The sequence below is a fragment of the Rhineura floridana genome, chromosome 12 (assembly GCF_030035675.1).
Source record: "Rhineura floridana isolate rRhiFlo1 chromosome 12, rRhiFlo1.hap2, whole genome shotgun sequence".
Lineage (NCBI taxonomy): Eukaryota > Metazoa > Chordata > Lepidosauria > Squamata > Rhineuridae > Rhineura > Rhineura floridana.
Genome location: NC_084491.1, coordinates 15702987 through 15847165, shown reverse-complemented (window position 1 = coordinate 15847165; position 144179 = coordinate 15702987). Strand labels below are relative to the sequence as shown.

Sequence of the window (144179 nt, the reverse complement as noted above, 5' to 3'; positions counted from 1 at the left end):
TAATGCCCCCTGCCCTCTTTTAATACTGTTGTTGCAGATTTATTGATTTTACACTGTTTTATATTGTATCACTGTATTTTATTAATTGTATTTTAATGATTTTGTACGTCGCCTAGAGTGGCCATTGGCCAGATAGGCGACACAGAAATTAAATTTATTATTATTATTATTATTATTATTATTATTATTATTATTATTATTATTATTATTATTATTATTATTACAGAGTACCAGCACCTCTTTTTAAGCTGCCCATTGCAACCATGGAGTGCTGGCCCCCACAGCACTTATATCAAGTGATGAGTACTGGCACCTCATTTATAGAAGTTGTGCTGTATTTTTGTATTGTTTAAAAAGACTTGGAGATCAAGCTTTGTAGAGAGGCAAGAGAGGCAGTGTCGCATGCTCTGCTTCTGGACCAGTCTCGAGGATAGGTGCTTGCAAGGAGGGTTTGCTCTTTATCCCCACCAATACTATGAGAACCTGACTTGCCAAGCTGACATCAGCGAGGGAGCAGGCCAATTCCAAGCTTCCCTAGATGCCCAGTACCATTTCGCTCAGCTTCTCATTTTTCCAATCTGAAGTCCATTTTTCCACATTTACATATCAGTTTGCAATTTTTAAAAAAAAAACCCTCAGAATTCAGTATTTTAGTGGAAATTTCTCCTAATATCACATTTTTGCAAAGCAATTCCCCCCTATACAATGCATTTCTGTGCTTTATTCCTATGAATATATACATTTACATACATACTTTAGTTAGTATATGCATTTTTTTTATGCATGAATTGGCTGGAGAACTGTATTAGCACCTTGAACAGCTCCTTGAAATTTTAGACTAAAACCCAGAGCGGATTCACAGCCCCACTGACATCTGAGCCATCAGCCTCCTCTGGATGACAGTGTTCCATACTGGTAAGTACTGTCACACAAAAAAGCATGTGGTGTAAGATTATGCATTGCCTTCAGCTATCTGTTGCCGCCGTCTGTTTATGGAATTCATTGCAACCTGAGGCTCACCAAGCTGCAACTAGAAGTTGGCCCAATTAGATGAGCTATTAAGATGTTGCTGCTGCTGCTGCTTTAAAATAGACTCCTAACTTCCAAGTGCAATTAAGTCAAATTTGGCTTGCTTCATTCTCTCTGCTGACCCATCTCACGGGTCTCATCACAGGATCCTGGCATCTCACGCTTGAATGGAGTCTGAGCCTGAGCTGGGTCTAAGTCCAGAGCCTCCTGGTCTTCCTCTGATGAGGACTCCCCTGGCTGGGACCTGACAGTGGGGAAGATGACAACTTAGTCATGGGGTTAATGAACTCTGAGGTTTGGGAAAGCCTGTTGGAGCCCTTGGGCTATAATTCTGTCTTCCAAATACCCTGAGAAGGAAGGAAGCTAAATCCTTGGAACATTGAGGAAAACCCTGAGATGTAAGCCAGAAAAGCGAAGGGGCAAGGACATTTCCCCACCCCCAACTCCAATCCGATCTAACTGTTAGGTGTGTACTAGGGATTGACTGGTATGCATTTAGCAGAGCATCAGGCAGAGTTGCATATATGCATACAACTGTGTGTGTATTGCCCCTCCACACGAGCCAGAAGAATTCCAGTTGCTCAGGGTTCTCATTGACATGAAGTACCAACTCATCATGTACAGCTGCATATGCGTATGCACCCTTTCCCACTGCTTCATGTAATGCACAGAGCTGAGGTATGAGACCACAGGATGGGTCATCAGAGGTGGGCATTCTCCCACTTCTCTTTCTGTGCATTAGGCATACGGAGTGACAGGGGTGGTGGAATCTAAACAGCTTTCTAGTTGTCCACTTGATAATTTGGTTGAGTTGAAAAATAGGTTATAAATCGTCAAATGGAGAGAGACTGCAACATATTTTATTGTAATCTCCTTGGGACAAGGGGCTTGTCTGCGTTGCCTAGTTACTCTGCAAAGCACCACACACTGATTGCATGATATAAATAATAATGAATAATTATAATTTTTACACAAGGCACCTAAACCCACACTACTCTTCACTTTCAAATTTTGATAGCAAATATCTAAAAGGAGGTTAAGAAACCATGTTATTATGGGTGGTATTCAATGCTAGCCCTACTAAGAGTAGACCCATTGAAGTTAGTAGACATGGCTAACTTAGGTTCATTAATCTCAATAGGTCTACTCTGAGTAAGACTTAGTTACATATAATCCACTGTTCCAAAAAGCCACATCCATATTCTGTGATCAGAATCAATTTTGCAAATGAAATAAATGTTCCAGTCACTTAATAATAATAATAATAATAATAAAAATAATAATAAAAATAAATTTAATTTTTGTGTCGCCTATCTGGCCGAAGCCACTCTAGGCGACGTACATATTAAAATTCAATAAAATACAATATAATAACAGAATAAAATACAATGCAGTCAACACTAATGCAGGCATAAAACTATGTAGGGCAATCAGAAACAATAAACAATCACAGAAAAATTAGCCCACCCCGGAGATCCCAAAGGCCTGTCCAAAGAGCCAAGTTTTTAAGGCTCGGCGAAATGTATCCAGGGAAGGGGCATGGCGAAGATCAAATGGGAGGGAGTTCCAGAGAGTGGGGGCCACCACTGAAAATGCCCTCTCTCTAGTCACCACCAACCTAGCTGTTTTCGTTGGTGGGACTGAGAGAAGGCCCTGCGTGGCTGATCTAGTCGGGCAGCTTAATTTGTGGTACTGGAGGTGCTCCTTCAGGTAAACTGGGCCGAGACCATATAGGGATTTAAAGGTTAACACCAACACCTTGAATTGGGCCCGGAAAACAACTGGAAGCCAATGTAGATGAAATAACACTGGTGTGATGTGATCGCGGCGGCGGCTGTTTGTAAGCAACCGAGCCGCCGCATTCTGCACCAGTTGTAGTTTCCGGACCATTTTCAAGGGTAACCCCACGTAGAGCACATTGCAGTAGTCTAATCGAGAGGTGACCAGGGCATGTACTACCAGTGGGAGCTGATGAATAGGGAGGTAGTGTTGCAGCCTCCGTATGAGGTGTAGTTGATACCAAGCTGCCCGGCTCACTGCGAAAATCTGTGCCTCCATGGACAGCTTGGAACCAAGAACAACCCCGAGGCTGCGGACCTGATCCTTCAGGGGTAAACTCACCCCATTAAGCCTCAGGTCAACAACACACAACCTTCCCCTGTCACCCACAAGCAGCACCTCGGTCTTATCAGGATTAAGCTTCAGCCTGTTCCTTCCCATCCACCCACTCACGGATTCCAGGCACTTGGACAAGGTCTCCACAGCCAACTCCGGTGAGGATTTAAAAGAGAGGTAGAGCTGCGTGTCATCAGCATATTGGTGACACCGCAGCCCAAAACTCCTGATAATAGCTCCCAGCGGTTTTATATAGATGTTAAATAGCATGGGAGAGAGGATAGAACCCTGTGGCACTCCACAAGTGAGGGGCCAAGGGTCTGAAACCTCATCCCCCAATGCTACCTGTTGATACTTAAATTTGTGGACTGGCAAATTTGTTGAAGATCATGTTGTTATTAGGAATTTGAGGTTGAATGGAAGGCAGAGATTTCTAACTGGTTACAAATTGGTGGAGTTGCATGTTCCCTCCCCCACAACAAAGGACTGAACAGCAGAACTTCTCTTCACCCCTGAAAGTGCTGCTGCCATTCAAATTCGACTATGTAGACCAATGGTCTATCTCAAAGTGAGGCAGACCATGGAAACTGCCTTCTTCCCCTCAGACCCTCTCAGGTGTTGAGATCAGCACAGGAGGCCCTTTTGGTAATTCTGCTACTTTTTGAAGCTCAGGAGGGTCCAGGAGAGTGCACTCTCTGTGCTGGCCTCTCAGTTGTGGGACTCTTTCCACCCCAAGGTGCATCTGACAGCTTCACTGTTTTAGGTGACAGCTGAAAATGCACCTCTTTACCCTAGCCTTTGACACCCGAGATATGTGTTTTCAGGACTCATCCTATCTTGAGATTTTAATTTGGCTTTAAATTGTTTTTAATGTCATATTTAAAAATTGCTGTAACTCACCCTGGGACTTTTGGGTGAAGGACAGGTAACAAATGATGGCAGGGGAGGGAAGATCTACTGAGGACCAAAAATGTAATGATTTTAAGATGTGCTTCTAAGGCAGGTGCAGCCAATAAGCTGTCATCCAGATGTTGTTGGATTCCAGCCAGTGTGGCCAGTGATCAGGGATGATGGGAGTCAGAGTTCAACAACATCTGAAGGGTGTCATGTTGGCTTCTCCTGTTCGAATGGACCTCTTTACATCAGGGGTAGATAACCTGCAGCCATCCAGATGTTATCAAACATCAACTCCCATCAACCCCAGACAGCATGGCCAATGGTGAAGGGACAATGGGAGTTGTTATCTAACATCCAGCAACATCTGGAGTGCCCCATGCTGGCTATTCCTCTTCTAATGGATCTCTTTACATCAGGGGTAGATAACCTTATGTTATTAGACTCTTATCAGCCACAACTGTCATGGCCAATGATCAGGGGTGGTGGGAGTTGTAATCCCACAATATCTGGAGGGCCACAGCTTCACCACCCCTGCTTTATGTGTGTGTGCACGCACTAGGGATGGAATTATCTGTCAATCTCAGTTGTCTCAGTTTCTCATTTTTCTAATCTTTAATTCAGTTCTCTATATTTCTGCAGCAATTTGTGATTTTTTTAAAAAAAAATTCTCATGAAAATTCTTCAGCGTTTTAGTGTGACTTTATCCTAGTACATGTTTGTATGCAGTTTTGACTGATGCATACTATTTTTCTCAAGCAATCTATCCTAATGCAATGCATGTTTGTCTGTTATTTTCACACCCCCAACCTCAGCTTACTCCCACTGTTCACATTTTCCCCTTATATATCCACTTTTGTAAAACACTGCTTGGTTGGAGAACTGCATTTGCAAAGTTCGGATAAGTGAGAATGTCAAAGGGTGGCTGTGTTTCGGTTCTCATATTGTTGCAGAAAGTGCGAATTGGATGAATTTGGCTTTAAATGTGAACTGAACCAAATTTTTTGCCCATCCCTAGCACACACACACACAGTTATGTTCCTGCTGAAACATATCACTGAAACATTTAACTCAAGACTTAAACCTTTCTCTCTCTTTGGTCATTTACCTCTATACATCTGGGTCTAAACAGGCTTCGTCAGTCCCTCTCCTCCTCACTGCCAATCCCCATTAAAGGCAGCCTCTGAAATGTTTGGCTTACAGTCAGTTAACAGTGTTGCTATAAACTGACAAAAAAGCTACCAAATTTCCAAGCCATCCCACTCGTGCAAGGCAGGTTCTTCTGCTGTGATATTGCAGCCCATATGGTCCACAGCATCACACTTTTCATCAGCACCTAGGTAAACGGCAATGCTAGCAGCAACCCCTCCTTCTGTGCATGTAGACAATACAGCATGTGCCTGGGAAATCTGGGTGATTTCCCCTCCCCGCTCTTATCGACTGCATCTTCTCTTCTGCTTAGCTGCCGATTCCCCGCCACCACCACCAATCGTAGGCACAACACTCTGTGCTTCTTCACGCCTTCCTCTTCCATTTCACCTCCACACCTTGATTTCCTAACCTGCCAGCCTTCTGGACACAACCGACATTTGAATGTATCAAAGGAGACAATATAACCACATTCACACCATACATGCATTCCACTATTATTCAGGTTTAAACAGTCATGCAGTTCCACAAAGATCTCTGGGAAGGGTAGTTTGTGGAGGGTGCTGAGTTTCATCCATCTCTTTAGAGAAAATAAGAAGTATGGTGTCATTATTTTCACTTTTATTTTTTACGTTTCAGGATTCCTGGCAATGATGATTGTTGATTAAGAAATGTTGATTATGTATTGCTATTTCTTGACTTCATTTCATGTAGATTCCTAAGAATTTGGGGTGAGTCTGTCGTGTTCTCACCAGGCTCTTTAAGGAGGCAAGAGACGCTCCAGCAGAAACACAAGCGAGGACAGCACAAGGGCAGTGTCCAGGGTCAGTCCAAAGTCTACTTTCAAAACAAGGAGGGGTCAGGCAATAATCAGGGTCAGAACAGTCTGGGGTCAGAAGCCAAGCAGTCTGTAAGCAACACAGATAAGGGGCAGGGCAGGACAAGAGAGAAGTCCAGGGTCCGCCAGTAATCTTTACATGAGCTAGCTACAGAGCTCGTATACAGACATTGTTCCATCATCCCTTCCACCTAGCACTGGGGTTTTTATGCTGGAGCTGCTGAACCACACCCCAACCTCAGCTGACTGCCACTGATCACGTGCAGCCAGGCCTTTACTCCCAAGGGATCCTTTACTCTCAAGGAGTCCTTTACACCTGAGGAGTTGGGGACTGTAATCATGCACTCCTCCAGATGGGCCAAGTCTCCATCTGGCATTAGAGGCAATGCCTCTGCTTTGGGCTTGGGGGCTGTTCAGCCTAGATGTCAGAGGCCAAACTTGCCCCAGATGCAGACAGCCCATCCTGGGTCACATCATAGGATCCTGGCATCTCAGACTTGGATGGAGTCTGAGCCTGAGCTGGGTCTAAGACCAGAGCCTCCTGGTCTTCCTCTGATGAGGACTCCCCCGGCTGGGACCTGACAGTGGGGGAGATGACAACTTCATCACGGGGTTAATGAACTCTGAGGTTTGGGAAACCCTGTTGGAGCCCTTGGGCTATAATTCTGTCTTCCAAATACCCTGAGAAGGAAGGAAGCTAAATCCTTGGACCATTGAGGAAAACCCTGAGATATAAACCAGAAGAGTGAAGGGGCAAGGACATTTCCCCACCCCCAACTCCAATCCAATCTGTTAGGTGTATACTAGGGGTTGACAGGTATGTCAGTTTTGGTTCTCTCTGCTTCTCATTTTTTCAATCTGAAATTCAGTGTTCCACATTTCTGCAGCAATTTGCCATTTTTTTAAAAAAAATATGAAAATGCATTTTTAATTTGTTTACAGCTTTGACTAATAAGCACATTTTTGCAACCAATATCCCCTAATACAATGCATTTTCATATGTTATTTTCACTAATATATTCATTTTATGCACATTTTCCCCAAATAGATGCATTTTTGTAAATATTGTTTGGTTGGAGAACTGCATCACAAAATTCAGATAAGTGTGAATTTCAAAGGATGTGACCCTTGTAAGGTTGCCTGTGAGCCCTCAGGCAGAAGAAGGCACCTCATCTGTGATGTACTGCATACGGGGAAATAATGCATAAATAAATGACAATGACAAAACCAAGATAGCTCTGAAGTCTGGTCAACTTATACCAGTTGATGATGGTCATGATGATAATTTTATTTATTTTATTATTATTATTAAATTTATATCCTGTCCTTCGCCCGAAGGTCCCAGGGCAGGTCACAACAGTTTTCAAATACAGCATTAAAAACAATGTAAAACAACCTACAATCACATCACAAAAAACAGAGTGGGTCCCCAAAATATACATCTCGGGTGTCAAAGGCCAGGGTAAAATGTGCATCTTCAGTATTCCCTGAAAACTGTAAGTGAAGTTGCCAGATGCACATCTGTGGAAAGGGAGTTCCACAAAGTAGGGGCTGCCACAGAGAAAACTCTCTCCTGGGCCACTACCCTCCTGGGCCACCAACCTCCAAGCTTCTGAGGGTGGTGGAACTACCAAAAGGGCCCCGCTGCTGATTTCAACACCCGAGAGGATCTGTAGGGAAGGAGGGGATCTTTCAGATATTTGGGACCTAAGTCATTTAGTGCTTTAAGCACCTTGAACCGGACCCAGAAACAAACTGGTGACTAATACCGCTGTTTTAAAACAGAGGTTATATGAGTTCTAAAGGAAACCCCAGCCAGTACTCTGGCTGCTGTGTTTTGGTCCAGTTGAAGTCTACAAGTCATCTTCAAGCCCCATGTAGAGCACATTGGAATAATCCAATCTGGAAGTTACCAGAGCATGGAGTACTGTGGCCAAGTCATTTCTGTCCGAAAGGAACCAAAGCTGGTGAACAACCAAAGCTGGCAAAAGATACTCTAGCCACTGAGGCCACCTGAGCCTCCAGTTACAATGTTGGATCCAGGAGTACTCCCAGGCTGTGGACCTGCTCCTTCCAGGGGACAGCAAACCCATCTAGTATAAGCCATCTCCCCACTTTCCAGACATGAGAACTCAGGACACATAACAACTCTGTATTTTCAGGATTCAGCCTCAATTTATCCATCTATCCTGGTACTATGTACTCTCCATGGTCTTGGGCAGAAGGTCTTTGCCATCATTTTCTAACAGTGGGTTAGATCCAATGTTAATCATATGAAGAGTAGATGCACTGAAACTAATGAACATGACTAACTTGGGTCCATCAATTGCAGTGGGTCTACTCTGAATAAACCTTGGATACAACTTTGTTCCTTTTAGCTAAAGATGTGGGAGATTGAACCTGGGAGTGTTTACATGCAAAGCATATGTTCTACCACTGAGTGATGGGTCCTCCCAATTGTGACTGTGGTCCCAGAGCAGGGTCTGCAGGCATATGGCTAGGGATGGAGTAGAAGTTCTATTTGGGTTACATTTAAAGGTGAACGTACCAAATCACACTTTCCAAAACAATAAACAAACCGAAACACTGTCATCGTTCAAAATTCACACTTCTCCAAATTTTGCAATGCAGTTCTCCAACCAAGTAATGCATGTACAAAAATGAATATACTAGGGTTAAGGGTGCATAAAATGGATCTATTCATAAAAATAGCATACAATAATGCATTATATTCAGAGAAATTGCTTGCAAAAATATGTACACCACTCAAAACTGCATACAAAACATGTGCATATTAGCAGAAATTTAAAATGCTGATGTATTTTCATGAGAGCTTGTTTATTATTTCTTTACATAACATTGCAACCTGATATGGAAATGTGGAGAACTGAACTTTGGAATCAGGAAATGACATTGACAGATTCACCCATTCCTCCATATGACACAGCAGCCTCCTTAGGACAGGCATTGGTCAGGGCAGTGCCTGAAAAGGGGTGGGATTTCTTTTTCCCATTCAGATGGCCACTTCCCTTTCTGAGCACCCTCCTGGGAGCCACATGCCAGTGGTGGGCCAGGTCAGAAGCGAAAGCAGGTGGAGCAACAATTGTAAATTGCACCTCTGCACAGTAGGCTAGGTTCTATGCACACACACCCCTCTCTCCCCTCCATCCGGTCAACCAAGAGGCATGGAGAGTTCAAGAATTCTTTCCAGCAATGGCAAAACGTTCAAGGGGCACATGGAGCAGGGCCGCTATGGAGTATGGATGGTGAGGAAGGTAGCCTAGGGAGAGTCCCAAGAGCCAGATGGAGAGGCCTGGGGGGCCACATTCCCCCCCCCGGCCTGAGGCTCGTCACCCCACTTTATGTGAACCCTCTGCTCAGTGCCTTGTAGGGATGGGATCCGTTGGCCAGTGCTGGTTTGAGAGCATTCCTTTGACCTAACAGGTTGGCCACAGTTCGAGTTCATTCTGTATCCACTAGCTGTTGTTTTTACTAGTCCGTGCTTGTAAAAAAAACCAATATTAATATTTTCAAAGGAAATATCAATATTTTTAAAGGAAAGAACAATAAATTATCAATCTTACAATCAATGTTTTAGGGGAGGATAGATAGATAGATAGATAGATAGATAGATAGATAGATAGATAGATAGATAGATAGATAGATAGATAGATAGATAGATAGATAGATAGATAGATAGATAGATAGATAGATAATTTGCTACATTAAAACCTGATCCTCAGCAATTAAGAAAAAGCGAATTAATGCAAAATTCACCACCAAATCCAAATTGGGTGAAATTCTAGCACATCCCTAGTGCCTTGTCACACAACCTACACCTGCTGAAATTCGTTCTTTTACACACCTATTAAAGGTTCAGGAAGCGAGTCCTTGTCCTCTTTTTCACCGGGAAACCAATCTGTCCTGGATATAAACTTTTAAATCATTTGCAATCTTGGGGAATGGGGGTGTTTGTTTTTTCAAAGCTTAAATGAGTATGTCACTTGGACAGTACCTACTTGAGGAACAGATCACATTGTACCTGGCTAACATCACTTCAGACTGTTTATGATAGAAAAACTCATGGAAAACAGTATCATTAAATAAGGCCCAAGTTGCTTTTCACTAAAGTTTGCGCTCAGTGATGAAAATGGAAGGGCTGTATGTAGCTCTCTATTGCCATCTTCTGGCCAAATGTTGCACTAACCCAAGCGTAGGAAACTGACAGCATATTAGGATAATAATAGAAGTTTGCATTTTCAAACAGACACTGTGCTAAGCAGTCCCGTTATTAAAGCTTCTTTGTCTGTTGCATTTACCCTACATGAAAAGCATTTCCATGTAGGAAATAACAGGTAGGCTGTGCATTCGGTTACACACTTGTCGTCTGCCTAGCAAGATATAGCTGTGTATGATGTTTAGTTTTTGGAAAATGTAGTGCGTGAAGCAGCCCCCTGCAAACCAAGAAATGGATGGGAAATGATGTTTAAAAGATTATATTCTCCCACTAAGTATGGTAGTATATGATGATGATGATGATGATGATGATGATGATTGATTGATTGATTGTCTGCCCTTTACCTCAGGGTGGGTTACAAAATCCACAAAACAATATTAAAAAGAATTAAAACACATTTCAATCACAAGAATAGGATGGGTTTTGAAAACCTAAATCACAGGAGCCAAGAGGTAAAGAGGTGTGTCTTTAGTATTCACCAAAAACTACCCTTTGTTGATCTTAACACCTGAGAGGGTCTGCAGGGAAGGAGACGTTCTCTGAGATATTTGGCCTAAATTGTTTACTTTAAACACTAGTAATATTACAACTCTGGGCCATCCAGTGAAGCTGAATATTGGAGGATTCAGGACAGACAAAGGAAAGTAGTTCTGCACACAACACATAAACTCTGGAATTCGCTCCCACAAGAGGTAGCGATGGCCACCACCTTGGATGGCTTTAAAAGAGGATTAGACACATTCATGGAGGATAAGACTATCAATGGCTACTAGCCACAATGCCTATGTTCTTACCTCTACTGTCAGAGACAGTATGCTCTAAATCTCAGTTGCTGGAAACCAAAAGAGTGAAGAGTGCTGTTGAATTCAGGTCCTGCTTGCAGTTTCCCAAAAGCATCTGATTGGCCACTGTGAGAACCAGATGGACCTTTGGTCTGGTCCTGCAGAGCTCCTTTTAAGTTCTTAATTGGGGCTCCCACTTTATCCATGATCTAAACCCAGCTACTCAAGCCACAGTTTGAGGAGATGGAATATCACAGGAGCATGTATTCCTCCCCTGCCCTCCAAAAAGTCACTCACCATGCTGCAGCTCATACTGAACCTTCCTGTAATCTGATCCAAATTTTGAAGATTGTCATAAGGCAAGTTAGGAAGGCAAAATACTATATTCAGGTTGAAACTGTGTAAATTGTGTATTTAATGTACATGATTTCGTTGCATTTTGTTGTTTGTCTCATAGGTTTGAAAAGATGTGAGTTGTAGAAGACAAGAGGGCATGACATATGGGGCCCTGGGGAGAGGACAGGTAAAGATGCTGAGGGATGGGTGCAGTGGTCATCCCATTTGTGCATGGACTTCTGCTTGTTCATCAGAGCTTCCCTAACTCTCCTACCCCTGTACACTTCACAGTAATGCTCTGAGTTTCCCTTGAATCCTCTCTAGCAGATTGGGAGGGCACACAGGGAGAGGAAAGAGAGAGAAAATTATATTGCTCAAGTCTTTGCACTGAACTGGTAGGCTTTGTTGGATACAACCCTCAGTCTTGGAGCACATACTAAGCATGAAGAAGGTCCCAGATCCAATCTTTTTAAAAGATCTTGGGTACCAGGTGATAGGAATAGGGATGGGTGAGAATTTTGATTCCATTCACATTTAAAGCTGTATCTATCAAATTCACACTTTCTGAAACAATAGAACAAAAATGCAGCCATCCTTCGAAATTCATGCTTATCCAGATTTTGCAATGCTGTTTTCCAAAATGCATATATTAGGCAAAATTGTGCATAGAAATGAATATATTCATGAAGATAACATGCAAACATTATATTTGCAAAAATTGCTTGCAAAAATGTGTACATCAGTCAAAGCTGCATACAAAAATGTGTTTATTAGGAGAAACCTGCACTTAAATGCTGATGAGTTTCCATGAGGATCTTTTAAAAGAAAAATTCTCAGATTGCTGCAGAAAGGTGAAGAATGGGATTTATGACTGGAAAAATGAGAAACTGAGAGAACTTAAATTGTCAGATCCTTCCATGCCTGCATGAGAAAGCCCCCACTCTGCCTGCGATCCCAGAGAGTTGCTGCCAGATAATATCAGTCTAGATGGACAAATATTTTGGCCCTGGATCCTCAATTAAAAATTACATTGGCCACTTTTGAAATCTCAGGTACAGGGCCCATCTTAGAGACAAGATGTATATGTTTGTTAGAAGACGAGCAATTTCACCTTAAGAATTCTTGGTTGGATACCATCCAGACCTGAGATGGCATTCAACATTAGTCCTACTCAGAGTAGACCCACTGAGTTAATAAACACAGATAACTTAAGTTCGTTAATTTCAGTGGGTCTACTATGAGTTGGACAAAATTATGACTTTTGTGTTCCTTTTTACTATTTGGGCAAGGCTTCTGTTTTCTGAAAGAAGCCTTCTTGTCTCTGACAGCTTCCTTGAATTTGCTAGTTAGCTACAACAGGACTCTCTTGCCCTTGGTGGTACCTTTCCTTATGTGCAGAATTCAGTCTAACTGAGCTTCTTTTATTGTGATTTTTAATAATCCCCAAACATCCTGGACAGATTTGACTCTCTTAACTTTCCCATTTAATTTCATTCTTACCTCATTTTGAGAAAGTTTCCTCTTTTGAAGTTTATTATTATTTATTTAGTACATTTTTATGCCACTTTTCATCACCAGGTGACCTCAAAGCAGCTTCGATAGCAAGAATAAAACAATATAATAATAATTCAGAACATAATAATAAAAAACTTCAACAGTAATAACACCATGAAATATCACAAAACAAGCTCAAATCTCAAATCAATCTAATCTGCAAAAGCTAGAGAAAACACTAATCTGCAAAAGCTAGAGAAAACACACACACACAGAGAGAGAGAGAGAGAGAGAGAGAGAGAACAAATTATACAGCCACAAGAGTGGCTGTATACTATAGCAGGCATGGATTTTTCACATTCCGCAATGTTAAATTGAAAATACCCCCAATGCCATTCAGAGGCTTCCCATAAGTTTATTTCAAAACAAAACCTTACAAAACTTATAGTCCTGAATTCAGGAAAGCTTGCTTAACAACCTTGTAAATATTCATGGTGATACACAAAACAGTCAGAGAGAATTGAGAGTTCAAAGTCTAAACAGAGAGGAAAAAAACCAGACCCCTTTTGGACATTTTTTCTGTTAGAGTTCTCATAATGTGTTGAAATTTATTAAAAATCAGCCATGTTCACAGAGTACCTGGAATCCTATTACTGACCTTGCCCCATACTCTGACCTTCATCTTCTGTAGTTTAAAAGTTTAAAAAATGCTTGGCTGGGTTTTAATTAATTTAATAAATTTTGCATTGAACTGAATTATAAGGTCGGGCATGCTCAGTAAGAACCAACTGTCCGTGTTCTAAAAGCAAGACTCACAGCTGCTGGACTTGCCTAATAAGGGAGCCACACCCACACCAGACTTTGATTTCACATGAGACAGTCATGGCGTCCCCCAGAGAATCCTGGGAAGTGTAATTTGTGAAGGGTGCTAAGAGGAGACTCCTATTCCCCTGAGAGAGCTCCAGTGGCCAGAGTGGTTTAACAGTCAGCCACTCTGATTGAAGATCTGTGAGGGGAACAGGGTGTCTCCTAGCAACTCTCAGCACCCTTCACTAACTACAATTCCCAGGATTCTTTGAGAGAAGCCGTGACTGTCCAAAGTGTAATAAAGGTCTGGTGTGGATGTGGCCAGCGACAGCTTTGGTTTAAATGTTGGTGGGAGGCTACATGTGCCTGCTGTAGAATACAAAGGTGCGGGAAACACTGAAAAGCAATGATACTGTTCACAATGTTTTCCTTTTGGAAAGGAGAGGGGCTTTTCCTCTGCCCACCCACCCAATCTCCTCCCCTCCCCCTCCTCCTCCCCTCCCTCTCCTCCTACCCTCCTTGCCCCTCCCCGGGTCAGTGTTGGACTACAACTTGGAAGACCAGGGTTCGAATCCCCACACAGCCATGAAGCTCACTGGGTGACCTTGAGCTAGTCACTGCCCGTCAGCCTCAGAGGAGGCAATGGTAAAACCACCTCTGAATACCATTTACCATGAAAACCCTATTCATATTCATAAGTCAGGATCAACTTGAAAGCAGTCCATTTCCATTTTCAAGTATGATTGCACAGAAATACATCCCATTGAACTCAAAAAGTAGGCAAATGATCAAACCACCCTCCCTTCTCCTCCCTCTTATCCCCTCCTTCTTGCCCCTTCCATCCCCCTTCCTTTGCCCCTCCCTCCCCATCCCCATCCCCTTCCAATCCCCTCCTTCCCCTTCCCCTTCCTCTTCTCCCTCCTTTCCCTCCCCTTCCTCATCCCCATGGCCAGTTATAGCTATCTTAAACATGATTGCACGGGAGTAAATACCACTGAACTCTATAAGCATGCCAATTATCAAACCTGCCCTCCCCTCCCCCTTCCTTTCCACCCCTCCAATCCGCACCTTCCCTCTCCCCCTCCTCCTCCCCCATGGTCAGTTTTACCTATCCTAACCATGATTACATAGGAGTAAATCCCATTGAACTCAATAAGCATGCAAATGATCAGACCTGCCTTTCCCCTCTCCTCCCTTCCTCCTTCTTCCTCCTCCCCTGCCCACTCCAGCCCTCCCTCCCTTCCCCCTCCCAGTCAGTTTTATCTATCTTAAGCATGATTGCAGGGGAATAAATCCCACTGAACTCAATAAGCATGCAAATGATCAGTCCATTCTCAGCAAACTTGCACAGGATCCCATTTCTTACCTCCCAGATTAAAAAGCAGAGAAATTTTTATTTTATTTATTTATTTATTTATTTATTTATTTATTTATTTATTTATTTATTATTTGATTTATATCCCGCCCTTCCTCTCAGCAGGAGCCCAGGGCAGCAATTCACTAATCGGCAAAAAACCTTGCGGTTTAAGAATGTACCTATAGCCAACAGATATTTCTATCAAACTTTAAAAAGCAGGGGAATTGGGCAGCTATAGTGAATGCACCAGGGGAGCAGGAGACCAGACCTCCTTTCTGAGATATTGTATGGCCCTACAAATTTGTCAAAATGCAAACACAATTTGGGTTGGTCTTTCACAGTCCAATCCACTTCCTGTGTAGCTTGGAAGAATTTGGTAACATGAGCCTCTAAGCGTATGGGGAGTGGTGGCAACAGCTGCCATCAGCCCAAATAATAGAAACAAGACATGTGTTGTACTGATCTTGTTTTAGCAGGGAGGAAGCAACATTATTAAGACTGTTGATATAGTTCAGATGGTCACTTTAAATATGTCTGATTTACTTTGCAATTTTAGTGAAGTTTCCTATAAGAAATCATTTTATTTTGTTTCTATTTCTGTGAATATGTGAAGTACAGCAACACTTTGCAAAATGTACACTAAAAAAACTCCAAAAATAATTGTGGAATAATGGCACTGACTATTCTGCAGAATAGTCTCCAGTGGACATCAGGAGTGTCTCAGTTTGCACAAGATAAAACAGTGGGAGGTGAAAAATATTCTAGCAATATTCTAGGTGTGCTCTATGTTTTTAATTGACCGTGTCCTCCTTGCCTTAAATGAAGTGGTTTAAACACAGTGGGCTAAACATGCATCCTCTTTTTTCAATCAGCTAGAGTCATTGCTAAAGTAGCAACATATTGTAATCAGTCTGATTTTACATCAAACTGCAGTTTCAGATTCAACTATTAATGCACCCAAAATAGAAATAGAACATAGCCTCCAATTTGAAACACGAAAGGCTGTCTTCACCATGATATGATATGATATGGACCAATAAAAAGGCTTTGAAATTAATAAAAATAAATTTGTCACAGATTTCTAGGATGAGGGAAATAAAATTTTCTAGATTAGATTCTCTGTAGAAACAGTAACACAGGAAAGAAGCAAAGTAAGAAGAACACCAACAAACATACAAAAATATTGCCACCACTCCCCATATGCTCAGAGGCACATGTTACCAAATTCTTCCAAGCTACACAGGAAGTGGACTGGACTGTGAAAGACCAACCCAAATTGTGTTTGCATTTTGACAACTTTGTAGGGCAGTCCGATATCTCAGAGAGGAGGTCCGGTCTCCTGCTCCCCTGGTGCATTCACTATAGCTGCCCAGTTTCCCTGCTTTTAAAGTTTGATAGAAATATCTGTGGGCTATAGGTACGTTCTTAAACTGCAAGGTTTTTTGCCTGTTAGTGAATATACAGTAGAGCCCCATCACTGTATGACTATCCATGTCTCCAAGAGGAGAAAGTTACACCACTGGGGCACTGTTATAGAGAAGACCCTTCTCCAGAGAGATTGATTGCTGCCCTGGGCTCCTGCTGGGAGGGAGGGTGGAATATAAATCAAATGATAAATAAATAAATGTAGCCACCCATCTGGTGTTGGAGGAGTCCTTTCAGGCATTCTAATGAGCACACAACAGCAGCCACCTTGCTTCATAGTGGCCACCCCGAGAAACCTACTTATAAGCTTAAATCCTTACTGACACCAAATGGGCAGTGTCCAAGGCCACTGCCTTGGACTTCTACAGCTAAAGATCTTGCTGGGCCACACCTCTGAGAGCAGGTGGAGACAATTCTGCTGGCAAGTAGGCAGGCAGGCAGGCTGGCTGGCAAGGAAACAACAGGTAGGTGCTCACAGGATGCAGCAGGTAGTTTCCAGACTCCCTCCCTAAAGGGCAAGTTAAACATGACTGTGCTAGACTTCCTTAGTGGATGTCTATTTACATGGGGAAGGGCCATACTCAGTGGTTGACTAAGTGCTTTGCATACAGAAGGTCCCAAGTTCAATCCTTGGCTTCTTCAGGGCTGAAAAGGACTCCTGTCTGAAGCCCTGGAAAGCCGCTGCCAATCAGGGTAGGACAGTGTTCTTCAACTTTGGGTCCCCAGATGTTGTTGGACTGCAATTCCCATGATCCCTTGACCAGTGGGCTAAGCTGGCTGGGGATGATGGGAGTTGTAGTCCAAGAACATATGGGAACCCAAAGTTGAAGAACAGTGGTGAAGACAATGCTGAGCTAGATCGACCAATGGTCTGACTCTGTATAAGGCAGCTTCTTCATGTATATGTTGAATAGCACTGTGGTTGCTCTTTCCAGAGGAGGAATGACATGTAATTAGGACATGACACATATGGTTTTATCTAGGATTGCCTCCTAGATTTCATGACCAACTTTTCTTGGGCACATTTAGAGTATCTAGAAATGTTTACATGGCCAGAAGGTATATTTACACAGTCTATTGCATTCACCAATTACAACAAATCTTTATTCTTTGGATGCCTCCTTGCCTCTGATTCTGGAAGTAGCATGTTGCTATCATGACTAGTAGCTAGGGATGGGCAAATCTGTCCGTTTCAATTTCTAACCGTTTCTCATTTTTCAGATCAGCTTGTGATTTTTTTTATAAAAAAACCCCTCATCAATATTTTAGTGTGAATTTCTCTTAGTATACACATTTTGTATGCAGTTGTGCCTAATATACACAATTTGAATAGGAATTTTCCCTAATAGAATGCATTTTGTATATTATTTTCACTAATATATGCATTTTATGCATGCTTGACCCTAGCATGTGCATTTCTGTATACATACTGAATTTCTGCAAAATTCAGAGGAGTGTACATTTTGAAGGGTGGCCATGTTTCTGTTCGCACATTGTTTTGGGAAGTACAAATTAGGTAAGTTCATCTTTAAGTGCAAATTGGGTCAGATTTCTCCCCTATCCGTACAAGTAGTCATTATAGCCTTTTTCTCCATGTTGGAGTCCAACCACATCTGAAGGGCAACATGCTGGCTACCCGATATGTGATACTGCATTGTGTAAAGCAGGGGAGGAGAAACAGTTGCCCTCCAGATGTTGTTGAACTACAACTCCTATCAGCCCCAGCTAACATAGCCAATTGTCAAGGATGATGGAAGTTGGAGTCCAGCAACATCTAGAGCAAGGGTTCCCAAACTGTGGTCTGTGGACCCCTAGTGGTCCACAAACTTTATTCAGGTGGTCCACAGCATGTCTGTAAAAATCATACATCGTCCAGCACAATGCTTTACTATTGCTGCAACCTTCTGAGGGCCACATGCCAGTAGAAGGTGGAACCACAAGCAAAAGTGGGTGGAGCAACAGATGTACATTTTACCTTTGTACAGCAGGCTTGATCCTCACACACACTTCTCCATCCTTCTTCCAGGGAAGCAAGAGGCATTATCAGAATTCAGGGATACAGTCCAGCCACGCAACAACACTCAGGGTGTGAAGGAGGGCCAGTGAGGGATGTGGCCTGGGGAGTGTTCCAAGAGCCAGATACAAAGGCCTGAAGGGCCACATTTGGCCCCCGGGGCCTGAGGTTTCTCGCCTGTTTTAAGAGGACAAAGTGTAATCCTATAAAAAAGGGGGGGAAGCCTAGTGGAAATATTTTCTGTCCCATTGCCCCACAACCCATGGACACCTCTCTCTCTCTCAGTTCCCTGTTGTTGTTACCAGGGCTGTGGAGTCGGAGTCGGAGTCGTGGAGTTGGAGTCGGAATCGGAAGCAATTTTGGGTGGAGTCGGAGTCGGTAGAAATGTACCGACTCTGGCTTCAAAATAAATTTTGATTGACAAATTTTTAAAAATATAAATTCAAAATGTCAAAGAAGCTTCCCATGAAGTCAGCTGTAGTTAAGCATTTCACCATAACTCAAGATGGAAAACATTTTGTGTGTCAGTGTATGACACAGGACCCAGATGAAGATAAATGCTGTGATGCCAAGATCAGCACATATTCAGGCAGCGATAAAAATGCTCCTATGAGAGCTTCCAATTTAAAAAGACATTTACAGCCCTTTCCAGGGCTGTGGAGTTGGAAGCAATTTTGGGTGGAGTCAGAGTTGGACAGTAGAAAAATAGAGGAGTCGGAGTCGAAGGTTTGGCGTGCCGACTCCACAGCCCTGGTTGTTACATGCCTTCAAGTCGATTATGACTTATGGCAACCCTACGAATCTTTTTTGGATATATTCAAAGGGTTTTCATGGTAAGAGGTATTCAGAGGTGGTTCACCATTGCCTTCCTTTAAGCCTACGGCACCCAGTATTCCCAGGAGGTCTCCCATCCAAGTACTAACCAGGCCTGACCCTGCTTAGCTTCCGAGATCAGATGAGATCAGGTATGTTCAGAGTAGCATGGCTGTAGGCTCTCTCTTCCCTAGATTGTATCATTTAAAAATCTAACAATAAAGGACTGAACAGACCTCACCTAGTAATTTTTTCCTCCTTTTTTGTTTAACATACTGTAATTTCTCAGGGAAACACTTTGTGAAAAGTAAGCCACATATCGCAGCCCAGGAATATGTAACCCTCATTCCCGCAGCCATGCAAAACATCTGTGACCTTGTGCAAAGGTCATTGGGGTAGTCATGTTTCTCTTTACTTTTAAAGAAATGTCAGGCTGTTTTTTATGCAAGACTTATGACAGGGTGCTGTTTATTGTATCACAAAGCCACTATAACTCCACCATAAGGAAACTGCTATTATTTGGAGAATATATATCTTTCTGACTAGCAGTAAAGATGAAAATTAAGAAGAGTCTTTTTCACCAAGGTCAAGAGTGTCTCCTTTAATAATTCTGACATCTTCGGCTGAACTGCAAGCAGGCTTGTTCCTCAGGGCCCTGGTCAAACCAATTAAAACTCCAGGACTTTTAACAGTAAGAAATGGGTCCTGATCAAACCCCTTTCATTAAACTGTGACCTGCACAAACTTGCAAAGGTTCTAAATATGAAAGCAGATCTTAAGTTGCCTGGCAAACCTTGAATGGCTGAAGGTTCCAGGACAAAAACCAGGTATCTGCATTCTTCTGGAAGTTGAGATGAAGATGACGTTCCTCTTGAATTCAGGTCTAAATGTCTTAGAGTTGACATGACTGGAATCCAGATGAAACTGGGTTTGGGTCAGATGCAGGCAAGGTTAGAGGCAGAGTCAAAATCTGGATCCGGATCTGGATGCCATTGCTTCGTTTCTGTCTAGGAAGGCAGGTGCGCAGTACTTGAGGCCCACGGCCAAATATTTAACCGGCTGTTTCCACTCACTACTGGATGATTTGCTTCTGTGCACAACCTCCAATACCTGCCTGATGAAGCTAGGGGCGCCTGTTAAACCACATTCTCTCACTAAGGACAGGGAACGTAGGATGCTGCTTTATACCGAGACAAATCATAGGGCCATGTAACTTAACACAGTCTTGCCTGCATCAGAGGTGGGGAACCTCAGGCTTGAGGGGCAAATGTGGCTTCTCTGTCTGGCCGTTAGGGCTCTTCCTAGGCCACATACCCTCCCAAGCCATAGGCCTCACCAGCCCTGCATTCACATTCCTTGAATACTTTTGCCTCCCTGCAACTCTGCTCGTGCCTCTTACTTGCCGGGATAGAGAGGGGTCTGCGAGTGCGTGTAAAAACCAGCCTACTGCACAAAAGTGAGACTGACATTCCTAGCCCTGCCCACTTTTGCCTCTGGCCCTGCCCACCACTGGCAGGCTGCCCACAAAGGAACGCAGCCCCCAGACGGAGAAATGTTCCCCTTCTCTGGTCTACAGATTCTCCAGTAATTCAGGCAGGAATCTTTCCCAGCCCTAACTGGCAGGGCTGGGGACTGAACTGGGGCCTTCTGCATGCAAAGCTAGTGCTCTACCATTGAGTTTCCCCATTTCCCCTGCTAAGCTGCAGCCCTTCAGTGACAGAGTGGCCAGGAATGTGGGGATCTCCTCTATTCCTTTATTGATCTTCTGGTTCTTTCTGCTACCTTTGAATCCTCCTGAATCATGGTTTAACTAGAGCCCCCATCATGCATTAAACGTGTGGAGTGGGCTCCATGGCTGTGCTAGCTAGTGCTGATAGGAGTTGTCCAAAGCATCTGGAGGGCTGCAGGTTGGGAAGGTAAGGCAGTATTATTCACTTACTTCCAATGGTCTTACAAGGGCCCTCTTTGCAGAGTAACCATGCATTACTTCATTTATTTCAACATGTAGTAAGCCAGCCCTGATGCATTTGGGGGCCCTCCTGCTCATACAACTGAGTGGGCCCTTGACAACTGCCCTAAACTCCTGCCCTGATGGTGCCTCTGCTTACAGGGCTGCTCTATAATATTTACATGTTTCCATCATGGAACTAAAGGTGGTTCCCAATAAGGATGGGGGAGAAATTCAATTCAGGTTGCATTTAAAGCCAAATTTATCAAATCCGCTCTTTCCAAAACAACATGAGAACCAAAACACAGCCATCCATCAAAATTCACACTTATCTGAATTTTGCGATGCAGTTCTCCAACCAAGCAATGTTTGCAAAACTGCATCTCTTAGGGGAAAGTGTGCATAAAAATGAATATATGAGTGAAAATAACATACAAAAATGCTTTATATTCAGAGAAATTGCTTGAAAAATGTGTTCATGGGTCAAAATTGCCTACAAAAATGTGTTTATTAGGAGAAATTCTCACTAAAATGCTGGAGAATTTTCATGAGGATATTTTTTTTTTTTAAAAAAAGGAAATATGCAATATGCTGCAGAAATGTGGAGAGCCAGTTTTAAGATTGGAAAAAATGAAAAACTGCAAGAACGGAAAGTGACAGATTTTTCCATCCCTACTTCCCAGTCGGTCACACTTCCAGACCACATATAAACCTGCTTAATTCAGCAAGGTGGCTGCATCATCAACTTTTAAACCACCTGTAACTAATCAGTGGCCCTCCAGACTACAACTCCCATCATTCCAGACCATTCGCCATGTTGGCTGGGGCTGCTGGGAGTTGCAATCCAACAACATCTGGAGGGCCACAGGTTCCCCACCCCTCCTTTAAAGCCTATAGCCCTGGGCTACGATTAGCTGGTTCTGAACAGACAGTTGGGTAAGATTTGTCACAGATGCTTTAGATAAAGTATATCCTGCTTTGGCAGAGAATAGACTAGATTATCCATTGGGTCTCTTCCAGCCCTGTGATTCTATTATACCTAATAATGTTGGCACATTTCTATAATTTAGCTTTCATATCTGATGGAAGACTAGAGTGCAGCAAGCATATGCTATGCTCTCCATTGAGGGCAATTATTAATTTCCCAGTGGACATCCTTTTTTTTATGGCGAATGACAGAGTGTGGGCTTCTTTATTTGGGGGTTGGGGGAAGGGAGCCAGTTATTGCTCATTCCTTTTATTTAAGGTACCAATTGACGTCTCTATCAAAACACACCTGCTGTTTCAAGGATTGGCAGACAATTGTAGGATGCTCAAAGTGGGCCATGCAGGGTGTCTGAAGAGAACTGGTGTTGACATACTCTGTCACCCTAGAGAAAAATATCACCTATTTTTTCCAACTTTTTTTAAAGGACCTTTTGCAGTTTGGAAAATGATGGGGAAATAGGTTTAAAAGTGTGGGATGAACAAACGATTAATGGGAAGATGTGTAAACGCTCCACAAGCAAATCAGGACGAACACTTATTGTCATACAACTGCTTTGTGAACAAATCAGAACAAAAGACCAGACGTAGTCTAACCACCGCATAAGCTTTGTGCAAGCAAATCAGGACGAATGCTGAAGAAACAGGTCATCTGGAGGAGCCCTTATACCAATGCAAAAGCTTCTTTCTCTGCCTGAGTTCTGAAGTGGCCTCTCATTGCATGAAAGGCCAAAGCAGCCATCAAAGGATGTTAAATTGAGATACGCACGTAATAGAACACTGGAATCCAAGAAGGAAAGCTGGGGGAGACAACGGAGAGGGGAAACTTCATCCAATTTTCCAGCCCAAATTAAATCAAGAACTTTCATAATTAGTTTTTACTCCAGAGACCTCTAAGCAGAAATTAAGAAACTGGAAGAGTCATAAACTGCTTTCCCTTTTTCATTAATATTTGCTCCCAAATGCAGGCCAAATAAATCTAGCACAAAGAGCTGTAAAACTGGTGGGTGTTTGGTTTAATTCACATCACCCATTCTGGACCCTGGAGTTCGTCGCTTCTCTTTCACCTTTAGAGCTTCGTCATAGGTGCGTGTGTCTGGGGTGGGGGATGTTTATCTTTTGCAAGAACCTTTCCTTTGTAAGGATGCACCTTGAATGGATGGTTTGCTGGAGATGTGTGTGCTGTACTTTGGGGGTGATCCACACCTGGAAATCCTTGTGCAGCCTACACCAGTCTTCCCCCAGCCTAAAGCCTTCCAGATAGTGTTGTACTCCAACTCCCATCAGCCCCAGCCAGCGTGGCCAACAGTCAGTGATGATGGAAGCTGTAGTCCAAAACAACAGGAGGACACCATATTGGGATAGGTTGGCCTACACCAAGGATGGGGAACCTCTGCCCTTCTAGATGTTAGACCTAAACTCCCATCATCCCCAGCCAACATGGCTAATGGTCAGGGATGATGGGAACTGGAGTCCAGAAATAGGTGTCCCATCCCTGGCCTGCACTGTTACTGTTCAGTGGCTTACTTTAGTAACATAAGAAGCTACCTTATACCAGATTAGACCACTGGTCCATCTAGCTCAGTATTGTCTACACTGACTGGCAGTAGCTCACCAGGATTTCAGACAGGAGTCTCCCTAGCCCTACCTGGAGATGCCAGGGATTGACCTAGGCCATTCTGCATGCAAAGCAGGTGCTGTACCATTGAGCTACAGCCTTTCCTCACTTGGAGGATCTTGCATTCCTTCCAATATTTTGATGAAAACAGCACTTGTAATACACCCACAGCAAAAGCATCTTCACCTCCGCTTCACATTTGCTGAAACCTCCACTCATTCATTGAACATTCATTCATTGGTTTATGTATATATACCCCCCCCGCAAAAGCAGTGAACAATTTAATACAAAAGAATATACAATAGAACTACATTAAACGCAAATAGAAAGGTACAAGTCAATAAAAATATAAAATAGCAAACATCAGGCACACCATCAATCATGCTTTATATGCTTAAGACTTCACTGTGGTTAGGGAGGAGAACTGGGGAGTTGAGCAAGGGCTTTATGGGGGTGGGGAGAAGAATTGTTTTGAAGAGAAGAGAGATGCCATCATGTAGTTCTCAAAGAAAGCTGAAAGCATAACTGGCAGCAAGAGAGAATAGTACCAGTGGGAGAAGAAAGGGGGTAGCAAAAGGGGCACACTCTGAAGTAAGGAGAGCACTGCTGGAATGAGGCCTTAACAAGAGGCAGGTATGCAGGCATGGAAGCAGGTCATGAGAGGGAGGGGGAGAAATTTATTCAATTCACATTTAAACCCAAACTTATCAAATTTGCACATTCCAAAACTGTGTGGAAATACCAACTTGGCGGGCTTTAGGATTAGACAGATCTGTGAAGGATAAGGCCATCAGAGGCTACTAATCCTTATAGCTATGTCCTACCTCCACTGTCCAAAGCGGCATGCTTCTTGGACAGCACAGACGCTGTATATTAGTCAAATATGTGTATATTAGTCAAAACTGTATACAAAAATGTGTTTCTTGGAAGAAATTCACATTAAAAAGCTGAAGAAGTTTCATAAGGATTTTTTTAAAAAAATGCAAATTGCTGCAGAAGTGTGGAGAACTGAATTTCACATTAGAAAATGAGGAACTGAGAGAACCAAAACTGACAGATCTTTCCATCATGATAATCTATTGCCTGGATATCTCAAATCTAGGGATGAGGTGGGGCAAGATGCTGGGATTCTGGTGGGGAAAAGGTGGGCATTTGGTGAGGATACCCCAAGGATGGAAAACTTGTGGCCCTCCAGATGTTCCTGAACTAAAACTCCCATCATCCCCCACCACTGGTCTTGCTCACTGGGGCTGATGGAGTTGGGGTTCACAAAGGTAACTTTTCTCTTGCCCTTCCTTTGCTTATAGAAGGGATAGGGAACCTGTGGCTCTCCAGATGTTGCTGGACAACTCCCATCAGCCCTAGGCAGCATGGCCAATGATCAGGGATTATGGGAGTTGTAATCCAACAGCATCTGGAGAGCATTACGTTGGCTACCCCTGGTGCAAAAAATACTGTGAGGTAGATGGACCAATGGTCAGATTCAGTATACAGCACCTTCCTGTGACACTTCCTGTTCCTGCTCCCCCTCTGTGGTCTGGCTTTTCCTGTGTAATTGTCCTTTTCCAGCATGATGATGCTAAGCACTGGATGCTGGTCCATTAAGGCACATGGAACACTACCCTGCCTGCCCGCCCACCTTCATTACTTAACAATTACATTTAAAACACATGACTTTCCTCCAAAGAATCCTGGGAGCTGTAGTTTACCCCTCGCAGAGCTACAATTCCCAGTAGCCTTAACAAAACTACAGTCTTCAGCATTCTTTGGGGGAAGCCATGCACTTTAAATGTGCATTGAATGTACTTTAAATATATGGTGCGTATTAGGGATGTGTATTATCTGTTGGCTGGTGCCATTTTGAAAGCATTCTGTTGACCTAACAGTCCAGTATCAATTCAAGTTCATTCTTTGTGCACTAGCCGCTGCTTTTACCAATTTATTTATTTCATCAGTCAATCAATTAATCAATTTATATGATCCCACCCTTCCTCCCAGTAGCAGTCCAGGGCGGCAAACAAAAACAATAAAAACACTTTAAAATAACATAACATCAGACTTTAAAACATATTTAAACAGCTTTAAATAATCTTTTTTAAAAAGCTTTAAAAACATCTTAAAAAGCAATTTTAACACAGACGCAGACTGAGATAAGGTCTCTACTTAAAAGGCTTGTTGAAAGAGGAAAGTCTTCAGTAGACACTGAAAAGATAACAGAGATGGCACCTGTCTAATATTCTCCTAGGCATTTTAGCATGTGTTTTTAAATTGTTTTTAAAAAAATTAAATTGTGTTTTTAAATTGTTTTTTGTGTTTTAAAATTTGTATATTTGTTTTCAGTGTTTTTAATTGCTGTAAACTGCCCAGAGAGCTTCGGCTATGGGGCGGTATATAAATGTAATAAATAAATAAATAAATAAATAAGTTGAGGGAATTCCAAAGGGTAGCTGCCACTACACTAAAGGTCCACTTTCTATGTTGTGTGGAACCAGATAAGATGGTATCTGCAGGAGGCCCTCATCTGCAGAGCATAGAGATCGACTGGGTATATAAGGGGTAAGACAGTCATTCAGGTTGTGGTGCTGGTAATAATAATAATAATAATTTCATATATGTATGTATGTATGTATGAACATAACTGTGATTAACAAAACAGAGGTTTTTATTGTAAGTGTTTCAGTTTCTGCCTTCAGCTGCTAACATACAAATGCTGTTACCAAGGTGGCAGTTATAGAGCTTTGAGGATGGAATGCTCAGAGGGGCTTCACTTGCAGAAGCTAAGTAGTGCTGGTACTGTCCTCCAGGTTCAGGCCATGTGGTGCCAATGAGTCCAGAGAATAGATCCAAAAGTTCTCCCTTTTAGTCAATGCTGCTGGATCTGTTGGCAACTCTATTGCTGTTATAGAAAAGTCCAACAGGCTGTGACCCTCAATGTTGAAATGTTTTGCAACTGGCTGCTCCACTTTTTTTGTTAAGATTGCCGATTTGTGGTTTCTGAAGTGTGTGCATAGATCAGTTGTGGTTTTTCCTGCGTATTGGATATGACATCCTGGTCTTTTACATTCGATGACATAAATTATATTGCAGGACCTGCAAGTGATGTTCTGTTTGATGTAATATGTCCTGTCTGTCCTAGTGCTTGTGAAAGTAGCTGTCTCCCTGAGGTACATACAGGTGATACAGCGTTTGGAGTGACAAGGATGAGACCCAGGATTGGTGATAGGTGGCTTAAGCACAGCTCTCACTAACAGTCTGCGCAAATTAGGAGGTTGGCGAAATGCTATAACAGGAGGCCTGCTGATGGCTCTAGCAAGATGTTCAGAGTTTGGCAGCAATGGGTAGCTCTCCCTGATTGCTTGGTGATAGTTAGGAGATGAATTCATTCTGCAATTAGATTTTCAAACTCACTGATCTGGATGGACAAACAATCTGATCTGGTAGCTTGGTCCCAAGCTGCATAAGGCTTTGTACACCAGAATATTGAACTTAACTCGGTAAGTTAATATCAAAAGTTTTAAAAGAAATATCAATCATTTTAGAAGAAAGATCAATATTTTGAAAGGAAATATCAGTCAATGAAGGAAATATAGATAAAATAATATTGATGTTAGAGACAATATTTTTTTAAAAAAAACCCGATTTTTGAAAATAGCCTTGGAAAATCACTACATAAAAATTTGTTCTGCAATTTATTTATTTATTGTACTTATATACCGCCCCATAGCTGAAGCTCTCTGGGCGGTTTACAGTAACTAAAAACATTAAAACAAATATACATATTTGCAATGATAAAGAATAAGTGAATTAATGGAAAATTTGGCACCAAATCCAAACTGAGCGGAATTCTAGCACATCCCTAATGTATATGCAAGCTGTGGTCCAAGGGGTGGTCACTGCCTATCAGCTTCCTCCTTCTGTTTAGTCTCAGTGTAGCCCTTGTGGATCTCATCAGAGAGGAGGAGGAGGACAAAACTAGAATTACCACATGTGGCTGGTACTGTAAAGTTCATGAAGTCCAAATGTAAGACTTTACCTGAGGGATGGAAGATAAAAGACTAGACTAATTTAGCTCAATTTTTAATAGTTTTCATATTTATTTTCCTCCCTACCTGGATCTTCCATACAATCAATGGATGGATCTATGCCTTCCTATAGCACTATATCAGACTGAGATCTTTCATTCTAATATTTATGATGTATATACTATATAGAGAGCCTAAGATGTTATTAGACTGCATAACATCAGCCTGAGATATAAGGGATTTTAGTAGAACTAAATTTGCTTGTGCCTTCAGGTATTGGAGCTATTTTTGCTATTAGCCTTCTTCTTTTCCATGTAGATATTTTTGTAAATTTGTGTGAATTTAAATATATATATATATATTTGCAAAACTAGAATTAGTTGGTTGTATCTGTGATTGGCTTTGGCTCTGCCTGTCATTAAGTCTGGCTCCACCTACTGTTGGGCTCCCTGCATTCCACCCCACCATTCCCAGTGGAGACCAGCCACCACTGATGATGAACCTCGAAGCAGCTGGATTCCCAGAAACAAGAAATCAAAAGGAGATACAGCACCTATTCAGCACGTTCAGAGCAAGGAAGTTGCCATGCCCTGCTCTAGTCCAGCCTTTCCCAACCAGTGTGCCTCCAGATGTTGTGGGACCACAACTCCCATCAGCCTCAGCCAGCATTGCCAATGGTCAGGAAAGATGGGAATTGTGGTCCAACAACATCTGGAGGCACACTGGTTGGGAAAGGCTGGTCTAGTCTGTTGAGACTCGTTTGCCTGGTATAATTCTTCAGCAAAATAAACTCATTGGATGAAGATCTCACTGTGCACAGAGGAGACCTGACATGTGCATTTCAACTGAAAAACAGGGGCATGCTTTAAAAACCATCCACCTCTTTTCATGCAGGCCCCTTGAGCCTGGCATCAATGGGACTACTCATGATTAAGTGACTTCAGGACTGCAGTCAGCATATTGGAAGCACACACAGACACACATTTCACTGTCAAGAATGACTTAAGTTCCTGGCAGTTTCCAAAAGGAACAAACAAACAGAAGAATGCAAAAGAAAAGAAAAAAGGAAAGGAAAAAAGTAGTAAGTTTGCTGGAACTGATTAAAGTCCACCTGCTAGAGGCAGGAAATGAACTAAATTCTTCTCTTGGAAGAGGTCCTTTTACAGAAGGGTTGATGATGTCATACATTTCCTCTGTCTGCTTTACAGTAGCAAATCCAGCTTGCCCCTCCAGCTTAGAGTCTGGGTCATTTTTAAACATATGGAAAGAAAAGAATAAAGGTGGGGGGGACACCCACAGGTCTCATTGTATGCTGCATTTCCACAGACTTTTCTGGAGGGGATGTAGAATCGGATGCTGCATGAAGAGTTCAGCTGCATGCAGGATTCAGGAAGAACCTGAACTTTCTTATTTTCGTTTCTTTTTTAAAGCAAGTGTTTAGCCTTTATTGTGGCTGCTGCTGATACAGTTCTTGTTTTTGTTGTCAAATATTGATATTCCACGGCTGCCAGAAAAAAAAACAGTGCGGGGGGACAAAGGAGGCAAGATGCGTTTTGAGGGAAGGAAGCAATCTTTGTCCCAGATACTGTATATCTGAAAGAGAAATAATGGTCTTTAATGTTCCCATCCTAAACCTTTTTTCCCCCTCTGAAGTCAACCCTATTGATTTTGAAGATGTTTACTGTCAAGCAGACATGGGTAAGATTGCGGCTTTTGTTGATGGTTATTATTATAAGGTCACAGACCCAATAAAACAAGATGACATACACAATCAATAAAACATATGCATGGTTAAAATACAGTATAATACAAAAATAAGGCATAAAATTCAAATTACAGTTAAAAAGAAAGACTCACCTTACAAGTCCCTTGAGCAGGGAAGAGAAATTTGGCCATTAACTCTGTCATTAACTTGTTGGTATCAGCCAAGAAATATTTCATGTACCATTACAATGTCCTACCAGAGGTTTTTCTCATAACAGGGCAAAGTAATCTGTCACACTCCTTTCTATAAAAATTACATATACAAATGACATGACCCATGGTTTCAGCAACTTCATCTCTACAAGAACACAGGTGATCCTCATACTGAACACCCTGGTAGCACCTTTCTAATATCGCAGAAGGGAGACCATTAAATCTAACCCTCAGGAAGAGGCTGCGGCTCTGCAGGCTGGGGCCTTTTAAAGGCCCGGGCCTGACTCCATCCCACAGATGCTCTCGCAGGACTGACCAGAATTGTGGCCAATCCCACAAAAGCTGGCACAGGTGGGAGGACAAGATTTCCTCCCTCCCGTCGCTATCTGGAGGTGCGCTCCACCCCACAACTGGTGCCCCGAGCTGAGGGTTCAATACTTGTCTTAGGGTTGGTCAAATTACCCCTGATATCTGGCATATTTAGGAATCTCAAAAGTTAGGCCAACATAGATTAGAGAACAAATTCTGTGAACATTTGATATAGGATATTGAAAATCAATATCCTTAATCTGTTGATCTAGAATAAATTTAGCGGCACTATAATTTTGTGTGCAGAAGCACTCCATGGAAAAGCCTAATAAATGCAATTTAGTAATAAAAGCTTTAAACCATAAACTAATAAAAACATTTTTTTCTTTTCCAAAGATGGGTCAGCATAAACTGCCTTAAACCAATATTGCAGCCTGATTTTAATTTCCACTTTATGATAACTATAATGTGCCTGTGGCGACTGCTTTGCCTTCAAATCACCACAGGGATCCACAAATGGGGCTGAGGAAGAAGTTACTTATTTCAGCAATGATTGCCCCTTTGGGTTCTTCTCTAGTATGGCCTGTGTATCCTGCCCTTATACCATCATGGCCCCAGAGCAATGTCCTTCAAAAGGGGAGAAGCAATAATACATTAACGAATAAACAAAAAACCCCAATAATATAAAAAATAATAAAAGCATATTAAAAGAATTTAAAACAGCCATGACAAGCAGAAACTAACATCACTAAACAGAACAGTAGAATTAGATATTAAAAGCTGTTGGTGGGGGGAAGGAATGTCAATGTTTGTGTGCAGGACAACAGGGAAGGAGCCAGGTAAATCCATCATAGGGAGGGCATCCCAAACCCTTGGCACCACACCAAGCAGACCCTGCCTCTCATGCTTATACTCACACGACAACTTGTGATGATGGAGCAGACAAGAAATGTACTTTGTGTTGCAATATCTTCTTAAAATATATATTTAGCTTGTTTTTGACATTCAAGTATCAACACAATATAAAACCAGTAGCATTGATATTGCACCGTCAAGTTATTTGTACCGCATCAGCAAGTTACAAAGAATCCAGAAGAATTACTGCAAAGGCAAGACAGACAGGTCTCCGTCCCCAAGGAGCTTACAGGCAACAGCAAAATGCAAGAGGCAAGAATAGGGAGGGAAGCATGTGGACAGTTCCATGTACTTAAAAAGCTCGGTTGCTATTAGGAATGAAACACAGAGCATGGCTAGACTCTGGAATTTGCTTCCATAAGAGGTAGAAGTGGCCACCAATTGGATGGCTTTAAAAGAGGATTAGACAAATTCATGGAGGATAACACTGTCAGTGGCTACTAGCCATGATGGCTATGCTCTCCCTCCATAGTGGAAGGCAGCATGCTTCTGAACACCAGTTACTGGGAACTGCAGGAGGGGACAGTGCTCTTCTGCTCAGGTCCTGCTTGTGGGCTTCTCATAGGCAACTGGGTGGCCACTGTGAGAACAAGGTATTGGACTAGATGGACCTTTGGCCTGTTGCAGCAGGGCTCTTATGTTCTCAATGTTGGCTGAAGCTGGCTTCTGTCATGTGCTACTACCCAGTTTCATTCATTGGTTTTCTGTTTGATTCCTCTCTCCCCCATATCAAACAAATTGTGTCGCTGCTCCCTTTACAGCTGTACAAAAACGCAGTCTTCTTCCTCTACCTTCAGCAAAATCTCTGGTCCATATATATATATATTGCTGAAATGAAGGAAACCAGCGGTAACCAGTAATGGATTTTGTGCTTATGAGGCCAGTTCAGTTCTGCTATTCAAAATAGATCCCAGTACTTAGCAGCTGTTCACGGGCACCATGTTTTTTCATGCTAAATGTGCATGTCTTTTGTACCTGGCTCCAGCTGGTGGATTTCAGGCTCTAATTATTGCTGTACCAAAAAAAAAAAAATAACTTGATTTTTTATTATTAATATTCTCCATCAATTTATGAGAAAAGAAATAGCATCCAAGAATTATCAAGGGGGAGAGAAAATTTCGTAGGTGGGGTTCAGGACTTTTGATGTGCTTGCCTTACTTTTGAGGTGGCTGAGGGATCTCTCCCTTGTTCTGCATGTCTGGGTGCCCATGCTTCAGCTAAAGTCTCAGAGAAGACATAAGAAGGTAACTCTGTGCATTGGGCATTTTCAGATTAGGAAGCATGAGCAGCCAGAGAGGCTACAGAGTGCTACAGGAACGTTTCATGGAGAGAAGAGCAGATACATCACCCTTGGCCACCTTAGAACGATAGGCTAGGCTCATTTTTATTTTTATTTTGATAAGTTGCTTTCCATTCTTTTTTGGGAAAAAAAGTTACTACTTCATCATCATCGTCATCATCGTCATCATCATCATCAATAATAATAATAATAATAATAATTTAAAAAGTCACTTTAAATTTATTAGTCCCTTTCCTTGCAAAAGTGTCCCAAAGCGAATTGCAACAACATTTTAAATAATAATAATAATCCTGCACAGACTGATATTCTGAAGAAATTCCTCAAGATGTGTTTTAAGAACTTGTCAGGTGCCCTGAATGTGAGACAGAAAAAATGGAAAACTCTTTCACAGAGGAAGAAAACTTTTGAGAAACTTGGAGGACAGATTTTGGCATAGTGCAACCTCTAGTAAAACACAAGGTGGATACAATAAGCCTGACCATCTGCCTTCTCCCACTATAACCAGTGAACCCATTCTCCAAAATGGCACCATCCACTATGGATGTACAGAGCTATCCTTTTCAATTCTCTCAGTTTCTCATTTTAAATTCACTTCTCCACATTTCTGCAGTAATCTGTGATTTAAAAAAAAAATCCTCAAAAATCTTCAAGGTTAGAGAACTAGATGACAAAATACGGGTAAGTACTCATTTTGAAGGATGGTCCTATTCTAGTTCTCATATTGTTTCGGAAAGTGTGAATTATGTAGGCTCGCCTTCAGGTGTGTACTTGTTTCAGGACACATCGGGATGCCATCCTGTTAGTTTTTCTGCAGGACGCCCCCTGCTGGCCCCCTCCGATCCACCATAACCTCCCACCACAAAGAAGGAAGAGGTAGGAGAGGAGGGGGCCCTGGGCCGAATGATACAGCAGACCTCTGCCACAGCCTCTCCGAGCAGGGCTAGACCGCAGAGGAGGAACAGGAAGAGGTCACACCACGGGGCAAAGGACAGGTAGGGGGTTGGAATTAAGCAGATGTTCGCCCACCCCAGCCTACAGCCTGTCTCTTGGCCTGCAGTGTGGTGCCTCCTCTTCCTGTTCCTCCTGCTCCTCTGCAGCCTGATGCTGCTGGGGAGGGTATTTCCATGGCCTCTGCCTGCTTGGCTACCACCACTACCACCAACACGTGCATGTCTGCTTGTGGGAGCGGCTCCCTCACTTGCCATCCACGTAGCTTGCACCTGTCCACATCCCACCTCAAAGTGATGGCAGCAACCAAGACAGGATTGGCGTGTATGAGAGGGTGGGACCAGGCAGGCAAAAAGCACACCTGGTGGGGAATGTACTGTAGCGAAAGATGAGGGAGCTGTCTGTCTGGTTGGCTGACATGTACGTGTCTGTCCCTTCCATGACCCTCCCCCTCCTCCCTCCCCAAGGGAGGTGGCAGCATTATTATTATGGCTTGGGGATTTGTGTCCTTCCTGGCACGCTATCATTCGGCCGGGGGGGAGGAGCTCCTCTCCTGCCCTCTTTCTCCATGGTGGCAGGGGAGCCAGACAGATGGTGCTGGCAAATCCATGGTGTGTGTGTGTGTGTGTGTGTGTGTGTGTAAGAGAGAGGCAGGCTGCAAGAGGGTGTGGCCTGAAAGGACCCTGAACTTCTAAACTTGCCACTACACTACTGTTTGCCTTGACATGTGAACTGAATTTACTTTTTTTCCATCCTAACCACACACACACAAGAGGAGAGTATCAGCAAAACTTCAAGGTTTACAGAAGGACCAAAAAAGTCTTGAGGGGGGGGGAAATCCTAAGGAAAGGGACAAAACAGCCCAATGAGGACTGAGCATACTCAGTGGCCAGACAAGGATGAGTGTCTGTTGAGCTGGGAGAGGAAAACTGGGGAACTGGAAGGGGGATGGAATGGAATATCCTCCAAATGGGTATGACCAGCTGGCTGGAACCCTTAACAGGCACCCTCCACACTGCAACAATTTCTTGCAGTGTCCCACTTATAATGCTACTACCGATGATTTTTTTTAAAAAAACAAATCCTTGGAAACTTCACCAGTGGTTTATCCAGCATGGCTCAAGTATACAGAGGACTCACCGAGCTCCTAGGGAAGACCTGCACTGCACCATTTCTGGTTTGCTAGATCAGATTAGAGCCCGGCGAAGAAGCGGCTGCCTCCTTGCATTTCACAACCCATTCTTCCTTAATAAACCATCCCTTGGCATTAAATTTCAGGCCTGGTGTTTTTGTGGATATACGGGCTATTTCCAAGCCTAGCCATTACCAGGGAATGCGGTGACATTAATATGAGTAAATGCAGGAAAAAGGATGAAATAAAACATATCCTATTGAAGGAAATGAGAGCTCCTTAAGAAAGAAAAACACACATAGGAAAGATGTGGGCATATCAGAATACAAATGGACCACAGGGGAGCTCCGAATTCCACAGGCATGATGTTATTGAAGTGTTTGATACCAGAATAAGCACCTGGAGATATGAATTACATCCTTGTTCTGACCACTAACACTGGAGTCCTGACATCTCAGGAACTGCTTATGTTATATTTCAAACCCTGCTGCCAACTGCACTGGGATCCAATAAATCAATCAAAGCTACAACAGGCGCTATCTGAAGGACTCTCATATCCTAGAATGCGCCACCTTTGTCCTAAACAACGGTGGGCAGATGTGCAGGTATGGAGAGGCCGTCAAAAACAGCCCACTCCCCAGGCCAAGTCCTCTCTCCCTCCCTGTAACACAGGGGTAGCCAACATGGTGCTCTCTAGATGTTGTTGGTCTACAACTCCCAACAGTCCCTGCTAGTGTGGGTAAGGATCAGGGATTATGGGAGTTGCAGTCCAAAAATACCTGGAGGATACCATGTTGACTACTCCGACTATACAGAGCTATGCAAGCCACCCCTGATTTGGTTTGGGGCCCAATTCGGTGATCCTGATCCAGCTCCAATCTGAACAGAATTGGGGCCTCCCACATTCCTAATGCTTAATCAGAGTTTAAAACCCTAATTAAGCATGCCACTGGCAGCAAGGAGGTGGGGGGGAGGAGATTTGTGGATTGAAAGCAACCACAGCGAATACTGATTGTATTTGCAGGATTGATTTCCATTCCAGACGTGGAACGGGTTGCTCAGACAACTCTACCCTTGTCCATATAATAAGTTAAGCTCAAAATCCTGCACTAACTGAGATTCTGAACAAATTCTCATGTGCCCTGAGAATGAGGCAGGAAGAACGGAAACTCCTTTTGGGAGGGAAAGAAAACTTTTTGAGAAATTTTGGCATAGCACTCTCTACGGATCCCAGAAGTCTGATATCTGTCCTGTCCCAATATAAATAGCCAAAACATTCTCCAAATTCAGCCAAAACTGCACCATCCACACTAAGAGGAGAATATCAGCAGGGTGGAGGAAACCTCAAGGTTTGCTGAAGTATCCACTGCCCCCCCCCAAAAAAAACCTGAAGGGGGAAAAAGCAGCCCAATGAGGTTTGAGCATACACAATGGCCATACAACGATGAGTGTCTTTTGAGGTGGGAGTTGAAAGCAGAATCGCTTATAACCACCCCAAAACATCACAGTCACAAACCTTTATTTATTTATTTATTTATTGAATTTATATCTTGCCCTTCTTCTTGAAGAAGCCGAGGGTGGCAAACACATTAACACAACATTGTAACAATAGCAAAAAAGCAGTCTAAAAACAACTACAGATAAAAATACTGTAAAAATCAGTTACCGATAAAAACACTCTAAAAACATTCTTCCGTCCAATGATCTCCAGGTTGCTAGGAACAGTATCCTTCAGCTGTCAAAAAAGCCTGAGTAAAGAGGCATCCTTTAAATTCTTCCTGAAAGTCAACAATGAGAGAGAGAGAGACACCTCATTGAGGAGGGCATTCCACAAACAGGGAGCCACCACTTGAAAAGGCCCTGTCACGGGTCAACACAAACCAGGTAACCATTGGTGGTAGCACCACCCAAAACCTCACCTGCCAATCATAGGGGCCAAGGTGGCTGATACTGAGGAAGGCTTTCTTTTAGGGACTTGGACACCAATTCATTTAGGGCTTTTTATGCTAGTACTAACACCTTGATTTGGGCCTAGAAGCCCAATCATATTTGCACAACAAAAAGAGTGTCTGGAGGGGCTTGTATGCAAAATATACAAAGCAGAAGTGGATCTTCCTGTTTTTATACATTTTCTGACTGAAACTCTAGCACTAGATGTGCTCATCCATTATGTGGACAGCAGAGAGTCCTTTTCCTTTTTTCCACCGTAGTAACTCCCTTTCTTTCCATTTCAACTTGATGATTCCACAAGACAGCCTGCATGCTTGGATTTAAAATGATATGAAACCGCTAATGTGTAAATCTTGGCAGTTATTTTCTGAACTCTTTGAACAGCTGGGTTTAATGGCCCTTTTTGTTGTTATTAACATTTGAAGCCTGGTTGCCTTTTTTAAAAAGGATTATTTAAAATATCTTAGAGGCAAAATTTAAATAAGAGGATGTGTTGTTGCCAAATCAGCTACAAAACTGCCTGAATTAGACCCATCAAGAACATCAGTGGTGGCTGGTGTCCATTGGGACTGGTGGGTCTGATAGTTAGGCAGTTTGAGCCCTGATTTGGGATGGATGTGGACGTTCTGGACAAAAGCACCAATTTTTTTCCTCCGTGTTACTCATTGCCATAGTGTTCCATTTTTGATAGGAACCACTTCCTCCAGATGGTGGCCATCTTGAAAATTCATGTAAAAACCTGTATCTACCAATAACTCAGCTTCTAAGCTACATAGGATCACATTGTTGATGTCTAAATACACATTTTCTGGGTCTGTGAATACAACTATGCCCTTTAGAAAAGCAGATGATGATTATTTGGTCAAAAAAATAAAATAAGTGTGGGTAGCATGCAGGAAAAATTTGCCGCTTTTGTCTGGAATGTCCGCATCTACTCACTAAGCTGCCTGACAATGAAGGTAAGGAGCCCAGTGGTGGGTGGAGCAAGAGCCAATGGCAGGTGGAACCAACTCATCCTAGTATTGTCCCCAATCCTCCCTCCTGCTGTGTTGTACAAGGACAAAACAGAGACTAAGGAGGAGGAAACTGACAGCTAGGCCTACTCCTAGAACCGGTTAGAAGCACAAAGGCAGGCAGGTGGGTGCTGGCTGAGGGCAAGCTGATGGGGGAGATGGGGAAAGTTCTGCTGCACAAGCGTAAATCCTTGTGCTAACAGAACAAATGCATTGGATACCGCCCACATATTGAAAAATTATATATAAACAAATGAAAATAATATCTTAACAATTTTTAAAATGGCAACAATGCTCATTTAACAGTAGTAGAAAGAATAACTATTTTATATATGGAAATAAAACACACGTGTGCATTTGGTAAAATCATATTCAAAGGCAGATGCATGACCATATCCATCAATTAAATTTAGATTGCACCTAACAGGGCACAGGGATGTACTTTATTATCCCAGTAATTAATAAAAAGACTCCATTTCTCTATAAATTGATTATCTTACTATCTCTCCTCCTTAACTCTAACTGTGGTTTATATTTCAATGTTAGTCACACTCAGAAATTTAGGGTTGTATTTAACTAAGTCTGAGTCAGAACAGACCTACTGAAATTGATGAACCTAAGTTAGCCATGTCTATTAACTTCAATCAGTCTACTCTGAATAGGACTGGCATTGAATACCATCCTAAGTCCATTGATTTCAGTGGATATATTCTGTGTACGACTGAGTTGGCTATCACTAGGAATAGGGGAGAAATTCGATTCAGTTTGCATTTAAAGGTGAATCAATCAAATGTGCACTTTATGAAACAAGATGAGAGCCAAAATGCAGCCATCCTTCCAAATTTGCAAATGCACATGTTAGGGGAAAGTGTGCATACAAATGTCTAAGTAAAACTAACATACTAAAACACACTGTATTAGGAGAAATTGCTTGCAAAAATCTGTACATTAATCACAACTGCGTACAAAAATGTGTTTATTAGGATAAATCTGCACTAAAATGCTGAAGAACTTTCAGGATGATTTAAAAAAAATTCAGAAATTGCTACAGAAATATAGGAAACTGAATTTAAGCCTGGAAAAATTAGAAACTGAGAGAAATGAAATGGACAGATCCTTCCATCCCTAGTTTATTTATTTATTTATTTATTGGATTTATTAGTCGCCCATCTGGGAGGATATCCAACCACTCTGGGCAACGTACAATCAGAAGTATAAAATTACAATGAACAATAGACATAAAGACATTAATATATTAAAATCACCACCAATAACTGCAGAGCCCACAGAACCTAACCCACCTCAAAAGCCTGTTGGAACAGCCAGGTCTACAAAGCCTGGCAAAAACTCATCATAGAGGGGGCCTGGCGGAGGCCATTTGGAAGACAATTCCATAAGGTGGGAGCTACAGCTGAAAAGGCTCTCACCCTAGTCCTCACCAGTCTAGCTGCTTTGACTGGTGCGATAACGAATAGGCCTTTCGAGGTCGATCTTGTTGACCCATGGCACCCATGATGACATTGAAGGCATTCCTTTAAGTAAGTTGGACCAGCACCATATAGGGTCTTAAAGGTTAAAGCCAGTACCTTGAATTTGGCTCGAAAAACTACCGGTAGCCAGTGTAGCTCCTTCAACTCTGGAGTGATATGATCTCGGCGGTGGCTGCCTTTAATCAGGCAAGCTGCCGCATTCTGTACCAGTTGCAGTTTTCGGACCGTTTTCCAGGCTAATCCCACATAAAGCGCGTTACAATAGTCTAGACGGGAAGAGACCAAGACATGTACCACAGAGGGGAGCAAGTGGTTGGGGAGATAAGGGCGCATTCTCTGTATCAGGTGAAGTTGGTATAAAGCCGCCCGGCTCACCGTGGAGACCTGAGCCTCCATAGACAACTGGGAGTCAAGAATGACCCCCAGACTGCGGACCTGGTCTTTCAGGGGCAGTTGTATCCCATTGAACATCAGATCGATACCCCCCAGTCTTCCCTTATCTCCCACCAACATTACCTCGGTTTTATCTGGGTTCAGCTTTAGCTATCACCCAGTGTTACATGTAAGCTTAACCATACGTCAAAACCATTCATTGATAGATTATGGTTTGATCTTCTTCCATTTTTAATAACTCATGGCTAACCATACTGCTGTTCATAGTTATATTACAATTTATCTGTCATTCAGAAGTATTGCACCCTCTATGTATCCTAACAGAGTAACCAGCAAACCTACTGATAACTCCCATCCTCTTATACTTCTTATTTCTGTTATTATAGAGCCCCAATACATTATGATTTTTGGTCAGGTCCAGAACATGAGCAGCATATGAGCTCTATGAGAATCATGCCTTCAACATTTTTCTCTTGCCTAGTTTAACTTGAAGACTTTTTGCTGCTGCTGTTGCTGGGGCTGGCTAGCCATCTCTTTTGTTAAGTAGATTACTAGTTAACAGCGCAGGATGAGTAACTGATGTTCTCTCAATGGGATCTCAAGGTTGGGAGGCATGCAGGGATCTCGCTGGGATGTGAAACCCATCAGCTTTGAGAAGGTGACTCATCCTTCCCACACTTCCATTTAAAGGTTGGGAGCTGATCAAAGGTCTGTGTACATTTGTTTAAACTACAGTTTGGGGACAGGCAGTAAGCTAAGGCTAAAAGCATCTTAGCTTTCTCTTTAGGGCAAGGGTAGCCAGTGTGGTACCCTCCAGATGTTTTGGACTACAATTCCCATGAATCCCACTCAGCATGGCCATTGGTCAAGGGTGATGGGAGTTGTGGTTCACAACATCCGGAGGGCACCACATTGACTAGCTGATGGGAGTGCTTATGCTCTTTGCCTCCACTTATGCTCTGCTTGTATAGAAACATAGAGTTGCAAGGGATCTTGGAGGTCATCCAGCCCAATCCCATGCATATTACAGGATCTGCAATGCAAGATGTAGTACAGCATCCCTGACAGATGGCTATCCAGCCTCTGTTTAAATAGTTCCAGTGAAGGAGAGACTCCCACCCCCCAAGAGCCTGTTCCACTATCGAACAGCTGTCACCATTAGGAAGCTTTTCCTAATGGTTAGTTTTTTTAAAAAGTCTGCTTCTCTGCAATTTCCAAATTTGGTTTATGTTTACAAATACATCACATAGCACAGCTCACCCCATGATCTCACTTCCAAGTGGAAAGCAAACCCTGGTAGTGCAGCTATCCTGGAACTTAATACTTGGAGGAACAAGGAATGCAATAAGGGCTGTTGCTTACCTGTCCTGTTTGTGGGCTTCTGCTAGGCTTCTGGTTGGCTGTGGAGGGCAACAGGATGTTGAACTACAGAGGCTTCTGGTCTGATCCAGCAGGGATATTCATAGGTCCCATCCGCATAATATATTTGAAGCACTATGATATCACTTTAAATAGTCACGGCTTTCCCCAAAGCATCCTGGGAATTGTAGTTCGTTAAGTATGCTGGGAGTTGATAGCCCTATTCCCCCTCACAGAGCTACAGTTTGTAGAATGCTTTAACAATCAATCTTTCTTCCCAGGAAACTCTGAGTATTGTAGCTCTGTGAAGGGAAGAGGGGTCTCCTAACAACTCCCACTGCCCTTAACAAACTACAGTTCTCAAGATTCTTTGGGGAAAGCCATAACTGTTTAAAGGGGTATCATATGGCTTTAGATGTATAGTATTGAAGGGGCCTACCATTCATATGAAAATCTCAGTCAAAATCTTAGTAAGGAAGATAAGGCTTAGCACAGACAGGAAGACTGTGGCTCTCCAGATATCTCTGGACAACTCCCATCATCCCTAACCACTGAGCATGCTGGCTGAGTCTGATGGGAGTTGGCTGATTAAAGAAGTGGGATGCAGAAGCCCTTCTTTCATCTTCTACTGCAGATTATGCAATGGTATATCCCAGTCTATGTTCTGTCCAAGCCTGCTCTGACACATGTAGCAAAAGCCTTTGCATCATATTTCCAGCTGTAAATTTTCATGTTAATACAGAATTTCATTGGGGGAAGATGTAGTGTGCAATTTCTCAAAATAGTAGAACAAACAAAAACCCCTACGCCATCTTTCCTGTGGAACTGTTTCTCAAATGAGGAGGTGATGTAAGTGAGTTTCAGCACATTTTTCATATGTTAGCTGTTCCATAAATCCACCCCAATCCATTGCTTCCCTGCAGGTCTATTCCAACCCCTTGTTTAAGGGTTTGGGGGTAGGGAGAAGGAACCAACCAACCAACCCCCCCCCCCAATGATCCAGAAGCAATTCCTTGTTCCATGGAACAAACACTTTTGAATTGTGATTTCAGTATTGATCAGTCTGTCCAACAGAACTCACCTTCTGGTGTCAGCCTTACGGCTCTATTTAATTTTTGGTTTAGTTCTCAAGATGCAAGAAGAGGGGGAAACAGTGATGACAACCAGAGGAGTTCAAATTTCCTTTTGAGAGAGAGAGGGAAAAAAATTACATCTTCAGCTGCAGTAATGTGAAAGACTAAATGTGGACAGAATAGAAATATGTAAGCAGTTCCTAAGTTTTCTGATGGGAATACTTAACAGCAGAAGTATGTTTCCTCAGGAGGGCTTCTCCACCATTTGGTCCAATTTCTTACTCTGAGAACTGAACCAGTTCATGATGTAATGCCCGAGGGAAAACATTCCTCTCGGAAGTGTGTCTTCCTAGGGAGAAGGCAGGAGAAAACATCTTAATATCTTAATATCGCTTAAAGGGCTCTGGGTGTTTGCTAGCTTGCTGCTTTAAATACTGAACGCTGAACGCTCTAAAATGACTCATCTCTCCTTCCCCAGTTTTCACTGAGGATGATCAAGGGTAAAGGGTGTTGGAAGTGCAACAGCAGGGATCATTCAGCTTGTAACTTAGGGGTTAATTTTGTTAGTGTTAAAATAACTCGCCAAGAGGTGGACTCATGGAGACATTGTGTAGCAACCAGGCAGAGTGGCATGATCTTCACTGAGGTAACACCGCAGTGGTTGTGTAGTTCTGAGGGAGTATGTATGTTTGGTTGAATGTCTCACTGCTATGTTCAAGGCCTGATCCAAGAAAGACAAAAGCAATCTGTTTATTATTTCTCCTCAAATTATACACTGTTTCTGTTTAGTTTGCTCAGTAAAGTGCTCATGACTTTTCTCTCTGGACTCTGTGTTATTTAAGTGACTTTGCTAACAAAGGGGGCCTGTGGTCTTCAGCTTTTTCTTGTTTCTGCTCTTAATCTGGAAGTTAGACATAGGCTATATCCACACTACTTTTAAAGCACTATTATACCACTTTAACAGTCATGGTTTTCCCCAATGAATCTTGGAAACTATAATTTTTTCGGGGGATGTTAACATAGTTGTTTACAGTTCGTCCATCTTCCATTGATTACAACAATGATCTGCCCCACTATTCTTGAAGCTGTGCCTAAGAGTAGGAATGGGAGGATCTGTCCATTTTAGTTCTCTCCATCTCTCATTTTTCCATTCCAAAATTCTATTCTCCACCTTTCCGCGGCAATCTGCACTTTTAAAAAAATAAAAATCCTCAGGAAAATCCTTCATAATTTTAGTACTCATTTCTTCTAATAAACAGTTTTGCATGTATTTTTGACTAACGTACATATTTTTCCAAGCCATTTCTCCTAATATAAAGCATTTTATACACATTTCCCTCTAATAAATGCATTTTTGTAAACATTGGTTGGAGAATGCATTGCAAAATTTGAATAAGTGCAAATTTCAAGGGATGATTGTGTTTCAGAGAGTGTGAATTTGACAGAGTCTGATTTAAATGCAAACTGAATTGAATTTCTCCCCTGTCCGTACCTAAGAGACAACCACTGTTGCTTACGTAACACTGGCATGCAAGACAGACATTTGGAGTTGGCAACCCCTCTCAGTAGTAAATTCTTGTGCTATACAGGCTTTTGAAAGTTTTAAGCAATATTCTGGGAGGATCACCATCCCTTAGCCAACATTTTTGCCAAGAGCCCAAGATAGCCAAAGGGATTGTTAGGAAAACAGTAATAAATTTAATATAGATATTTTTAGACACCTGAGGGAATATTGTTTTTTATAATAGTCAGTCTACCCAGCTATGATTGGTTGAGGGTTATGTCTTAATTTAAAAAACCTTCTGGACTGAGAACACCTTTTACTGTCATCTTAAAATAATATTGTCTAAAATAATGAACCAAAGGTATCCCAATTGACTAGAGTGACCAGGTGAGAAGGATGGGGCATCTGTAATTTTAATACAGGTATAGCCAGTGTGGCGTAGTGGTTAGAGTGTTGTACTACAATCTGGGAGACCAGGGTTCGAATCCCCACACAGCCATGAAACTCACTAGGTGACCTTGGGCCAGTCGCTGCCTCTCAGCCTCAGAGGAAGGCAATGGAAACCCCCTCTGAACACCGCTTACCATGAAAACCCTGTTCATAGGGTCGCCATAAGTCAGAATTGACTTGAAGGCAGTACACACACACACACACACACACACACACAGAGCTTCTTATGCGGGGTGTGTCTGAGTTGTTTGTTAAAATTCCCTCTTCCAAACAACTGATCACAATATTATTTAAGTGCCTAAAAGAAAAACAAAGTGCTATACAATTTTACACCTAGACTGCATACATAACATACTTTTAAAGCACATTACTCCCCCCCCCCAATCCTGGGAAATGTAGTTTGTTAAAGGTGCTGGGAATTGTAGCTCTTTGAGGGGTAAATTATATTTCGCAGCAGTGGCGTACCTTGTGTATTTGACACCCGGAGCAGATAATTTGTTAACACCCCCCTCTTCTATACGACAAAATTATTTTCAGTAATAATCATGAAATGAAGCAAATAATGGCCAGAAAAGAAACACAGACAATGAAAAATTTATTTTATTGAACTTTGTATATATAATAATGCTAGTAAAAAAATTAAAAAAAATAAAAAATAAGAAAAATTACTGTACAAAAAAGGGAAAAAGTAATGGATTAATACAAAAAACTGGTTGCCCATAACATGATGAATTTCTTTAGGAGGTGTTCTGTGGAGAATCATTTGCCTTTCACCTCTCCTCTTTACAGTCTGACCAGAACCGGCTGGCTAAAGTCTGGCATTCGGCCTTCCACACTGGAAACCGAAAAGACCCACAAGGAGGGCAGAAAGGCAACAGTCCCCTCCCCATCACTGCAGCTGGTATTTAGTGGTAGGCTACCTCTAAAACTGGAGGTTCCGTAAAACCTTTATGACCGGCAGGCACATCCGCCCTCCCCCAGTGGTGGCTCCATGTCTGTGGGGCAGTGGAATCCCCTCTGGGTTTTAGTCTGAACTTTCAAGGAGCTGGCCAAGGCCCTGAACCTATTTTGAGCCTTGGTTTCAGTACCCTGGACAGCTCCTCAAAAGTCTGGATTAAAACCTGGAGCAGATTCCAGTGCCCCACTGACATCGGAGCCAGCAGCTGCCCTCAAGGCATTGCCTGACTCTTTTTTAAAGCCATTTGAGCTAGTAGTCCTCATCACATCTTGGGAAGCAGGCTACATGAATTATTTTAATTCTTATGAAAAGGTCTCGCCCACCCTTATACTGCCCATGAAGAATCTCTCAGAGCAGCTTACCACAATTTGAAATCACAAAACAATAAATATAATACAATGAATGCGAAGAATAAAAAGATGTGACATCACATTTAAAAAAATCCATTTAAAAGCAACCACAGCAGCTGCTGTAAATGAGTTACATGCCATGTGAAAAAGTTCTACCTTTTTTCTATCCTAAATCTTCTTACATTGCACCTTGTTGGGTGGCCCTACAATTTATTATGATGAACATTTCTCTCCATGTTGATAGAGAAAGGTGGTTCTTCCTCTTGCATAATGCTAGGATCCAATGAAGTTGTGTGTTGGAAGATTCAGGACAGACAGAAGAAAGTACTTCATAATGCAGCACATAGTTAAACTGTGGAACTCATTCTCACTGGAGGCAGTGATGGCCACCAACTTGGATGGCTTCAACAGAGGATTTGACAAATTGATGGAGGATCATAATGCTATAAGTGACTACTAGTCATGGTGGCTATGCTCTGCTTCCATGGTCAGAGGCAGCATGCTTCCGAATACCAGTTGCTGGGAATTGCAAGAGGGGAGAGTGCTCTTGCACTCAGGTCCAGCTTGCAGGCTTCCCATAATGGGCATCTGGTTCTCCACTATGAGAACAGGATGCTGGACTAAAGGGGACATGATAGACATGTATAAAATGATGCCTGGCGCATGGAGAAAGTGGATAGATAACAGGAAACATCTTGAAAGGGAGTTCCTGAGGAGAGGGAGGCTTGCCCACCTCCACCCCCCAAAGGCAAAAGACTCATTTCTATGGGGAGGGGCCCTGCCTCCTTCCAGTGCCTGCCTTTCCTTGGGCAAAGAGAAAGTCTTCCTCTCTCTTCCCCCACAATGTTTGCCCCCATGACCTTTGTCACAGATGTGTGACAGAAAACCTCTTCTCTCCCTCCCTCCCGCCTGCTCTGCTCCCTCCTTCTTCACTTAGGATCGCTCTCGCTCTCTGCAACCCCCCACACTTAATTAACCTTTGGCACTGTGGAGGACATCAGGGTCTCCTCTCCCCACCCCTCCCACGCCTCCTGGCGATCCAGTCTTAGCAGAAGCTGGCGGGGCTCTCTCCTGGCCAGGGGCACTTTTTCACAGCTCCCCAGCGGCTCTTCCGAGGGAGGAGGGGGTCCGCCTGGAGGGAGCGCCTCCCTGCCCGCTGCCTTCTGCTGCCATTCTGCCCTTTCTCATCCAGGCTTCCCCTTCCCCCCCACCCAGTCATTCTCTGGGGAATCCCTTTTTTCTTGCACCCCCTTATTGCCTGCACTCGGGATGGACCACTGCCACCGCACTGCCCTTGGTACACCACTGGTTCCCAGGATTCTTTGGAGGAAGCCCTGTGCTTTGAATGTGCCCTAAATGTATGGTGTATATGCAGCCATAAGAACCTAAAAGCAGGCTTTCCATCTAAAGATTTCAAAGACAATGATTTTTAAGTGAGCCCAACCATTCTACACACAATTAATATGTTTAGCCTCCCCCTATTACCCCCCCATAGAGAGCCAGTGTGGCGCAGTGGTTAGAGTGTTGGACTATGACCTGGGAGACCAGGGTTTGAAACCCCACATAGCCATGAAGCTGACTGGGTGACCTTGGGCCAGTCACTGCCTCTCAGCCTCAGAGGAAGGCAATGGTAAACCCCCTCTGAATACTGTTTACCGTGAAAACCCTAGACCATAGGGTCGTCATAAGTTGGAATCGACTTGAAGGCAGTCCATTTCCATTTCATTAACCCCTCCCAACATGACTGTACAAAATGAGTAGAGTCTGATCCTGGGGTGGGTGGATGGGGGATGAAACTCCCACTACAAAAATGATAAATTACCGAGTGGTTAATTCTAAGAGAGCTTTTCCTTAGTTATATCTATTATTTTCTGCAGCTATAAACAGAACGACAGCAGCATCTGCTGACATGAAGCAAGCATTACAATATCAGTTGAATCACAAAGCATCCACATATTGATTTTATTATTTTAATTCATTTTTAGTTTCATTGTATTGAGTCGCTTGTACAACACTTAAAAGACAACTGGAATGAAGTGGTATATACATTATCAAAAACAAATAAAAAATATGCATAGCTAGAAAAGGAGCCAATTTGACAGCAAAACTCTCTGCTGTGTGCCTGCTGACAAGCTTATAAATTCATCATTATTCAAATTTGTACACAAATTTGTAATCATAAAATATCTAACCAGTGAAGAACATAAAACTCTTGTAAAACAATGCATGTTTAATAAAAGAATATAAGAATAAAAAACTGTTCCATCAATCAATGATAGGCAGATGGCAAGATCACACATCACAGAAATAATTTTTAAGCGTTTTGGTTCAAAGCAAGCATCTTAAACCGAAGTGAGCAAACTTTTTAAGCCTGAGGGCTACTCTCCCTTCTGGGCAACCTTCCAAGGGCTACATGGCAGTGGTGGGTGGGGACAGAAGAAAAAGTGGGCAGAGTAACAGATGTAAACTATACCTTTGTTCTATAGACTTAACAGACCCTTCCATCCCTCCCTACTATTTGCCAATGGGCAAATATGTTAACAATGATAGGATATCGACTGACAGTCAAAAGTAACCTTGTTTTGTTGCAATAGTATTATACGTATGGCAGCTAGAATTATGTATTGCCTTCAGATGGGTTGAAAGCTTCAGTGGTAGAGCACGTATCCAGGTAGGACTGGGAATATCTCCTCCTGAAACCCTGGAATGCTGCTGTCAGTCCATGTAGACGATACTGTACTTGGTAGAAGGCAGCTTCCTATGATCCTATTTTAAACCTCAGTTGGATTGTTTTATAGAAAAGTGGCCACTGTTTATCAATTTGTGGAATGAAAATTTTCATAATATTGTCCAACCGCATGCATTTTCTGTTAAGAATTAATTTTTGTTCTATCTACTGGAAGTTATATGTGAATAAGCACTCTTATGTTGCCTTAATGACCATGTAAACTGAACTCATCTAGAATGAAAGGAATAGTGAACAATTTGCACAAATTCCTATCCATTCTAACAAGACTTGAATAGACAAGGGTCCTGGTGAATTCCATCTCTTTCTCATACTGTATCTATTTACGCTGACTGAATCAACAGACCAAGTTCAATGAGGCGGCAGATTTATTTTTCTCCTGAATTGTTAAATCATTTAGGATTTTTCATATTTTATTTGTTCAGGGAGGTCTTTCTTGGACGGTGGGATGCTAGCTCTCTCTCTCCCCTTCCCACCCCCAAAGTAGTCTGGCACAGTATCCATTCTGATAGTTTATGGATGCCCATCTTTCTTACATTACCTAAAGGCCCTTGAGGCTTTGTGCCAATAAATGAAGATATTATTATTAATAAACAGTGTGGTTCACTATAAAACCTGATGTTGAACTAGGTGATGCTTCTTTTTTGGACTGCAAAGTACAAGTGCTTCAATAAATTGATTTACAGTGGCAGAAAACAGCAGTTAAGACCATCACAAGGCGGGTATTTAAAACCAAGCATTAGCGGGATTGGAGAATGGTCCAGGGAAAGCTTCTGTCAAGGGGCTTGCAGCAAGGTTTGCTCAAGTTAAATGTGTGAAGAGTTTTCAACAGTAGAGTCAACTCTCTAAAATTTAAATCTTTGATTCTTCGCTTGGTTTTATTTCCCACCAGGGAGCAACACTAAAAATGCATTTTTGTAGAGAGGCACAATTGAAGGGGAGGTGCCCATTTTAGGAGGGATAACAAAGATGATTATGCAATTTGAAAGCATTCTGAAATGTAGAAATGACCTTATCTTAAATAAACATTTCACCTGCATTTCATAAATATATTAAGTCCCTCATATTTTCTTTGGCTTTAACATCCCAACTGCACAGGAGGCTCAAAAAATTGTCAACCTGAAATCTAGCTCGAGCGCAGAGCTGTAACTACTGCCAGTTTGGAGTGGAGCACACATCCAGGTTTGGGGAATACATTGTGTTTGTTTTGGCAACGACATAGAGTAGAACAGTTTCCATTCCATCCGAACACAGTCAAACGGTTTTGAAATATGGCACAATAAAAGCCATTCATTATAACTGTCTCCTCTGCCTTCCAAAAACAAAAAAATGACTGACCAGTTCCAAAACTGTGCAGGGGGCAGGAAGTTCAGAGTCAAGAGGTCATTGGAAAAAAACCAAGACTAACACCAAGTTTTTCAGGTTTCAGTTAGGGAATCTGTTCCATGCCTTCATTTCCATCGCACTCTGGGTCACTGTGTCCCCCCCCCCCTCTCCAAAGACTGGTTCAAGTTGTTAATTGCTCTGTTATGCACAATTTACAAGGCATAATTACAAAACTAATACATTACCCTTCTTGTCTAAGTGTCAAAGACAAAGTTATGTCCTCCCGTAAGGCCCACTGTGTGAATTAAATCCTTCTTTGTGCTTTGTAGTAACTGTGAATTTCTCTAGTAGGGAGGATGGAGAGTTGCACAGAGGGCTCGTGTCAGGGTCTGGCATTCCCAAGGAGCTCCCTGAAGCCACAGCATCTAACTAGGGGTCCACCCTGCTCTTCTTTTTGGGTGCTCCAATGCCCAATGACATTTCTCACTGTGTCACAGAATGACATCATTCCCGCATGCACATAATACATGTAAAGCACTATGTAGTTTGTAAAGGGTGCTGAGAGTTGTTAGACTCCCATTCCCCTCATCAGAGTGATTTAACAACCAATCTCTCTTCCAAGAGAACTCTGAGAACTGTAGCTCTGAGAGGGAAATAGGGGTCTCCTAGCAACTCTCAGCTACAGTTCCCATACTACAGTTCCCAGGAGTCTTTGGGGGGAAACCATGACTGTTTAAAGTGGTATCATCATGCTGTAAATGTATGGTGCAGATGTACTCTCAATTGGAGATGCTCTGAGGCATTGTGGGAAATATAAATGGCAGCTCTAAACTATCACAGTTACCATATATGGAGCAAGAAATGCCAGAAGTCCAAGCTGGATTTAGAAAGGGAAGAGGTACAAGAGATCATATTGCAAACATATGTTGGATAATGGAACAGACCAAGGAATTTCAGAAGAAAATCACCTTGTGCTTTTTAGATTACAACAAAGCATTTGACTGTGTAGATCATGAAAAACTATGGAATATTTTAAAAGAAATGGGGGTGCCATAGCATCTGATTGTCCTGAAGTGCAATTCTGGACAAGAGGCTACTATAAGGACAGAATATGGAGAAACCGATTGGTTCCCAATTGGAAAGGGTGTGAGACAGGGGTGTATTTTATCACCCTATTTGTTTAATCTATATGCAGAACATATCATATGGAAACAGGGATTGGACCAAGATGAAGGAGATGTGAAAACTGGAGGGAGAAATATCAAGATATGCAGATGATACCATACTACTAGCAGAAACCAGTAACAACTTGAAACGAATGCTGATGAAAGTGAAAGAGGAAAGCACAGAAGCAGGACTACAGCTGAACGTTAAGAAGACTAAAGTAATGACAACAGATTTATGTAGCTTTAAAGTTGACGACGAGGACATTGAACTTGTCAAGGATTATCAATACCTCAGCACAGTCATTAACCAAAATGGAGACAATAGTCAAGAAATCAGAACGCGGCTAGGACTGGAGAGGGCAGCTATGAGAGAACTAGAAAAGGTCCTCAAATGCAAAGATGTATCACTGAACACTAGAGTCAGGATCATTCAGACCATGGTATTCCCAATCTCCATGTATGGATGTGAAAGTTGGACAGTGAAAAGAACAGATAAGAGAAAAATCAACTCATTTGAAATGTGGTGCTGGAGGAGAGCTTTGCGGATACCATGGACTGTGAAAAAGACGAATAATTGGGTGTTAGAACAAATTAAACCAGAACTATCATTAGAAGCTAAAATGATGAAACTGAGGTTATCATACTTTGGACACATGATGAGAAGACATGATTCACTAGAAAAGACAATAATGCTGGGAAAAACAGAAGGGAATAGAAAAAGAGGAAGACCAAAGAAGGGATGGATTGATTCAATAAAGGAAGCCAGAGACCTGAACTTACAAGATCTGAACTGGGTGGTTCATGACAGGTGCTACTGGCAGTCATTGATTCATAGGGTCACCATAAGTTGTAATCGACTTGAAGGCACATAACAACTATGTACCCAAGCCATCACAGTGATCTGCAGGAGAGGGCATTCTGCAGATACCATCTTATCAGAGGGTCTGTTCTGCACGATGTCAGACTCTGGCCTTTAATGTGGTGGAACCTACCCTTTGGAACTCCCTCTCATTGCATATCAGACAGGCACCTTCTCTGTTATCTTTTTGACACCTGGTAAAGACATTCCTTTTTCAACAAGGCTTCTAAACTCTTTCTCCCAGTTGGTGTCTGTTTTGGATTAATACATGTACTGTTTTAAACTGTTCACACACACACACACACACACACATGTTTTAACTGTTTTTATATATGTATATAGCTATGGGAGAACTAGAAAAGGTCCTGAAATGCAAAGATGTATCACTGAACACTAAAGTCAGGATTATTCAGACCATGGTATTCCCAATCTCTATGTATGGGTGTGAAAGCTGGGCAGTGAAAAAAGCGGTTAAGAGAAAAATCACTTGAAATCTGGTGTTGGAGGAGAGCTTTGCACATATCATGGACTGCAAAAAAGACAAATAATTGGGTTAGGACAAATTAAACCAGAACTATCACTAGAAACTAAAGTGATGAAACTAAGGATATCATACTTTAGGTTTGCTAGCCTAAACAGCTTTAAAAGTGCACAAATTAAGAACATAAGAGATTGCTGGATCAGACCAGTGGCCCATCTAGTCCAGCCATCCAGAGACCAACCAGATGCCTATAGGAAGCCTTCAAGCAGGATCTGAGCTCAACAGTACTTTCCTCTACTACAGTTGCCTGCAACTGATATCCGGAGGTGTGATGCCTCCAGCAGTGATAGAACATAGTCATCAGGTTTAGTAGCCACTGATACCCTTGTCTTCTATGAATTTGTCTAATCCTTTTTTAAAGCCATCCATACTTGTGGCCATCACTGCCTCCTGTGGGGGCAAATTCCATAGTTTAACTATGCACTGCGTGGAGAAGTTACTTTATCTGTCCTGAATCTTCCAACATTCAGCTTGATGAGATGTCCACAAGTCCACTAGAACTTTAGCAAATTCATGGAGAAGTTCCATCATAATGACAAGCAGTCATGATAGGTAAATGGAACATTTATCTTCAGAGGCAGCAGACATTTAGATTTACCAGATGTTGTTGGGACTGCAACTCCCATCATCCTTGGCCATTGGCTAAGCTGTCTGGGATTGATGGGAGTTATAGTCAAACAATATCTGGGGACGCAAGGTTGAACAACAGTGGAAACTTCAAGAGCTTGTTGCATTCTCATCCTGCCAGTAGCAGTGGACGGGGTGGTGTTGCACACCTCCCTTCTGGACACTGACCATCTAACAAAAGGGGAAAGAGTGGAGAGCTTAGCACGGTACAGGCGTGGCAGCAATGCCAATCTGACACTACTGCCACCACACCCATGCCACACTGAGGCCCCCCACTACTGCACCTTGCTTGTTTCTTTGAAACAACCTCTGGTTGGCCATTGTGTGAAATAGGATGGTTTTCAAAGAATAACACATTCCATGCAGTTTACAAAGAAAAGGGCATTAGAATTCCCTTAGCCTTTCCAACTGACATCCCCACACAGCCGGCCAGCAAACAGGATCCCTCAAACTCATTCTATCACAAGCTCAAATCTTTTCCAGGAAGTACCTAGGCTAGCCCCATTGTCACCTTTAGCAAACATGCAAACTGCAGTCAGCATGAAATTGAGAAGTATTGCAGTTAACTGTAGTAGAGAACTGAAATAGTTTGGTAAACAATGCTTTGCTAAATTAAGACCTCAGCCTGCCCAAGCAAACAGCACACAAGTCTTTCATATCAGTCTTTGCATTTCTACCTATATAACAAATAAGCAGGGAAGACATGAATTTAGCACTTAGTGGGGAAATGAATCCAAGTGGTGGCCTGGATCCCAAACTCCTCCACTCCCCACAGGCCACTTTGACAGGTTGGGGGGGGGGTAATGCTCACCTGTTAATCACCTAATACCGGAGGATTCAACTTCAGAGGAAGAACTGGGAGCTCATTCCAAGGCTCCATCTGCACTATACATTTAAAACAATACCATACCATTTTAAACAGTCATCGCTTCTCTGGAAGAGTCCTGTGAACTGTAGTTTGTTAAAGGTGCAGAGAATTGTTAGGAGATCCCATTCTCCACAGAGCTACAATTCCCAGAGTTCCCTGGGAAGAGGGATTGACTGTTAACCCACTCTGAGAATTATAGCTCTGAGAGGGGTCTCCTAACAATCCTCAGCATCCTAAAACTACAGCTCTTAATCTCAGTGTTGACCTTACTGAGCTCATCAGGGAAGAGGATAGAAATAAAGCTAAAATTAGTTGGCCCTGCCTGTCATTGGCTGTATCTCTGCTACTGCTAGTCTCCATGTCTTCTGCGCTACCTGTTGCAATGGGCCCAGGCACCACTGATTCCTTCACACATTTTATTATTTGATACACAGTGCAGGGGGGTAGACCCTGTTTATTTTAATGTGGATACATGGACTGGAAAGTACTGGTGGTATAAGGAAAACACACTGTTCTTCACACTACACACATTTTCCCTGTTTAAGTGATCGCTCTCATGTAGGAAAATGTCCCACACAGGAAAAGGTCAAAGGTGAAGCAGCCCTTTGGAAGTGTCAGTCTAGAAATTTCACTCTGTCCCTCTCTGGTGACTGTTCAGATTTTCCAGTCGGGAGGCAGGTGAGCCCTGGCTTCTTACTCCAAGGAGCTACATGAGAACCACTGGAGGCAAGCACTGTGCTGAAGCCAAGCACTGTGCTGAAGCCACAGAGTATACATTTCTTCATTCCTCAAAGGAACAGTGTTTCACAGATGCGTGCGGTCACTGGATGAAGTGTTTGACTTTACACACAGTTCAGAAGTGAGGAGCCCCTTGCCAGTTCCTCTTCCCTCTCAAGTACAATGGTCCCAAATACCCATTTCCTCAGTAAGTGCTCAACAAATCTGTTCACCCACTATTTACATTTCCAAGTCCTCAGTTTAGATTCAACCCTGCTCAGGTTACAGCTCCTAGTTATGGATGATTACTGGAGCAGCTACATGCCAGCTCTTAACAAATCCCCTAGACGCATGACAGCAAATGTAATCCTCTTCTGCATAAGCAACCAATTCTGATCAACGCTTGTAACTCAATCCATCACACACACATACACACACACACACACCATATGTTTTCTACATCATACTAGGAAAACAGTAAGAAAATTAGCAGGATCTATAAAGCTGAATCACACAAAGGCAGAATGAATTTAGGTACTGCAAATTTCAGATAATAAAAAACTGGAATGCAAAACCATTTTAAAAGATAAATTTTATTTAATTCTTACCACATGGTAGCAATAAATGCTCTAGACTGCTTTTATTGTCTTGATATTTTTGTAAGCCAACCTCCATTTAACACACACAATTAAAATATATAGGAACTATAACCACCTTAAAAAAATTACTTCAGATAGTCCTGAACTGGGGGAAAAAAATCAAAACAGTAATATAAGAAACCTTGGAAGGCTTTTTTAAAAAAATAACTTTTGCACTGCCTTTTAAAAATTGTAGGTTACGATATTACTGACCTTCTAGGACCCTACAGCCTAGGCACACAATTCCAAGACAGATCTGCTATACCTCACACTACTGATCTGATCGCACACCGATGGGCATTTTAAGCTGTGCTTCCGTAGTGGATCTGGAAAGACCAGAAGCTCCCATGAGGCTGAAGCCGATTCAGGAACAGGCAACCCATTTTACCTCTTTCCTAGGCTGAAACGTGACAGAATTGTAGCAGACACTTGTGCAACAATGTAATCAAACAGTGCACTTGGATGGTGCAGAGGATTATGGGTGGGGTGGGGGAGGCACAGAGGACCAGGAGGGAACAGAAACTGCCATGCATCACCCAGGCTGCCATAATTGCCCCCAAACCTTCCTGACTTTAGGGTGCAACTACTGACTTGCCCCCTTTATTTATAGACAAGAAGGACAATATCCTCTGTGCTTCGCTCACCTTGTTCAGGGTATCACTGTAGCCACTACAGTTTGCACCACAACAGCTGTAGGGTAAGAATGAGATTGAGGTTCCAGTCTATTATAATTTCACAATGGCATTATGAAAAATAAAAAAGTATTGCAGATATCAACTCTACACATTTAAACTAATACACATTCTTTCAGACACATTCTCTTTAATTAATTAAAAATACAAGGATAATTTTCTACCAAGCCTTTAAAAACTAAAATGTTAAGCTTATACAGATTGATATTCTTCATATATAACAATACTGTGTATTACAAGAAGGGAAATTGCTATGCATGTGCAAAGACAGACACGAGATAGAAGAAAACTGAGTTTTAGAGGAGCCCTCAAAGCACAGTGAAGAATCCTTAAAATGCTGCAGAATGACACTTGGAAGCGTTTCAATCCCTTTTGAGAAACTCCCCATATATATTTTAAAAATCTTCCACATATAAATAACTTTGCAAGGTTCTTGTGAGAAAATGAGAAGCATCTGTAAAACACCATGCTGGAAGAATAAGCACTATGACATTGCTTCATGAGAAGCACAGTGATGTTGGACTAGTTTCATCTACAATAACAAGTAATTCAATCAAAAAGACATTAAGGACCCGTTTAATCCTTCTCTGTTTCAGTTAACAGAACTGAAAGAAATTGATGGTTTAGCTAACTTTTGAACATTTGGATTACATTACCCAGAACACAATGCAGCTCAAATCAAGTCCTTTTAACATTTCCAGTAAGTTAACCATGTACTTGTATTTCTCTTTTTGAAACCAAAACGCTTCCAATCTAGGAAAAGTTAGTTGCAACTAAATCCCGCTGCTTTTAAAAGATCTAAAGACAAGACTCATTTCAGATAGATCTTTAAGTCGTGTTGGAAATATATTTTTTAAAGACTGCTATACAGTGCTTTTCACAAAAGCAAAGGCAACCTTATAAAAACATGCTCATTTGTAAAAGTCATGCCATACTGCCCTCTTCTGATATATCCAGGATACAGTCCCTGAAAAGAAAAAATGTTATAATCACTATCAGATATTAAATGGACACACAATATCCATTTAAGAGTGGGAAAATGCAACAGATGAATAAAATATGCTTAACGTGACATTTGTAAAAACGAAGAAGTCAAGGCAACATTAGAAATGTTAACGAGATTCAACTATATGCTATACAGTCTTCTTGTAGTGAGCTTTCTTGTAACCCCAGTTGTCTAGGGGGAAGAAACAGCCAATTATCTGGACACAAGAAAAGACACAACACTACAGTTTTAACTTGGATTCCAGATTATAACATTTTCAATACGTAAAATAATTTTATTCATACATTTCACCTCTCAACAATATTGAAAAACAGCTTGAAGTGATGCAATGTTATCAGAGTAATACTTTTGTATTGAACAAAAAGAAATTGCAGATTTAAAAAATACGTTAAATGTTACACAACTTTATTTAATCTTTTAGGAGGTGCTTGGGATGATTTAATGACTATCGGCTAATGCACATTAATTAGGTGTAGGAATTCTAGATATTGTGGAAATGGACAGAACGTATAAGCTTTTTCTTTTTATCATACTAAACACATTTCCAACATTTTCTTAAAACTGATTTGCAAGAATGGAACAAGGCATGGTAAATTAAAGCCTTCAAGACCGCTGCAAATCAAAAGATCCCTCAGAAAATACCCCCCAAAAAGTTCTGTTCTTTCCTGCGAAGATTCTAACCTTCAAAATACTATGAGCTGAACTCCGCTAGCACTTGAATGCCTCCTTAGCCTGCAATTCAGTGCACAAATACTTGGCAGCAAGCCCCATTAAACACAGCAGGACTTACTTCTAAGTAACCATGCAGAGGATTGCACTGTAAATGTCATAGTGAAACCAGGATGGTTTTGATTCTTCCATCATCATTTACTATTACTAGCCAAGAATGTCGGCTTTCTGAGAGTGTTCCCTTGCACAGTCTGAAATTAAGGGACTCCAGAAGCCTACTAAATTACAGCAGGTGGAGTTTGCAAGCTATATACTGTCATAAACTATATCTTTACATTTCTAATTACTTCTGAACAGGACGTACTTCATTTGAATTCCTTCCTCTATTTTTGTTTTTAGTTCAACCCCCGCCTCACCAAAGTTCTCTTCCCAAAACTTAACACAACTGGGTAAATTAGAGGATTACATAGATTTTTAATGTAAATAATCAACCATCACACTTTAAACATTAATTTAACATCTGTAACTTACACAGAAGTAAAATCTGAAGTATTCACCTTTCAAAATGGGCTGCAGTTTGATTCTCTAAGAATTTTCTGATTTTGGGATCTTTGCGGTAGCTGTGATCACTTTTGTAGCCAAGGCTCGCTCTTCTGTTTCTCTGGATGGGCGAGATGGCATTTTTATGTTCAAGATTCAACACGCTAGTGCTCTTCCTCCTTGATTTAGAAGAGCCTGTCACAACCTGAGTTTTCTCCTGCTCTTCCTTCATTGGCAAGAGCATCTGGTCCCTGCTGACTTGCTTTGGACGCAGCAGCTCCAATTCTTGATTATTAGAGTTGGACATTCGTCTTAGAGTTTTGCTGGCAGAACCCAGAAGAGCTTGGCCTATGAAATTATCCTCAGGCCTCTGGATCCAGGCAAGCCCCTTGTTTTCTGCATCCTTAAGCCGTCTCATGCTTCGTCTCACCCTCTTCTGATTACTTCTGGTTACACCCCTGAAAGATTCCTCTATAGACTGCTGTAATTGGTTTAAGGATTCAGAGTCATTTACTGTCCAAGGTGTAAGAGGTAGTTCTTCCATAGTATTTCTAGAAACGTTGGAATTGTTTCCAGGTGTTTCAGATTCAGAGCCTTCAACATTTGAGAAATAGCAGCCGAGTCTTCTGCTCCTTCTTGGAAACCTTTTAAAGTTCAAACCAACATCACTTTCACTCATTGGCTCTGTTGCAGAACCTTCAACGAGGAGTAAATCTCCTTTACTCTTATTTTCACCAGCTATATGCAAGGTTAGCAACTCCAGCTCTTTTGGCCTATCAGTTTTGCTTGAAGAAAAGCCACTTTTCACCACCTGTTCTTTTTGATTTAAGGTGCTCTTCAATTTCTCAGGAGAGTTCTTTTCAAGTGGGTCCCAAGGAAGAGTATCTTTCATATCATTCATAGCACTGTCTTGAGGTGGTGAGGAGGAACTTGATACGTTATCAGGTAAAGCATCTTCCTTCCCAAGATCCAGGCTGGAATGCAGGCAGCTGTTGTCCTTTTCACTACTATGCTGTATACCATGTTTGTTTTCAGCAGTTTCATTCATAGATCTTGCATCCAAGACACTAGATCTGGAATCATCTAAGATAAAAGAAGTTTCAGTTAGAGAAGAAACTTGACGACGTTTTAATAATCTAGTATAAGGCAAAGACACCATACCAAACCCTGGTTAAAAATACATAAACTACGGTTTGATGTTCAAACTAATGAAACTTGCACTGGGTTCTAAGCAATAGGCAGGACAAACCACGGGTCAATGTGATGCCTGAATAGTAAAAGGTCTTTTCACAGGTATTACTGTTTTGTAATAAGCAAGGTTGCATCCACAAGCTCTAGCTCAAACCCTATAATTTGAGATGGCCCAGATGCAAATGTTTCAAATGAAGTGTTTTAGAAAGTTCACCATTTCCACATTATTTCTGGCCAAACCTTGGCTTGCCCAAGGACATCACAGGCACAGCACAGAAGGGGCCTGCTATCAAAGTAAACATACTATGCCCTTCCTGCCATTAAGTTTTAGCCATAGTACAGATGCTGAGTCAGACTGTTCACTTTTAGCTGGTACTAGTTTCACTGAAACTCCGAGATTACTGTTTCTGGTATGTGGCAGGATAATAAATCTAGAAACACAGATTTGACCTATCCAGAGCATTCTAAGTTGGGACTGTTCCTTGTTGCTCACTGCTCTCCAGTTGGCTTTTTAGAACATCTCAGTGCATGTCTTCTAGGCCTTATATTTAAACAAGCACACTTTGCTCCCTAACATCCTCCTTAACAAGCGTTGGGTCGTAATCACGTGTTTCCTGACAACGTATGGCGCAGTAACGGTGCAGGTCAATTTGACTGATTGTATTTTTGGTCTTCCATAAAGATTTCCCACTTCTCTTGAAATATTCTCTGTGGCTGTTTTCGCTGCTTACCTCACCGTTTCACTCTTTTCACGTCACAGAAATGGCCCAGACAGCCCTGATTCAGGCTATTAAGTGCTAAGGGAGACATGGGAGACTTTTAGAATTCAAATGCCAAGGTCCACTAGCAATTTTTGTGAAGTAAAATTGCCTAAGTGTTTCCTAGCCGTCATAAGGTTTTCAAGTGGCACCTTGCTGATGCAAACAGGTCGAGCAGTTTCAAAGCCTTTGGACTGAAACAAAAGAACCTTGTGGACAGCAAGTGATAGTCATTAAAATGGACTCACAATCCATCATTGGTTACAGAAAACAGAAAAGCAGAACATAGATTTACATACCAAACATGGAAATTTCTGACTTGGGTGTGCTTTGGCAAAATGACATAAAGGAGAAATCTTCTGTCATCTCAGGAATTGGGCTCAAGAGAGGTTCCTTTGAAACTTTCTCTCGTTGTCCACACAATGCTTTTGGCTCCTTTTTTCTCCTTCTCCTCTTTCCAAAAACCTTGTGTCTGGCAGCCTGGAGATATTTAGAAGACATCATAGAACACCCTGTTAAGATTCAGTAAAAGCTACACACACTTCTTTCCCCAAGTTAAAATGCATGCTGAGAGGATTCCGACTCATGCTCCAAATACACAGAATTCAAACAAGATACCTGCCAAGCCTATTGGGTTGGGTCTAGCCATTGCCCAGCATGAATTAAGAGTATCATAAAATGTACCCAAGACCACACCACAAACTTGATCTGCAGGGGAAGAATGGTAATGGCAGACAGGCTGACTTTCAGGGGATCGTTACCAGTCAATCAATCATCTAAGGAATCCCAGGTTTCCTTCAAACCCAGCTTGAAACACCACTATGTAAAAATTAGAGCTCTCTTACTAAGTCATTGCAATGTAAAAGCTACTGAGCTTTAATAAAAAGACACACAGATTATACTCTGGGACTTGGACATTTGCCAGTTTCCTTTCTTCCATGGCAACAAGGTGAATTCCTCTCAGAGGGATTTAAACAAGACACTTAAACAATGAGAAATGTTTTAAATCAGACATTCTCTTGTTGTGTTCAAAAATGTTCCTAAGCTAGATAAGAGTGTGTTATAAACCAAGCTAGAGCAAATGGGAGTATTAAATATGTAAAGAGCGAGATAGCTGGGCTAGGACTCCACCACTGCAAAGAATACTGCTTGCAGGAAGGATGCACTTAAATGGTTTAAACATATTTTTAAAAGAAAAAAGTACAGCCTATTTTTTTTTTTAAAAAAAGCTTATCCTTTCTGGTTTAAAACTTATGTAAGAAGTCACTTACTATTGTCTTTTTAGAAGATTTTGTTGTAGTTTTTTCTTTTTGGAATTTGGTGGAGTTTTTGATTTTGGCAATAGAAGTACACTTGGCTCGTGTTTTGGTTGTGAGGGTAAGATCCATTTCTTCTGTTTTATTGACACACTGTAAGGAAACGGCATTTTTTTTTACAAGTCAGGATGCAATACCAGAGGCTGCAATAGTTCAAAAACTGTTTCTTATGTAAAGTAATATTATGCAGTCATAGAACTTTAAAAAATTAAAATTCCAATTTCACTGATAATTTTCTCTGACAAGTCTGTAAAACTCATGAAAAAGATCTTAATTTATCACCAAGTCTAAAAGTAATTCAAATGTACTAAATAGCTGAAGGATTAAAGTATATCTGAAAGTTCACAGGGAGGGGGGGGGAATCCAAACAAAATGTTTACACCTCTATGTATAAATTTCTAAATCTCTTTACATTAAAACATATCTAAGTGGTATACAATATACAATGTAACATGTAATATAAAATCACCAAGCATATCAAAAAACAAACAATATATCCAACTATGGAAATATCAGTTCTCAAGGAAGAGTAACACAGTGCTGATAAAAACACAAACCCACCTTCCTTTTAGCAGATGACCGGGTGTTTCTAACGGAAGTAGCCTGGAGTTCAGAAAAACTACTTTTCGTTTCTAAAAATGATAGCAAGACTTAATTACATCTGCTGCTTTGACTCTGTAACACAGCCATTTGCAATACCAACAGTTTGCCCCACATGCTGCAATGGGCTCCTTTCTAAAGATTTTACCAGAAATGCAGAACTTTACAGAATGAGAACCCTTCCAGTGCTCATTCAAGGATTTTACTATACACAGGAAGGATTCTCTGCACTTAGGTGCTCATGTTCTGCTGCATATCAACCTACTGTATATCAACAAGGGAACATACTTCTCAGGAAGTGTCACACATTTAATCTTGCAGGATCAGAACTCATGGGCAATATTCAGTGCTAGTCATACTCAAGAGTAGACCAAATGAAATCAATCCATTAATTTCAGTGGATCTATTCTGAGTATGACTTGGTTCGGTATCCCCCCCCAAATCAGGTAGCCCCCTGTTGAATTTTAGTTTCACCGTTTAAAGTCACAAATGTTGTGGTGCGGAAAATGCTGCACCCTAATCCTGTCCCACACCACATCAGTAAGATCTGTATTGCTTTAATTGATGTGCTTTTATACTTGTGTCTATTTTTCTTTGTAAGCTGCTTTGAGGGCCTTTGGCCGAAAGGCGGGGTAGAAATAAATTTAATAGTAATAATAATAAATAATAAAAGGAAACCTCGTAAATCAAATTTCATAGGTTTTTAACACACCAGCATTGACCTTCCCTGGAAGCCAGTGGGATTGTATCGGGAACATATAATGTCATTCAGCCCACCCACATTTACAGATATTTAACAGTCTGCTACAAGTTCAAACCACAAAGCAGCAACTCCTACACTGCAATGGTAATGTGTAACACACCACTTGGATATCTCTCTTGATGATAACATTTGAACTCCCCTTAAATAGCGCCATCTCTTGTTATCCTTTTGGCACCTACTGAAGACCTTCCTCTTTCAACCAGCTGTTTAAGCAGAGACCTTATGCCAGTCTGGGTTTGTGTTGGAATTGCTTTTTAAAACATTTTTAAAGTTTTTTTTTTTAAAGTAAGATTTTTTAAAGATGTTTTTAGTGTTTTGTCCCTTGCTTGCCACCCTGGGCTCCTTCTGGGAGGAAAAGAGGGAGAGAAATTTAATAATAATAATAGCTTCGGCTATGAGGCGGGTATGTAATAAAATAAATAAATAAATAAATAATAATTAAAAAATACACGAACAGAATTCACCTTCCAGATCAGAGTTGACAGCACATTCAGTAGTGGATACTACCTCTGTTGACTGCTGAAGAAGGTCCTGTAGTGAGAAAGCAAAATTACAAACATGTTACAATAAAGTGGTAACTTTTGTAGCACTAAACACAGCAAGAGAAGGGTTCCAATACCAATCTGGATTAACATTTCTGCTTCAAATATTTAAATATGGCAGTTACGGGCAGTCATGTGACACGTTATGAGACTTCATGTCAAACTTGAGCTTGTGTTAACCGTACTGTAGAAATCAGATTAGGGTTTATGCTTCCAAATTATCAGGCAAATCACAATTTAGAGTTGCTTGTCCTCTTTTGACCAGAGTCCAATTGGCTCTAAAATGCAAGGGCTTCTGGAATGGAGCAATGGCTGTAGCTATTGTTTTTTTAATTCTGACAACATGCCAAACATGGTTTCAGATTCTGGCTTGCCAGCTGATTGCAAGCCATGACTTTTTCAATCCCGCAAAACATAGTTAAGCTTCACAAGCCATGATTTGGCATGTTGCCTGTACCATTGTACAATACCCTATCTTCCAGCTTTGCAACCATCCCAAAGCAAAACCAAAAGGCACTCAAGAGGAACCAGGAATTTCCAGTGAACATAACCATGTAAATGTATAACTGGGGGGAAATCTAAGTGCATAAACAGCAAAGAACTCACAACAGCATGAAACCAACTTACACCATCATAAAAGTTTAGTTGGGACAAGGATTGCTTGACAGGAGTTATGCCAGGGTAACTTTTTTCTGTTGAATTTGATGGACTGAACAAGGATCCTCCACATCTACACAAAGAGTCAGAGTCTAGCTCTTTGTTGCATACCTTCATTTCGTCTGTTGGTTTGGTACTTCTTTCTGTGAGATTTGTATAAGATGAACATTTAAGTTGTGCTGACAGATTCCAAAATCATTTTATGTACTAAATTTTCACTTAAGTCTAAGGAGTTAGGAGAAGTTTGAGTTTGGGGTCAGTGGAAAGAGAAAGCATTTCACACCTATTTGCTGTGATTCACAGATTTTGAAGTCTGGTAGCACATCACTTCTGTCCTTTGTCCTTTTATCAAGATGTTTCTATAAAAAAAGTAGTTATTCTTGAATTGATGAGTGGTCTTTCACAGATAGTCTGCTCATGAAATCTAAACAAAAATTCACTTTCAAATGAACATTTAAGTACTGTAATTGATTGTCTGGTGCACTTTTTTTGGGGGGGAAGAACTGGCTTGTAAAGCAAGGATTAATATACAAAGGATATAGTGAATCAGTATGACTTAAGTAGCAGTTTCTTGCCATTAAAAATTATGATATGCAACATCACTAATAGTAATAGTACAAATCTTTCTGTTGTAAAAATATTGATCTGGACACAAATTATAAAGCCCTTTAAAGGGATGTGCAAAGGTGGGATGTAGTTTCGAGCAAATCATTAAGTATCCTGTCCATTTGCCATCCCTCATGTTCCTGATTATTACATTTATACCCATCTTGATTCCAAGAAGCTCCTCGACTGAATCCTTACAACACTGTAAAGGTAGGTTAGGCTGAGAAAGAGTGATTGGTCCAAGGTCACCCATAGGGAATTTGGATCTCTCCACTCCTAGTCCTACACTCTCACCACTACGTCATTGGCTCTCAGAAGCGGTCTGATCCCAGTCCACACCGGTATTGGAATTGTTTGAAATTTGTTTTTATTGTTTTATCACTTGTAGTTTGCCACCCTGGATTCCTTTTGAGAGGAAGGATGGGATACAAATTTAATAAATGAAAATTACCCAATCCAAGCCACAGGGTTTAAACCTTCATTGCTGGAACCTGAAAATGCAGTATGGCAGAAAGGGAAGTCTCAACAGAGCCATCGGAGCTCATTAGTACTTCCTGTCCCATTGGCTAGTCCTCCTCCTCCCTTCTGGAAGACCTTTGCATCCATTAGCAGTGCCCTTCATATCATATGGATGCCATTTAATGCATTTTTATTTATTGTTACATTTCTTCCAGCATGCAACTCAAGGGGATGTATATATGATTCCTAGGCAGTCACCCCTCCAGGCAATGACCAGATATACATTAAACTTTACAAGATATTCAGTGCAGAATTTGTCCAACACTTGAATTACTGTTTCTAATTTTGGAGGTTTGGGACAGGAATGAAGATTCTGTTTGCATCCCACTGCAGTACTAAATTCCTGACTGAAATTGATCAAAGGCATGTACAAGTGTCTCCATTTCTTAATGATTTTGCTGTACATCCAAAGTTTTCAGGAAGTATGCTGTATACTTAACGACCATATACCAACCTCCATGTCTTCAGTTAATATAGTTATAGCTGTTTTCTTCAGAACAGAATGAAGAGAACTAGAGGGCAACTGTCCTTTTTGTATGGGGGTAATGGGTGGCTTGGTTTCGTCAAATATTTCCAACCTCTGTTTTTCGGCAAATCTAACTTTCTTACAGCTTTGATGAGATGTAGCATTGATGCTTAATTCTGCACTGGCAGGTTGAAACTGGATACCTTTTTTAAAAAAAGTAAATTAGTAAATTCAATCTCTTTTAAACTATTTGTAATACTAAAATAAACTCAAGTCACGCTGCTGCATTCATGCGTATATGGCCATGTAAAAAATTATCTCTAGCATCAACTAGCAAAACATCGTGTCAAATGTTTTTAAGGGAACAAAGCAAGTCTCTTACACATGTATCAAAATCCCATTGGAGTAAACAGCAATAATGAATTAGCATGTTTGTGTAACCCAAGCCACATAAAAGGACCATTTTGCCCAAGCCACATAAAAGGACCATTCCTTCACAGCATTTAAATTTATAAGCTTGATATCATCTTGCAGTCCACCATTCAGAACTGCTCATCCCATCTCCTGGACAAACACGATGGGCAGAATGGTTTGGGAGGTGATACGGGTCTGATTCTACGCTCTCCAGGAAGACTTTCCATTGGTGAAAGGAAGGTCAAGAGAAAAGTGGACAGACCCCTATGCCTATGGTTTTCAAGCCCTTCCCATACAGTGTATTTCTAAAATATTAGAAGCATTTGCATTCTGTATAGGTTTTTGAGTACTTCCCTAGAGGACTAAGGCTGCAATCCCATACATAGGGATAAGTGTCATTGCACTAAAAAAGACTTACTTTTCAGTAGATGTGCATAGGATCACAAATAAGTGATGAAAGAAAACTAATTTTCACTTAATTCCATCAAGAACCTTCATGTTTTTAATTTAAATACTTTAAAAATAAAAACAACACTTATTGGCTTACATTTTCGCTGATTAAATTTAAGTTTTCAACTGTCAGCACTGCAGTGAGCAACACAGCAACCACAAAACAGATGATCATCACATGAACAAACATTGTTAAGGTTCCCCCCAGTGTTTTGTTGTTGTTGCATGTTTTCAAGAACTGCCCATTATTGTCTACAGGGAATATCATTGTAGAACCATCTCACAGTTAAGCATCATATTCTGGCAAGCTATGCTACTATCTTTCAGAATATTCCTTAATACACTGATTTGCATATTTAATCAGAAATAATACGTAGTTTTAGATGCCAATTAAGATTCCACCCTTCAAATACATTTATTATTATTATTATTTATGAGGGCAGCTTACAGTATATTACTAAACCTCCTGATACACTATAGCAATGGGTTTCAGCGTTGCACTTGCCACAATATATATTGTGTAGCATCAAAAAATGATTTTTTTAATTTGCAAACATCACATTCAAGACTAAAATGCTTGCACATGCTTGTGTTTTAATAACATGGAAGGTTGTACATACCACATGCACTCTCCGGTATGCCTGTAGATGCTTCCAAAGCTATGCATCCAGATCCCTTAGTACTTGCCAGCAAAACTGGCATGATCTAGGAACAGCATATTATCTGTCAGCAGTATTAAAATCTCAATTTTCAAATGCATGTGAAAACATGTTTACATACATGCTGTTGAACATTCCATTGAACATTAGAAAAAAAGGTTAATACAGTCTAAGTCCTGGGTTTTTAACTAGAGATTATTTGTATTTATATAGGTAAACATTTTTATGGTATGATTGAGTACTCTCCTATGTTTTTAAGAATGGGTATATTAATGTTGTCTATTATCTCTGTTTATAGCTCTTGAAGGAGGAGTATTCACTCTGAAATATGTACAGCAAAAAAAGTCTTGTACCAGTAAGTACTGCAGCCTCTTCTTTGTTTTGGTTTCTTAATCTCAGGAGCCACAGCACAAAATTTGATTATGGTATCCCATGAAGCTCACTTGGTGACCTTGGGCTAGTCACTGCCTCTCAGTCTCATGAAAACCTATTCATAGGGTCGCCATAAGTCAGAATCGACTTGGAGGCAGTACATTTTTCATCTTAAGAGGTGTCCAAATGCACAGCAAACAAACAACTTTCTAAAATATGTAATAGATGACTGAATACTGAACATTTTCAAACTTTGGGATACATCCATACAAAAAAAATACATACAGAGCAAAAGAGCCTGGAGGGGGAGGGAAATGGAGGTGAAATATGTTTTGGGCACAGTCCATGGAGAATCTGCTGCAGCATCAACCAAACCACTGGTTTTGTCCAAGCTCTTAAGATGAAGGACAGACACTTGTTTGAAGCAAAACACATCAAAACAAAAATTGGAAGAGGAGACATAGGGAAGGCATCATTCTCCTCCACTCCTTTGGAGAATAATGAGCCCTCCTCTAGCTTCGGAGAGCAGAGCAGTCAGAACTTGCTGCTGTCAGGGAGTCCAAAACTGAAGGGAAGGATTCTGAATTTTCATCCTCTCTGCCAAACTCCCCATGAGAGAAACCGAGATTACAGCTGCTAAATCAGCAAAGCTCAGGAGGGGCAGAGAAGGTTATCTGAAGAACATATTCTCAGAAGCCCTTTGGGAGCAAAAACAGCATAATCCTCTCTGGCTTCAGACAGGTGGGAGACACTGTGGAAAAAAACCCTTCCATCCATGCGGTGTTTTTGTTGGTTTACAAAGCAGCTAGCCTGTTCTTTGCTCTGAGAAAAAAGATGACGAACAATAGCATGGGAGGAAGAAAGACTCTTCTCTGGCTGGCTTATATAATATGGCTGCTTTCCAGCCCACCAGAAACAATTCCACTTTCAGATATTTGGAGATGAAGGGGGACTCATTTCTATCAGTACAAATTGAAAAAGAACTTTAGATATAAACATTTCTATGTACTGAGGAAAAACCCATCTGGATGCTACTCTATAATACTTTCTTCTCTAGCTTGTGCAACTTTGAAGACAACACCTCCTTCCCAGTATTCTATGGCCAGTATAGGAACAGCCTGAGACTATTGCCAATGCTTTCAATTTTGCATGAGGGTCAGAGCTGGAGAGGGAATTTAATGCCAACCGTTTCAACATCCACACAGTTATCATAGCAACATAGGAAACTGCCTTAAACTGAATCAGGCCATTGGTCTACCTAGCTCAGGGTTAGAGTCTATGCTGGCTCTCCAGGGTTTCAGGCAGGGTTCTCGTACAGCTCTACCTGGAAGACTGAAACTTGGACCCTGTGCAAGCAAAGCAGATTCTGTGCCACTGAGCTACGGCTTTCCCCCATACCTTAGAAATCGTAGTAGTGCCAGTGAGAAGTTTCTGTGATGGATACACAATACTGTGGGCATGAGTATCCGCTGAGGTCTCTCCATTCATGGATTTCTGATTTCGGTTTTCTTCAAAATGAACTCTCTTACATTCTGATGGCCAGGCTTTGTCCAGTTTAGATTCCTCATACAGACTTGTATCAGTTTTCTTAGCTGGATTTAATATATTTATGAACGCTTCCTTTAGTATAAAGTATATTATTTATTTAAAAACATATATACACTGTTTCCTACATACACAACCTCCCAAAGCGGTTTACAAAATGTTGAAAGTTATTTGGGGCAAACAAGAGGTAAAATCTTGATGAAGTTCCTAGAGACAGCATGTTGGGCTCCTTTGGAAGGATGGGATACAAATTTCATAAATAAACAAAATCATACCGGAAACGAGTGTAAGAAGTCTTCAGTTTGAATTAGAGTGTAAGTTGCATTGTAGAGATTAAGTTGCACTCTTAAGATTAGTTTGTTAGATTTAAATAGCAAATACGTATTATAAGCAGTGATCAGATTTTGCTTACTTACAGATGTCGGGTGTATAGATTGCTGCTTCCATGGTTTCTTCCAGTGGCTTAAAGGAGGACTGGAAGGCAGCTATTTTATCCTTTAGCAAAGTGTTCCGACATTTAAAAGGACTGGCCTGTTCAAAGACATCATGAGAAGATTCCACACAATTTCCTCATAAGAGCAAATGACTGCCTCACAGAGCAGCTTTGCTTTAATTCCACATCAATCATAAATGAAATTTTAGAAGTTTAATGTTACCCAACTATGTTTCTTATATTCTTATCCGATGATCCAGATGTTTACTTTTACCAATGTTGTGTCACGGCCTACTGAAGCTTAATTTGCATGTGGTTTTCATTGTAAATTTGTGTATTTATGGAAATGAATGCAGATATTTTAAGCAATGATTATTCAGTTATAACTTCCAGTTGAAGAAAGGGGGGGATTACCACCCCTGCAAATTAACCCCATTTTCCAACAAAATTCAAAAATTATATCTGACCTAGATGTAGCCACCTTTTACTTTCAGATTTCTTAGTCATTTTTCTTAAGTAATGCCAGTACCCTTAAAAAAAACTTTTGGAATACTTAATTTTATTTCATTTCATTAATGAAAGAAAGTATTTATATACCACACAGTATAATCAGTGTCAAAGCAGCATACAAGATAAATAAAAACAGTAACCTTGCAATACAGTTAACTAAAATGCAACTGAGAACCAAAAGGATACCATTACTTAATTCCTAGCATCATTTCATCTGCCCATATACCCTTATGGGGATTTTAATTAAATGTAGGTAAAACACCCTACAGTTGATGAAGGTTAAGTGGAGCCATCTTAATACAAACAGATGCTGCCCTGTTGGTTGTGGAAAGAGGATTTGATTCATTTTTTTCTAGAATGCTCATTATACTCAGATTTAAGATGTCGATATATTGATCTCCTTGTTAACATCAACGATGAAACTTTGATGAACAAAATTGTGTTTTTATTAGGAGAAATGACTATCATGCATTATATCGGACTGCTAAGTATGTTAAATTAGCTTTAGTGAGAAGAAAAGTTTTATTCCTCTGGATGATAACATCTTGAGTTAGAGCTGCTGCTGCTGCTATTATTATTGTTATTATTATCGTTATAATTATTATTGCTGTAATTTTATATATTTATATTCCTGAATTATTTATTTCTTTTTTGTAATCATTGTTTTAATACTTTTACTGTTTTAATCATTGTTTTAATCTTTCTTTTGGTGTGTATGCAAAAAGCCTGGTTAGCTATTGCATAACAAAATGAGCTAAACATTATTTATTCATTTACTTCCACCATAAAGGTAGATGGTCCCAGGGTATGGTCTAAAGACACGAGGCCACCACCTTGCTAAAGTTAAGCAGGTCTGGGTGGGGTCAGTGCCTGGATGGGAGACCACCTTGGAACAACACATATGACACCTTGGGTTCCTTAATGAAAGAAAGGCAGGTTATAAATGTAATAACATAAATAAATGATTGCCTTTCAGTCCATTAGTACACATAAAACACTGAACTTGGGGACAGTGTTGCAGTGACATTTTTGCCCTACCATTAACAATAGGAACTCGCAGAACAAGGTAATGCACTATGTTCTGCCAAGATTCCAAACCTGGTTGCTGTCATACATCAGGTGTAGGGAACTTTTCTGGCCCTCCAGATGTTGCTGAAGTACAACTCCCATAGTCCCTGGCCATTGGCTATGCTTGTGGGGGCTGATGGCAGTTGTAGCTCATCATCAACATTCAGAGGGCCAATGGTCTCCCACCCCTGCCATATACAAACTCTTTGCACCAACACTACCTCTTCATAATGCCAGTTGACAAATTACTATTTGCACTGCTCTTCCCCTGCATCCCAAGTACTCAGAGTGCTTCATGTATATTATCTCAGTAACTCTTACAACAATTTTGTAAAACTGGGTAGTATATAATCTCCCCCCAGTCAAGCTGTGATCCAAACTAGGAACTTCTGGACAAAAGCTTACTGTCAGAGGTCCACAAATGTGAAAACACAATTGACTCTGGCAAGAGGCCTAGTTCCTCTCTGGGGCCTGCAAGAGGACAGAGTCTTTGCCCGGCATCACAATGAGGCTCAAAAAGTAGCAAGATGCCTTGTTGCTTCCAAGCGCCTCCAAGATTCAAGGTGGCAGGGATGAACCCCCTGCTCCTCAACTTGGATCAGGAGAGGAGGCACTCCCACCTAAGGTCACAGAAAACACCCACCCCCAGGTAGAGGCAGGGCTGGCAGTGAGGAAATGTTTGAGCTTGTTATCACGGTACACAAGGACTGCAGAGCCTAGCTCTTGGCCTCCATCCAAACACTACACCAACTTCTATATAAACGCCAGCAGCTTGTCTTCATTTGGTACCTGAAGCATTATTCTACACATCTTTTTAGTCTTCAAGTCAGATTTCTGACATGGACGAGTATTGGTGTATTCCTTGTAACCATCTGCAGCAAACTGCCCCCATGCCTGCGTTACAGGTTATAACATACCTACCTGAGATAAAGTATCTTGCTTCTTTGTTCTCTTTTGGTAAGCAATGTATCGAATAAGAGAATTATTTTCTGGAGAACCCCGCAATCCAATTGTAGACCGTCGTCTAAATTTTGTTAACAAGCTCTTGGAGTCCTCTAAAACAAACAAACAAAAAACCAATCAATATGGAAAAAAGAGAAGTCTAAGCAATGCCAATTTAAGCAGTTTAAGATTGGAAAAAGACTTCGTTCTTTGCAAGAAAGAATTCCCCCCCCCTCCTTTAAACCAATCCAACTACGCTGGCTTTAAAAAAACCAAAAAACCACCCCTAAACTAATTTTCTTTAAGGGAAAGGCTCTAGGATTTATGTTGACGCACACACGTCAACATATGTTTCTATTGAAAACATGGTAGGTAAAATAATCCGCAAGATACTCAAGAATAAAAAGACTTGCAACAAACATAGTTAAATGTTTATCAATCAGGCAATAGCATTTATTGTAGATAGAAATTTGCAAATTTCAGCTGGCCTTGGTAGCCTGCAAAAACACAGTGGTTATTACTAATGCTGTTAATTCGCTGAAGTGGAGGGGTCCTGTCTGTGTTATCACATTGTTTGGAGTACTTTCAAAGGTCAGCTGCGGGAGCAAATTCCACTCCTCTCCCAGCTCTGAAACTGGTAAGTGGGCAGGGGCTTGCTGCTTTGTACCTCTCCAAAATTTGGTGGAAGGTCTGGGAGATTCCCCACTCACTTCCCAAGCTGGAAGAACAGCAAGAGAATCCCTGACCTCATGCTGACGCAAGCCATTATCAGAACATACGATGGTCATATGATACTTATGATGTTTTAAAGTGTTTTTAGTGCTTTTGTTTGCCGCCCTGGGCTCCTGCTGGGAGGAAGGGCGGGATATAAATCAAATAATAAATACATAAACATACGAGCCCTGCTAAATTAAATCATGCTCACCAAAGCAGAGAGATATCCACCAGCATATTTTTGGACACTTGAACTGACATACACAGTTCTAAAGTTTTGTTTTTTTTTTGCAAATGTAGCCCTAAATGCCCCATTGATCCAGTGCTCAACTTCAACCCAAACATGCATTTGGGGACCCACTTCTTAATTTTTTTAACCTTATATTTGAATGGGGTAGTGCTGCTGTTGCAACTGACATTAGATCAGGCCACAAACCCACCAGCTTAAGATCAATATTCTAAACAATTCATGCCTACTATTTAAATATTTATTCTAGTGCAAATTATTCAGAGTACCGGATGCACAGGAAACATCTTACAAAACAAATTCTAACCTCCTCAACCCATACCTTTACATTGTTTAGTAAAAGATCCTGTTGTGATCCCAAAATCAGCCACTGTAAGAGCAGAAAAGTCTACAGGTGGTGTAGCTTGGTTGTTCGATATTCCATAACGTGGTTTTGCTTCCGACTCACCCTTGTTCGGTGTCAAATAGCCTGCATCCTCCAAGGTGGAGGGCTGAGCCTCTACCAAAGGGCTTTCCACATTGCTCAGCGTGGTTGAGAAGGAGAAAGCATCTGTAGATATGTTTACCATTGGCACATTTGATAAGCAGCTAGCAGGGCGAGAGTCTGTCTTCTTTGCACTGTTGATGCAGTCTTCATGCCCCAAATGTAGATCAAACTGCATATTAGAACATTCAGAAAGCACCTTCCTGTTACTTGTGGTTTCCATTGGAAAACTCTTCATTGCTTTTGAATCATCTGTGTTGCTAATCGTTCCGTTGTTGATTTTGAATTCAGTTTTCAACATCTACACCATGATGTGATTGCAAAGCTGGAAGTCTCCTGCTTTTGAGGCAAAAGCAAATAGCTAAAATGACTACAACCTGCTACTGTTTAAAATTGGTCAAGACAAGCTACTCTTCATCAGAATTCATTCAATTATATCCTGCCCTTCCTCCCAAAGAAGCCCAGGACAGCAAACACATTAATACAATATAATTAATAACATTCTAGAAACAATTTAAAACAATCACATTTCTTGGCCAATGGTTTCTAGGGTTGCCAGGCACAGTATCCTTCAGCTATCAAATGCCTGGGTAAACAGGAATGCTTTTAAATTCCTCCTGAAAGGCTATAATGAGGAAGACAGATTCACCTCAACAGGGCATTCCACTAGCAGGGAACAACTGAAAAAGCCGGCATGGGTGTGACATCGCTAACAATATTTACCTGGAAACCATTACTACGATTTCTCCTTTATGAAAGCAAGTAAACATGCTTAATATCATGGTGATACTCACCAGGAAGTGTGCTTCGGATTATAGCCACAAGCCTGCTTTAATAACAAAGGATCTTTCAGCACTTTTTTTTTTAAGTTATAGTATAAGATTTTGTGGACCACAGTACACTTCATCAGATGCATGAAGGATAATCCCGAGTTATCAGGTATATATAGGCATGCATACTCCAAAAACCAGTCCACAGGGTTCAGTGGGACTTGCCACCTATTAAGTGTGAAAAGGACAGCAGCCTATATTACATAAATGAAGGCAGCGATTCCATGCACACATTTTATTTATATATACTGCCCCATAGCCAAAGCTCTCTAGGAGGTTTACAGCAATTAAAAACAAATATACAAATTTTAAAACACAAAAAAACAATTTAAAAACACAATTTAAAAAAAAATTATTTTTGCTGTTTTGAACACAGTAAGAAGGGGACAACTGCTGAATAAAAGGCAGCAATACAGAAGCTCAGTTCCAAACCAGTTCTCTTCATTGTTATGTTTGTTAGAATAGATGTTTGACTGATAGACAAATCTCAGACCATAGTCCAGCTTGCATGTAATACTAAACCGTACCTTAGCTTTGGGGAGTGCAGCAGCAGCAGGTCTGGGGAAGAAGCAAAACAGCTGTGATTTTTGCTCTGTATGTCTGCATGTACGTTCGTTCATACTAAGCCACAATTTGGCTTAGTATTATGTACAAACCAAGTATGTTTTACTGCCTTCCTGTAACACACTGTTCTTCACCAGAGGAAAAGCCGATAAACAACCTTCCAGAACATCACAAGATCTATAATATTACCTTAAAGATGGCTGTCAACGTAGTAGACACTGGATTTTTCAATTAAAATAACCCAGCTGCTGCAGAGTTTGTTTGTACAACTATTCCATTTGCCATTGTTTCATTGTGAGCCCCACTGAACTTGTTGGGTGCATCAAGCTGAGAGTCAGACCACACAACCATAATTTTGAACTTATTACTTACATGGAATTAAATCCCACTGAAATTCATGGGGTTCATGTAAGGCTCCAACTCTGAGGCACAATTTCTGGGAGCAAACCCCATTTGAATGCTGTGGGACTTATTTACTTAAAAGTAAATGTGCTCAGCCGCAGTTAGTGTGGGAAAAAAACCCAGCTTCTAATACTTCAATTAAAAGCTGCACTGTTATGTACACTTAGCTAGGAGTAAGCCCCACTGAACTTACTAGGTGCTTAGTTCCAAATAAACATGCATAAAGCTTACAACACACAATAGCAACTCTACATACTGTTTCTTTGGAAGCCAGTCCCATTGAAGCTAATGGGGCTTTCTTCACAGGAAAGCTGCAACCCTGACACATCCTTTCCTTGAAATCAACCCGTTTAAACAGAGTAGAGTAAATATGTAAGGAGTCTGGCCCGACCCACTAGGAAGTTTGGAAAGAACAGCAGCCTCCAAAACATAAACTATAGTTTAGTGTAGGGGTTAAACTGTCACACTGGGATCTGAGAGTCCAGGGTTCCCAGTTGGCCATGAAACTCACTGGGTGACCTCATAGTATCTCAGCCTAACCTACCTCACAGGGCTGTTGTGAGGATAAAATCAGGAGGGGGAGAACCATGTTTGTATACCACCTTGAGTTCCTGCAAGGACACCAGGATATAAATGTGGTGATGATGATACAACCCTCTGCACCCTTACCTGAGCATCAGCTGTTTTGAACTCACTGGGTGCTTAGTATAGGGTAAACATACATTATGCTCAAAACAGAAAAAAAGAGAGAGGGAATTTTTATTAACAACAAAAAGCCTTATGGTACCTTAAGAATGAGCCAATCCATTATGGCATAAGCTTTTGTGGGTTACAGTCCATAAAAGCTTATGACATAATAAACTTCTTAAGTCCTTGAAAGTGCCACAAAGGCTCTTTGTTGCTTTTTGCTGCAAGAGACTAATACAGCTACCCTTCTAAAAAAATAGTATCTACACACCAGGAACAGAAACACTTCAGAAATGCAGGATCTATTTTGTTTTTGACTAGATCCCAGACAGCCACCAACCAGTATCTGGTGAAAAAAACATACACGGTACATTAAAGCCCAGAAATTAGTTAGGCATTAACAGAACCGAACGGATCTCACACTTCAATACAAAGATACACTTCTGGTTACCCCAAGCTGCCTTCACTTCAGCAACATAATTAGGGATAACGGAAGTTACTGCTATTTTTTTCAAACAATTAGGAATTATTTTTATAATATTATTAAAATTCATTAGTCACATTGTTGCACTCACCTCAAAGCAACTTCCAAAGTAAAAATAAACAGCAAAGACATTAAAATCAGATAAATGCAGCAACAAACCTAACATACTCATCTGACAATATACTCCGAAGGAACAAGTCCTAACTACCACCCCTGCCCTTAATGAGCACATCACAGGCCACTCATTAACTACCATGTGGGTGGTGGTCAACGCTACTCCTACTCAGAGTAACTGACGTTAACAGATAGAGCTAACTTAGGTCTACTCGTTTCAATGGGTCGACTCTGAGTAAGACTTATTTGACTGCAACCCCATAAGCCTGAGAAAAGAATATTTTTGCCTGACACTTAAAAACAGACAGCGATAGGGCGAAGCCTGAATTAGGTATCTTTGCCGATCAGCTGCAATCGCCCAATAGACCTCGAACTACCCACCCCCGACATTCTAAACCACTCAAAGGGTTGGATTCAGCTACGTCCTACTCACACCAGACCCACTGATATTAATGAACCCAAGTTAGTCATGCCTGTTAACTTCAATGGGTCTACTCCGAGTTGGGCTAGCATTCAAATACTACCCAATGGGTCTACTCCGAGTAGGACTGGGACTGATTACCACCCTATGGGTCTACACCGAGTAGGACTAGCATTTGAATACCGCCCAAAGAGCTAAATTTAGAGTACGATGCCAGAGCCACGCTACTCCAGATTAACCAAGAATAGTTAACACGCAATTGCTAGAAGGCGGTTTAACTAGGAGTAACCACCTTCCCAAGCACCTTGGCCTCCGCCTCCCCCAGCCTAACGTCAACAGCTGACTCAAGTTTAAGCAGAACTACCTGGCAGGCGCAGCTGCAATGCCCTCCAATTACTTTGCCTTTTGCCTCGCGCTCTCCATTCAAACTACCGGCAATGATGACGAACTACATATCCCTCCGCCACTCAGCACCCTACGGCTAGTTTTCTTTCCATCTCCGGGTTCCAGCTTCAATCCAGCCTTTGGCGACCGAACCTGGCAGCGCTGCTTGCAATTCTCAGTCCATAAACCAGAAATCTTCCACACTTGAGGAACTACGTTCTCCTAATCCTATTTTTTTCTTGTAACGAGTACCGGCCCGGCGGAAGGTTTATGTGAAATAACTTGAAAAGCGAAGAACGATATTTGAAATAGAGCACGTGGTGCTAACTTAGCCAATCGGGAGCGATGTAAAAAACCCAAATAAATAAAAGGGTAGAGCCTTCTGTTGAAAGGATGGAGCCCCGCCCCTCTCCTCCATCCAGCCTTTGATAGGCTGCTGCTTGAGGTTCTTCCCAGTCTTGCTGTGAGGAGCGAAGCTTGAGACCATTCTGAGATGAGAAGATCCGCCTATCACATCGACTTTGTTTCCCATTGGATAAAAAGAAGGAGAGAGAGAGAAAAAATAAGAATGAGTACCGTGGATTGGTGGGCGGAAATGCCAGTTAGAGAACTCCAGGTTCCGGGTTTGTAGTCAGGCCGGTAAGAAGTCACAGGAACAGCTTCAGGAGCATCAAAAACTCTGGGGAGGGAAGCGATGAAGAGAGTCACCTTGTTTGTTAATGGCAGCCCCAGAAATGGAAAGGTAAGTGAGTGTACATTATGATTATTTGAAAAGTGGGTGTGGTGAGGAAAATGTGAATAATAGGCACATTTATTATTATTATTATCATTATTATTGTCACAATCATGATGGCACCAGTAGTGTATGCGGCACATAAAACATCAAACCCAGGTTGCTGGTTCCAAGCAGCCTACAATCCAAAATATATAGTTGGGTTGCTAGATCTGAAGGTTTGATCAGAAGTTAAAAGGTTGTGGGGATTTTTTAACAGCAGTTTTAGTTAGTTGATTAAAATATTTATATGCTACCCTTTGACAAAGTATCTGGGGTTAATCCCCTGCTCCCACGTAAAAATACATGCATTGAAATCACACTAAACAACAGCAAGCCTTATTAAAAAAAAAACATAGGAGATAAAAAAATTCTTTGCTTGGTTGCTGAAAAGGTAACCCTGTTGGTGCTAGGGAGGCTGATTCCAGGGGTGGGGTGTCATCACTGGGATGGTGAAGGCACTTCTATAGGGTTGCCCTGTGCTCCTTTCTCATGATATGGGGGGGGGGGGGGTAAATCCTGTTCTACTAAACTTAAGGAATTTATGCCCAGCCTGCTTGACTGTAAAAGCCTTCAAGACAACTATCCAAATATATTTTCTAATTAAATTCAATAAAGTCAAATGTATTTTATAATTACATTCAGTAAATCCAATTAAATTCAATTATCCAAAATAAAATCATCACTAGAGTGCGGGGGTAAAAACTTGCAACAACTGTTTTAAAAAATATATATTTAAAATAACCATTTATTCAAGCCTTGGATATGTAAAATTTTGACATATATTTTAGTAATACCACTCACCATAAGTCAGGATTGACTTGAGGGCAGTCCATTTCCATTTTTTAGTTTACGATTTTATTTTGTAATGTATATTTTTGTAGCTGCCTAAGTTGTGTTGCTGTTTTCAAAATAAAACCAGCAAACTTGTTTTTAATATCTGATTTGTGTAGTAATTTTAATATATGTTGTGTGAATTGCTGAGTGGCTTTTTAAATTATGTGAACAGTGTATAAGTCTTGCCAGATAAATTAAATAAGTATATGCCAAAAAGAAAAGGGTGTTGAAGGGAAATAAAGTAATACTATTGCCATGAAAAAGCAGCCTGGGAGAACAGGTTAGATTTTGCCTAGTGGCTAAAAGAGAGTAATGATGGTGATAGACAACTGTGCCTAAGAGGAAGCTTTCTGATACGCAAAGAAGAGCCTGCTGGATCAGGCCAAAGGCCTATCTAGTCCAGCATCCTGTTCCCACAGTGGCCAACCAGTTGCCTATGGGAAACTTGCAAGCAGGACGTAAGCGTGACAGCCGTCTTCTACTCGGGCTACCCAGCATCAGGCAATTCAGTGGCATACTGCCTCTGATACTGGAGGTACAACATATCAAGACCAGGATGTCATTGGTCCATTTAGCTAACCCTCTTCCACAATGACTGGCAACAGCTCTCCGTGAGAGTGGTATTTGCCTGCTGCACCTGGAGATGCCAGGGATGGAACCCTGGGACCTGCTGTTTGCAAGACATGCCACTGAACTCTGTCTCTCTAGGTATGGAGCTCTGATGCCACCTCTGAAAAAGTGTTGTTGTTTTTCAAATGACCCTCAATATTCTGTAGGTAATGACCATGCTCAGTCGTTATTGGGTTGGATGGGGGGGTTGCCAAATAATTTTTTTTTGTACGTCCACACACCTCCCCAGCACATCCACATCTTTCTCAGTAGTCCTCCATCCCTGTTGGCACTCCCTGCCTTGGTTGGCTATTAATTAGAGGGAATGGGTAAGGCTAGCCCTTCCTTAGTGCAGGTATTTTTTTTACACACGTACTCTACTTTTTTTTAAATTATCATTATTGTTGTTTGAAAGGAGCCCGGCCTCTATCACACAGGCTCCTTTTTAATAAAGTTTGGAAGCGTGCATGCGTCCATGGGATGTTCTGCCACTTCTGATCGTGGGAGGCACAGCTGGGTGTGACGCTGTGAACCCTTGATGCTTACTCACTTCACTGCAAGTACAAAGCCACGTTCACGTGGTTGATAATGTAAACTCTGGCACCCTTTTTTCCTGGAAAAAGTGGGAAGATGTAAATTAACAAAGGCAGCATGTTTGTGGTTCCCTTTTAAGCCACCTTTGTCTTTTCTAGGCTGGGTCCTACAAAGGTCTGTGCCAGCTCCTTGCTGTACCATGATTAGAGACTTGTGTAGATTATTGTAAGATGATTGCTTGATCTTTTTATATATATTTTTTCTTCCTCCTTTTCACACAATGTATTCAAGAAACTGACTGTGTGGAATAATACTGTTAGTAAGGAGTAAGAAGGGAATTGCTTTTTAATTTTTTTAAAACAATATGTTTTAACCCTTTTTTAAAGATGTTTTAAAAGCTTTTTTTTAATTGTTTTTGAAGTTGTTTTGGTGTATTTTGGGGTCTGTTTTTATGATGTTTTTATGTGTTTTTAGTGCTTCTGTTTGCCACCCTGGGCTCCTACTGGGAGGAAGGGCAGGATATAGATAAATAAATAAGGGGAAGTGCCATAGGTCAGCAGTGGAGCATGTGGTTTGTGTACAGAAGGACCCAGGTTCAATCCCTGGCATCTCCAGGTAGGGCTGAGAGAGAAGCCCATTGAAATCCTAGAAAGCAGCTGCTGGTTGGTGTGGACAGTACTGAGCTAAATGGAACAGTGGTCTGATATATCTCCCCTCAGTCTTCTCTTCTCCAGGCTAAACATGCCCAGTTCTCTCAGTCTCTCCTCATAGGGCTTTATTTCCAGTCCCCTGATCATCCTTGTTGCCCTCCTCTGAACCTGTTCCAGTTTGTCTGCATCCTTCTTGAAATGCAGAGACCAGAACTGGACGCAGTACTCAAGATGAGGCCCAACCAGTGCTGTATAGAGGGGAACGAATACTTCATGAGATTTGGGAACTGTACTTCTGTTAATGCAGCCTAATACAGCATTTGTCTTTTTTGCAGCCACATCACACTGTTGGCTCATATTCAACTTGCAATCAACGACAATTCCAAGATCCTTCTCGCATGTTGTATTGCTGAGCCAAGTATCCCCCATCTTATAACTGTGCATTTGGTTTCTTTTTCCTAAGTGTAGAACTTTGCATTTATCCCTGTTGAATTTCATTCCGTTGTTTCCAGCCGAATGCTCCAGCCCATCAAAGTCCCTTTGAATTTTCTTTCTGTCTTCCACAGTATTAGCTGTGCCCCCCAATTTTGTATCATCTGCAGATTTGATAAGCACGCTCTGTACCTCTTCATCCAAGTTGTTAATAAAAATGTTGAAGAGCACTGGCCACAGGTCCGAGCCCTGTGGTACCCCACTTGTTACTTCCACCCAGTTTGAGAAGGAACCATTGATAAGCACTCTTTAAATACCATTCTTGAGCCAACTGTGGATCCACCTAAGAGTTGTTCCATCCAGCTCACACTTAACAAGCTTGCTAATCAGAATATCATGGGGCACTTTGTCAAAAGCTTTGCTGAAGTCAAGATATATTATGTCCACAGCATTCCCACAGTGTACAAGGGAGGTTACCCGATCAAAAAACGAGATAAGATTAGTTTGGCAGGATTTGTTCTTCATAAATCCATGTTGGCTCCTAGTAATCATTGCATTGCTTTCAAGGTGCCTACAGATTGACTGCTTTATAATCTGCTCCAGAGTTTTTCTAGGGGTTGATGTTAGGCTGACTGGCCTGTAGGTTTCCCAGTTCTTTTTGCCCTTTTTGAAGATAGGGACAACATGAGCTTGTGACGCCCTTCCCTGGCTCTCCCTGTCAGGTTCCTACCTGCGCGTGGCTACTGCCTGTCACTAGGCACCACCAGGGACTCCACCAGTCCAGACTGTTCTTTTTTTATTGTTTCTCTCCCCGCTCTAGCACAGATCTCAACAGATCCCCCTGCTAGGCAACCACTAGTCACGTCCTAATACTAGTATTCCCAGAGACTGTGAATACTGGTATTGTTATTCTCTTCACCGCTGCCACCATTTGTTACAGTTTCCCTTCAGCCTTGGTCATTACCTTACTCTCCCTTCTGGTCTGTGAAACCCCAGCCAAGGATCAGGCCTTTGGTAAACCAAATTAAGTATTTATTAAAGATAACAAAGCTAACAAGATTAACAAGATTTCTTCTTAAGGCACATAAGCATGTGGTTTTACTCAATACTAATCCAAACTCCACCCCCCTCCTTCTCCACTCTCTCCTGGCAAACAACTCTCTAAACCCCACCAAGCAACCCACTCAGTTCACCTCTTCCACCCCACTCTCACTCTTCCTTTTATACGTTCAGCCATTTTAAACACTCAGCCAATCATCTAGCATTCTACTGCCCATTCACTCCCCCTCCTCTTTCACTCCACTTACCATGTATCTTCTAAACAACCAACACTTACCATATATACATTAATATAGGAACATCACAGAGCTCTCTTCCAGTCATCCAGCACTTCACCAGTCCTCCATGATTTCATAAAGATAATAGACAGCGGTTCTGAGAGTTCTTCAGCCAGTTCCTTCAATACTCTAGGATGCAGTTTATCGGGCCCTGCTGATTTGAACTTGTTCAAAGTGATTAGGTATTTCTTGACCATTTGTCTATCAATCGCAAGTTCCAATCCTGTCCCCTCTACTTCATGTTTCCCGGGAGGGTCACAGATCCTTTTTTGGGAGAAGACTGAGCCAAAGTAGAAATTGAGCACTTCCGCCTTTTCTTTGTCATCTGTTATCATTTTGCCATCCACACTGAGTAGCTGTGCCACCGTCTCCTTTCTCTGTCTTTTACTATGGACATACCTGAAGAAAGCTTTCAGTCATGGCTTCCCCTAAAGGAGCTTGAAACTGTAGTTTATTAAGGGTGCTGAAGTTGTTAGAAGATTCTTATTCCCTTCACTGAGTGATGATTCCCAGAGTAGTTTAACGATCAATCCCTCTTTCCAGGGAATTCTGGGAATTGTAGCCCTGTATGGGAAATTGGGCTCTCTGAACAGTTCTCAACACCCTTCATAAACTACACTTCCCAGAATTATTTGGGGGAAGCCATTACTGTTAAAAGTGGCATCATACTGCTTTAAATTATGTAAGGTGCCGGTGTGGCCTAAGTCAGTCTTTGCCAACATGGTGCCCTCCAGGTGTTCTGAACATCAGCTTCCCTGCTGGAGCTGATTGGAGTGGTTCTAAACATCTGGAGGGTACCAGGCTGGCAAAAGCTGCTTTAGGCTTCCTGATTGGTTTAGTAAAACAGAAAAATGAGGCATAGGTAAGTGTGCCAGAAGTTAGAGGAACAAGTCACAACAGCTCAGGGCTCAGCAATTGTTCTTGATGGAGGTTGGGGATTCCTATGCTGCCCACAAGTATGGCGATACATTTTGAGCCAAAAAAGAGACACTGAGTTGCTGATTGCCCATTCCCATCAGAAAATAATTCTATTTTGTTCTCCAGCATGACATCCTTTCAGTAATTAAAACTCTTTAGTGCAGTAACATGTGTCACCCTTCAAGGAGTGGATATTTTCAAATAGGCTGAACTTCCCAGTTTTCTTTTTTTTAATATTTATTTTTGCAGCTTTCATAACTTTAGAGCAGAGTTACAAATGACAGACACACAATGCAAACTGGGCAAACTTAGGTACGCATTTCCTATACAAAAGAAACAAGACACAAGGAAGATGGGAGGAAAGTGGCTTTGCAGACCTAATGGGCTGGCACTCAGGGATTGGTTTGTTTTTGAGGCCTGTTTAAAAAAAAAATCCTGGATAACCATACAAGTAAATCGGTTCTGTAGACATACCATTAAAAGCTGTGGGTGGCTGTGGAATTTAGCAAAACATAGGTGTGTCCCCCTGATCTGTATTTTGCATAGGTGGCATTCCAAAAACTTTATTTTATTTGTTGCTTTTGGCAATGCAGAGCAAGCTTAGAAATGGTCCAGATGAGTCATACCGAGAGGAAAAGTGTTCTTTGAAACAGCTGTCTCTGAAACTGGTAAATCCAACAAAATCAAACTTCAAAAGTGGGAAAGTTGTTTCGAATGTTATTGGAAAGTTTTTGATCCATATAGCCTTCTGCTGAGAGATTAAAAAGGAAATGAAAGCACACATATATTTCATGGGAACTGCTTCTTCTTCCAAGGTTGGGGAGGCCTTATTAGAGGATCCAGACAGATTCCTGATAATGAATTAGGAATGCAAGAGGTCACCTTATTTACCTTGAGTCAGTTCTCAGGTCCATTTAGATCAGTATTGTCTGTGCTGGGGTTGGGGAACCCGCAGCCCTTCAGGTGTTGGAACTTGGATTTCTACTCCTGTTGGCATCAGGCAGTCACTTTCGCTGCTTTCTTTTCGGTGCCTGCTTAAAACATTTTTGTTTAGGCAAGCCTATCCCTTTGTTGATGTGTTTTAATTTTTTCTGTAGTCTTTTGCTGTTTTAATTGTTTTTTTAAAACATTCTAATTATTAGCTTTTAATTGTTTTATTGGTAATTTTAATGTTTTTGTAAACCACTTAGAGGTTTCACAATCAAGGGGCATATAAACGTTATTAAATAAAATAAAATTCACTAATAGGCAAAAAGCCTTGTGGTTAAGAAGGTACCTGTTGTGTATTACCCTCCAGGCTTGGCATACAAGGAACTGCTGAGTCTGCCCAGGGCTTGTGGAAATTTTGTTTCACTTCTGAGTTGCAGTTTGGCCTACAAGCGACCATGCTTCATATTTATTTATTTATTTATTTATTTATTAAATTTATATACCACCCCATAGCCGAAGCTCCCTGAGCGGTTCACAACAGACAGTATCAAAATACAATAAAACACATATTTAAAACAATTCAAACAGCATTAAAAATGGGCTTCCTTAAATTTTTTTAAATTTAAAACGTTTATAACACATATTAAACACATATTAAAACACTTATTAAAATGCCTGGGAGAAGAGGAAGGTTTTGACCTGGCGCCAAAAAGATAGTAATGTTGGCGCCAGGCGTACCTCATCAGGAAGACTATTCCACAATTCGGGGGCCACCACTGAGAAGGCCCTTTTTCTTGTTGCCACCCTCCGAGCTTCCCTTTGAGTAGGCACCCAGAGGAGGGTCTTCGATGTTGAGCGTAGCGTACGGGTAGGTTCGTATCGGTTCGTATATTCTCAATGACAGTAAAGTTCTTGTTGTTGTATATCCTCGGTATGGCCTTTTACTTCAGAATACTTTTTATAGCCAACAGATATTTCTATCAAACTTAAAAAAGCAGGGAAATTGGGCAGCTACATTGAATGCACCAAGGGAGCAGGAGACCTGACCTCCTCTCTGAGATATTGTACTGCCCTACAAATTTGTAAAAATGCAAAGACAATTTGGGTTGGTCTTTCACAGTCTAATCCACTTCTTGTGTAGCTTGGAAGAATTTGGTAACATGTGCCTCTGACCTTATGATGAATGATGGAGAATTATATTTTTGTACGTTTGTTGGTATTCTTCTTACTTTGCTTTTTTCCTGTGTTACTACTGTTTCTACATAGACAGGCCTTCGGGACTTCCGGGGAGGGTTAATCTTTTTGACTAATTGTCTGCTACTCTGAACTGGCACTGTTTTATTGTTGTACTGTATTTATTATGATGTATTTTAATTGAGTTGTACGTCGCCTAGAGTGGCCATTGGCCAGATAGGCGACTTATAAATTAAAATTATTATTATTATTATTATTATTATTATTAGAATCTAACCTAGAAAATCATATTCTCTCATTGTTCATCCTAGAAATCTGCGTCAAATTTATTTTTATTAATTTAAAAGTCTTTTTATTGGTCAATGTCATATGAGGTGAAGACAGCCTTTCTGTTTCAAACTGGAGGTTATGCTTTATTTCTATTTTGGGCGCATTAATAGTTGGATCTGAAACAGCAGTTTGATGCAAAATCAGACAGATTACAATATGTTACTACTTAAGTTGACTCTGTTGTTGTTATGTCCCTTCAAGTCAATTATGACTTATGGCGACCCTATGAATCAGCAAATGCCCAATCTGGTCTGATCCCAGAAGCTAAGCAGGGTCAGGCCTGGTTAGTACTTGGATGGGAGACTGCCTGGGAATAACGGGTGCCATAGGCTTAGAGGAAAGGCAATGGTAAACCAGCTCTGAATACCTCTTACATGAAAACCCTTTGAATATATCCCAAAAAGATTCATAGGGTCGCCATACGTTGTAATTGACTTGAAAGCATACAACAACATGAATCAGCAACCTCCAGTAGCCTCTGTCCTGAACCACCCTATTCAGATCTTGTAAGTTCAGGTCTGTGGCTTCCTTTATGAAATCAATCCATCTCTTCTTTGGCCTTCCACTTTTTCTACTCCCTTCTGTTTTTCCCAACATTATTGTCTTTTCTAGTGAATCATGTCTTCTCATTATGTGTCCAAAGTAAGATAACCTCAGTTTCATCATTTTAGCTTCTAGTGATAGTTCTGGTTTAATTTGTTCTGACACGCAATTATTTGTCTTTTTTGCAGTCCACGATATGTGCAAAGCTCTCCTCCAACACCATATTTCAAGTGATTTTTCTCTTAACCGCTTTTTTCACTGTCCAACTTTCACATCCATATATAGAGATCGGGAACACCATGGTCTGAATGATCCTGACTTTAGTGTTCAGTGATACATCTTTGCATTTGAGGACCTTTCCTAGTTCTCTCATAGCTGCCCTCAGCAGACCTAGCCTTCTTCTGATTTCTTGACTATTGTCTCCATTTTGCTTAATGACTGTGCCAAGGTATTGATAATCCTTGACAAGTTCAATGTCCTCATTGTCAACTTTAAAGTTACATAAATCTTCTGCTGTCATTACTTTAGTCGTCTTGGCATTCAGCTGTAATCCTGCTTTTGTGCTTTCCTCTTTAACTTTCAAATCATTACTGATTTCCGCTAGTAGTATGGTACCATCTGCATATCTTAAATTATTGATATTTCTCCTTCCAATTTTCACACGTCCTTCATCTTGGTCCAATCCTGCTTTCCGTATGATACCTTCTGTGTATAGATTAAACAAATAGGGTGATAAAATACACCCCTGTCTTAACACCCTTTCCGATTGGGAACCAGTTGGTTTCTCCATATTCTGTCCTTACAGTAGCCTCTTGTCCAGAGTATAGGTTGCACATCAGGACAATGAGATGCTGTGGCACCTCCATTGCTTTTGAAGCATTCCATAGTTTTTCATGATCTACACAATCAAAGGCTTTGCTGTAATTATAAAGCACAAGGCGATTTCCCATGCAGTCATGCTTAAGATAGTAAAACTGACCATGGGGAAGGAGGAGCGGGAGGGGAGGAAATTAGATGGGTGGGCACTGGTCAGAGGGGAAGCCCTTTTTCTTTCCAAAAGGAAAACATTGTGAACAGTATCATTGCTGTTCATTGTTTCCCCCGCCTTTTTATTCTACAGCAGGCACAAGTAGCCTCCCACCCAAATTTAAACCAAAGCTGTCCCTGGCCACATCCACACCAGACCTTTATTCCACTTTAGACAGTCATGGCTTCCCCCAAAGAATCCTGGGAAGTGTAGTTAGTGAAGGGTACTGAGAGTTGCTAGGAGATGCCCTGTTCCTCTCACAGAGGTTCAGTCAGAGCAGCTGACTGTTAAACCACTCTGACCACTGGAGCTCTGTCAGGGGAATAGGAGTTGCCTCTCAACACCATTCACAAACTACACTTCCCAGGATTCTTTGGGGGAAGCCATGACTGTGACATAAAGGTCTGGTGTGGGTGTGGCTTCCTGATTAGGCAAGCCCAGCAACTGTGAGTCTCGCTTTTGGAACACTGACAGTTGGTTCTTACTGAGCATGTCCAACATTTTCATTGAGTTCAATGCGAAATTTCTTAAATTAATTAAAAATCAACCAGGCATTTTTTAAAATTTTAAACCACAGAAGATGGTCAGAGTATGGGGCGAGGTCAGTAATAGGATTACGGTACTCTGTGAACATGGCTGATTTTTAATTTCAACAGATTGTGAGAACTGTCAGAAAAAAGTCCAAAAGGGATCTGGTTTTTCTCTCTCTCTTTTTACACTTTGAACTCTCTATTCTCTCTGACTGTTTTGTGTATCACCATGAAAATTGAGAGGGTTGTTAAGTGTTTCTGAGTTCAGGACTGTAAGTTTTGTAAGGTTTTATTTTGAAATGAGTTGCAGAATGAAAAATTCCATGCTGACTATAGTATACAGCTACTCTTGTATAATAAATCAGCCTCAGCCAGCAGGGTCAAGTGATGGGGGTTGCAGTCCCAACAATATCGGGAATGCTACAGGTCCCCCACATTGACTGGCACTGGTTTTCCACAGCTTCAGTCCAAATTCTCTTCTAATCTATGTCATAGGATTGTTGTAAGGATAAAATGTGGGGTGAATGGAAGAGAACTTATGTACAACATGGTTAGGATAAATATGTAGCAAATAGGGATAAGGGGGGAAAGATCCAATTTAAAAAATAGTGTCGGTGACCTGGTCAGTGACGCAGTAGGCCAAACTATGGCTTAATGCAGTGGTGTGAAACTCTGGCCTTGAGGCCAAATGTGGTTCTCCAGAGCTCTCTGTCTGGTGCTCTGGGCTCTGCACAGCCGCAGCTCCTCACTAGCCACACCCTTTCTCCCCAGGCCACACCCTTCCCTCGCCCTTCTTTGCAACCTCTTTGAGTGGTTTTGCCCAGCTGGAACATCTCTTTGAAGTCTGATAACTCCTCTTGCTTGCCTAGATGGAGAGTGAGCTTTGTGAGTCCATGCACTTCTGCCTCCAACCCTGCCCATCACTGGCCTGTGATCCTCAGAAGGTTGATTACAAAGGAATGCGGCCCCCAGGGTGATAAAGGTTCCCCACCCCTAGCTGATTGAGACTTTGCGAAACTGTTGGCCCCCAGAGAGAAGAACAAACCTTGGCTATGGCTTGTGGTTGATAAGGAGAGAGTTTAACCATCAGTTCAGACAACATGCTAATCCAAATCTTGGCTAAGTTCAGCATGGCATGGTGTCGAAAGGACCTTGTGCCTGCATGCTTGTGTGGTCTTGCTAAGCCATAGTTTGACCTACTGTGTGGTGTGAACCAAGACAGTCAGTTTCAAAGCTGTAATTTATTTAATTTTTAACTGACTGTTCCCAATGCCACATGTGAGAGCCAGTGTGGTGTAGTGGTTAGAGTGTTGGGCTATGACCTGGGAGACCAGGGTTCAAATCCTCACACAGCCATGAAGCTCACTGGGTGATCTTGGGCCAGTCACTGCCTCTCAGCCTCAGAGGAAGGCAATGGTAAACCACCTAACATCGCTTACCATGAAAACCCTATTCGTAGGGTCGCCATAAGTCAGGATCAACTTGAAGGCAGTCCATTTCCATTTCCAGTGCCCCCCTCTGCATTAGACGTTTAAAGCTGTATTATACCACTTTAAAAAGTCATGTTGTTTTGCAAAGAATCCTAGGAATTGTAGCTTGTAAAGGGTGTTGAGAGTTGTTAGGAGACCCCTATTCCCCTCAGAGTGGTTATTCTGCTGTGGGCTCCTACTGGGAGGGAGAGCAGGATATAAATTTAATAAATAATAATAGTTCTGTGGGAAGAGGGATTCCCAGTATGCTAACAGTTGGCAGTGCCTTCATTATTTTTCCTTAGATTTGGAATACAGGGAAGTGTACACTATTAAACTGACATCTCTTGAAATATTTACAGGTATTACAATAGTTACAAAGTAAAGCTTTGCATTTCTTTGAATGCAACACTTATAGAACTATAGAATCTTTTAGCTCCATGTTGGATACAGCCCATTATTTCTTGGAAACGTAGAATCGCTAATAAAATAATACTAAGTGCACTGCAAAGATTTTTTTTTTTTGTCTTAAGCCAACATTTCAGTTCAGATACTATTGAGCGGAGGGTGGGGGGACTTCTGAGACATTTATACAGCACATAAAAACTAAAACAGTATACTTTTTGTTTGTGTTTAGCAGGAGAAAGCAACCATGCAAAACCAGATCCTAGTCCATTTTAGGGCATGGGGTGGGATGGGGGAATTCAGGGGGGGGGAATCCAATTCAGAAAATTCCCCCAAACCCACAGTTTGTTGGTTTTCATTTACTTGCTGGCTGTTGTGTATCCACAAGGGGACTGACTATAAAATGGCAGAATTAAGGTTAAATTTAGCAGATGCTCTTTCTGGTTGCTGTTTCTGCTCATACCTAACAACAGCTGGCAGGGCTCTGATTAGGAACAGGTATGGAAACTATAAATAATAAATATTGTGTGTATTTGGGATGGGGGGAGAGAGAAGTAGGCCAAATAGAAATGTTTTCATTTTTTTTAATGTATCGGAATCCTATGTACCTGTAGGGCTGCCTGTAACCTGTATTTTGTGAAGCTGCTTGCTTTTAACAATCCTGTTTGACTTATGAATCTTTGTCTATAGCATGAATTGCCACTTTAATTGATTGAAAACAGGAAATGCATGACAACTGCGTTTGAATGTGCCCAAACTTGAACGCTGGCAAGGTTCCTGGCAATTTTCCATCTGTGTCTGCTAATCAGGTTGGATATGAAATTTAGGTCCATAAAGTAAAAGTGAGGGACATCCACCCACTTTCCCCTCCTCCTCCTCCTCCAGTGAACTCAAATATTCTCTAACATACACTGAAGACATAAACAGACAAAACATAAGTGATAAATGCATCATACAGCCAGTATAGAGGAAATGCTAAAATTCCTCATTCCTCCCAAAAAGCAGGAAGATTCTGTGATTGCAGGTGACCTACTAAGGTTTCCAGGCCTGGTTCCATGTGCCCGTTAACAGTACTGTACAAAGAATGAGATGAGTTTCTGCCAACAACATGGTTGATGCAGTACAGCACTCCTTGACGGTCTGGTGGTCCATCAACCCATTTTGATCTTCCATTGAAACTATGGTTTACCTCATTTTTTCCCCCTTTTGTTCTTATTCTTTGAACTACTTATTGGGATATCTCACTTAAGCCAGTAAGTTATTCCAGCAATTGTAGAGGAGTCCTGCTTTAGGGAATCTTCTAGCACTGTTTTATACTGGCTGTGTGATGTCAATTTTTTCTTAGAAAACCCCCAAACCTTAAATTTATATCCTACCTTTTTTTCTGTCATGGAACCCAAAGTGGTTCCCTGATAAGTCACTCATCCAGATCCTGAACAGACCCAGACCTGCTTAGATTCAGCAAGGTGGTGGCCTCCTGGGCCTTCAGAATAATACCTTGAGACAACTGGTGACTTGTACATTTATGTTGTCAAAATATGCTACAGTACACTAGGCTATTATTTAATTCTTGCCTCTGGGCCTGAGGTTCCCCACCAACGGGCTAAAAGACTAACTTTCTCTTTATAGGTTGTGGCTGTTTATGGGACGCTGTCTGATTTGCTCTCGGTCGCTAGTAGTAAGCTTGGAATAAAAGCAACCAGTGTGTACAATGGGAGAGGTGGGCTCATTGACGACATTGCTTTGATTAGGTAAGTGTGGCCTGAATTCAATGTTCACTTAAATCAAAGCTCAAATGAAGAGGGAATGACAGCTACTTGGAATGAAGAAGAGGCTATGAAGCTGTTTAGGAAGCGTTGAACATAATGTACTAGAGTATACCATGACACTCTTGCTTTCCAAAAGTGGGGTGGCCACTTGTGCATTAGAGGTCCAGTTCAGAGGCTCTGGCTGAACTACACTTTGGTTTTTGGGAGTATGCTATGGGCTCCCTTCTCTTCCCTCTTCTGGTTTTTGGAAATCGGGGTCTGCTGTAGTGTCTGAAAAGAGCAACATGGTTACCTGTAGGCATGGTTTGCCTGTAGGCCAGAAATAGCAATCCATTTCAAACCATGGCTCCTGATTCTAGTTAGGAGGTGAGCCAGAGGTAGTGGTAGTGGTTAGTTTGCCCATCAGAGATGATGGTAAACTGATTGCTACAAATGAGGAAGTGGAAGAAGACAGCACCTTTGCCCTTTGCACATAACTAACCATGTGTTTTATGTGACTTCTGAATTGATAGCAAATATTTTCCCATCCCATGAGGTGGGAGAAGCGTTCAGCTAATTCTACTTTTTTGCATGCTTACCAATTGTTCCTGCTGTCTATCAGTTTTATTGGATGCCTTTAGAACAGGGCTGCGGAGTCGTGGAGTCGGGGTTGGAACCAATTTTGGGTGGAGTCGGAGTCAGTAGAAATGTACTGACTCTGACTTCAAAATAAAATTAATATTTTAATATTAATATTAATTTATTAATAATACATTAATATACATTTGCCATTTATGAAGGAGTTGGAGTCGGACAGTAGAAAAATAGAGGAGTCAGAATCGAAGGTTTGACATACCAACTCCACAGCCCTGCTTTAGAAGCTGTAATGAATTTGTTGGGAAACATACTTCAGGCAAATCCTCCACACTCACATTTGGCTACAAAAATGTACATCGACATTGAACTTTTCCAGCATTCCCAATTTTGAATGCTGTTGTATTTTCTGGCTTTTGGATGAAATTGAGGTATAAGTATTGGATGATGAAAATAAATAATTCGTCAAGATTTATTTTTTTTGAAAAATCACATTATGAACTGAGCTATTTCAAGTTTGTGTTTGTTCCCTTCCATTTCTGAAGACAGTTGGAAAGCATACGTATTTGGCATTTAGTTTTTTTTCTTGCAAATATATAGACTATAAAAATAATTCTGTACACAGAGTAGTCCTGGCTTGTACTGCAAAACTGGCTATTGCATGGCTGGGTGTACCCAAACAAGTTTGTATTTCAGTCCAGAAATCATGTCTTGTTTGTAAGAGACGGTTATTTCAAAGTGTGCTGTACCCTGGTTGGGGGCGGGGGGGGGCAATCAAAGGAGGCATGTTCCATGTCTTCTGTGGGCCACACCTGGAAAAGGGGTCAAAAAGCTGCTAACTCACATCTGGTCAACTGTATACCAGGCTTCATTCCAGAAATGTTGTCTCACATTATCTGCTTTTGTCTTGGGCCCACATTCCTCAAGAGGACAGGGATATTCTGCCTCAGTGTCCTTGGCAGGCTTAAATCCAGGGCTCCTATACCTCCCCAGGTAGCAAGGGGGCTTGTAAGCAGAGGCTATTGATATTACCTCTCTGACCATGTTCAGCCTTCACTAGGAAAGCAAGGACCACATTCCTTCAGCTTGCCTAGCCTGTTCCATGTGTCTCCACTTGGCTTGTTCCTTCTCCCTGAGGCTTCTTAAATCCTCTCTGCTCCCCCACCCTTCCCTGCCATCAGGCAACTAATGAGGATTGTCTTGACCTTCTTCTCCCACAGGTGGAGTCCCCAGGCAATGCCCATGTGTGGCTTCCTCAAGAGTGAATGCCTGGTGGTGTGGATCAGGGCCAGCAAAGGACTGGCAAGCCCTGGCGGCCCATCATACAAACACATGTGGCTTGCTTTACATATATGCAAAAGAGGAGGAAGAGCTTAATGCAATTGAGGATGACAACTGGGAAAATGTGAGATCAGAATGGGGTGCTGGGTTTCTAAGAGAGGATCTACCCATGCAGAAGAACCACATAGTACAGAGCCTCCTAGGACTATACCAGAATGCAGATAGGAATTAGCATGTTTGAATGCTGCCCCCTGCTCTTGAAAAGGTTCAAGTAGAGCCTTCTCCCTGATGTGCTAGCTCAAGTCCATAGTGAGTTCTTGATGTGAAAGCATTCAGACATGCAATACTCTGCCTTTCTTTCTGTAGTAACACAGTCCTAGGAGGGCTTTACCATGTGATTACTATTTTTTCTAAATTATTTGCTGCCTCTCTGGCACCCAGCCATTTACCTCAGAGTGGTTCCATTGATTTTAGTGTCCATTATGTGACATTGGAAGCTGAAGTTATGCTGTTGGTTACTATTACCCAAAACAGAGTTATATACCCTGTATTTGTACATGGAAACATTTGGCTATTTGTCTTTCTCTACCCACCACAGGGATGATGATGTTCTTTTTGTATGTGAAGGGGAACCGTTTATTGGTAAGCATCCAGAATTTTGCTCAGTTGCTTTTTGCCTTGGGAGATGGATGGTTAGAAGTTGATAGTGGCACTAAAAATGTTTATGTACATTCCATATTTGCAGATCCAGAGACCGATGTAAACCCTCCCGAATCATTAACAGGATCTCACTCAGACTGGATAACGCTCAATGTTGGAGGATGGTACTTCACAACTACCCGGTAAGATCTTACTGCCTTGTTTTAACGTTTACACTTGGGTGTAACAATACTATTTATTTTTTAAAAAAAAAACACATTTCAGCCAACTCAGTGAGACAATGGACAGAATCGCTATCAGCACTGCAGAACATCTTGCCATCCCACTAAAACACAAGTTCAGTTATTTTAAGTACTATCTCTTGGGTCTGACCCTCTCTAGCCAAATGTATTTTTATATTAAATAAAAAGTCTTAGTTGGCTTTCCAAATAATTATTTTTCTGTTGGAGCAAAAGGAGCAGCATAGAAAACATAGAATTCTGCCTTATGAGTCAGGTCACTGGTCCATCTTGCTCAGCATTGTCTATACAGATTGACAGTGGCTTTTCAGGGTTTCGGGCAGGGACTTTTTCAGCCCTACCTGGAGATGCCAATGATTGAACATGGAAAGCAGATGCTCTGCCACTGAGCCGTGGCCCTTCCCATAAGGCTGACAATAAAAGTACTGAATAAAAGCATAGGAAGACAAGCTGCTCTGCAAACAAAATGACAGATCCATTTTTTCCTTCTAAACACCATTCTGAAAATCAAGGCCTTCAACTTACTCGTCAATCCTTCTACATTTCTTTCCTAGGAGCACTTTAGTTAGTAAAGAACCTGATAGCATGCTGGCTCGGATGTTTAAAGATAAAGGTCAGTATGGATTGAAAATTGTACAAAGTTAGTCCCTATTTTTATGCTTTATTATGGGAGCTTCTATCAAGCCGGATAAGTAGACTGTGCCAAGAGGTACATCACGTAGCTTTGTGCCCACCTACCACCATTATATGACAAGTTGGTTACTTTTGCAAAAATTCTGATGGAATGTTCTAAGAATCTGTGCCTAGTCGTCATTGTTCCCGAGCAACTTTGCTTTGGCAGTTTTAAGGTCTCATAGAAGCAAACATTGTTTATATAATCCAGCAGGCATTTTAAGTAAGGTGTTGTATACCTATTGATGGAATTTATGCTTTTGCACCATATTATTTAACTGAATTGTTTTACTGATTTGTGAATTGCTTTGAGAACTTCTGTGGTGAAAGGCACTCTATAAATACCAGAAATAAATAAAATACATATATTTTACTGCCCATCGTCAATGATTTCATACTGGAGTACATCGTCCTTTTTATCCTCCTCCACCCATATTTTCATCACAACAACCCTCTGAGGCAGATTCAGTTCCCGGCTTTTGTCTTTAGCACACAGTGACATATCAGTAGCTTTGGAAACATTTTTATTAAAATTTCGGTAATGAGAGCTGATATTTAGGGGGTTTCAGGACAGGATTGCCAGATTTAACATAGAGCAGAGCTGTCACACTTTCAGTGATGCTTAGCCGGAAGAGTGACCATCTTTTCGTCTTCTGTGTTCTGTACCTGCCACAACTCTCTTTTTTTTCTAACCCAGTTATAAAAATGCATAAAAGCCCTGTCTAATACAGGATTTAGCAAACCTATATTTGATGGGATGTCACTTTTATGATGTAAAGATTCATACCCTTTGGCATGGTTTAGGTTGGGGGTGGACAACCTTTGCTCCTCCAACCGTTGCTGAGCTATAACTCACATCAGCCCTGGCAAGCATGGCCAACGGTCAGGGATGATGTGAGTTATAGTTGAGCAACATCTGGAGGGCCAAAGATTCGCCACATCTGGTTTAGATAATTGTAAACCAACTGTATCAAGGGTTGGGCTTGCATGTTTCCATGTGTGAAAGAAGAAAAATGAACACTTCCTAGTCTCCAAACAGCCTGGTTATTGAGAATTCATCCTGATTTGTTTGCACAAAGTTTCAGGAGATAATATGACCTTGGCTGTCTATTGAGCATTCATTGTAGCGGAGAGGTAACACAACATTGTATCAAGCAATGTTATCCCACATTTCTAGCACATTTTCCCATGACTTTTCCTACTGCAAAAGTATTTTTTTTAAAAGTAGATTTGTTGAGCAAGACCACCAAATTCACTTTCATTACACAATCTGAATTTGCCTTGATGCCTTTGAATCCCACCCACAAAATAGTGGCAGTCTGCAAGCACCATAAATCGCAGGCCACGGTTTGCACATCATGGTTTGTGGCTTATTGTGCACCCTGCATGATTGTCCCCATTTTACTCCTCCCCTGTGCAAGCAAGAGAGGAAAAAACTAAGAATCTGCATTCAAGCTTGATTTCCTGTTCTATCCTAATCCTGGATGGTGTTTTTTTAATCCCTGCACAGCAACAGAAAAGGGTGCCGTATAAAACAAGCACCAACTTTTTTAATACAGTCAAGAGCACATTCTAACTCTTCTTTTGAATCTCTAGCTCGGACTCACATTGGCAATGCAAAGGAAGAAAGGTCCCTTTGCGTCATCTGACATCATTGAGACATCAGGTGATTGGCTAGTGGTTGGCCCCACCCACATTTCAAAATGACTTGCTGAGGCTGGGGGAGCTCAGGATCTGGATCACCAGCTGGATCCAGTTTCCCACCCCTGTATTCTAGGAAAACTCAAGTGGAGGCCTCGCAGCCACCCTTAAGCCACAAGTTGAACTCTGGTCCAGCTAGAATGCCAACACCCTAACCTGTATCTTATCAGTTCCCTTTTAAATTGAGGGGCCGTCTTAACAGTTCTGTCCTATTTTGTCTCGCTTCCTTTTCCTGTGTAATGCTTTGAGTTCAGAACCTTAAGAGGATTTTTTAAAATTGTTCCTTCTTCCACTCTGTATTAAATAATTTACTGAGGCGAGTGTAAGACTGGCTTATTGTAGAAGAAATCTGATTTATGAAAGCTTTTTTCTTTTAATGCATTGAATTTTTGTGTGACGCTTTTCTGCTGAAAACAGATGCCTGGGGGAACAAGCGGGATTACCGGGGAGCCTTCTTAATTGACCGTAGTCCCGAGTACTTCCAACCAATTTTGAACTTCTTGCGTCATGGACAGCTCATTGTAAACGATGGCATCAATTTGCTGGGTATGTGTTCTTAGGGCAACGGCTCAAGTTACAAGTTTTCTTTAAGGTCACTGCAGCCAAACTCTTCTTCTTAGAAAAGCCTGAAGAGACTGATGGGTGTTTCCTGCAAAGAACTAAGTGTGTTGGGGATTCTGAATATGGGTTCATTGTTGGTTGGTTTGGATCTTCCTAGAGAGGCAAAAATTGTGTCCTGCAAACTTAAGACCAGGAATTGCATGTGATTCAGAAGATCTGACTGGATCTCCTGAAGTCTTAACATAAAATAGAACTAATTGCAGCAAAGAGGGTGCTCTGGCATGGAAGTGACACTGGTTTAGGCTGGGTTTAGATTTAGGTTTACTAAATTTATATATCGTTTCCCAGTACAAACTGGGAACCCAAAGCAATTTACAGCCTGAATAATACTATAACAATAAAGATACATGAGCATATTAAAACCATAGGGTTGTATCCAATGCTAGTCCTACTCAGAGTAGACCCATTGAAGTTAATGGGCATGACTAAGGTTCATTAAGTTCCAAAGGAACTCAGGGTAGCAACTAAAGGGGGGGAGAACTTAGTCAGATGCAACCCATAATCAGAATGCAGTGCTCAGTCACTGGGGGAGGGGTTGCTTATCTCTTTTCCCCCTGTACATTTTCACCCTCCAGATCCCATCCCTGAAGTTGTTTGGGGTGTGTGGAAGAGAGACACTCCCAGTACCAGTCTTTCCCTAGTCAGGCTCATTGCAACTTTTTGCGGGAAGAGAGAGGGAAATATATAGTGAGAAATGATGATGGAGGGAAGGGTCAAGGCCCCCTCCCTTGAACTAATTCCAGACCTCTATGGTTACTTGTAAGCTTAAAAAAAATGACAGGAGTTGTGGTTGTGGAACTCGCACATCATATGTAACTTGGTCCTTAATTTATTGGAACTGGAGCGATAACGCTAAGTACGTTATCATGAACGTGCACCAGTGAATCCCATGCCCAATCTCCCTTTGACACAAATGGAACCAATACTTTGCCCCTAATGTTGCTGTTCAGTTTAGGCTGGAATGGCTGCCCTTTTAAGAATCAGAACCATGTAGCTGTAATTGAGGGCCTTGCATCCTGTACTTCTAAATTTTATTCAGCTCATTGCATCCCCCGTGGAAAAGAGCACTGCTTGTTTTGGAAGCACACCCATCCTGCAGGGCCCTTTCAGCCAAGAACCTAAATCTCCTTTCCTCCATCCCCAATTACATCCAATATAAGATGCATACGACCAACAGTTTTATTACTGTGAGCTATTCATATGGGAATGTTTAACTTCTCTCCCAAAGAGAGTGGGTATGAAGTGGAACCACATTGAATTTGTGTTGCTGCAGTAACAGGACTGGTGTTGGCAATATGGAATGTAGGAAGCTGCCTTATACTGAATCAGACCATAAGTCCATCTCAGTGCTGTCTACACTGACTGGCAGTGGCTCTCCAGGGATTCAGGTAGGGAGTCTCGCCCAGCCTGATTTGGAGATGTGGAGGATTAAACCTGGGACTTTCTGCATGCAAAGCAGTAGCTGTGCCACTGAGCTAAAAATGCTCCAGTACTTAGCTGGGGAGGGACCTGAGTTCAGATCCTTACTCAGCCATGAAGCTTATGGGTGACTTTGGCTTAGGGTTGTATTCAGCTAAATCCTGCTTGGAGCAGACCCACTGAAATCAATGAACCTAAGTTAGTAATGTCTGTTAAATTCAGTGGGTCTGCTCTGAGTAGAACTAGCATTGAATACCACACTTATCTGGGAGTAATTCCCATTGAATGCAATGGAATTTACTTCTGATTAGACATGTATTGGATTGCAGCCTTAGTCTCACATTCTCAGAATCACCAATTTCACAGGAGTTGTTGTGACAAAATGGCATAACTTGTATCCATTCTGTGCCACCATGAGCTCATTGGAAGAAGAGCCAGTGTAGGAATGTGTTGCTGATCTGATCGAGTTCTGTGGAATGCAAGACTATGAACTGTAACACAATAAAATACAATTCAAGAAATAGAAGAATAATTAAAAATACAATTCAAAATCCACATGGATATTTAATGTGGTGATGCCACAGACCACCTGGATGAAGCTCATGGACCACTAGTGGTACATGAACCACAGTTTGGGAACTTTTGGTCTAACCTAATCATGGTTAAAGGGCCTGCACAGGATCTTGTGGTCTCTCATTCACCATTCCCTGCCCACCTTAACTTCTGTTATAACTTTGATTAGTGCTGGTCTCAGGTAGTATAGGTGATGGATTTTTGTGACGCTACTCACCAGTAGTTCACCAGTGGTGAACTCAGAGGAAGACAATGGTAAACCACCTCTGAATACCTCTTACCACGAAAACCCCATGAACAATGTATCCAAAATGCAACATGAGATAGTACTGGAAGAGGAGAGCCCCAGGTTAGAAGGCTCTCAACAACCTACTGGGGAAGAAAAAAGGACAAGTACGAGTAGCTCTGTGACTAATGACGCAGCTGGGTTAAAGCCAAAAGGAAGCCCAGAGGCTGATGTGCACAGATGCCAAAGGAGAGTCCAGAGTTGTGCAATGCACACAATAGGAACATGGAACCTGAGAAGCCTGAACCAGGGAAAGTTAGAAATTGTCAAGCAAGAAATGGAATGTATCCACATTACAATACTTGGCGTGAGTGAATTGAAATGGACGGGAATGGGACATTTTTAATCAGGCAAGTACAAAATATTTTATGCAGGAAATGAGAAATCAAGAAGAAATGGGGTTGCTTTAATAGTGAGAAGTGACGTAGCAAAAACAATTAAGAGCTACAACACAAGGTCTGAGCGAATTATATCAATGAGATTAAATGGGAAACCTATTAACATAACCATCATCCAAGTCTACGCTCCAACAACAAACGCAGAAGAAGAGGAATTGGAGAGATTTTACATAGAAGTACAGGAAGAAATTGATCACACACCAAAACAAGATTGTTCTGATAATCATGGGGGACTGGTATGCAAAAGCAGGGAACAGAGAAGAAGTAGGAATTGTGGGGAAATGGGGCTTAGGAGGTAGAAATGAAGCAGGAGAAAGACTTATCGAATTCTGTGAAGCCAGTAATCTTTCTTACACATTTTTGAGCAACCAAAAAGACAATTGTACACATGGACATCGCCAAATGGTCAATGTAGGAATCAAATTGAATATATAATTGGTAGCAGAAGATGGAGAAGTTTTATACTCTATAAAACAGATGGAAGGATGACAGATTCATTCATGGAGGAACCTTATGAAGAATCAGAAATGTTAGAATATGAGGTGAAAGCTGCTCTTAAAATACCTGGAAAAAACAAATCACCAGGAACAGATGGCATACCAATAGAGTTGCTACAAGCTACTGAGACTGAATCTGTCCAAATTTTGACTAAAATTTGTCAAGAAATATGGAAAAGCCCACAGACTGGAAGCGTTCAATATACATCCCAATTCCAAAGAAAGGGGATCCCAGGGACTGCAGTAATTATCGAATTATTGCCTTAATATCCCATGCAAGTAAAGTAATGCTCAAGATTCTACAACAAAGTCTCTTACCATATATGGAGCGAGAAATGCCAGACGTCCAAGCTGGATTTAGAAAGGGAAGAGGTACCAGAGATCATATTGCAAACATATGTGCATTCAGGTGAGGCTGTCGATTTGCTGAACCGTTGCCTGGCCGCGACAATGGACTGGATGAGAGTTAACAAACTGAAGCTCAATCCAGACAAGACTGAGATGCTGTTGGTGGACGGGTTCTCTGATCGGATGGTGGATATATACCCTGTCCTGGATGGGGTTACACTCCCCCTAAAGGACCGGGTTCGTAGTCTGGGAGTCTTTTTAGACTCTTCCCTCTCATTTGAGGCTCAAGTAGCCTCGGTGGTTAGGAATGCGTTTTACCAACTTCGGTTGGTAGCCCAGCTACGTCCCTATTTGAGTAAAGAGGACCTTACATCAGTGGTACATGCTCTGGTAACCTCACGTTTGGATTACTGTAATGCGCTTTACGTAGGGCTACCTTTGAAGACAGTTTGGAAGCTACAACTAGTGCAAAATGCGGCGGCCAGATTGCTGACAAGGACCAAGCGGTCCGAGCATATAACACCTGTTCTGGCCAGCTTGCACTGGTTGCCAATATGTTTCTGGGCTAGATTCAAAGTGTTGGTCTTAACCTATAAAGCCTTATACGGTGCGGGACCACGATACCTTGCGGAACGCCTCTTCCGATATGAACCGGCCCGTGCACTATGTTCTGCTACGAAGGCCCTCCTCCGGGTTCCAACTCACAGGGAGGCCCGGAGGGTGATGACAAGATCTAGTGCCTTCTCAGTGGTGGCCCCCGAAGTATGGAACAGTCTCCCCGAGGAAGTACGCCTGGCGCCGACTCTGCTCTCCTTCCGGCGCCAGGTCAAAACCTTCCTATTCTCTGAAGCATTTTAAGTTACACTGATTTACTTTTTAAAATGTTTATTGGATTGGATTGATGATTGTATTTTAGTATTATTTTGTTATTCATTGTATTTTTATGCTATTTTATGTTCACCGCCCAGAGAGCTATTGCTAGTCGGGCGGTATATAAATTTAATAAATAAATAAAATAAATAAAAATGTTGGATAATGGAACAGACCAAGGAATTTCAGAAGGAAATCACCCTGTGCTTTATAGATTACAGCTAAGCCTTTGATTGTGTAGATCATGAAAAACTATGGAATGCTTTAAAAGAAATGGGGGTGCCACAGCATCTGATTGTCCTGATGCGCAACCTATACTCTGCACAAGAGGCTACTGTAAAGACAGAATATGGAGAAACCGATTGGTTCCCAATTGGAAAGGGTGTGAGACAGGGGTGTATTTTATCACCCTACCTGTTTGTTTGTTTATTTATTTATTTATTTTATTATACTTGTATACCGCCCCATAGCCGAAGCTCTCTGGGTGCTTTACAGTAACTAAAAACATTAAAACAAATACAATTTAAAACAGATCTTATAAAAACAATTTAAAACACAATTTAAAAATTTAAACAGTACAAAACACATGCTAAAATGCCTGGGAGAAGAGGAAAGTCTTGACCTGGCGCCGAAAAGATAACAGCGTTGGCGCCAGGTGCACCTTGTCAGGAAGATCATTCCATGATTTGGGGGCCACCACTGAGAAGACCCTCTCCCTTGTTGCCATCCTCCGAGCTTCCCTTGGAGTAGGCACCCAGAGAGGGCCTTGGATCTTGACCGTAGCGTACGGGTGGGTTTGTATCGGGAGAGGCGTTCCATCAGGTATTGTGGTTCCAAGCCGTGTAAGGCTTTATAGGTCAAAACCAGCACCTTGAATCAAGCTCGGAAACATACAGGCAGCCAGTGCAAGCGGGTCAGAATCGGTTTTATATGTTTGGACCGTCTGGTCCCTGTTACCAATCTGGCCGCTGCATTTTGCACAAGCTGCAGTTTCTGAACCGTCTTCAAAGGCAGGTTTAATCTATACGCAGAACATATATGGAAAGCAGGATTGGACCAAGATGAAGGAGGTGTCAAAATTGGAGGGAGAAATATCAATTATTTAAGATATGCAGACGATAGCATACTCTTAGCAGAGAACAGTAATGATCTGAAACAAATGCTGATGAAAGTTAAAGCACAAAAGCAGGATTACAGCTGCACGCCAAGAAGACTGAAGTAATGACAACAGAAGGTTTATGTAACTTTAAAGTTGACAACGAGGACATTGAACTTGTCAAGGATTATCAATACCTTGGCACAGTCATTAACCAAAATGGAGACAATAGTCAAGAAATCAGAAGAAGGCTAGGACTGGGGAGGGCAGCTGTGAGAGAACTAGAAAGGGTCCTCAAATGCAAAAATGTATCACTGAACACTAAACTCAAGATCATTCAGACCATGGTATTCCCGATCTCTATGTATGGATGTGAAAGTTGGACAGTGAAAAAAGTGGGTAAGAAAAAAATCAACTTATTTGAAACGTGGTGTAGGAGGAGCAGTTTGTGCATACCGTGAACTACAAAAAAGATGAATAATTGGGTGTTAGAACAAATTAAACCAGAACTATCACGAGAAGCTAAAATTATGAAACTGAGGTTGTCATACTTTGAACACATAATCAGAAGACAAGATTCACTAGAAAATTCAATAATGCTGGAAAAAACAGAAGGGCATAGAAAAAGAGAAAGGCCAAACAAGAGATGGATTGATTCCATAAAGGAAGCCACAGACCTGAACTTACAAGTTCTGAACAGGGTGGTTCACAACAGATACTATTGGAGGTCGCTGATTGATAGGGTCGCCATAAGTCGTAATCGACTTGAAGGCACATAACAACTCACCAGTATAGAATATTGGTACCTCTTCATTTGCTGCCCATGCCGGCCAATTTGTGGTGGCACGTATGGTACTTTTATGAAGATGTGAGTACCAGAACCTCATTTTTTTACCAAAAAAGTACTGAGTATAGGGTTGTTTTTACTGTTTATGAGGTTTCCTCTACCTATAGACAATAGTTAAAATAGTAATTTAAAACACTCGCCATGGTTAACAGTAACCAGGGTGTGTTAATGACCGCAATTTTGAAACTCTCTCTCGCCAGACCCTCACTTCAAATCCTGTTTAATAGCAAGCAGTGGTTGATTCTCATCATGGTTACAAGCAGTAGTGACATAAACGAGTAAGGAGGATTCCCTCTGTGGAGGAAGGATTTGTGCGACTGAGGAGGGGGTGTACAATCCTGTGGCTGGCTCCTGCAACCATGATTTAAGGGATCAGGCCACTGAGCTTGTATGAGTCTTTGTGGAATGCCCCACAGTTACTTCTAGTAATTGCAAGATTGCATTCTTGTCCATTTCTTTTCTGCTAGGAGTCTTAGAGGAAGCCAGATTTTTTGGGATTGACTCACTGATAGAACATCTGGAAGTAGCTATTAAGGTAATTATAATTTTGTACCCAGTTTGGCAGCATTCACACTGTACATTTATTCCACTATTATTCCACTTTAAACAGTCATAGTATGCTGAGAACTGTAGTTTGTGAAGGGTACTGGAAGTTGTTAGGAGACCCCTGTTCCGCTCATAGAGTTACAATTCCCAGAATTCCCTGGGAAAGAGGTATTGATCATTAAATCACTCACAGAGTTGTAGCTTGTGATGCGTCCTTCCCTGGCTCTCCCTGTCAGGTTCCTACCTGCTCGTGGTTACTGCCTGTCTCTAGGCACCACCAGGGACTCCACCAGTCCGGACCGCTCTCTCTTATGGTTTCTCTCCCCGCTCTAGCACAGATCTCAACAGATCCCCCTGCTAGGCAACCACCAGTAACATCCCAATACTAGTATTCCCAGAGACTCTAAATACTGGTATTGTTATTCTCTTCACCGCTGCCACCATTTGTTACAGTTCGCCTTCAGCCTTGGTCATTACCTTACCCTCCCTTCTGGTCTGTGAAACCCCAGCCAAGGATCAGGCCTTTGGTAAACCAAATTAAGTATTTATTACAGATAACAAAGCTAACAAGATTAACAAGATTTCTTCTTAAGGCACATAAGCATATGGTTTTACTCAATACTAATCCGAACTCCACCTCCCTCCTGGCAAACAACTCTCTAAACCCCACCAAGCAACCCACTCGTTCTCTTCTCCCCCCCAGATTCACGATGCTTCCTTCCTTGGCTCTCCCTGTCAGGTTCCTACCTGCTCGTGGTTACTGCCTGTCTCTAGGCACCACCACGAGCAGGTAGGAACCTGACAGGGAGAGCCAGGGAAGGAAGCATCACATAGCTCTCTGAGGAGAATAGGAGCCTCCTAACAACTCAGCCCCTTTCCCCAACAATACTTTCCAGGATTCTTTGGGTGAAGCCAGGGCTGCTTAAAGTGGAATAATATTAATGGATGGTGCGGATGTGGCCTTCATTTTCTCGCTCAATAAATCATCAACGGTGATGGGCTGAAAATTTCCCCTAGCTAAAGCAGGAACTAGAAACTATGATTCCTGACTTAGCAATACATCCAAACGGGACTGTGGTTAGTGTGGAGCAAAACAAACTTTTATACCCAATTCAGACATAACGCTAAGGCCCCATCTGCACTACACATTTAAAGCAGTATTTTATCACTTTAAGCAGGCATGGCTTCCCCCAAAGAATCCTGGGAACTTTAATTTCAAAGGATGCTGAGAGTTATTCCCCTCGCAATTCCCCCAGTTGCCTGGGAAGAAGAATTGACTGTTAACTACTCTGGGAATAATGTCTCTGTTAACAGTCAATTCTTCTTCCTGGGGAACTCTGGGAAGTATCTCGGTGAGGCAACTAGGGGTCTCCTAACAACTCTCAGCACCCTTTGCAAATTACAGTTCCCAGGATTTTTGGGGGGAAGCCATGACTGTTTAGTTACTGCTTTAAATGTATATAATGCAGATGAAGCGTAAGCCAGAGAGCACGATTTCTTGCTGCTCCTGCTGCTTGTGCTTAGGGGGAGAAGTGCTGGGGAGAGCCATCTCCATGATCACATTAAGCCATTAACGTTTACTGTGGCATGTGAACTGGGCCAATAAATGGATCAAATACAAGTCAAATTGAGCAATTTGACAATTATTGCTGGTTTTAGATAATCTTAAGGATAGTTATATATGCAGGGATATAGAACAGCCTTGGAAATAAGCCTGCAAAAGCTGCTAGCCTACAAAAATAGAATTGCAGTAGCCTGGTTTGAGGCTGTTCACTGGCATTGTTATGCTAATTGTGGAAACCCCCTTCTGTATAGCCCTCATGGAAATGCAGGCTTCTAGCCTCTTGTTTGGCCAGAAAAAATAAAACCTACCAAGCAGACTAGCAGAGGAAAAACAAAGTGATCCATTCTTATGCTGCTTGTGAAGAATAGGGATTTATGGCAACTGGGCCAATTGCTAAGTATGTGTCTGAGAGATAATAACTAGCATGCCCCAAATGCAGAGCATTAACAAAATAAGTGCTAACAGTTTCCAGTGCCTTCTACTTTTTCCCCTTAAAATGCAAGCAATGTAAGGAAGTGCGTGCTATTAAGTTGCCGTATCTTAAAACATTAACATGTTCTGAGAGAAAACAATGTTCAAATCGGAGTTTTCAGTTCGTTTGAATATTATAATTAAAGCACACTTGCAGTATAATACGATACATATCTACTCAGCAGCAAGCTCCATTAAGGATAGAACATATCTAGATCAAGTCCCATTGAAAATGATGGAATTTACATCTGAGTAGACACATTGGATTGTGCTACAAGTGTACTTTATTGCATTTGTTTGTTTCCTACCAACATGTTCAAATAATATTGAAATAGTTATACTATTTTATATCAGATTAACATAGGCATAGCTTTTTAGCTTTTTGATTACTAACTAAAAGTAAGATATACATGCTGAATCACATTCCATGTGTATCTGATTCAGAGTTTTTCCACAAAACCCACATCGCCAAAAATGAATTAGTAACAGCAATGCCATCTTCTACTGCTCCTGTATGAGTCCTCCGTCTGTTCCCTACAGAATTCACAACCCGCCGAAGATCATTCTCCAATCTCCCGAAAGGAATTTGTCAGGTTCTTACTTGCAACCTCAACCAAGTCTGAGCTACGCTGTCAGGTATTGAAAGAAAATATTGTGCTTTTCTTAGCTAGGAATTATCATATACCATCTAAGGTAGGGGTGGAGAATCTTTTTTAGCCTGAGTACCAGATCCAAAACTTGCCCACCCTCTGTGGGCCATTTTTGACAGCCATCTACTTGTCAGTCTCCTGATACTGTATGATGTCAGGTGATTCAGATTTCAAGCTGGAAGCAGGCACAGGAAGCTTTTGATGTGGGGGAGCATTAAAAATGTGCCTCCCTGTGTATCTGTCTATAGTTGTAGTGTTTAACACAAGAGCCTTCTGGATCAGACCAAAGGCCCATCTGTCCTTGCATTGGCCAGTCGGATACTAATGGGATGCCTGCAAGCAGGAGCCAAGCACAACAGCACTCTCCTCACTTTTGCAGCACCTGACACTAAGAGGTATACTGCCTCCAACAGTGGAGCAGCCACTGATGGCCCTTTCCTCCTTGAATTCTAGATTCCACCACCTCATTTTTGGACATTCCATCCAAGTAGAAAAACTGGCACAACGAGGAGCAGTCTGGACAAGAATCCTTCTGTGTGATAGTCTTTTAATTGCAGGATTTTATTTTATTTTTTAAAAGTGGTATTCACTCACCCATGATTTAATGTGGTACAGTCAACTCTCCAACCACTGTTCCAAGAACTTTTTTAAAAAAATAATAATCCAGCAATATCCCACAATGAGTCAGAATACCCAAGGCATTTCTGTGCCATTCCCCCCATCTACAGAGCAGTTCGCACCGGATAATTTGTCTGACTTCTTGCAACATTGGACATTCAAAGAAGCTGAATGTTGGAAGATTCAGGACAGACAAAAGGAAGTACTTCTTTACTCAGCACATAGTTAAACTATGGAATTTGCTCCCACAAGATGCAGTAATAGCCACCAGCTTGGATGGCTTTAAAAGAAGATTAGACAAATTCATGGAGGACAGGGCTATCAATGGCTACTAGCCGTGATGGCTGTGCTCTGCCACCCTAGTCAGAGGCAGCATGCTTCTGAAAACCAGTTGCCGGAAGCCTCAGGAGGGGAGAGTGTTCTTGCACTCAGGTCCTGCTTGCGGGCTTCCCCCAGGCACCTGGTTGGCCACTGTGAGAACAGGATGCTGGACTAGATGGGTCACTGGCCTGATCCAGCAGGCTCTTCTTATGTTCTTATGTTCTTAATAGCAATTTTGTCAACTATTGTAAACAGTTGATTAATTTAATCCTTGTTAAGTGATGCTTTTTTATTATCATTCCTGAATATGCAGTGGCTGGTATTGCAAACTAGGAAGTCACCAAATCAGATCTCATCTCTGCCACAAGCACGCAACATGGGTTAAGGCTTTAGAAGTGTTTCTTTGCTTAAGCCCTGCATCTACAATCTGGAGATACTGCCATCCTCCTTGACACGGTTGTTGTAAGGCAGGTGTGGGGAACTTCTGGCTCTCCAGATGTTGCTGAACTACAATTCCCAGCAAGTGTGGCCAGGGATGATGGGAGTTGTAGTTTCGCAACATCTGGAGGTTGAAAGGTTAATAATAATTAATTTATTTCGGTCGTTGACCAGCAGAGAGGTTGAAAGGTTCCCCGCACCTGTTGTGATGGATTCTTGAGATGCAGGTAAAATATGTGAAATGCTGTGAAGTGCTACACAGTTGTTTTTCTCCCCATATTCAGGGTTTAAATTTCAGTGGGGCAGATCTGTCCCGTTTAGACCTCCGATATATCAACTTCAAGATGGCCAACTTGAGCCGATGCAACCTGGCACACGCCAACCTGTGCTGTGCAAATCTTGAACGAGCAGATCTCTCCGGATCAGTTCTAGATGTGAGTGTTGTTTTTGACTGGGACTAAGAATGAGGAAAGTATCCATTTGTCTTTAGAAAAATGCAGGTTTCCCCTGCCTATATGCAAAACTATGCAGTTTAAAATCAACTAATTAGGCAGACTTGTTACTTGAATAAGATTTCTTTAATAGGATGGCCACTGGACCCTAAGGCAGGGGTAGGAATTCCTGCCAGGCAACACCTCCTCCCAGCCATGCCCCCTCTTCCAAACTAACCCCATCACCAGCCATTTTTCACATCCTCCTTGCGTGTTTTTGCTGGGCTGAAATGTGTCCTTGAACTCTGAAAATGCCTCTTGCTTGCAGAGAGGGGCATGTGTAGAAACTACTCTGCTGTACAAAGGTAAAAGATGCAGTCATTGCTCTGCTTACTTTTGCCTCTGGCCTTGTCTGCCTCTGGCATCTGGCCCCCAGAAGGTTGCCCAAATGGGAATTTAGCCCTTGAAAAAGGCTCACCACCCCTGCCCTAATCAATGTACCCCATAATTGTTTGGGAACCACTGCACTAGGACATGACAAACACCAGTGGTTTTGAAGTACAGAGAGGTAGATTTAGGAAAGACCTTTGGACTGTAAAAGCAGCTGGGCAATAAAATAGGCCACCAGTGGGGGCTATGGAATTTCCATCCTTGGAGGTTTTAAAGCAAAGTTTGGTCTGGCATCTCTCAGCCATAAAATATTCATTTGGGCCTGCATCTTTTCCAAATCTGATTCCTTCTACCTGTCTTTCTCTCTTGGCAGTGTGCCAACCTGCAAGGAGTAAAGATGCTTTGTTCTAATGCAGAAGGAGCATCGCTGAAAGGATGCAATTTTGAGGACCCCTCTGGTCTTAAAGCTAACCTTGAAGGTAAAAACAAAAACTGGGTGCCTTCTCTCTCTCTAATGCATGCTATAGTGACAGACAGAGACATTCTGAAATTGCTTGAAGGAGAAATGAGGTCATCAGCTTAACTTGTATGATCTGCATGTCAGTCTTGGATAACACTGAAGATGGATTGCTTCATAAATGTGTGCGATTGGGACTGGGAGGCATAGCTGAGTGATAAAGGACACTTGCTTTGTGTGCAGAAGGTCCCAGGTTCAATCCCTGGCCATCAGATAGGTGACAGCGAGAAAGACCGCTGCCTGGGATCTTGGAGACTGCCAGTCAGAGTTGATAGATGGACAAATGCCTCAATGGCTGGTCCCAGATATTTATGTTCCATCCCGTCACACAGTGGCTTTGGCGCACAGATCCTGGCTTGCAGCAAGCCGGAGTTTCTCATTGCGTCTGATCCAGGAAACACTGGTTGACAAGCCAGGATAATAAGCCAGGTGGATTTGATAATTCACATTAAGCTAGAGTTGCTTGATGTATGCCAGGATTTCTGCACCAAAGCTGGCATATAGGGAGGGAGGGAGGAGCACATGGCAACAGCACTCATCCCCAGCTTCATAAACTCCGGTTAAATGAAGCCAAGGATAAACATCTGAATCCAGACAGTGCAAGGCTGACAGGCCTTTAACTTTAAAACTCTGACTAAAAACTGGCAGACTGACAGGCAGGCATGAGAGAGCCTTTTCGGTTGTGGCTTCTAGGCTTTGGAATTCAGTACCTCAAGAAGCCCACTCTGCTCCCTCCCTGATGGTTTTCCGGAAACTTGTAAAAACTATCCTGTTCCGGAGAGCCTTTGAGAGAGTCTAACAGGTGAGTCTGACACTGTTTCTACAGTTTTTTAATTTTTAATTTTCTCTTTTTTAATTTTTATCTTGTGTTTTTTACTATTTCCCCATATATGTACTCATCCCTGACCATTGGCCATGCTGGCTGGCTCTGATGGAAGTTGGATCTAACAACATCTGGAGGGGCCTGCAGAGTGGGTGTCAGAGGATAACAACTTTGTCACAATTTTTTTTAAATTGACTTAAAATTTTGTTTCCTCCTTAAGGTGCCAACTTGAAAGGCGTCGATATGGAAGGCAGTCAGATGACTGGAATTAACCTAAGAGTTGCAACTTTGAAAAACGCAAAGCTAAAAAACTGCAATCTGAGAGGAGCAACTTTGGCAGGAACTGACTTAGAGGCAAGTTGTGTTTTTCAGCTTTTGGTCAGCAACTGAAAGCAACAATGAGGATTTACAGGGTTTCTGTGGACCTTTTTCACAAATCTCAGCCAGCCTCTCCCTACAAAGGATCTTTGCTTCTCACTGCTACTGAGTGCATTTTCAGCTGTGGCTAACTTGGTTTCAGTTCAGTTATATGTTCTCAGGCTTGATGGTTGGATATGGAGATAATGAGCTGTGCCCAAGCTTTCATGGAAAACATGGCCTTTGAGAAGGAACCTGGAAGGAAGATGGAGAAAGGTGGCATCCTGCAGGTTTTCCACAAAGCAGTTCCGGGCCTAAGGGGTAGCAAGAGGATATGGGTGGAGTCATTTGAGGCAGCAAATGACTTTCAGATGGCAAAGCAAGAAGAGCAACAGTCAACTGGCAAAGGTGTCAGAAGATGTCAGAGTAGAGATGTAAGGGAAGGTAAAAAGCCAGGGAGGTCCTTTGACGATAAGAGTGAGGCGTTTCTATTGGATGTAGCAGGAATCCAGGGGAGGGTTTAAGGAAGGATGATTCAGGGTCAGATAGCATAATTCCCTCTCTTTCTAATGTTCCCACCATAAGCATTATGGCTTATGTAACCAAAAATATACCACCCATACACAACAATCAGCAGGTGTGGGAGGAATCCCAAAATTTACAGAAGTACAAAGAGAAACAAGGAAGAGGGCCTGCATAGAGGCACAAACCCCAAAATAGCACAGTGAGGGTTCACCATGTTTGGTGGCCTATTTGGAAGGGGAGGGAATGGAGTAACTGGAATCTTGGATATGAAGCATTCTGCACTACAATATTTTTTTGCAGGGGCCACTTTTATCTTCTAATTTACAAAATGGAAGCAGTTCGCTTTGTGTGTGCATAATTAAACATATATTTTTAAAAGGAGACTTAAGCTACCAGCTTCTCTCTGCCATTTTTAGAATTGTGACCTGTCGGGTTGTGATCTACAAGAAGCAAACCTGAGAGGATCGAACGTGAAAGGGGCCATTTTCGAAGAGATGCTCACACCGTTGCACATGTCTCAGAGCGTCAGATAGGCTGACCAGAAGAATGGGAGATTCTTGCTGCAGATTGTTCCACCCTTTATCCTTAATAATGTAGGAGTGATGATTCTTCCACGGCTTGGAGTTTCTCAGCAGTTGACTAAGGAATTGCCTCTGATAGCACAGATGTGGGAACTTCCTTTTCGTAGGCATAAAAGTAAATATTGAACTGCATCAGCAAAGTTAGAGGGCTTAGGAACCAGAGGTGTTGCTGTTTGCTCACTTTAGAATGCATTTTAGGATTTCTTTTAATTTATAAAAGCACGATATATGCAATTTATATTTATTGAACTTCTAGTTGCAGTATGGTAAGTTCAAACATAGTAGCAAAAACTGAGGTTTGCAGCAGGGCTTGTTTGTTTTTGCATAGTAAAATGTGAGCGTGGGAGGCAGTGTCAAATGTGCCCACTTTCAGGTACCACTTTTGTAGAGCAAAAATGGCTGCTAACTAGATTTGTCACATGTAACATAACCTTCACTCCTATGACCTTGGATTCAAATATTCAGTGGTTTAATATAACCCAAAAGGGAATGTTGCGGGTCTCATCTTGCCCCCCAGCCCATAATGACGGCAGTGGCAAGAATTGCCGTTTGAGCTGGACATTCTACTCTCTACCAATTGCCAATATCTGGCTTAAGAAGTCTGTTCTCATTCATTAATCAGAATTGGATCCAGTAACATACGAGAGACACTCAGTGTAGTATTTTGAACATTCTCTGCTGTTTATTATAGCACACTTTGAAGTGGGCAATATTCAGGGCAGAGGCCCAGTCACCTTCAGATCCCTGAAGGTTTCTCCATTAGGAACCTAGGAATCTGCCCTATGCTACGTCATACCATTAGGGAACTTTCTTGGCCTAGCAGGCCACATCATAATCAATCTCCACCCCTGCAGGCCAACTTTGACAAGGTGGGCAGGACAACCGACCTGTCAATCGTCTGACATCATTATGCCCATGGGGAAGTCAGTCACAGCTGGCTTGAACTCGCCACCCAGCAGTTGATGGGCATCCTTGCTTTCTGGAGTGATTGGCTGCATGATTGAGTTTTTCATGGAGAAATCTTGTTGCACAGCCAATCCAGACATGCCTCTTCCTGCCCCCCACCTGACATCACATATAATGTCAGGTGCATGTGCCTTGAGGAAAATGGCCTCACAGGCCAAACTGGGATGCATGCACCCACTTTGGCTTCATGGGCGAGAGGTTCCCCACCTCTTATCTACACTGACTAGCATTAGCTCTCCAGGGTTTCAGACAAGGGCCTCTCCTAGCTCTGGATGCCAAGGATGAAACCTGTTACCTTTTGTATGTTTAAAGCATGTCCTCTGTCACTCATCCAGTGCAGCAGTGGTGACAAATGTGTGGCTGCTTCACATGTTATGGGGCAAAGATACTTACATTTGTCCCTGTTCACATGTTACAGCTGGCTAGTTGTGTCTCGACAGCTGTAACAGGCCGGTACTGTTGCAGATTTTCACCACTGTGGAGTTAACGTCTTGCATTTCTGTCTGGCCCATCCTGACCTTTCCTTTCTGCTTTTCCTGGCTAAAATGAAAAGTTGGATTTCATGCCACTTGGGGAAACTTAGCTGCATATGCTCAAGTGATTCTGGTTGTTGCTAAGATCTCTCTTAGAGATCAGAAATAGCCCAGCCTCAAATACCTCTTGCCAAAAATGCTGGGGAAGACAAGTCCAGGAGTTTGAACAGCATAAAGCTTTCTCTGGGCAAACGAGAGAAAACAGTAAAGGGAAATCTATAAACACCACCACCCCCCGGCAACAGAATCCCTCCCAGTTACTTTTTCCCTGTTCTCCACTCCCCAAGAACTTTTTTGTATGTGACTGTAGCAGGCGGAAGAAGGAACAACAGGAAAACTAGTTAAGAAGTATAGCAGGGCAACAAGCTCACTATTTCATTTAATGCAGGGATGGGCAACCTGTGGCCCTCCAACTGTCATCAGCCCCAATCTGTTTGGGCAATGGTCAAGAATGATGGAGTCTGGCAACACCTGGAAAGCCGCAGGTCCCCCATCCTTGATTTAATTGAATGCAGGCAAATATTTTGGGCAGCCTTTACATTCACATTTCCCCCCCGTTGCAACTGGAGTGAGGCGCCCAGGTTTTTGTCCTACTTGTATATGTATTCTTGGTCTGCACCAATGCTCCTTCTAGAGCCTCCTCCTTCAGGCGAGGCCCAGGCCCCGAGCGCGAGCTGTTGCAGTAGCCGCCCAACATAAACCAGCAACAGCAGTGGCAGCAGAAGCCCGGGGAGCAGCCGCTGAGCAAGCCCGAGGATGTGGAGATGGAAGCCTATCTGGACCCTGGGAGAAGGCACTGCTACCAAGGAACCTGTTACAGCCTTCTTTGAAGGATATGGACTGTTACACAGTGATGGGGCTTCATTGTATACAGGAATACCCCGCTATACGGACCTTCATTTAACATACACTCACTTTTACGGACATACTCCGTACTCCACCATGCCCGTTTATGTACGCTTGCTTCACACTTATGGACACTTAACGGTGCATGGGGGTGGAAATAGACGCGATCGTGCCACCGCAAATCAGCTGCGAGGTGCAATTGCAATCAGCTGAGAGGCACGCAGCAGCAGAGGCTTTAGCGTGGGCTTTGAGGCTCTGCATGAAGGAGAGGTAAAAAAAGTTTTAAAAGGTAGTGCTTCACTTTAAGGACATTTTAGGTTTACGTACTCTCTCTGGTCCCATTGAGTACGTTAATGCGAGGTATTCCTGTATATATTTTTTCTTTCTGTCTTTTTCTCTCTCTTGCAAACTAGATTGATTTGAGATTTTGGCTTGTTTTGTGTTATTTTGTGGTGTTATTTATTAATACTGTTATAGTTTTTTCTATTATGTTCTGAATTGTTTTTATTACATTGTTTTGTTCTTGCTATGGAAGCAACTTTGAGGTCACCTGGTGATGAAAAGCGGCATACAAATATACTAAATAAATAATGAAATAGAGTGGGGTAGCATCATGGCACCTTCCTGATGTTTTGGACTACAGTTCCATCATTCCTGACCATTGGCTGGGGCTGATGGGGGAATGGGAATTCATAACAGCTGGAGGGCAACATGTTGGCTATCCCTATTTTAGAGGAACAGTAAGCAGCAGTTAGGTATGCAGACCATAACCTATGCAACAATCCAGTTGATTTATGAAGGTGGGAAGCTAATGGATCTTCCTTTTGGGGTGACCAGAAGAATAGCTGTGGTTAAACAGGGATAGGAACTGCCATTGCAAAAGCCCTTCTCCCTCCTTGTTGCCCAAGGTCTGCCTTCACCAACCTGGTGGCCTTCAGATGAGCTGATGGGGTTGTAGTCCAAACATCTGGAAGGCAGCAGGTTGGCAGAGTGTCCTTATAGCGAACCGTGTGTCCACGTTTTTTGGCTCAGTGCTAGTTTATGCTGCTCATTCTTTACACCAGCGTAACCTTATCACAATGAGACATTTTCCACTGTCATGCCAATACATTACCTTTCTGTGTGTGTGTCTTTATGTTTCTGTACCTACAATCAAAACAAGCACATGTAGAAACTTTCAATACCAAATAAAGCTGGGTGCCAGCAAAAATGCATACCTCAGATGCTGACTTTCACACAGCTCAGAAAGCAAAGGAGTGGGCACTGCCAGAACGAGGTAGTGATCACCGACACCTCCCCCACCAAAAAGAAAATCTTAGTAAGATTGTAAAGCTGTGTATGCTACCTCAGCTTTAGGGAATAACCAATGGGACCTGCAACACAATGTTGCAGTGTGGATTGCTTGTATTTGGGTTTCCCGATGAGCCGTTCCATTTGCTCTCCCAACAATCAACCGCCACTCCATGCACACTGAACACTCTCGGTCCTCGTTGGGCAGTGTTTGCCCCTCCACGAAAGATTTTTGTATTTCTACTAATCTGTGGGTTTTCCCAAGTCCGGTGATACCTCACTCTTGTGCTTGGGTGGTGCTGTTTTCGTACATCAGCACTCATGCATGAGCATAGGTAAGAGAAGGAATAATAGATCCAAATTATCACATGCATTTCTGCCCCTTTAGCTAGCATGTATATAATGAACGCAGGGTGGTAGTAAGCCCACTTTACATGTAACTATCCATTTCGCGATGGATACATGCACTCCTACATGCAATCCAAATGCCTACATGTCTCTTATATGCACGCATTGGGAAGCAGCCAAGCTTGTCTTGTCACAAGTGAGAAAATACATGCTGTTTTCTGATAAAGGAAAGTGAGTGTCCTGGTAGGAGATCAGCATATCTGAAGAATCTGCAATAAGTATACTTTATTGTATCTGAAAAAGCAAAGTTCTACCCCAGCAAACAGATTCTCACATTACCTCTGGTTTTAATGATGAAACTGGTTTCTCAGATGCAATTTGGGAGTTGAGTTTCTCCTTAATGTGGGAAACTGAACTTCATGCTGTAAGTGCAATGGAATCTTTGGCCTTCATAGTTTTTAAAATTAATTTCCTTCCACTGTTTGCAAATAAAATAATCATTTTTGGCTGTTCCACATTGCTGCAATTTCAACTTTAGTACAATATTTGCTTTGTTTTAGTGCCAGCCTTAACCAAGCAAGCAGGAACATTATTCACTCGCCTTTACAAGGTATGATTGTGAGTGGAGTCCAAGTACATTGATTGCGTGTGGGGGGAGAGTACCCAGAAATTCTACTTTAGAAACATCAAGCAATCTTCTGGCTTCCAGGATTTAGAACTGGGGTGGAGAACCTCTGGCCTTCCAGGTTTTTTTGGGCTAGAGCTCCCATCATCCCTGAGTATTGGCCTTACTGTCTGAGGCTGATGGGAGTTGGAGTTCAGCAACCTGTGAAGGGGCCACAGGTTCCCCACCATGATTTACAATACTGAAAAACGCCATGGGTGATTTCAACAAATCATTAGTACAGAGGTGGAGGTGAGAGCTACATTATAAAAGGTGCTGCTTCCTTTGGGATACCAAACCAACCTCTCACAATTACTTTAACATGGTTTGAAGAAATCAGTGTAGCTACTTTTTTTTCCTTTTGGTTTATCGCATTTGTATCGGACAGTAGTAAGATGTTATATTGGAGAACTCTATTTTTTAATCTTTGTGTATAAATGCTACTCGTTTCACTGAAGTATTTCTTGAGTGATTGCAGCACTGTTCCCTTGCACAGAAGCGAACTCCTCTAGTGTTGCAGGACAAGGCTCAGTAGCTTTGTCAGCGAGTACAACTGTGCCAATAAAGAGTATTACATGATTACAAGGAAGTCTTGCCTTTGTATTGGAGAAGGGAACTATGTAATGGTGCTATCCTGGGAAATGTGACCAGTCACTCGGATGAAATGTACTGGTTTGGCACTTGCCTGGCTCTTAAGAGCTGCTTTGGCAGCTCTGCTCAAAGCTCCCCCATGTTTCTGAGCTGGGTGGCTACCAGACAGGACCTTTTCAGCTGTGGCACCTCATTTCTGAAACTCCTTTCCATCCCTCTCAAAAACAATTCAATATGCTGGGACAGGTGAGAAGAGTTTCTCCCTCTGGCTTTTAATGGGGTTTGATATGCCCCATTGGATTTCCTGAATTTTTATTTGCTAACTTTATAATGATGCTTTTATCTTAGGGTTAATGGTGAAAGATCAGCAACTTTAAAAAAACAACAACTGTGCCATATCTACATAACTTGGAAAACCCTGGAGCTGATGGAGACCAGCTGTTTATCTTTTCACACAAGAAAGATAAAATGAGAAATAGTTAATTATAGTTGTATTCATCAGTGATATGCCAGTGACATTTTTTCATATGACTAAATGACAGGATCCAAAGAAACTTGCAACTTACTCTGGTGTACCCTTAGCAAACCCATTTTGAAACTGAAGGGGCTTATTATATGCCCCCGGGGGGGGGAGGTGGCTGTTCAAAAGTATCCTGCTAGGAATGTTCAAGCAATGACTCCAGACAGATTTGTACTAATTGTTGCATTTATGAATCACTTCCCATCAGTCATCTCAAAGCAATTTATAATGCAACATTATAAAACAGTATCTCCCTTCTCTTCCCCGTGTACTGTTCTAGAATGTTTTTAACTATTTTTAGAATATATATTTTTTCTTGTTAAATTGTTTTGTTGATGTTTTCCACCCTCGGCCCCTGCAGGAGGAAGGGCAAAATATAAATTTAATGAAATGAATAGCTCTCTCTCTCTCACACACACACACACTCACACACACTCTCACTCTCTCACTCACATACTCACACTCTCTCACTCACATACTCACACTCTCTCTCACACACACACACAGATAAACAGTTTAAAACAGTGCATGTATTAATTCCAAAACAGACACCAACTGGGAGAAAGATTTTAGAAGCTTTGTTGAAAGAGGAATGTCTACCAGGTCTCAAAAAAGACAACAGAGAAGGTGCCTGTCTGATATGCAATGGGAGGGAGTTCCAAAGGGTAGGTGCCACCACACTAAAGGCCAGAGTCTGACATCGTGCAGAACAGACCCTCTGATAGGATGGTATCTGCAGAATGCCCTCTCCTGCAGATCACTGTGATGGCTTGGGTATATAGTTGTTATATGCCTTCAAGTCAAGTACAACTATGGCGCCCTACCTCCAGTAGTTCCTGTCGTGAACCACGCTGTTCAGATCTTGTAAGTTCAGGTCTGTGGCTTCTTTATGGGATCAATCCATCTCTTGTTTGGTCTTCCTCTTTTTCTACTCCCTTCTGTTTTTCCCAGCATTATTGTCTTTTCTAGTGATTCATGTCTTCTCATGATGTGTCTAAAGTATGATAACAGTTTCATCATTTTAGCTTCTAATGATAGATCTGGTTGAATTTGTTCTAACACCCAATTATTTGTCTTTTTCGCAGTCCATGGTATACACAAAGCTCTCCTCCAGCACCACATTTCAAATGAGTGGATTTTTCTCTTATCCATTCTTTTCACTGTCCAACTTTCACATCCATACATAGAGATCGGGAATACCATGGTCTGAATGATCCTGACTTTAGTGTTCAGTGATACATCTTTGCATTTGAGGACCTTTTCTAGTTCTCTCATTGCTGCCCTCCCCAGTTCTAGCCTTCCGATTTCTTGACTATTGTCTCCATTTTGGTTAATGACTGTGCCAAGGTATTGATAATCCTTGACAAGTTCAATGTCCTCATTGTCAACTTTAAAGTTACATAAATCTTCTGCTGTCATTACTTCAGTCTTTTTGATGTCCAGCTGTAGTCCTGCTTTTGTGCTTTCCTCTTTCACTTTCATCAGCATTCGTTTCAAATCATTACTGTTTTCTGCTAGTAGTATGGTATCATCTGCATATGTTAAATTATTGATATTTCTCCCTCCAATTTTCACACCTCCATCTTGGTCCAATCCCGCTTTCCATAAATGTTCTGTGTATAGATTAAACAGGTACGATGATAAAAAGGTGCTTGGACAGGTTCGTGCGACCACTTCGGTACTGGATCCTTGCCCCTCTTGGCTAATTAAAACTAGCAAGGAAGGAACAGTTGGCTGGGCCAAGGAAGTGATTAATGCCTCTTTACGAGAGGGAGTGGTCCCTGGCTGTCTGAAAGAGGCGGCAGTGAGACCACTCCTGAAAAAACCTTCCTTGGACCCGGAAGATGTCAGCAGCTACAGACGAGTAGCCAATGTTCCGTTCCTGGGCAAGATCCTGGAACGTGTGGTTGCTGACCAGCTCCAGGCGCTATTGGATGAAACCGATTATCTAGATCCATTTCAATCGGGGTTCAGGCCTGGTTTTGGCACTGAGACTGCCTTGGTCGCCCTGTTTGACCTATGTCGGGAGAGAGACAGAGGGAGTGTAACTCTGTTGATTCTCCTTGACCTCTCAGTGGCTTTTGATACCATTGACCATGGTATCCTTCTGGAGAGGCTTGCGGAATTGGGAGTTGGAGGCACTGCTTGGCAGTGGTTCCGCTCCTACTTAGCGGGTCGTCTCCAGAAGATAGTGCTTGGGGAACATTGCTCGACATCGTGGGTTCTCCAATGTGGGGTCCCGCAGGGTTCGGTTCTGTCTCCCATGCTTTTTAACATTTATATGAAGCCGCTGGGGGCGGTCATCAGGAGTTTTGGAGTGCGTTGTCATCAGTATGCTGATGACACACAGCTCTACTTCTCCTTTACATCTTCTTCAGGTGAGGCAGTCGACGTGCTGAACCGTTGCCTGGCTGCGACAATGGACTGGATGAGAACTAACAAACTGAGACTCAATCCTGACAAGACTGAGATGCTGTTGGTGGATGGTTTCTCTGATCGGATGGTGGATATATACCCTGTCCTGGATGGGGTTACACTCCCCCTAAAGGAACAGGTGCGTAGTCTGGGAGTCATCTTAGACTCTTCCCTCACACTTGAGGCTCATGTAGCCTCGGTGGCCCGGAATGCGTTCTACCAACTTCGGTTGGTAGCCCAGCTACGTCCCTATCTGAGTAAGGAGGACCTCTCATCAGTGGTACATGCTATGGTAACCTCGCGTCTGGACTACTGCAATGCGCTTTACGTAGGGCTACCTTTGAAGACGATTCGGAAGCTACAGCTAGTGCAAAATGCGGCAGCCAGACTGCTAACAAGAACTAAGCGGTCTGAGCATATAACACCTGTGCTAGCCCATTTGCACTGGCTTCCAATATGCTTCCGGGCCAGATTCAAAGTGTTGGTACTTACCTATAAAGCCTTATACGGCGCGGGACCACGATATCTGTCGGAACGCCTCTCCCGATATGAACCGGCCCGTACACTACAGTCTACTACAAAGGCCCTCCTCCGGGTTCCGACTCATAGGGAAGCCCGGAGAGTGGTGACAAGATCTAGGGCCTTCTCAGTGGTGGCCCCCGAACTATGGAATGGTCTCCCCGAGGAGGTGCGCCTGGTGCCGACACTATCATCTTTTCGGCGCCAGGTTAAAACCTTTCTCTTCTCTGAGGCATTTTAATTCCTGTTAATTGTAAATTATTATATTTTGATTTTAGACTGTACAGTTTTGTGTACAGTTTTGTGTTATTTTTATTGTATTTTTAATGTTCACTGCCCAGAGAGCTGTTGCTAGTCGGGCGGTATATAAGCTTAATTAAATAAATAAAATAAATAAAATACACCCCCATCACACACCCTTTCCAATTGGGAACCAATCGATTTCTCCATATTCTGTTCTTACAGTAGCCCTTGTCCAGAGTATAGGTTCCGCATCGGGACAATCAGATGCTGTGGCACCCCCATTTCTTTTAAAGCATTCCATAGTTTTCCATGATCTGCACAGTCAAAGGCTTTGCTGTAATCTATAAAGCACAGGGTGATTTTCTTCTGAAATTCCTTGGTTCATTCCATTATCCAACATATGTTTGCAATATGATCTCTGGTGCCTCTTCCTTTCTAAATCCAGCTTGGACATCTGGCATTTCTCGCTCCATATATGGTAAGAGACTTTGTTGTAGAATCTTGAGCATTACTTTACTTGCATGGGATATTAAGACAATAGTTCAATAATTACTGCATTCCCTGCAATCTCCTTTCTTTGGAATTGGGATGTATATTGTTTTTTTTATCATTAATTTTTATTCAAATTTTCAAAAACAAAACAAAACAAAAATACAAATTAAACAATAAAATAAAATGTTGACTTCCGATTTGTCGCAGATCAGTTATAGGTCTACAATATATAACAAACCTGTCTCTTAAATTATATTACAAAATCACTTTCCTCCAGTAGTTATCTTAATTAATCATCAAATCTCATAAACATCACTATTATTCTTTCCACAAAAAGTCAAAGAGAGGTTTCAACTCCTTGAGAAATATATCTATCGATTTTTCTCCAAATAAGCACGTCAATTCATCCATCTCATCAAATCTATTAGGTTCAATAATTTCAATAGCCATTCTTCCATTATCAGTGTTAAATCCATCTTCCATCCTTGCACCCATAATAATACTGTTAGGTCCAGTAATTTCAGTAGCCATTCTTCCATTATCAGTGTCCCATAATAATCTTGCTGTCATAGCCATAGTCATATAATAAGAGTCTGATGGGAATTTCCTTCATCACAAATAATTCCTTGCCATCAATTCTGAATGTGTTGCTGAAATATTGTTGTAAAATCATATCTCTGTTCTTTTTTATGAAATGCACTGGCACATCTCTTGAGAGTTTTTCCATTGTCACATATCTGTAATTCTATAGATTTTTTCTATGTCAAGCTCCATCACATCATTCCAGTCCAGAAGTTTATCCAAGACATTGATAACTTTATCTCTGATATCTTCATTAATTTCTTCAAGGACAATGCTGAATTCCAAACAGTAAACTTTATCTCTAATATCCATAAACTCCAAATCTTTTTCCAGTTCCACATTTGTTCCAATCTCCAGGGCTTGCATCTTCCCTTTAATTTTTCTTTTTTCATCTTCTGATGCTTGTCCAGTTGTATCTCTGATCTCATCAACCTCCCCTCTCACAAAATCCCCTATTTCTTTAAGCTCCTGCTTTATTTTGCCAAATTCAACTTCATCTCCTGTCTGGCCTGTCTCAGGGTTTGTTTCGTTATCTCAATCTCATCCATTATTTTCTGAAACATAATTACTTCCAGGGTCTCAGCCACTTTCTTGATTGCCATTCTTAAAACCACGAAGAAAAAAAAAACCACTTCTTATTCCAGCAACAAAGGGGTTAATATTACAAGCTTGAGGACATCACAGTGTAGACAGCACAGCCTGCCTTATGTCTTATATGTTCAGGAATGCAAAACAAATTTAGTTCACAGCATCAAAACAGTTAGTGGCATCGAGAACAAGCAGATTCGTCAAAATGAAATAAAATAGTCCCAGACATATAATACTCAAAAATTCATAAATCAGATTTATTTATTTATTTCTCTTCGGAATAGAAATCCCTCATCTGTTTGTATCTTTAAAATGCACAATTCCAGGCCAGCTTTTTGCAATAAAAACAAAGATAAGCTATTTCGATTTCTTTCCTCCTTAATTTCGTGAATGAAAGAGAAGAGTTATAACTCACCCAGGGATTCTTTATAGCTGATTCATTGACAAATCTCTTTTTGCTGTAACAATTTAAGCCAGATGATAAAAATAGAAAGAGGGGTGCTTGCCTGTTAATCCGTTTTTCTTTAAAGAAAAGATAAACGTCTCAATCAGTTAGAGCTTGTTTGAAAGTCCGTCCGGTGCTGCTGGCTGAACCTTCTTTCATAAACTAATGAAATCCAGTCCCCCCAACAAACACAAGCTTCTGTGGTTAATCTCTACATTTCTCCCTTCCCGGGAGAAAGTCTTTACCAGTCAAAAAAAACGTTCTGACTGATTTTAAAACTGAAAAAGCTTCTTCTGAGACGAGAGCTCGTCTCAAAGGCAGGCACAGGCGAAGCAACCCTTCCCGGAAGTCCAGAATTGGGATGTATATTGAACGCTTCCAGTGTGTGGACCATTGTTTAGTTTTCCATATTTCTTGACAAATTTTTGTCAAACTTTGGACAGATTGAGTCTCAGTAGCTTGTAGCAACTCTTTTGGTATGCCATCTATTCCTGGTGATTTGTTTCTTCCAGTAATTTTAAGAGCAGCTTTTACCTCACATTCTAAAATTGGTGGTTCTTCATTATACAGTTCCTCCATGAATGACTTTAATGTACAAGTTAGTAAATCTGTTTTCGACCACAAGATCCAAGATGAACTGGAAAATTCAGGCTTTACAGACACTGGCCATGGCCCATTCAAATTTAAGAACTTGCCTTGTTGATTTTAATGGGAGATAGGTAAGCACACACTTAATTCTCATCGAAGTAGATTTACCTTGTCGCCAGATTCAGAGTGGGTTTATAGATCAATGGGACTTACTTTTTCTATCTTCAGGATTTATAGTGTTAAAGTCACTCAACAGATTTGAATCCTGGTTGCTAACTGGATTGGAGGTCAACCTAAGAGGCCGACCTAGTCCCCAATAGCAGGTCAAAGGGCCAGCATATCAATTCCATCCTGCAGTCCATGTCCCCAAGCTTATTTGCTTTTTTGGGAGGGGGGACAAGAAGACATACTGCTTTTATGCTGCATCACTGTTGCCACCTTCTCTCTCCATCTCTCCCCACCAGATCAGGTTCTGCTTCCAGTTTGTCACTTGTTGAACCTTGGTTGAGAACATTTGTTCTCATTTGTTAAACCACTCCTTGATCCATTCATGGATGATGAAGGTTTCTGCTCTTGATGTGATTTTCTAATTTTAGCCATCAATAGAAGAGCAGGATTAGTATGTGGAAAGTGTTTTTTTCTTGGGATTCTGAATTACAGAAAAAGTGTGGGTGCATCAATAATAAGGCACTACACATTTAGGTCTCAGAAATGAGCTTGGATTTATGCTAATCCCATTTGTGCCTGGACCTGTGCCAAACCCAGGAGCACGTTAAACTGCCTTATACAGAGTCGGGACATCAACCCAACAAGTCTAGTATTACCTACACTGACTGGAAGCAGCTCTCCAGGGTTTCAGACGGAATCTTTCCCAGTCCTACCTGGAGATGCCATGGATTGATCCGGAGACCTTCTGCATGCAAAGCAGATGCCCTGCCAGTGAGCTATGGCTCTTCCCCAAAGGTTTGACTAGGGCTGTAAATCTTAATACTTGGAAGCTGTCTTATACTGAGACAGACCATTGGTCCACCTAGCTCAGTACGGTCTGCACTGACTGTCAGTGGCTCTCCAAGGTTTCAGATTCCCAGTACTATCTGGGGATGCTGGGAACAGAACCTGCGACCTGCTGCATGTAAAGCAGATGCTACATCACTGAAGGGTACCGGAAAATTTGTACTAACCTATTTGTGGAAGGATGGGATGTAAATTTAATAAGTAAGTAAGGCACATTTGAAATGTGGTGTTGGAGAAGAGCTTTGTGGATACCATGAACTGCAAAAAAGACAAATAATTGGGTGTCAGAACAAATGAAACTAGAACTATCACTAGAAGCTAAAATGATAAAACTGCGGTTATCATACTTTGGACACATAATGAGAAGACATGATTCATTAGAAAAGATGATAATGCTCGGAAAAACAGAAGGAAGTAGAAAAAGAGGAAGGCCAAACAAGAGATGGATTGATTCCATAAAGAAGCCACAGACCTGAACTTACAAGATCTGAACAGGGTGGTTCATGACAGATGCTCTTGGAGGTCACTGATTCATAGGGTCGCCATAAGTCGTAGTCGACTTGGAGGCACATAACAACAACAACAAGGCAGGCTCCAGGAAGGCGGAAATAACTATGCTATACCTTGTCCTGTCATGACTGCCCAAGCTTATCCAAGCACTCAGTCAGTTTCTCACTGCACCCTGTGGCACTGACAGCTTAATTTTAGGCAATCTCATCTGCCTTGCGATACCCGTTCACCTTCCTTATTAACCATTTCTAACAATGTGCACATAAATGTTTTTCACAGCTTGATTTCTCCCCATCTCTGTGGGAGTCTCACTTAATCCTTCCTCTAAGGCTGTTACAACCAGGGAGGGTGAAAAAGCATTAACCTTTTCCAAAGTTAAATATGTTTAGCTTTAGCAAATACTTTAATCTGCTAACATGCAGGGAAAGTGGGGGAGGGAATGTGGACAGGTGAGTGGAGAGCTGTGTACATTCCCAGAAGTGTCTTCCTCTGGAACAGTCTGCGTCCATCCAACGCACCATTTTTAAACAGCTGCCTAACAGTTGAGCAATCCGCTAATAGCTGAGGGTCGATGATGTCACCTGATCTCCTCCTTTGTCTGTCAGGAAGGGTGGTAGCTCAATGGTAGAGTGTCTGCCTTGTATGCAGAAGATGCCAGGGTCAATCCCTGGCACCTCCGGTTAGGACTGGGAAAGATTTCCTGTTCCTGGTTTTGTTTGAATTAGGTAGGTTCACATTAAAATACAAACCTCCCAAAACAATATGTGAACTGAAATGCAGCTATCCCTCAAAACCCACTTTTCTCCAAACTTTGTGATCCAGTTCTCTGACCAAAAACTGTGTACAAAAATTGCCCATATATGGGGGAAAGTGCATAAATATGTATATATCAGCAATAATATAATATTATATTGCTTGCCAAAGTCTATACATTAGACAAAACTGGATACAAAAATCTATATATGTTAGGAGCAATGTACCCTAAAATGCTGAATAATTTTCATGAGGACTTTTATAAAAATCACAAACTGATGCAGAAATAGTCATGTTAACTTAATGTGGACTTAAGATGAGAATAATGAGACACTGAGACAAGCCTTCTGAATGTTTAATGTTAACTCTGATGTCTTCCTGCTTGGTTTCTACAGTTTATAGCAGATGTGGGGAGCCTTTGGCCCTTCAGATGTTGCTGAACTACAGCACCCATCATCCCTGGCTATTCACCGTGCTTGCTGGGGCTGATGAGAGCTGTAGTTCAGCAACACCTGGAGGATCAAACCCAGAGTTTGGCAAAGTTACTTTTTTGAACTACAACTCCCATCAGCGCAATCCAGTGGCCATGTTGGCTGGGGCTGATGGGAGCTGTAGTTCAAAAAAGTAACTTTGCCAAGCTCTGGACCTGCTTTATGGCTCACCTTAAACCTTCAAAAGAGATCTTGATAACAAACTGACTAAGATTCGCTCAATGTGTAAATTACAGTTATGGCTTCTCCTGTATGGGAAACCTTCTTTGCTGGATATGCTAATTAGCCATTCTTCAAGATTTCCTCAGCTGCATCCATATATTAAGCCAGATTCTCAGAAAGATAACTATTGGAATCTAATTACCTTAGCTCTACATAGGGACGCTAAGACTTGGATGGCTTTAAAAGATTAGACAAATTCATGGAGGTTATCAGTGGCTACTAGCCACGATGGCTAGGCTTTGCCTCCATGGGCAGAGCCCTTATACCTCCAACTGCCTGTTGCTAGAAATTGCAGAAGGGGAGAGTTCTCTTGCACTCCAGCCCTCCTTGTGGGCTTCGCAGAGGCAGCTGGCTGGGCACTGTGAGAACAGGACTAGATGGGCCACCTGGCCTGATCCAGCAAGCTCTTCTTTTGTTCTTAAGACTTAATGTTACACCATCTACTTTTCCGGATGGCCGTTTTAAGAAATTAGCCATGGAACAGCCCTTTTCTGTGTCTGTAAAACAGTTGTAGAGGATAACGTTCACTAACATTACTCAATGTCCTCTTCAGAAAGACCTTTGTGGAAAATATTTGTCAAGTTTACTCACGGAGAATTTTGTCACACTTAGTGTGTTTGTATTTTTTTTGTTTTGTTTGCTATTTGACAATGAAATTATGTTACTTTGCATATTTCCTTTCTGTTGGCAAATGAAGAGCTAAATTTGTGCCTCAGCTCAATGCACAGCCCTTGGTAGCCCAGAGAGGCCTTGCACAGACCTTGGTAGCCCAGAGAGGCCTTGCACAGCCCTTGGTAGGCCAGAGAGGCCTTGCACAGCCCTTCGTAGCCCAGAGAGGCCTTGCACAGCCCTTCGTAGCCCAGAGAGGCCTTGCACAGCCCTTCGTAGCCCAGAGAGGCCTTGCACAGCCCTTCGTAGCCCCGGCCCAACCGCTTCACTCCTCCTGCTGTGGGTGCCGCTGGGCGGCGGCAGCCGTGATGGGGCTCACCAGTCTCTGGCTGGGGGGGCCCATCGCGGCCGCTGCCGCCCAGCGGCGCCCATAGCATGACGGGTGAAGCGGCCGGCCATCCTTTCTGGACCAGGGGAACTGGCTCCGGGGCTAAGAAGGAGCTGGCCCTAGCCAGCCTCCACTCCTGCTGAGGCTGGCAGGCCGCTCGGACGCCGTCTCCTAGCAACCGTAACTGTAGGCAGCTGACACAGAACAGAAAAGGCACTTTGCGTATCCTCTGCACTCAAAATGTCAAGATTTGTCTCTACGTGAACTCAATGTCTGTGCCAAAGAAATACAAATTCTGTGGTGCAATATAAATGTTGCAAATTAAATAAAACGACATATGTTTGGTTATTTAGCATACATAATTCTGCATACATAATTCTCCTTCTGTGGTCCAGGTTCTTTATTAATTAAAACATGACTAGAAGAAGAAAAGATAGGATGGGTTCATAGATTGTAGATTGGTACATATGAAAGAAGCCACAGACCTTTTGAATGAACGTGGATCTATTCTACCCAGATTATACAGGAGGGTGTCACCCACACTACTGCTGGATGTAGGCTCAGTGGCCCAAAGCAAGGGTGGAGAACCTGTAGCCCTCCAGATAGTGCTGGACTCTAATTCCCATCAGTTCCAGCCCGTATAGCCAACTCCTGGAGGGCCGCAGGTTCCCCATCCCCTGGTCCAAAGCCTGCAGCCTTTAACTTTTGATATGAGTGTTGACTTCCACATGTTAAGCTGCACATCTGTCTGCTAAGGCAGTTGTCTAAATTCCAGTATTGCATACCGCTTTTTGTGCAATGATTTTTTTTAACCCTGCATGAGTAGCATGCAAAAAGCTAATTCAAACTAGGAATATGCACAGTGCTGGCATTCATAGAACAGTCTCAGCATGTGGTAGCTGCACTGCAGTAGGAAGCTGACCCTATCTCAAAACTGTGGTTGTCAAATACCAAGGGGTGTGTTTAAACAGAAAATAATGCAATTGTCCTGACAAAAAATGACCAAGAACAATCCTGGCACCAGAAAAGTAGACATATACAGGATTTCACTGTTAAAATGTTAGATCATCATCACCATCATAATCTCAACAGGAGTTTCCTTAATTGAAATGTTGTTGTTGTTATGTGCCTTCAAGTCGATTATAACTTATGGCGACCCTATGAATCAGTGACCTCCAAGAGCATCTGTCATGAGCCACCCTGTTCAGATCTTTCAAGTTCAGGTGTGTGGCTTCCTTTATGGAATCAATCCATCTCTTGTTTGGCCTTCCTCTTTTTCTATTCCCTTCTGTTTTTCGCAGCATTATTGTCTTTTCTAGTGAATCATGTCTTCTCATGATGTGTCCGAAGTATGATAACCTCAGTTTCATCATTTTAGCTTCTAGTGTTAGTTCTGGTTTAATTTGTTCTGACACCCAATTATTTGTCTGTTTTGCCTAGAATGCCCTCCCTTGTCCTTAACATGGCTGCAACCTCAGGGAGAGGGCTGCATAACCTCAGAGAGTGGCTGAAGAACCTCAGGGAGAGGGCTGCATAACCTCAGAGGGGGGGCAGAGAGAGCAATGGGCTGCATAACCTCAGAGAGAGGGGGGGCTGCTGTGGGCTGAACAATTCTCAGCGCTGATGTGCCTGTGCCTCCACCTTTATCTTGCTGTAGATAGCCGGGACGAGGTCCAGAACATAAAAGAAGCACGCACAGCAGGATCTTGGTAGGCATGACTTTATGGAATCAATCCATGTCTTGTTTGGCCTTCCTATTTTTCTACTCCCTGTTATTTTCCCAAGCATTATAAAATATTGTTTTTATTTTGTATAATCTTTTATAAGACGTTTCATCTTGATGCAATTAAAAACCATTCAATTGCTTCAGGAGGCAAAAAAGTCATTAAGTGGTCTGCCAAGACTCTCAGTAATGTTCAAGTAGTGGTGGTGATGAGTTTGCAAATCCCTGGTCTATCGCCTTGCTGTCTGGTTGTGAGCTTACAGGATGCATTTGACTGGCCAGGGTTGAATGCTGGGTTTGAAGAACATAAGGACAGCCCTGCTGGATCAGCCAAAGGCCCATTTAGTCCAGCGTCTTGTTTGCACAGTGACCACCTAGATGCCTGTGGGAAGCCCACAAGCAGGAACCCAGTGCAGCAGCGCTGTCCCCACTTGTGATTCCCAGCAAATGTTACACAGAGCCATATAGCTTGTGATATGAAGGGCCTTTACTCTGATCCAACAGGGCTCCTCCAGCAGCATTGTGGCATACTTGTGTGCAGGGCTGGATTACCCACTAGGCCCCTGCATTAGTGCCTATGAAACTCCTACAGGCCTACAAGAAAGTTTGGGTTCTACAAAATAAGTTAATTAATGCAAATTATTGTCTGATGTAGCAGTTTACTCAGCCTTGACCCAATGAACAACAAACATATGTCTTAAGTAAATGTAGATTAAAAACTCACTTTGCAGCTGTTGTTGTTAGCAAAATCACAGATCACAATAGAGGAGCACAAGCCAAGATAGCCATGAAGCATTCTCAGTACATGATCTCTTCTCGGTTATCCCAGAGTGCAGGACACAAAATAATGGGCTCAAGTTACAGCAACGTAGGAGACCCCTGTTCTCACAGAGCTACAGTTTGCCATAGTGATTCAACATACAGCCTCTCTTCCCAGAGATTTCTGTGATTGTAGCTCTGTTAGGGCAACAGGAGTCCTCTAACAGCTTTCAGCACCCTTTGCAAACTACACTTTCCAGGATTTGTTGAGGGAAGCCATGGCTGTTTAAAGTGGAATAATAGTGGATTAAATGTCTGGTGTGAATGTGGCCTGAGTCTTAGCAAGTGGAGGAAAGCTGAATGACGCAGAGGAAGCCAAGGTTGGTTGATTCAGTCCCTACTTCCAGATAACATCTTTCGCCGTTCTCTTAAAATTTCCTCTTCCTCTGCGGTGCCCAAGACGGCAAGAACCCTCCATGGGCCAGGAAAGACTGAGACACTTCTTTTCTGAAGGCATCAGAACTGCACCTCCCAAGAAATGTCCCTAATGTCCTAGTAAGAGTTCTACCCACAAGTTGAAGGGTTACACTGGCCCTTTGGTCTGTGTTGCTGTGGTTGAATTCGGGTAATAAATGTTACACTGTAGTACTGCTATGGCACCCATAACATGGAAAGCACACTTTGAACTTGGCCTGTTAGCAAATCAGCAACCAATGCAGATGTCAACGCAATACCACACCAACCACAACAAGATTCCTATGAGTAAGGCAGACAACTCAGCATCCCACAACTAGTCAGGATTCATATCTGTTGGAACGCCTCTCCTGATACGAACCGGCTCGTACACTACGGTCTACTACGAAGGCCCTCCTCCGGGTCCCGACGCATAGGGAGGTCCGGAGGGTGGTGACGAGATCTAGGGCCTTCTTAGTGGCGGCCCCCGAATTGTGGAACAGTCTCCCCGAGGAGGTACGCTTGGCGCCGACACTATCATCTTTTCGGCGCCAAGTTAAAACCTTTATCTCCTCTGAGGCATTTTAATCTTAGTTAAATGTTTGTAACTTGGTTTTAGATTGTGTAGTTTTTATATGCTTGTTGTATCAGATTCTGTAATTTTATTGTATTTTATGTTAACCGCCCAGAGAGCTATTGCTAGTCGGGCGGCATATAAGTTTAAGAAATAAATAAATAAATAAAAAATAAATAACCGAAAACCAAAACTAAAAAAATCCTGGCAACCTGTCAGTTAATGTAGAATGCTGCAGCACGATTTCTGACATGAGTGAGATCCTATCAGCACATGATACCTCTGCTCTGAAATCTTGTTGTGGTTGGTATGGTATTGCATTTAGGAAAGCATCACTGTCTTGTTTTTTCATTTTCTGTTTGCATTTCATGTACCTTTGACCCTCCTCCCTTACATCCATAGAAGCAACAACAGTGGTTCCATGTGATCAGCTCAACCCCCTAAAACCCATTGATGATGTGCCTTGTTGGTTGCATGATGGTTTGTTTTTTGCCCACTAATGGTAAAAGAGAATTCACATATTTGAAAGTGTGGCTGCAGTTGTTGTTCCCAAGCTGCTGCCTGTGAAGGTAGACCAAACCATGTGTGTTTTCTCTCTGTCAATTATTACTCACTGGAATTGGATTGGCTGTTAAAGTGAGTTTATAGCACCCCACAGGGTAGACAGAAAGGGTAGAGAATCTTCTTTCTCTTACTCATTTCTCAGACCTCTTTCTGAAGTGAAGGGTCAAATCTGTAAAGAAGTTTGGAGCAGCCACGTTAAAAGATAAGGGCAGGGCATTCCATGCAGGGGGTTGCCAACCCTGCATGGATATGGATGTCTTTGCAGAGGATCCCTAGTCAAGCTTTACTAACAGCACAATCCAAACTATATCTACTCAGAAGTAAGTCCTGTTGAGTTCTATGGGGCTTAGTTCCTTAATAAGCATGTTTACAGTTGCTGCCTTCAGGGGCATCCATCTGTGCTCCCATCTAACATCTCTGCAACACTAAACTCCTTTCTTCCAATAATGGCCTGGCCTGAGGGCACGTAAACCCTTCTTGCCAGAAGCAAGTAAGCTAGATTAAATGTTCCCTAAAGGCGTTGAACTGTGACCTGGCAGACCAGGGTTTGAATCCCCACACAGCCATGAAGCTCACTGGGTGACCTTGGGCCAGTCACTGCCTCTCAGACTCAGAGGAAGGCAATAGTAAACCACCTCTGTCTAAATACTGCTTACCATGAAGACCCTATCTGGGATCAACTTGAAGGCAGTCCATTTCCATTTTGCATCACCCTAAGCTTGTGAGAAAGAATGACCTTGTCACTTCAGATGGACCTAGGAACACCCTATTTTAGGTAAGATTTCTATTAATCTCCAGAGAATTTTTTTTGAATGGTATGCTCCAAGCAACTGTGGTTGATACAATGTATCATGTTTAATGACGTCACTAGGGCCTGCCCCGTGACGTCACTAGGGCCCGCCCTGTGACGTCACTAGGGCCCGTCCCCATTTTCTCAGGTTTTTGGATGGTTCCGACCTGGCAACCCTACTGTGCAAGGCCTCTCTGGCCTACCAAGGGCTGTGCAAGGCTCCTGTGACCGAGAGGCCTTCTTACCCCACAGCAGATTCGATGAGGTGCTCTACTCGCTGCTGCCTGGCAATGCCTCAAGTTCCCCTCCTCTCTCTCCAGCCACAGTCCCCGCCTCAATGAGAAAGGGTGGGAAGGCGGCCAGCCACATACGTCAATCACACATGCGTGGCTGGGGGGAATGTTCAAAAGCCGGAGATTGACGTCTTAAAAGAACCTATGGCCGGAGGCCAGAAACGGCCCCCTTTTGCTGGAGACTCCGGCAGAAAACCGGAGATCTGGCAACCCTAGCTCTGAATGATCTTTATGTTTTGTTATGGCTTATAGCTAAGTAAAGAATACTATTACACGGAGAGAAACCAAAACTGTTCTATTCATCCCTATTTTGAAGGGTTTGAAGGGTTTGAAGGGTTTTATTTTTTAAAGCTCTGCTCAAGAGACCCTGATCTAACTTCTTGTAGTTTTTAGCAGAGCTTGGAAAACTTACTTTTTTGAACTACAACTCCCATCAGCCCCAGCCAGCATGGCCACTGGATTGGGCTGATGGGAATTGTAGTTCAAAAAAGTAACTTTTCCAAGCTCTGGTTTTTAGCAGTTTAGAGATTAATATCCAAGACCCAAACAGGGTCCTCCATTCTTTTTAGGGCTCCCTAGTCTTCACTGGCACAGGCCCCCAAAAATCCAAATGCTTTTCGCAAATAAGGGGCATATTAAAGCCATTAAAACTTAGCAGAAGTCTAAGAATCCACCCACCCTGAGCAAACAACACAGACACCTGGATTTTAATTTCCTCATTATTATAAACCCGCTGCTACTTCTGTGGTTTTTAAAGCGGGAAAGATCAGCAGTGTTTATCAACAAGAGAGGAAGCAGTCCCAATTCCTTCCTTCCAGTCTTATTATGACAAATTTAAGGCCACAATTACAGTCAGCATGAGAGAGAGGGTTAGATGGCCACCTGCGGGGGATGCTTCAGCCTTGGGAATGGGATTGTATAAAAGGCAAGAAATCATGACTCAAAGGAGACAGGAGAGGCAAACACCTCTCTCCCTTCCTTTCTTCTGCTGTCAATCAGGTAATGTACATCCACAGTACTGTTCAAGGTAGAAGCTGTTTTTAATTTAATTTTTGGATAAGCAGAGGTGCCTTACAGATCTACTAGTGCTCACCATCTTTGGACCGTTGCAGAACAGAGAAGGTTGGGATGCTGTTTTCAAGCTCTTTCCTGCTGGTCATATCTTTGACAATCTGCTCTGCCCAACATTGGTCTTATGGCCTCCAACCTGGAGGAAAGAGGGATGCTGAAAATCTGATAGAATCCTTCCAAGAGGTAAGCACACTTCAAAAGTATGCATTGCCATCTGGGATAAGGAGAGGGGCTGTAGCTGTTTTTCATGCAGAAGGTCTGAGGTTCAGTCCCTGGCATCAGGTAGGGCTAGATGAGACTCCTGTCTGAAACCTTGGAGAGCTGCTGCCGGTTGGTATAGATCAGCCTTGTCCAACCTTTGGGTTCCCAGATGTTGCTAGACTGCAACTCCCATCAGCCCCAGCCAGCATGGCCAATGGTCAGGAATTATGGGAACTGTAGTCCAGCAACATCTGTGGCCCAAAGGTTGGACAAGGCTGGTATAGATAGTCCAATAGTCTGAATTAGTATAAGTCAGCTTCCTATGTTCCTCAGGATGGGTAAAGTCTTCCAGAACAGGTGTGTATGTGTCTGGGTGTGTGTAATGCATGCAAAATAAATAAGAATGGTGCAATTACAAAAGGTTGAGTTCTTCAAGCTGAATAAGGCTATAATCCAATACACATTTATCTGGGAACACAATTGGGTAAGGATGTATAGACTGTATATGTATATCTTCTGGGAAGACATGCATAGCACCTGAAGAAAGCTGCCATGCTTTTTCTTATTTTGCATAAAGGCTCCAATATACACATCTGAGAGTAAATCCAAGTGAAGTCAATAAAGCATACTTCTGACTAGGCATGCATAGGATTGTGCTGTTCTTTATTTTAAAATATAGGATCCAGACTTAGTCATGTTTAGAGTAGACCCACTGACATTAATGGGACTTGTTAGTGTTGACTTATTTAAAATCCATTCCAGTTTCAGGTTTAAGCCAGGTTTCAGCTGAACATCAAGAAAAACGTCCTAAGTTGTTAGAGCAGTATGACAATGGAACCAATTATCTAGGGAGGTGGTGGACCCTCCAACACTGGAGGCCTTCAAGAGGCAGCTGGACAGCCACCTGTTGGGTATGCTTTAATTTGGATTCCTGCATTGAGCAGGTGGTTGGACTCGATGGCCTTATAGGCCCCTTCCAACTCTATGATTCTATGATTTCAGTGAATCTGCTCTAAGCATGACTAAGTCTGGATCCATATTCATCACCTTTCCAATATTTCAAATTACATGGCAGCTTATAAATTTGACAATACAAAAAATCAAAGAACAACTTAAGGGCATCTAAAACAGCAAGAGTAGACAGCAGCTGAAAGCAAATCAGGATTAAGTGGTGTTAAAGGCTCAGGTAGACAGACTTCTATCTGGGTGTCTCAGAGAACAGCAAGACCAACTCCACTGGCCTGCTGGGACCAGGCATGATTTGGTTCCTCCATTCCCAGAACTACCTCCATCAGCTGCTGTGATTCCTCAAGCTGCTCAGTCTCCACAAACCATGATTTTAAAACTGCAAACCACCTGGAATGCGTTGATAATGAGCATCTGTCTTGATGGGCCTGTTAATTTTCATCTGACTAAAAGTCTGCTTGTTGGCTATCAGAAAAAATCTAATCATGAGGGTGCCTGGTGATACACCTAGGAAGGGTGTTTCACATTGGAGTGCCACCACCAAAAAGGCCCTGTGCCCAGCCACCTTTCTTCTGAAGATGGAGGCAACTGAAGAATGGCCTCCAATGAAGGACTCATCTAGTTTATTTGGGAGAGGGTGGTCCTTTAATGATGCTAGTCCCAAATAGGGATGGCTAACCGTCCATTTCAGTTTCTCATTTTTCCAGTCTTAAATCCAGTTCTTTCTGTTTCTGCAGCTTTATTTATAGCATGAAAAATTGTCAGCATTTTAGTACCAATCTCTCATGATAAATACAGTTTTGTGTACACTTATGACTGATATGCACATTTTTGCAAGCAACTCGCTATAATAGAATGCATCTTTGTGTGCTATTTTCCTGAATATATGCATGTTTTTGCACACTCTTACTTAATACAAGCATCTTTTTGGTTGACTGACAAACTGCACTGCAAAATTTGGAGAGGTGTGAATTTCAAAGGAAATTCAATCCATGTTCATTTATCATTAAAATGCAAATAAAATCACAATTTCTTCCTCATCCGTAGTCCCAGACCACTGGAAAGCAGGAAAAGAATCTTGAGCATCCATCTTGATGAGCCTTTGATCTTCATCTGATTGAAGGTCTGCTAGTTGGCTGTTATCTTTGTACCCAATATCTTTGCTGCAAACAGCAGGAGAGCTTTGCTCTCTTCATGTCTGGCTTGTGGACTTCCTGGCTGGCTACTGTGGGACTAATTTGGTCTGAGTGACCCAGTAATGTTCTTATATTCAGGCCGCAGGTCCAAACCATGACACCTCTAGTTATAGAAGGACCAGGTTATGGAAAAGACATCAACTTGAGACCCTGGAAACAGGTCAGGTGCCAGAGAGTGGCCAGGTTGGGCCTTGGCTGAGGGCCCCTGATTGGATGGGAGGGTAGTGCTCCTATTCTGCAATCTGCTGCAGCATCTGATCTCAACTTTGCCGTGGATCATGGAGAGAAAGCTCCCCAATACAGACAGTGCAGGCTTCAATAAGCCCACATTCTTTTTTTTTTTTTACAATAATTTTTATTCAAATTTTCATAAAACAAACAAAACAAAATCATAACACATTCAAAGACAAAAAACAAAACAAAACAAAAATGATTAAACAAAAAAATAAAATGTTGACTTCCCATTTGTCGCAGATCAGTTATAGGTCTACAATATATAACAATCCTGTCTCTTAAATTATATTATAAACTCACTTTCCTCCAGTAGTTATCTTAATTAATCATCAAATCTCATAAACATTACTTTATTCTTTCCACAAAAAGTCAAAGAGAGGTTTCAATTCTTTAAGAAATATATCTATCAATTTTTCTCCAAATAAACATGTCGATTAATCCATCTCGTTAATAATAATAATAATCTTATTGTCATAACCATAGTCCAAATAAACATATCGATTAATCCATCTCATCAAAATCTGTTAGGTCCAATAATTTCAATAGCCATTATTCCATTATCCATATTAATTCCATCTTCCATCTTCAATAGTCCTGTTAAGTCCAGTAATTTCAGTAAAATAAGCCCACATTCACGCCCCACCTACCTCTCCTGTCCCTGTTGTTGTGTACATCAACAAAGATGGCAGCGGAGGCTTCGGCATGCACAGTGCCATTATTCCTGTGACACGATGAGAGATGAGGTAGGTGGGACACATGGGCAGGCGCTGTGGGCCTGGGGCAGGCTGGTGCCCAAGGACCCAGTGATGCCTGGCACTGGCCCTGCCTGGAGAGCTGCTGCCAGTCAGGAGACCAGGGATGGGGAACTTGTGGCCCTTCAGATGTTGCTGGTAGGGATGGGTGAATCTGTCAGTTTCTGTCTCATTTTTCCACTCAACTTCAGTTTTCCACATTTCCATATCAGCAATTAATCATTATCATCATATCTTCATGAAAATTCATCAGCGTTTTAGTGCAAATTTCTCCTAATATACACATTTTTGTATGTCATCTTGCCTAATATGCAGTTTTTTGCAAAGCTATTTTCCCTAATAGAATGCATTTTTGTATGTTATTTCCAGTAATATACGCATTCCGATGCACACTTTAGTATATGCATTTTTTGTACACATTGCTTAGCTGGAGAACTGCATTGTGAAATTCAGAGAAATGCAGATTTCGAAGGATGGCTGTGCTTTGGTTTACATATTGTTTTGGAAGCTGCAAACTAGAGAAATTTTCCTTTAAATGCATATAAATCAAATGTCCCTACCCTCCCTGAGTGCTGGATTCTAACTCCCATAACCCTGACTCTGACCATTGGCCAAGCTGGCTGGAGCTGATGTGAGCTGGAGTCCAACAACATCTGGGGGGCCACAGATTCCCCATCCCTGGAGTGCACAATACTGGATTTGATGGAAAAGCAGCATGGCAACTTCCTATGGTCTAATAAATATGCATGTTGTTTGAGAAGCAGAACCTTAAACAAAAATGGTCCCATGAGGCTACACTCCAGATGTTTGGGTTGTATCCAATCCTAGTCCTACTCAAAGTAGACCCTTTAAAGTTAATTGATATGACTCACTTATGTTCATTCATTTCAATGGGTTTACTCTGAGTAGGACTTCATTGGCTACAACCCGCTGCCTATCCATATTCCATGCTATTCATACCCTTTCCTCCAACACAGATTGCAAATGAGGTGGACAAACTTGGAGAGCTGCAGCATTTTGAATGCAACGTGCGCCATCAGCGTCCAACGCTCAGAGGCCTGAAAGCTGCCCTTGTAAGTAAGCTCTGTTCAGAAGAACTTTTGTCTCTCTCTCCCCGTCGACTATTGTTATGTGCCTTCAAGTCAATTTTGACTTATGGCAACCCTATGAAACAGCAACCTCCAATAGCACCACCCTGTTCAGATCTTGTAAGTTCAGGTCTGTGGCTTCCTTTATGGAATCAATCCATCTCTTGTTTGGCCTTCCTCTTTTTCTACTCCCTTCTGTTTTTCCTAGCATCATTCTCTTTTCTAGTGAATCAGCTGACTTACTACCAACAAATAATTTTGCCTATGTTTTTCTCCCACTCACTAATACTAACACCCTCCTCATGGCTATGAACATGCAAACAGTCCAGAAACCATCCTCTGCCTCTTGCAGTGTTGCATGCTGCTTCTTTGGGCAGGACATGTCCCATCAGGACAAGGATTTCTGCTTGCACAATGGATCTTCCTCTCTTTTCCTTCATACCCTGTGCCCTACACCCACCCCAAATCTGCTCAGGAGGGTTGGGGAACCTCTGGAATAAATTTAGGGGGCACACAAGGAGAGGAGAGGCAGGGAAATTCCATTGTGCAAGCAGAAATCCTTGCACCGACAGAATCATTATTTAGCACTTTGTTGGATACAACACTTGGTCTCTCTGTGCAGTCTCACACAGAGGTTTTGTGCCTACACAGAGGCCCATTTGGGAAATTTATCAAGCTAGGCTAGGGTTTTGTTGGGGGCCCTGTCCCCACCCTCCATATGCATGCATGAGGGGGTGTGGCTCTGACCTTCCCCCAGTTTTCTTTCAACCACCACAGTGAAAAGTCTGAGGAAACTGCTGTGTGGGCTAGAGCACTGTTCTTCAACCTTGGGTCCCTCACATGTTGATGGACTACATTTCGCACCATCCCTGACTATTGGCCACCCTGTCTGTGGATGATGGGAGTTGTAGTCCAACATCATCTGGGTACCCACATTTGAAGAATAAAGCGCTAAAGCCATTATTTTTAGTAGGGGAGCTCCCCCTCTCAGATTTCATTTTTACCCTGTTGGTCTTTTCCCTTAGAGTTACATCTGAACACATTTGGTGTTCTTGTTAAGCTCGGTCATTCTCTCTTTCTGCTTGTATGGTGGTTCGTTTGCACCTGTGTGTGTGTGGTAAAAAAAGGTAAAGGTGTCCCCGCACTTGTAGTGTGGGTCGTTTCCGAGTCTTAGGGTGATGTCTTGCGATGTTTACTAGGCAGACTGTATATATGGGGGGATTACCAGTTCCTTCCCCGGCCTTTCTTTACCCCCCAGCATATTCCGGGTACTCATTTTACCGACCACAGATGGATGGAAGGCTGAGTGAACCTCGACCCCTTTTACCGGAGATTCGACTTCCTCCTTTCGTTGGAATCGAACTCCAGCCGTGAGCAGAGCTTCAGCTGCGTTACCGCCGCTTACCACTCTGCGCCACGGAGGATCTTGTGTGTGTGGTAATTTCCTTCAAATTGGCAGACACAATCTCTAGGCTTTGTTCACACATTACACTGAACACAGGGACAAGTGTTTGTGAAAAGCGTGTACACGTGTTGATTTATACAGCCTAACTGTTGTACAGACTGTACACTAGTTGAAAGTTACTTGTGAATAAAGTACAAGTGTGCAGCTCAACTATTTGTGTACACAGGTACCAAGGGTGTCCACTTGTCAGATGTAATGCGTGAACACTCCTTGTGTCTTCTCTGATTGGGGAAATGCCGCAGGGTACACAGTGGTCAGTAATGCCATGGCTTTTCCCTAAAACCAAAATAAAAATCAAGCAATGGGACTAACTCCTAGGTAAGTGCACACTTACCTGTAAATAAGCTCCATTGAAACTATTGGGATTTACTTATGAGTAAACATGCATGATGAAGATGATGTTATCACCGAATGAATTACTATTCAAAGTGATTTGAAAATTTCAAAGCATTACGTTTTTATAAGCTTTTCTTTTAATCTGTAAACTTAATTGTATGATACAGGCAAGTCTGATGGAAGGAGAGAATGGACAAAAGAAGATTTAAACCTACAAAAGAGCTTTCACAAAGCAAATATTAAACCTCAAGAGCTGATGTGTGCTTAGCTGTGTGGGAGAACATGTAAAGTATCAAGCTTAGAGATGTGCCTGATTATGGGGGGGGGGCTTATCTACAAACTTTAATGGAGCTGCTACATTGCTGAAGCACCAATAATAATACTAATAAAAGTCTTTAAAGTGCTTGTCAATAGTCTCAGATCTCACATTGTTTCATGCTGATGGGATGAAAAATGAAAAGGTGATTAAACTATTGTAGCTTTTAAAAAGTTTTCTAAACTTTCCGTGGAGGACAAAAAGTAAGCCAACAAATCTGTATTGACCCTTGCAAGCACACACAACCTTTACACACCTTTACGCAATAGCATCTCATTGCTATTTTGATCTAAGAGGCACACTCAGCAATGGGAGAATGTTCAGGAATCATCTGCTTGGTTATTCCTGGATCAGGAGGTCCTCTCTACATCTGTTGCACCAATGGCATCAATCTACACCACAGTAAAATGGGAATCTGCCTTATTCCAAGTCAGACCACTGATCTCTTGAGCTCAGTATTGTCTGCACTGATGGGTAGTGGATCTCCAGGATTTCAAACTGGGGTGTCTCCCAGACCTACCTGGTGATGGTGGCGATTGAACTGGGGACCTTCTGCATGCAAAGCAGATGCTCTACCACTGAGCTATGATCACAGGTACTTCTGAACATTTAAAAGCATATCTGCACTTGATAGTGTGATAACAGTTTTAACTGCCATGGCTTTCCCCACAAAATCCTTGGAGTTGGTAGTCAGATGAAGTTGCTGGATATTCTGTTAAAGATCTCTTAGTTTCATCCTTCCCCTATAGAACTAGAGTTCCTGCATGGTTTACCAGGGGCAAAGGAATGATTAAAGCAGTTTCATTTTGTGGTGTAAAAACATCCACTGTCTCTAAGCTTCAGTATATTAAATGTTTTCCAAAAATCTTCCTCTTTGTATGTACATGTGTAGGTCACTTCAAAAACATCAACTGGTGATCATCCTAAAGCAGTGCAGATGTTTCTTATTATAAATATTTGAGCTTGTTTTTTATTTTTAGTAGTAAATAAACAGGAGGTTTTGACACCTGAGATATTGCATTTTCAAGATTGTAGTGTGTTTTAAACTGACTTTTAATAGTGAATTTTAAATTGTTATAACCTGCCCTGGGACCTTATGGTGATGGACAGATGATGACGATGATGGTGCTGCTGCTGCTGCTGCTGCTAACAACAACAATTCTTATTATTGAAGATGAGGGTGTGCAGGCATGATGGGTTGACTTACTTTTTTACCGGTCCACCAACCAGAGCCTGTTCAAAATGGGGTGTGTGTGTGTGTGTGTCCCCGTGTCCTTAGGACCAGGGCCCCTCTAAGCACATGCTCAGCCCATGAATTTGATTGCATTTCAAAAACTGACCTCACAGTCTTTTCAGGAACAAACCTAGTTTCCGCCAGCATTCTTTTTAGAGAAATTTAATTGGGGGGGGGGAAGATAACCTTTAGTGCTATTTTTAAAGTTGTGGGAGTCAGAAACTCTTCCTAATCTACTGCAAACCATCTGGAGATCTATAAATTGATTCTAAGTTACCCCTGATCTAGATGGCTTACAAATCATCAAATTTTAAGAGGTGGTAGGGACCTTGGTGGCCATTTAAAATCAGGGATGGGCCTCCAAATGCTGCTGTCATAATCCCTGACCATTGGCCATGCTGGCTGGAGCTGATGGGAGTTGGGAGTCCAACAGGTTCCCCAACTCTGAGCCAAACTAACCAGCTTAATGCATGTATATTGTAGCTGCAGCATCCTTTGACAGATGGTGCCCCAGCCTCTGCTTTTAATTCCCTCCATTCATGAAGGGCCCAAGGCAGTCTATTCCGCTGTTGAACAGCGCTTAGCACTAGGATGTTTCTTTTAATGTTCAGTTAACATCTAGTACCTGCAATTCCCATCCATTGGTGCTAGTACTGCCCTCTGGAGCAACATAGAACAAGGCTGCTCCATCGTCTACATTAGACTCCAGTCACCTCACCCATTAATCTTCTCTGCTCCAGGCCAAACACAAGCTTTTTCAACTGCACCTCGTAGGGCTTTGTTTCCAGCCCTCTCACCATCTTAGGCATTCTGGTTTGTCAAAAATCCTCTTAAGATGTGGTGTCCAGAACTGCAGATGTCATCTGACCACAACAAAGGCAGGGGAGTTTTTTTCCAGACAGACATTTCCCTTCAAGTTTGTATTTCTACTATAGGAACATTACATTGTCCCAACATATGCAGCAGATGGTGGAAGCCATGCTGTAGTTTATAGACCATTTGCATCTCACAAGCAATTAAAACAGAATGGAAAAAAAGGGGTCAGGTGAGGAACCTCTAAAGTCTCCCTAGGCCACATCTCCACTGACCCATCCTCCTTGAGTGCTTTTGCTTGGCTAGAACATGTCCTTGAATTGTGATGTCTCTTGCTTGTCTGGATGGAAAGGGATATGCAAGTATGCGTATATAGATACTTCTGACATTTGCATGGCTGAAAGGTAGCCTACTGTACAAAAGTAAGAGTCATCTTTATTGCTCTGCCCACTTATGCCTCTGGCCTCACACACCTCTGGCATGTAGCTCCCAAAAGACCGTCCACAAGGGAAGGAAGCCTTTGGCCTGAACAATGTTCGCCAACCTTTTAACAGAGGCATGCTATTCCACTCATCCTTCTTCAGCCTTCTCAAAGCAACTTGCTTTTGGACCAATGGCAGAATAATTGATGGGACCTCTTGTAGGAGGATTCTGGGAATAATGGTCTGGTGCAGAAAACAGAAGAAACAGCAATGCATGCAGAAGTGCTGCTAGGATCGATTTTGGTGGTGGCAGTGGAGAACAACAAATGCAATAGAAGGGCTGAGAAGGGAGGCTGTTAAGAAACAGAGGGCACTTCCAGACAACCTGTGTATTGAACATTCATTCTGATTTGTTTGCAGGGAGATCAGGGCCACATTCACACCATACATTTATTCCACTATTATTCCACTTTAAACATTCATGGCTTCCCCCAAAGAATCCTGGCAAGTGTAGCTTGTGAAGGGCGTTGAGAGTTGTTAGGAGACCCCTATTCCCTTCAGAGCTACAGTTGCAAGAATGGTAACAGTCAGTTCCTCTTCCCAGAGTACTCTAGAAATTGTAGGTTTACGAGGGGAATAGGGATCTCCTAACAATTCTCAGCACCCTTAACAAACTACCCTTCCCACCATTCTTTGAAGGAAGCCATGACTGTTTAAAGTGGAATAACAGTGTAATAAACATATGGTGTGAATGTAGCCCAGAAGATGTTGGCTATTTATTGAATGTTCATTCTGATTTGTTTGCAAGGAGGTTAGAGGATGCTGTGTCAAATCAAGTTATTCCACACTTACCAGCTCATTTTCCTCTCGCTTCCCTTACTACGAAAGGTCTACTCCTTCAGGGAAGAGGGTTTGTTGTACAAAATCTCCAAATCAACTATAATTGAGCAACCTGAATTTGCTTGTATGTGATTGAATCCCACCCTAAAATAGCAAGTCTGGAAGTGGTCAGAGATAGTGACTTGTAGATTTCACACATATAAGTCATTTTGTGATCTCTTCTGGGGGAAAGAACTAATGTAGAAAACTACTCCAGGCTTGGGGATAGTGGACAATTCTTGCTTTAAAAAATTTCCTTTGGAAAAAAATGTATCTCTAAATGGGACACTTTGGAAATATCTCGATAGAATACAGTGGCAACTCTGGAATTTCAGCTCTGTGCCACTCAAGAGCAACATTGTCCCACCTTTTGCCTTCCTGATCACAATTGTACATGGATCAGTGGATGCAGGGGACTCTGATGTCAATGGGGTAGTGAATCCGCTCTGAGTTTGGGTCCGAATGTTCAAGAAGCTGTCCAAGGTGCTGAGCATGGACTAAAACCCCGAGCGGATTCACTGTCCCACTGACACTGGAACCACCAGACTCCACTGACATAGGTGTTAGGGCTGATTTACATGGCTGGTTTTTTCTCTCTCTCAAATTTGGCATGCACAGGGAATATGGACTACGTGCAATAGTAAAACACATGTGATCACTTACTCCTTAAAATAAATTCTAGAGCATGCAGCCTGACATGTGACAGGTGATAGATCCATGTGTTAATAGTTCCCACCCTCCAAAAAAGTGAGGGGAGGAAAGAGAGGCAACCATTCAACATATAGACTTTTTAATATTTTCATTTACAGTTATAAAAATAAATAAGGCAGGTCAGTCTGGTGCAATAAACCCTGTACTGAAAATAAAGTTTTAATTTAATGATAATTGAATAGGAGGATGACATGGGGAGTGGCCAGGGGTGGTGGTGGAGAACAAGGGGGAACAACACTTAACAGTCATTAACAAGTCTTTGGGTATGCCCTTTGGGCTACAAAACATCTCACAAAGCAAGTCCTCCCAACTAAATTTAGGCCCCTCCCCACTCAACTGGTGGGATGCCAGATCTCTGAAGAGCTTAAATGGCATTACAATTGTGTGTACACATACTTTCTCACACACATACAGAGAAAAATATAGAGTAACTGCTTTTAGCAATGGAATGAGCATTCTGAAATGTGACTCTTCAGTGCAAAGAAATGAGCATGCTACAACTTGGAATACAAATGTGCGATCTGCCAATTCTGCAGTGCACACAATGAAAGGGAGTCTGATTTCATAGCACAATATCAGACTCCCCCATTGCATAACGTGGAAGATCACAGCTGAGGGAAGAGAATAAAATGGGGCCAGCTCTGGTGTGTGCAAAGCTCCAGC

The 144179-nt window shown here is 42.0% G+C and overlaps 3 protein-coding genes and 1 non-coding gene across 9 annotated transcripts; 2 read left to right on the top strand and 2 right to left on the bottom strand.

Annotated features, from left to right (window-relative positions):
- Positions 1 to 19351: 19351 nt before the first annotated feature.
- Positions 19352 to 19470, bottom strand: LOC133368856 (5S ribosomal RNA). Its single transcript, XR_009758773.1, has one exon. It is a non-coding gene; the product is annotated as a 5S ribosomal RNA (ribosomal RNA).
- Positions 19471 to 54386: 34916 nt separating this feature from the next.
- Positions 54387 to 76802, bottom strand: CDCA2 (cell division cycle associated 2). Of its 6 annotated transcripts, none has more exons than XM_061592766.1 (17): positions 76441 to 76802; positions 73932 to 73962; positions 73369 to 73572; positions 72413 to 72913; positions 71109 to 71242; positions 68593 to 68707; positions 68030 to 68223; positions 66221 to 66305; positions 64725 to 64939; positions 63429 to 63504; positions 63116 to 63288; positions 62411 to 62477; positions 61145 to 61215; positions 60539 to 60676; positions 59567 to 59747; positions 57336 to 58401; positions 54387 to 56070 (listed from the first exon to the last, which is right to left on the bottom strand). In XM_061592766.1, exons 4-17 carry the CDS (start codon positions 72873 to 72875, stop codon positions 56028 to 56030), a joined length of 3021 nt encoding a protein of 1006 aa, XP_061448750.1. In that variant the 5' UTR covers positions 72876 to 72913; positions 73369 to 73572; positions 73932 to 73962; positions 76441 to 76802; the 3' UTR covers positions 54387 to 56027. The 6 variants fall into 6 exon arrangements, with proteins under 6 accessions (XP_061448750.1, XP_061448751.1, XP_061448752.1 ...); XM_061592767.1 differs by having other exon boundaries at positions 72413 to 72910; XM_061592768.1 differs by lacking the exon at positions 76441 to 76802 and adding an exon at positions 75633 to 75734.
- Positions 76522 to 116205, top strand: KCTD9 (potassium channel tetramerization domain containing 9). Its single transcript, XM_061592773.1, has 12 exons — positions 76522 to 77202; positions 90607 to 90728; positions 93199 to 93242; positions 93346 to 93442; positions 94054 to 94112; positions 96290 to 96418; positions 103295 to 103362; positions 105949 to 106044; positions 107720 to 107869; positions 108630 to 108735; positions 109817 to 109950; positions 110895 to 116205. Exons 1-12 carry the CDS (start codon positions 77155 to 77157, stop codon positions 111009 to 111011), a joined length of 1170 nt encoding a protein of 389 aa, XP_061448757.1. The 5' UTR covers positions 76522 to 77154; the 3' UTR covers positions 111012 to 116205.
- A 16592-nt stretch (positions 116206 to 132797) lies between these two features.
- On the top strand, positions 132798 to 139350 carry GNRH1 (gonadotropin releasing hormone 1). Its single transcript, XM_061592809.1, has 4 exons — positions 132798 to 132831; positions 132945 to 133086; positions 137230 to 137325; positions 139309 to 139350. The coding sequence occupies exons 2-4, from the start codon at positions 132961 to 132963 to the stop codon at positions 139348 to 139350; spliced, it is 264 nt and encodes an 87-aa protein (XP_061448793.1). The 5' UTR covers positions 132798 to 132831; positions 132945 to 132960.
- The last annotated feature ends 4829 nt before the right edge of the window (positions 139351 to 144179 follow it).

What these genes read in the sequence shown, in the direction of transcription:
- CDCA2 (XM_061592766.1), bottom strand. Translation starts at nt 72,875, where the DNA reads ATGTTGAAAACTGAATTCAAAATCAACAACGGAACGATTAGCAACACA. An exon ending in TATTAACTGAAGACATGGAG is followed by an intron (nt 63,505 to 64,724) that starts GTTGGTATATGG and finishes CTTTTTTTATAG; the next exon opens with AAACATCTTGATAAAAGGAC. An exon ending in CTGTGAATCACAGCAAATAG is followed by an intron (nt 63,289 to 63,428) that starts GTGTGAAATGCT and finishes CAAATCTCACAG; the next exon opens with AAAGAAGTACCAAACCAACA.
- KCTD9 (XM_061592773.1), top strand. Translation starts at nt 77,155, where the DNA reads ATGAAGAGAGTCACCTTGTTTGTTAATGGCAGCCCCAGAAATGGAAAG. An exon ending in GACGACATTGCTTTGATTAG is followed by an intron (nt 90,729 to 93,198) that starts GTAAGTGTGGCC and finishes TACCCACCACAG; the next exon opens with GGATGATGATGTTCTTTTTG. An exon ending in TGGCAGGAACTGACTTAGAG is followed by an intron (nt 109,951 to 110,894) that starts GCAAGTTGTGTT and finishes TGCCATTTTTAG; the next exon opens with AATTGTGACCTGTCGGGTTG.
- GNRH1 (XM_061592809.1), top strand. Translation starts at nt 132,961, where the DNA reads ATGCTGTTTTCAAGCTCTTTCCTGCTGGTCATATCTTTGACAATCTGC. An exon ending in TGATAGAATCCTTCCAAGAG is followed by an intron (nt 133,087 to 137,229) that starts GTAAGCACACTT and finishes CCTCCAACACAG; the next exon opens with ATTGCAAATGAGGTGGACAA. An exon ending in GAGGCCTGAAAGCTGCCCTT is followed by an intron (nt 137,326 to 139,308) that starts GTAAGTAAGCTC and finishes TGTATGATACAG; the next exon opens with GCAAGTCTGATGGAAGGAGA.